Genomic DNA, 109,185 nt, shown 5'->3' on the forward strand with positions numbered 1-109,185 from the left:
CACGAAAACACATTTTTAAATGGTTGGATGACTTCTATCCAGTTCTCCTCTTTGTCGAAATGGGTCTCTAAAATTAGGGTTGCTACCTGTAGCACGAAAGTGCCATTCTAGCACTATTAAAGTCATTTTTTTCTATAACACCGAAAATTGCTGTGTAGTGCTGTAGTAAACACATTTGTGGTAATCGCAGAACTTTAACAACTGACCGCGGTGAAAACACTGTCTGCGATACGTATTTGATATGTTTGCAACTATAGAAGAAGTGAACGTAAGGGACGAAGAAAACAAAGGCCTTCCAAAGAAGAAAGAAGAAGCCTTCCAAAAATGAAAAATCAATTTAATTCCATATGGAAGGGATTCATTCAGCAAACAAGATACTTTTCAGTCAGGTAGGCTATTTTTGGTAGCACTCGAGGAGAGGGGCAGTGGTAAATATTTACCAAGTCATATTATTGAGTAACAACTAAAGTGAATATACCATTCGATGCCTTTTTTTATGCTGATTACAAATATAACAATCATTTCTATTGGAAATTAATTTTAGCCCCCCCCCCCCCCCTATATATGCCAATTCAGGGTATATATGCTATTTCTACATTAGGGGGGGGCCAATTTTATCTCTGATGTAAATGGGAGTTAATTTTAAACTTTACCCCCCCCCCCTAATGTACAAATATATACCCTGAATTGGCATATATAGGGGGGGGGGCTAAAATTCATTTCTGATAGAAATGATTAAAATATTTGTAATCAGCATTAAAATAGGCATTGAATAGTAGCCTATATTCACTTTAGTTGTTAGCCTACTCAATAATATGATTTGCTAAATATTTACCAGGGCTCTTTTAAAGGAATCATCTTAACAGATTAAAGGTAATAGCCTAGATTGCTTAGGCCTATTTTAAACTCCTCTTAACTTAATGATCTATTTATTAAACCCTTGATTGCTAATTCAACTAATATTATAGTTTATTCTGACTCTTTATCAAGCCTTGAGTTGCTGTCTTCAGCTCCTCAGTATAAGCTGGATATTGACACTTATCATCATCTTAGTATTATGGATAATCTTGCTTCAAGTGGCATAAGAACTTATCTTCAGTATATTCATAGCCACTCTGGTATAAGTGGTTATCATCAGGTTGATGAAATAGCAAAAAATGCTATAAATATTGACCAGCCAAGTGGGAGACCAATCCCCATTAGAGATATTTACCAATGGAGACTATCAAATATTATGTTTAATAAGAACAATCCTACTCTTTCCCCTTTTTCCAATAAGTATTTTTCTAAAATGTATCACAGAATTCGTTCTGGAACAAATGGACTAAACTTTCTTGCATTCTCCTATTAGTTTCCTAATTCAAGTGGCTCAGTTCCCATGTCCCCTCTTTGCAGGTATTGTATTATGAATAATGAAAGAATTGACCACTGCCTATTTGAATGTAATATGCTAACGTCTGCACAGCATACCTTGGATTTTAAACTGTTAAAGTGCTTCAAACACCACAAAATCTCATTATCAGCCAAGAGCCTAGCCAACTATTCCTGCACACAGAGCACAGAAATCAATATCTATCATCTTATATTTGAACTCCTTGAGTCGAAAGATCTACTGAAAGATATCTGAGAACATCTAATAAATAAGAGACAACCAAGCCAGTAGCTCTGTAGCCCACAGAGTGAAGCAAAAGGAAAAGGGCTAAATAGTATCAACTGAAAAGCCTGCCTGCTGTGAAATAGAAGAAGAAGAAGAAGCCTTCCAAAAATGAAAAATCAAGGCTAATTTGGGCTAAATAGTTTTACTGAAAAGCCCGCCTGCTGTTAAATAGAAGAAGAAGAAGAATCAAGGCAATCCAAATATATTTTCTTGATTATTATCGCTTCTAATCAGTAGTTGTACCAAACCTATCCTGCTCAAGTCATCCTCAGGGCTATACTGTGGTGTTTATCCTTCCCATAGTATAGTGCAGATGGTTTGATATCATCTATTTTCCCTTCTTATTTTAGTTTTATATTTGTGTTTAAAGCTTTTTCCAATAGGCAATGTTCAGAAGTCCTCCAAAAAAAATGTCCCCCCAGATCCCAAATCAAATACCCATCCTGGCTGGTCAAGCACACTATCTGAAATTTCTAATGATAGCTCTGATTCGGAGAATAGGACAATGATAACTGTAGGTCCTAATGTAACTATATATGATGATAATGGGTTTCAAGAGGTCCTCTCTAGAAGCTCTAACAAAAAGAAAAAAATCTCCCCAATTAACAGAATTTACCCTCTCCCGGCCCAAGATCCTCCCTCCAAAAACTTACGAAGTGACCTTAAAATTACTCACACGACACCCATTGAAATAAAATTGATCACTGCAATAAGAGTTGCAATTTTTAAATTGCTAAAATCAATGTTCTCCCTTAACATTAACCGTGATGGATCTCTGCTAATAGCTGTAGAAGATCAGAAATCAGCAGATACAATAATTAACCTTAAACCCCTTCTGAATATCCCAATTATTGCATCTAATTGGAACCCAAAAAAATCACCAACAAAAATTGTAGTTTATAATGTTCCCCCAGAGATATCTACTCAGGAGTTAAAACAAGGCCTCTCAGATAGGGCTGGAAACACAATCCCAGTTGAGGATGTTACCCAACTTGGAAAACCTAATTCTACTGGCCTAAAAACTAGTAGATCCTTCTTATTCACACTAAAGGATAAAATTGATATCCCAGAAAAATTATTCCTATTTGGGCAAATCAAACCACACAAGGAATACAAACCTAAGCCTATTCAGTGTCAGAAGTGTTTCAAACTGGGACACACGACAAACAAATGCAATGAAATTCTCCAAGAGTGTAGTAATTGTAAATCTTTCCATCCTAAAGAGCTGACAACTTGCAAAAACACCCAGCCTACATGCATCAATTGCAAAGGTCCACATGAATCTACAAATAAATCATTATGCCCTGCATACAAGAAAAGAGCTCTAACACTCCAAATTTCAACAGAGAAGGCCATCCCATACCCCTTTGCAGCAATGGAAGCAAATGCTGCCCAACAATACCAAATAAAGCCTGTAATGAAACCAACCAAAACCCCCAAGTCAAATGCCCCAAATGCTTCAAGCACCCCATATAAAACAACATCTTCTAAGCCCCCTAGCTCAAATCCCTATCAGAAGGAATCACCAAGCCAGCAAGCCTTGTTTTCCAGTGAGATGAGGCCAGCCTGGCCCTCCCTCCCAAGAAGAAACAAACCAGAAACACTACCAGGAATCAATCCCTTAACCAACAAACAGGATGCACTACCAAAAATGCAATCCCCAAATATATGCTTATTCAATCTAAACTGTAATGCAGTTCAGGCCATGAACATACATCAACTACAGAAAACAAAAATTATTGCAGAATTGGCAAAAATCTACATCCCAGATGATATGCTCATTCAAGCAAAAAAAGATCTTGCTTTACTTTTAACAAAGCTGAACATTGATACACAGTCATATGAAGAATAAATCAACAATACAACATTTATCAATACTCCAATGGAATGTAAGATCACTCACAGAAAATAAGCTAAATGAACTAATATCATTTATGAATAATAATTCCATTAATATTGCTTGCCTCCAGGAAACTCATTTAACCCAAAATCAACAAATTAAGTCTTTGGGATACACTATCCTGAGAAAGGATAGATCTTCAGAGAGAAAAGGAGGTGGTGTAGCTTTATTAGTTAATAATAATATAAAATTTTGTGGCATCAATTTTCCAGATTTTGAAAATGATGTTGATGTAATTGGTATAAGTGTTTGGCTGAATAATTTAAAAACCTACATAATAAGCTTTTATAACCCTAATGGCCAAACTTCAGATGCCAAGGATTTCTTTAATTATATAAATCATTCTAATATGTTAAAAAACATCATTATTTGTGGTGATTTCAATGCCCACAGCCTTTTGTGGGGGAATAAACCAGCAAATAAAGCTGGTAAATTTATTGAGCATATGACTTCAAATAATAATGAATTAGCTGTTGCTACCCCTCCAAACCTAAATACATATTTTAACCCCAAAAGTGCCAAATTCTCCACAATTGACCTACAAATTGTGTCTTTAAATTTTTTGAACAAAATTTACATAAATAAAATTGATAGTCTGTGTACAGACCACTTTGCTATAGTTTGCTCCCTAAATGAACCTGCTGAAACTTCATCTCATACCTCCAAATTTATCAACGCTAAAGCAAATTGGTCTATTTTCCAAAATAAGCTAAATGATGAAATTACAAGTTTCACCCAAAGTTCATGCATTTCTAACACAACAGTTGACACACATGCTGAAGCCTTGACATCTTTACTAATAAATACAGCTAATCATGCTATCCCCAGGACAACACCTAAGAAAACATTCCCTAAACAAATTCCTAAAGCATGGTGGACAAATGAGTGCCTAAATAAATGGAAGATAAAAAAGGCAGCTAGGACCGACTTCATAAAAAAACCAACACCTACTACATATTTAAAAAAATTACAAGCAGAATCTAATCTAAAAAGGACTATTATAGATGCTAAATATAAATACTGGAATAATTTTGCAAATAATCTCTTCAGAGAAACGCATGAGCCAATTATACATAAAGTCATAAACCACATTTGTGGGAAAAAGACTTCTCCCAACCCACTCCTGTATGAGCTTATACATAATAATACCCATTATGACAATGATATTGAAAAGGCTAACCTATTTGCAACTCTTTTTGTTAATAAGCTAACATCAAACAATCAAAGCAATCTGTCCACAATTCCTATGAACCCTAGTTACCAACCACGCCCAGGATCCGAGTACATAACTAATCCATTTTCAATCCAGGAATTGAATAATGCTATACATCATATTAGGTCCAAAACTAGCAGCAGCTATGACAATATACACCCTACATGGATAAAGAATCTCACACCTTCATATAAACAAGAACTGCTAAATTGTTATAATCACGCTTGGGCATCGTCTAGGTTCCCCAATATATGGAAATGTTCGTCCCTCCTACCAATCCTAAAAAAAAATAAACCAAAAGATAACCCTGAGTCTTATAGGCCCATAATGATTACACCTGTGATGGGGAAAATAATGGAGAAAATGATTTATCACAGACTCCTCTGGTTTGTTGAGAAAAATAACATGATCCCACACACTCAAACTGGATTCAGGAAATACCACTCCTCAACAGATGCTTTCATTTTGCTAACAAATGCAATAAATGAATCTTTCTCAAAAAATAATATCCTAGTGGCAGCTTTCCTTGATTTTGAAGGAGCATATGACAATGTGAACCACCAAATCCTTTTAAATAAACTTGCAAACCTTGGAGTACCTCCCAAGCTAGTATCCTTTATTAAATCCTTCATAGAAGTGCGAAGTTTCATTGTTTGTGTTGGTTCAGCCTCTTCACCCCAAAAGACAATATCCAAAGGCCTACTTCAGGGAGCAGTCCTCAGTTGCCTCCTATTTGCCCTATATCTCTGGGACATGAACCTACCCCACACGAATCTACAACATGCAGATGATCTGGTGCTATGGTCATCTGGCAACACCTTTCAGATAGCACAGTCAAATCTGCAAAAGTCACTTTTCCAGTTTGAAAAATTCTCTCAACATTCAGATTTACCCATTGCACCCACCAAGTCAAAAATAATCCAATTTCACAGGAAGCGAAACCATGTTAATGCAAAACTAACTCTAAATAAAACAATTATTCCAGAAGATAATAATATTAATTACCTAGGTCTCATGCTTGACCATAAACTTAATTTCAACCTCCACATTTCAAACACAATAAAAAAATGTTATATAAAAGCAAATATACTAAAAAGACTTCTTTCCACAAACTGGGGTTGTAAGGAGAAAACCTTACTCCAGTTTTATAAATAAAATATAATACACCATATTGACTATGGGCTCATTGTATATTGTGCATGTGCAAAGAGCCAGATGCAAAAAAATTGAAACAACACAAAATGATATAATACGTCTCATATTTGGTCTTAGGAAACCCACAAGCACCAAGTTTCTGCTTATGGAGAGTGGATTAACAACAATAAGGGACGGACTTAGCTTTCTCTTGATAAAACGTCTTACAAAAATTGAATCAAATAGCTCACACACATTACATAATTGGTTAAGAAATCCAGCCATGTATAGAGGTATTGCAGATGAGTATGCCAATATTCAAAAGAAGTTCCCTGTACCAGCAAAGTCTATTGCACCTACTTTCCCCCAATCCCCTCCATGGAATTGGTCATTTCCCATAATAAATACTGAATTTTCAAAATGGAATAAAGATTTAACCCCCATTGCTTTTGTTCAGAAAAAATTTGCAGAACTTAATACAATTACCTATAAAAATCACTTCCAAATGTTTGTTGATGGGTCAAAAATGAATGAGAAGGTTGCAAGTGGTGTTTTCCTTCCTCACCTGAAAATTGCAATGGGCGAGAGATTATTTAATAATTTATCTATAATGTCTGCTGAGTTAAATGCCATAATCATGGCATTAGAACACCTTAAGCAAAACCAATCTTTGATTGAAAAATTGAATAATATTATCATCTATTCCGACTCTTTATCAAGCCTTGAGTTGCTGGCCTCAGCTCCTCAATATAAGTTGGACATTGACACTTATCATTGTCTCAGTATTATTGATGATCTTGCTTCAAGTGGCATAAAGACTTACTTTCAGTAAATTCCTAGCCAGTCTGGCATAAGTGGTAATCGTCAGCTTGATGAAATAGCAAAAAATGCTATAAATATTGACCGGCCAAGTGGGAGACCAATCCCAATTAGAGATATTTACCGATGGAGGCTATCAGATATTAATTTTAATAAGACTAATCCTATCCTTTCCCAATAAGTATCTTTCTAAAATTTATCATAGAATTCGTTCTGGAACAAATGGACTAGATTTCCTTGCATTCTCATATAAGCTTTCTAATTCAAGTGGTTCAATTCCCCTGTCCCCTCTTTGCAGGCATTGTAATATGAATAATGAAACAATTGACCATTGCCTTTTTGAATGTAATATGCTGACGTCTGCACAACATACCTTGCTTTCTAAACTGTTAAAATACTTCAAACACCGCAAAATCCCACTATCAGTCAAGAGCCTAGCCAACTATACCTGCACACAGAGCATAGAAATCGACATCTATCATCTTATATTTGAACTCCTAGAGTCGAAAGATCTGCTGAAAGATATCTGAATATATCTAATAAATATGAGGCAATCAAGCCAGTAGCTCTGTAGCCCACAGAGTGAAGCAGAAGGAAAAGGGCTAAATAGTTTTACTGAAAAGCCCGCCTGCTGTTAAATAGAAGAAGAATAAGAAAATCAAAATATATTTTCTTGTGATTATTATTGCTTCTAATCAGCAGTTGTACCAAACCAATCCTGCTCAACTCATCCTCAGGGCTATACTGTGGTGTTTATCCTCCCCATAGTATAGTGCAGACGGTTTGATATCATTCTATTTTCCCTTCTTGTTTTAGTTTTATTTTTGTGTTTAAAGCTTTTTCCAATAGGCAATGATTAGAAGTCCTCCAAAAAAAAGTCCCCCCAGATCCCAAATCAAATTCCAGTGAAAGTGTCATAGTGAAAAATACCCATCCTGGCTGGTCAAGCACGCTATCTCAAAGTTCTAATGATAGCTCCAATTCGGAGAATAGGACAATGATAAGTGTAGGGGCTAATGTATATAATAAATAATGATAATGGGTTTCAAGAGATCCTCTCTAGAAGTTCTAAAAAAAGGAAAAAAATCTCCCCAATTGCCAGCATGTCCCCTCTCCCTGCCCAGGAACCCCCCTACAAACACTTAGGAATTTACCTTAAAATTAATCCCACAACCCCCTTTGACATAAAAATGATCACTGCAATAAGAGTTGCAATTTTTAAATTGCTAAAATCAATGTTCTCTCTTAACATTAACCCTGATGGATCTCTGCTAATAGCTGTGGAAGATCAGAAATCAGCAGATACAATAATTAACCTTAAATCCCTTCTGAATACCCCAATTATTGCATCTAATTGGAACCCAAAACAATCACCAACAAAAATAGTAGTTTATAATGTTCCCCCAGAAATATCTCCTCAGGAGTTAAAAGAAGGCCTCTCAGATAGGGCTGGAAACACAATCCCAGTTGAGGATGTTACCCAACTTGGAAAACCTATCTCTAATGGCCTAAAAACTAGTAGATCCTTCTTATTCACACTGAAGGATAAAATTGATATCCCAGAAAAATTATTCCTATTTGGGCAAATCAAACGACACAAGGAATACAAACCTAAGCCTATCCAGTGTCAGAAGTGTTTCAAACTGGGACACGCAACAAACAAATGCAATGAAATTCTCCAAGAGTGTAGTAATTGTAAATCTTTCCATCCTAAAGAGCTGACAACTTGCAACAACACTCAGCCTACATGCATCAATTGCAAAGGCCCACATGAATCTACAAATAAATCATTTCGCCCTGCATACAAGAAAAGAGCTCTAACACTCCAAATCTCAACAGAGAAAGCCATCCCATAACCCTTTGCAGCAATGGAAACCAATGCTACCCAACAATACTAAATGAAGCCTGTTATGAAACAAACCAAAGCCCCCCCGTCACATGCCCCCCATGCACCCAGCACCCCATATAAAACACCATCTTCTAGCTCAAATCCCTATCAGAAGGAATCACCAAGCCAACAAGCCTCCTTGTCTGGTGAGATGAGGTCAGCCTGGCCCCCCCTCCCAAGAGGAAACAAACAAGTAACACTACCAGGAATCAATCCCTTAACCAACAAACAGGATGCACAACCAAAAATACAATCCCCAAATATATGCTTATTCATTCTAAACTGTAATGCAGTTCAGGCCATGAACATACATCAAATACAGAAAACAAAAATTATTGCAGAATTGGCAAAAATCTACATCCATGATGATATGCTCATTCAAGCAAAAAAATATCTTGCTTTACTTTTAAGAAAGCTGAACATTGATACACAGTCATATGAAGAATAAATCAACAACACAACATATATCAATACTCCAATGGAATGTAAGATCACTCAAAGAAAATAAGCTAAATGAACTAATATCATTTATGAATAATAATTCCATTAATATTGCTTGCCTCCAGGAAACTCATTTAACCCAAAATCAACAAATTAAGTCTCCAGGATATACTATCCTGAGAAAGGATAGATCTTCAGAGAGAAAAGGAGGTGGGGTAGCTTTATTAGTTAATAATAATATAAAATTTTGTGGCATCAATTTTCCAGATTTTACAAATGATGTTGATGTAATTGGTATCAGTGTTTTGCTGAATAATTTAAAAACCTACATAATAAGCTTTTATAACCCTAATGGCCAAACTACAGATGTCAAGGATTTCTTTAATTATATAAATAATTCTAATATATTAAAAAATATCATTATTTGTGGTGATTTCAATGCCCACAGCCTTTTGTGGGGGAATAAACCAGCAAATAAAGCTGGTAAATTCATTGAGCATATGACTTCAAATAATAATGAATTAGTTGTTGCTACCCCTCCAAACCTGAATACCTATTTTAACCCCAAAAGTGGGAGATTCCCCACAATTGACCTACAAATTGTGTCATCAAATTTTTTGAACAAAATTTACATAAATAAAATTGATAGTCTATGGACTGACCACTTTGCTATAGTTTGCTCCCTAAATGAACCTGCTGAAACTTTATCTCATACCTCCAAATATATGAACACTAAAGCAAATTGGTCTATGTTCCAAAACAAGCTAAATGATGAAATTACAAGTTTCACCCAAAATTCATACATTTCAAACACAACAGTTGACACACATGCTGAAGCCTTGACATCTTTACTAATAAATACAGCTAATCATGCTATCCCCAAGACAACACCTAAGAAAACACTCCCTAAACAAATTCCTAAAGCATGGTGGACAAATGAGTGGCTAAATAAATGGAGGATAAAAAAGGCAGCTAAGACAGAATTCATAAAAAAACCATCAACTATTACATACTTAAAAAAATTACAACTAGAATCTAATCTAAAAAGGACTATAATAGATGCTAAATATAAATACTGGAATAATTTTGCAAATAATCTCTCCTGAGAAACTCATGAGCCAATTATACATAAAGTCATAAGCCACATCTGTGGGAAAAAGACTTCCCCCAACCCACTCCTGTATGAGCTTATACATAATAATACCCATTATGATAATGGTAAAGCTAACCTATTTGCAACTATTTTTGTTAATAAGCTAACATCAAATAATCAAAGCAAACTGTCCACAAATTCTATGAATCAAAGTTACCTAACATTCCCAGGATCCAAGTACATAACCAATCCATTTTCAATCCAGGAATTGAATAATGCAATTCATCATATTAGGACCAAATCTAGCAGCAGCTATGACAATATACACCCTACATGGATAAAGAATCTCACACCTTCATACAAACAAGAACTGCTAAATTGTTATAATCATGCTTGGGCATATTCTAGGTTCCCCAATATATGGAAATGTTCGTCCCTCATACCAATCCTAAAGAAAAATAAACCAAAAGATAACCCTGAGTCTTATAGGCCCATAATGATTACACCTGTGATGGGGAAAATAATGGAGAAAATGATACATCAAAGACTCCTCTGGTTTGTTGAAAAAAATAATACGATCCCACACACTCAAACTGGATTCAGGAAACACCACTCCTCAACAGATGCTTTCATTTTGCTAACAAATGCAATAAATGAATCTTTCTCAAAAAATAATGTCCTAGTTGCAGCTTTCCTAGATTTTGAAGGGGCATATGATAATGTGAACCACCAAATCCTTTTAAATAAACTTGCAAACCTTGGAGTACCCCCTAAGCTAGTATCCTTTATTAAATTGTTCATAGAAGTGCAAAGTTTCATCATTTGTGTTGGTTCAGCCTCTTCACTCCAAAAGACAATAACCAAAGGCCTACCTCAGGGAGCAGTCCTCAGTTGCCTCCTATTTGCCCTATATCTCTGGGACATGAACCTACCCCACACAAATCTACAATAGGCTGATGATCTGGTGCTATGGTCATCTGGCAACACCTTTCAGATAGCACAGTCAAATCTGCAAAAGTCACTTTTCCAGTTTGAAAAATTCTCTCAACATTCAGATTTACCCATTGCACCCACCAAGTCAAAAATAATCCAATTTCACCGGAAGCGAAACCATGTTAATGCAAAACTAACTCTAAATAAAACAACTATTCGAGAAGATAATCATATTAATTACCTAGGTCTCATGCTTGACCAAAAACTTAATTTCCACCTCCACATTTCAAAAACAATAAAAATATGCTATGGAACAACTAATATACCAAACAGACTTCTGTCCACACCCAGGGGTTGGAAGGAGAAACCGCTAGTCCAATTTTATAAACAACATATAAAACCCCATATTGACTATGGGCTAGTCATTTATGGTGCATTTGCACACAACCAGATGCAAAAAATTAAAACAACACAAAGTGATATAATACGTCTCATATTTGGTCTTAGGAAACCCACAAGCACCAAGTTTCTGCTTATGGAGAGTGGATTAACAACAATAAGAGAGAGACATAGCTTTCTCTTGACAAAACATCTTACAAAAATTGAATCAAATAGCTCACACACATTACATAATTGGTTAAGAAATCCAGCCATGTATAGAGGTATTGCAGATGAGTGTGCCAATATTCAAAAGAAGCTCCCTGTACCAGCAAATTCTATTGCACCTACTTTCCCCCAATCCCCTCCATGGAATTGGTCATATCCCATAATAAATACTGAATTTTCAAAATGGAATAAAGATTTAACCCCCATTGGTTTTGTCCTGAAAAAATTTGCAGAACTTAATACAATTACCTATAAAAATCATTTCCAAATATTTGTTGATGGGTCAAAAATGAATGAGAAGGTTGCAAGTGGTGTTTTCCTTCCTCACCTGAAAATTGCAATGGGTGACAGATTATTTAATAATTTATCTATAATATCTGCTGAGTTAAATGCCATAATCATGGCATTAGAACACCTTAAGCAAAACCAACCTTTGATTGCAAATTAAAATAATATTATCATCTATTCCGACTCTCTATCAAGCCTTGAGTTGCTAGCCTCAGCTCCACAATATAAGTTGGACATTGACACTTATCATTGTCTCAGTATTATTGATAATCTTGCTTCAAGTGGCATAAAAACTTATTTTCAGTATATTCCTAGCCACTCTGGCATAAGTGGTAATCATCAGGTTGATGAAATAACTAAAAATGCTATAAATATTGACCAGCCAAGTGGGGGACCAATCCCAATTAGAGATATTTTACGATGGAGGCTATCAGATATTAATTTTAATAAGATTAATCCTATCCTTTCCCCCTTTCCCAATAAGTATCTTTTTAAAATCGATCATAGAATTCGTTCTGGAACAAATGGACTAAATTTCCTTGCATTCTCATATAAGCTTTCTAATTCAAGTGGTTCAATTCCCCTGTCCCTCTTTGCAGGCATTGTAATATGAATAATGAAACAATTGACCATTGCCTATTTGAATGTAATATGCTGACGTCTGCACAACATGCCTTGCTTTGTAAACTGTTAAAATGCTTCAAACACCACAAAATCTCACTATCAGCCAAGAGCTTAGCCAACTATACCTGCAGAAAGAGCACAGAAATCGATATCTATCATCTTATATTTGAACTCATCGAGTCAAAAGATCTACTGAAAGATATCTGGAATATCTAATAAATAAGAGACAACCAAGACAGAAGCTCTGTAGCCCACAGAGTGAAGCAAAAAGAAGAGGGCTAAATAGTACCAACTGAATAGCCCGCCTGCTGTGAATTAGAAGAAGAAGATCAATTTAATTCCATATGGAGGGGATTCATTCAGCAAATAAGATACTTTTCAGTCAGGTAGGCTATTTTTGGTAGCACTGGAGGAGAGGGGCACTGGTAGATATTTACCAAATCATATTATTGAGTAATAACTAAAGTTAATATACCATTTGATGCCTTTTTTTATGCTTATTACAAATATAACAATAATTTATATCAGAAATGAATTTTAGCCCCCCCCCCTACATATGCCAATTCAGGGTATATATTTCTACATTAGCAGGGGGGTGGGGGCAAATTTTATTTCTGATGTAAATGGGAGGTAAGTTTAAACTGTACCCCCATCCCCCCTAATGTAGAAATATATACCCTGAATTGGCATATATAGGGGGGGGGGGCTAAAATTCATTTCTGATAGAAATGGCATAAAAAAAGGCATTGAATGGTATATTCACTTTAGTTGTTACTCAATAATATGATTTGGTAAATATTTACCAGGGTTCTTTTAAAGGAATCATCTTAACAGATTAAAGGTAATAGCCTAGATTGCTTAGGCCTATTTTAAACTCCTTTTAACATAATGACCTATTTATTACCATTGTAAGACACTCCAACTGTGCTGATGGTCCTATATATATCCATTATAATATGTTTCATTGAATATATACAAATTTTGGTAAATATGTAGTTTTAAACATAATTTTGGCTAGCTAGGATGAAAGTGAACACATTACTCTAGCCTACTTGATGCCTTTTTTTGCTCTTTCAAAATTCAAACCATGCTTCAAGGGGAAGTTACATTTTGAGCCCTTAGTGAGGCCCCAGAAGGTAAAACATTCCATAGTTGGCTAATCAAAAGTTTAAAAACACATTTCTAAACACTGAATTAATTTAAAAAAAATAAAGTTATTCTGAAGCAAGTAAAGAGCAAAGTTAAACCTTAAAACAGACAAAAATTATTACTTCACATCCTATTTAATATATGTTAATAAAACAACCAACTAATTATGTTTCCCTATGCTTTTAGGATTATACATAACTAGTGCTTTACTGACAACACAAAAGTCAAATATAAAAGACAGGATTATTGATTTCCTGTTTTTATGAAAAGCAAAAGTGAGTATGTAGCCTGACAACATTAAACAAATCTATAAAGCTTAGTCTTACACCACTTGTTACATTAGTAAATTTCAGTATACAATTAAAATTATCATAAAAATATAAGCCTAAAACTAAGTATTTTTTAATAACTACAAAGTAATTAAACAGCATACATAAATATTAGATGGATTTATCAAGCAGCATTTTGCTCTCACCAGCTATAATACCAATAGTGGGTAATATACAGTATTCAATTGTAAGAAATATACTTTGGTATCACTTGAAAGGAAGATCAAATAAGACAAAATATGAACTCTGGAAATCTGATTATATCTCTCTATTCAATAGTGAATTTCAAGCTATGATACAAATTCTAAAGCTAGTCTGTAGTCCTAATACTATCAAGATGGCCTTACTTCAAACTTGTGTACAAACTAATCAAGACAAGTCCTTTTAGAACCAAAACAAGAGCCAGTTATTGAACTGAGCCATTGGGCAGAAGTGATACGAAATTAAATATAAAAAAAAAGTAAATCCTAAAATAGATTGTTGCTTTATCTTAAAAGGGATTGATAATATTTTGATTATATAAAAAGTGTCCTTAATTGGTTTGCTTTTACTGTACCAAAACTCTTATATTATTTTGTGTTTTCAGTAAAGCGCTAGTTTTGTATAATTTTTTAAAAGCATAGGGAAACATAATTAGTTGGTTTATTTATACTAGTTTTATTAAGATTTATTAAATAGGCTGTGAAGTAATAATTTTTGTCAGTTTTAAGTTTCAACTTTGCTCTTTACTTCCCCTAAAAAAACTTTGTTTTTTAAATTAGTCTTTGTTTGTTTTTAATTAAAATTTAATGTAGAAACAGCACTGCCATGATCATTTTTAATGTCATGAAGTTTTAATGTCACTTCTTAGTTTTGGTTGAAAACTTATTTTTAATTTAATTTCTAATTATCACCAATCTAGGGGAGATAAGACACCTCTAGAAAATATTGCAAATGACCTTGACAGCTGAGAATAACTTTCTCTCTATAACATAAAGTTCATTATCCATGCTTCACAAAATTCATTATCCAGATTTCACAAAACAATACTTGTTGTCATGTTTTTGATGAGCAAAAACCTGTTTTTACTTGGCCAACTTTGGCTGAAAAAGCAATAATGAAGACAGGGCTTTATTAATCATCTACTGACAAGCAGAAACTAGAAGGCTACTGTCACAAAAGATAGCTCTTTAAGGGCTCATTTAAAGTTTATATTTATACTTAATCACTTTTTATAAATTTGACTTCATAGCAAATTCCCACAAAGTGTACTTTCAGTTGTTTCCCCAACTTTTTAAAATGAAACAAGTGCCTTTTCGAATGAAATGACCAAAAAAGGTGATTTCAAAACCTAGGCAAGAGCAAAAACTAAGGGGGCAAGGATGTCCCTTCCCCTCAGTTACTGCTGTTAGAACTAGCATGCAGGCTTCATCACAGAGGGAAGTTTGAAGGTTCAATACAAAACTGTTGATCAATCAAGCTTAATTTTTGGTAGATGTTTAGTTGAAAAGCTTTTAGTTTTCGTTAATTTGTTTTTGCAAATAATCTTTTACTTTTAATATGACTAGGCAATTTCTGAAACTTACTAAGAGGTCTGGAGGGGAAGTATATGTGAGGGGTTCTATAAACCTCTATCTAAGGACTTTGGACCATAATTATTGCAATGGTAATGTTTTATGCTTCCAAACTCTTCCACTTAAGAAGTGATACCAAAAATGCCATTTTTAGTGCTATATGGCACTTTTGGATGGTAAAACTGATAAAAAGCATGTAGATATGAGTAAAAGGTTTAAAATCTGCCTTCCCAGGATATGCCTTAAAAAATGATTGCATCACACTTGCAAAAATATTGGATTATCAGAAAAGTAATTGTAAGAAGGGAGAACCATGATTGAAAAAAAAAAAATCCAAGCTGGAATTGAATGCATGATAATCTAATTTGAAGTCCAGCACTGTACTGACAGAACCACCCCTCTAATAATGTAATTTAATATATTGGTGTTTGTAGGACTATAATTGTGTAGCTTATTAAGGGGGACTGGAGGAGGAAGTTGCAGGAGGTGTTCTTGCAAACCTCTAGTTAAGGGTTTTGGACCATGATTATTACAATGCTACTGTTTTATGCTTCCAAGATTTTCCACTTAAGAAGTGGCACAAAAATGTTGTTTTCAGTGCTATATCTCATTTACAAATGGTAGAATTGATAAAAAGCATGCAGATATGAGCAAAAGTTTTTTTAAAAGAGCCATTAAACATCATTCTAAAAAGTTCTAGTAGCCCACTCACCCTAGCTTTTCCACTCAAGACATGGCACCAAAAGTGCCATTTTTAGTGCTGTTTGAAACTTGCAGATGGTGGAATTTATAGGAAGAACATAAATATGAGTAATATTTTTTATATGGGCTATCAAGAATCTCTAAGATATTCTGGTAGCCTGCTAGCACCACCCCTAAAGAAACAGCATAAAAAATGCCTTTTTTCATGCCATATGGCACTTGCACATGGCAAAATTCATATAAACCACATACATATGAGAAATAGCTTTTCATTGAGCTTTTAAGCATTTCTCTATGATGTTCTAGTAAACCACTAGGCCTGGAATAGAGAAGAAAAAACAACCATTTTAACATTTTTAATGTTAACCACTATGCCACTGTGGTTTGCTCTTTACTAGGTTATAGCTAATACTTCAACCATGTCAAAGAGTTCATTGCAAATTCTCCCCAGAAACTAATTAACATTAAAATCTCTGAAACCTAATAGATGGCAGAATTTTTATAATCCTAGTAAATATAAGCAATAGCTTATAATTGAGCCATTAAACATCTATCTACAATGGTGTGGTAGTCTGCTAATGTTTCAGTTTCTTACTAATGAGCAGACAATTTATGTAACTTACTAAGGGGACTGGGTGGGGAGTGTACAGGAGGGATTTTTGTGAACCTCTAGTTAAGGGTTCTGATACATGGCTATTATGATGATACTTGTTTTGTACTTCAGAGCTTTTCCACTTAAGAAGTGGCACCATAAGTTTTGTTTTCAGTGCTATATTGCACTTACAAATGTAAAATTGATAAAAAAAAAATGTATATAAGAGCAATAGCTTTCAAATGAGTCATTAAAAATCACTTTTATAAGTTCTGCTAGCCTAATAGCCCCAGCTTTTCTACTTGAGACACTACACCAAAAGTGCCATTTTTAGTGTCATTTGGAACTTGATGATGGTGGAATTTATATGAAAGATTTAGATATGTGCAATATCTTTTATATGAGCTATAAAAGATCTATCAACAATGTTCTGGTAGCCTGCTAGTGCCACCCCTTGAAAAATAGCACAAAAAGTGCCATATAGCACTTGCAGATGGCAGAATTTATAAAAGTCACATAGATATGAGAAATAGCTTTTGAATGAGCCATTAAGCACATTTCTGTGATGTTCTGGTAGCCCGCTAGGCCTGTCAAAAAAAAATTAAAGAAAAAAAAAGGGAGACAGATCAGTGCTACCAATGCAAAAAAGTGATTTTCCTTGTTGTTCAAGGAGGGGGATTGTAATTTCTCTGTACAAGGTTTTCGACTATGCTAATTTCAATGGTACACTTTTTTTTTCAATAGGCAGCTTTTTTTCAAAGTGCTTTTTTTAAATTTTGGTTACTACAGGCTATGGTTTGCTCTTTACTAGGTTACAGCTACCACTGCAACCATGATACCTTGCCAGGACATGCTTTAAAAAATGAGCCAAGAAAATGACTGAAAAAAAGAACAACAGATACCAATACCAATATTTCCAATACAATACATGGACACCAATGCACCCAATACTGATACATGCAACACTGATATGCCCGATACCACATACAGCCCTTCCATAGGGACTATGGAGGGCCATATCATCATCAAAACAATATATATTGGAGCTTTGAACTATGTTAAACAAAATGGCTATCTCAAAATTTTTATAGGACTAGTTTGGGGCGATGGGGGGGGGGGCGCTATTTGCCCTCCAATCTTTTGGTCACTTAAAAAGAGCACTTACAAATTTAATTCCCTTTTGAATGAGCTATTACACATTTCTCTATGATGCTCTGGCCACTCCCTAGCCCTGCTAGAAAATAAGGGAGACAGATCAGTGCTACTCATGCAAAAAAGTCATTTTCCTTGGTGTCCAAGATGGGGGACTGTAATTATCCTACAAAAGGTTTTGGACCATGCTGATTCCAATGTTGCACTTTTTATTTCAATTTGATGCCATTTTAAGGGGGTTTCAGGCTCTTTTTCAAAATCACCATACATTTCTTTTCACAATAAACCTTTACTTCCCAGGAAAATTCTACTTTAGCTACTTTTGGCTATCTTGGAAAGGGGTTAGGTTAGGAAAATGAAACTTTCAGGGATGGGTCTACAGGCTAAAGTAGCCTATATCATGGGAAAGTATTTTGAAGTACCTACCTCCACTCCTCTCTCTAAAGGGTCCTGACCTTTAAAAATCTGTGTATTATAAAAGTAAAACCTTGCAAAAGAAATCTTCTGCTTAAATGAAGTACAGCAAAATTCTTTTCAGCTTCACAGCTGTGCTCAATCCCAATTTATAAGGTTTTAAAGATATGCAAATACATTTCCTAAACTTTGAAGAAAAAAATCATTAATATGGCTTAAAATTATACTCAGAAAACAGGAATTGCATTTTCAGAAACTAAAGCCAGAGAAAAAGAAACTGATATGTAAAAATTAAGGTAAAATATCTTTTTTCAAAAACAGGTTCTAGACCTGTCATGTAGGTAAATTTCAGGACCCTCTAGAGAGAGAAACATTGGAGATAGGTACTTGAAAATACCTTTCCGGGACCTGCTTTAGCTTGTACATCCATCCCCGAAAGTTTCATTTTCCAAACCTAACCCCTTTCCAAGATAGTTAAAAGTAGCTAAAATAGAATTTTGCCAAATTACCATTTATAGGCTAGCTTATTCAGGAATGGTAATTATTATTTTCATTAATCTTATTAGTAAAACGTTATTTTGAAAGCAAATTTGCAGGAATTTTAAAAAAGACCCTGAAACCCTTCAAAATGGGTAAGTTTAGAGCAGTTTAAATTACTGACATAAGAATAAGGTGAACATACCACAATGACTTTTGATGACTTTTTTAATACTCTGTTCAAATATAATAATCACTCTCCTTGGAAGTTCAATTTTAAGCCCTTTATGGGCCATTAAAGATGATACATTTTTCTCTTATTTTAGATTCATCAAAAAAACTTATTGCACAAAATAAGTTTTTCAAAAAAAAATAAAGAACTCCATTAAACCAAAAATGAACAAAAATAAAATCAAATAACCTACCAAGCATACAACTACCACAAATCAGTGTCAATAAATAAATGAAACTCAAAACAAACATAGTTTAAAATAAGTCAAACTCAAAACAAGAAGAAATTAATCTGTGTAGGGGTCTAAACCCTATGCTTTCTAAAAGCCAGAATATAATTTTTACTTTACTGAAAAAATTCAAATGAATTTACTGGAAAAAATGTGCATTGTCAGTTTAATATACATAATGCTGATATTTTTTCCTTAAAAATTTCTATTAGATGCATTTTGGGACAATATGATGTGTATGTAGGGGGGGGGATAGCTGCCCTCTGATCACTTTGACTCTTAAAAAGGGCACTAGAGCATCTGATTATCAATCCAATGAGCCCATCCAATCCAATGAAAAAAAACTATATGTCCCCAGGGCAAAACTTACAACCCTTGCCCTGAGGGCTGGGGCGATTTGTTATCCTCAAAGACATAATTTCCGGACCTTTCTGATAGGCTTAACAAAATGGCTATATTAAAATTTTGATTGAAAGTGTTTGAGGAAATGATAGGCATGGAGGGAGACATTTGCCCTCTGATCACTTTCGACTAGCCTAGTAAAAGAAGGGCACCAGTTCTCTCAATTTCCAATCAAATGAGCCCTTTTTGAAGCTTCTATGACAAAAATTTCTATAAAAATGTTAAATAACCCAAAGGCATAACTTTGACCCTTGTTCTGGCAGCTATGGCGGGGGAGGGTTGTCATCCTCAAAGGCATAGTTTATAGACCTTTCAACAGCGTTGAGCAAAATGGCCATATCAAAACGTTGATTGGAAATGTTTGGGGAAATGAAGGGCATGTGGGGATTCTCCTTCTGATTACTTTTGAGCATTAAAAAGGGCAATAGCCCTCTCAATTTCCAATCTAAAGAGCACTTTTTTAAGTTCTTAGGATAACACTTTCTATATGACATTATATACCCCCAGCGCATAACTTACAACCTTAGCCCCAAGGGCTGCGGGGGTTGTCATACTCAAAAACATAATGTGCAGACCTTTCAACTATGTTCAACAAAATTGCTATATCAAAATGTTGATCACAAGTGTTTGGGGAAATGATGGGTTGGGGGGGGGGGGTATTTGCCTTCTGATTGCTTTTGACTCTTAATAAGGGCACTAGCCCTCTCAATTCCCAATAATAAAAACCTCATATGCCCCCAAGGCATAACTTACAACCCTTACCCTGAGGGTTGTGGGGGGTGTCATCCTCAAAGATCTAATTTCTAGAACTCGAAACTATGTTAAACAAAATGGCCATCTCAAAATTTTGATTCAATGTGATTGGGGAAATGGTGGTGAGAGGGGGATTAGTTGCCCTTCAATCATTTTCGACTATTGAAATGGTACCTTCCCTTTCAATTTCCAATCGAATGAGCCCTTTTTGAAATTTCTACAACAACCCTTTCTATAAAAACCTTATATGCCCCCAGGGCATAACTTACAATCCTTACCCTGAGGGCTTTGGGGGGGGGGGGGGGGTTGTGATCTTCAAAGACCTAATTTCTAAAACTTTCAACTACATTGAAAATATTGCTATCTCAAAATTTTGATTGGATGTGTTTGGGGAAATGGTGGGCGTGAGAGGGGGCTTAGTTGTCCTCCAATCACTTTCGACTATTTAAAAGGGCACCTGCCCTTTGAGTTTCAGTCAAATGAGCCCTTTTTCAAGTTTCTATGACAAAGTTTTCAATAAAAAAAAACCTTATATACCCCCAGGGCTTACAACCTTAGCTCTGAGTGCTCTGGGGGGGGGGGGAGTGTCATCCTCAAAGACTTAATTTCCAGAACTTTCAACTATGTTGAACAAAATGGCTATCTGAAAATTTTGATGGGATGTGTTTGAGGAAATGACGAGCGTGAGAGGGGGGATAGTTACCCTCCAATCACTTTCAACTTAAAAAGGCCACTAGCCCTCTAAATTCCCAATTGAATGAGCCCCTTTTGAAGTGTCTGTAATGCTATCTATAAAAACTTTATATGCCCTCAGGGCACAACTTACAACCTTTGCCCTGGGGGCTCTTGGGGGTTTGTCATCCTCAAATACATAATTTCCAGGACATTCAACTACTTTGAGCAAAATGGCTATCTCAAACTAAATCAAACCTCAAACCTAAATCAAAACTGTCAATCAAATCAAATTCACTCCAATCAAATGAGCCCTTTTTGAAGTTTCTATGACAGAACTTTCTGCAAAAACCATATTCCCCCAGGGCATTATTTACAACCCTTGCCCTGAGGGTTGTGGGGGGGGTGGGGGTTGTCATCCTCAAAGCCTTAATTTCCAGAACTTTCAACTATGTTGAACAAAATGAATATTTTAAAATTTTGATTGGATGTGTTTGGGGAAATGGCGGTTGGGAGAGGGGGGTTAGTTGTTCTTAAATCACTTTTGACTATTAGAAAGGGTTCTAGCGCTTTCAATTTCCTATCGAATGAGCCCTTTTTGAAATTTCTATGACAACTATAAAAACATCATATGCCCCCAGGACATAACATACAACCCTTGCCCTAAGGGCTTTGGGGGGGGGGGGGGGGTCTCAACCCCAAAGACCTAATTTCAAGAACTTTCAACTATGTTGGAAAAAAATGGCTATCTCAAAATTTTGATTGTGTGTGTTTGGGGAAATGGTGGGTGTGAGAGAGGGGTTAGTTGCCCTCCAATTACTTTTGACTATTAAAAAGCCCTATTAAAAAGCCCTTACTTTTGACTATCAAATAAGCCCTTTTTGAAGTTTCTACAACAACGTTTTCTATAAAAACCCTTATATGCCCCCAGGGCATAACTTATAACCCTTGCCCTGAGGGCGTGGGAGGGGGGGTTAGTTGCCCTCCAATTACTTTCGACCATTAAAATGAGCACTAGCCCTTTGAGTTTCCAATCGAATGAGCCCTTTTTGACGTTCCTACAACAAAGCTTTCAATAAAACCTTATATGCCCCCAGGGCATAACTTATAACCCTTTCCCTGAAGACTGTGGGGGAGTTTCCTGCTCAAAGATGTAATTTCCAAAACTTTCAACTACTTTGAACAAAATGGCTATCTCAAAATTTTGATTAGATGTGTTTGGGGAAATGGTGGGTGTGGAAGAGGTGTTAGTTGCCTTCCAATCACTTTCAACTATTTAATTGGGCACTAGCCCTTTCAATTTCCAATTGATTGAGCCCATTTTGAAGTTTCTATGACAATGTTTTCTATGAAACCTTATATTCCCCCAGGGTATTGCTTATAACCCTTGTCCTGAGTGCTGTGGGGGGGGGGGGTGTCATCCTCAAAAACCTAATTTTCGGAACTTTCTACTACATTGAACAAAATGGCTATCTCAAATTTTGATTGGATGTGTTTGGGGAAAAGCTGGACATGAGAGGGGGGTTAGTTGCCCTCCAATCACTTTCGACTTTTGAAAAGGGCACAAGCCCTTTGAATTTCCAATCAAATGAGCTATTTTTGAAGTTTATGTGACAACACTTTCTGTAAGAATCTTATATGCTCCCAGGGCATAACTTAAAACCCTCGCCCTGAGGGTTGTGGAGGAGTGTCCACCTAGAAAACATTTTCTATCTGGAAATCAACTACGCTGAACAAAATGGCTATCTAAAAATTTTGATTGGATGTGTTTGGGGAAATGGTGGGCGTGGAAGGGTTGTTAGTTGCCTTCCAATCACTTTCGACTATTAAAAAGGGCACAAGCCACTCCAATTTCCAATCGAATGAGCCCTTTATATACTTCTGTTGGTATCACTCTTGTTTCAACCCGTTTACCTATAATTGAATTAACTGTGGCAAAATTGAGAACCAAAAAACACATGGGAAATATATAATTCAGGCTATATATTTGCAAATGATGGGGGCTAGGGGTCAATTATAGTGGAGCTGTTGTTGAAATGTATAAACTGCAATTATTCTGCATATAATGAAGTAAAAATTGCTGTTTCTAACCCTTTTATATAGCTAAAAATAAGAAAAACAGGTATCATGTTTGAGGGTCCATAATGGGCTTAGAATTGAATTTGCAAGAAAAGCAATTTTTATATTCAGAACAAGCATAAAAAAAGGCATTGAGTGATATATTCACCTTATTCCTAGGTCAGCAGTTTAAACTGCTCTAAATTTACCTCAAAATGATGTAGTTTTTCAGGGGTTTCTGGCTCTTTCTGAAAATTCTACAAATTTGTTCTCATAATAATATTTTACTATAAAGACGAATGAAAATAATGGTAAAGTTTTAGATTTAAGGCTATTGAGAAGGAAACATGTTAAGAAAATAATTCTTACTTTATAATATATAGAATAGGGCAGGATACCCAGTAGTTCACCAGCTAATTCAAAATCTTCTTAACAAGTTTGTCATTAGCGTGAATATTTCAACCATATACAACACTCACAATTTTGTATAATGATAGATGTATAATGAATTTTGTATAATGAATGATAGTAGCCTAATCTTTGACTCAGGATCTTAAAGTTGACACAGACAAATATCAGACACAAATCACAGATGCAGTCAACCTTGGATAGATTTAATCTAAGATAATTGTTGTGAATCAGAATAATTGTACTTAAATAGGCTAGGGTGTAGAGGTACCTTTTTTTTTTTATAAATTTAAATGTTGAAAAACCAGATGCTTTCCAAGATTGTAGTCAACCAATCCCAACTGGTCTTGTCCCAACCATCAGCCAGTCACAACTATGTAACCCTATACCCATAATGTCCAAGATTAGGAGTCTTCTATGTATCTCTTGGAAAGATACTTTTTAATTGGAGTATCTGACCAAGATTAGGCACTGGGGGGTCTTACCCTAATTGTAGCTAATACCTTTTGACTTCAGGTCCACGTTACTTTACCCCAATCCCCATAATGTGTTGTATAGCCCAAAATTATATATTCCTTATACATTCTGCAGATCTTTAGGAATGGCTGCATTGGCCCATTCACCATCAACTCCTCTCTTGAATGCATCTAGGGTTTGGGACTGGATGGCGGCCTTGGAGAGGCTGTTCCAGTGAGGGACAGCATGTACAGAGAAGAAGTGCCAGCACTCACATCAATGGCAACAGGGGACTTGCAGCTTTTTTGTGTGACCTCTTGTTGTACTTGCAAGGGATGAGGAGGAAACTTGACTTGAGAGGTCATTTTTGGGCAGTTTGCAAGTAGTGATTGCATCTCCTCTCTTCCTTTGATAGACTAGGGTGGGGAGTTTGAGGGACACAAGGCATTCCTCATATGGCTTGTCTTGCAGAGCTGGTATGAGCTTTGTTGCTTGTCTTTGGACACTCTTGAGTGCTTTAACATCTATTGTATAATGGGGAGATGCCAGGGTCATTCCAAATTCCAGGCGTGGTCATACAATAGCTTTGTACAGCTTCTTGACCACACATGGTTTCCTGGTGGTAAACGTTCATTTTATGAGCCCTAGGGCTTGGTTTGCTTTAGCAACTTGAGCTTGTGTGTGGCTGTGGAACTTGAATTTATCATTGACAATAGCCCCTATGTCCTTCCCTCACTTACAGCTTCAAATAGGTCATCTCCAACATGGTAAGGTTGTCTAGGATTGTTGTGTCCAAGATGCAGGACTTTGCATTTTGGCACATTGAACTGCAAACCCCACTCAGATGACCATCTAGATAGTTCATCTAAATCTTCTTGCATCATTGAGTGCTTGGGGTTAATTTGGGTCTATCTCAGGAGCTTGCAATCATCAGCATATAGTATCAATGGGTTTTTTAGGTGAGTTACATAGTCATTAATATACGTGTTGAACAATGTGGGGCCCCAGGATTGTGTCCTGTAGAAGTTCACTAATGACAAAAATTTCATCAGAATAAACAGTTTTACTGGTGGCATGATAAACTACTACCCTCTGAGTTCTTCCAGTAAGAAAGGCTTCAATCCAGGCATGCTTCCAGTTTCAGGAGAAGAAGTTAATGCTGTACTTTATCAATGGCTTTTGCTTGATCAAGCAATATGACATCCACTGGAAGGTCACCATCCAAGAGTCTGGTCACAAAGTCATATGATTTATGAAGCTTCTAGAAAATATAAATTTTTTTTAATATGTTTGAAAGTATGTATTGGAATGAAACAGTGAAGGGAAAAGAGCTTCTCTAAATTGATCCATATATTATCCATAATTATGTGTATTATAGCCTCAATACAATTGCTGACTGTATCACAGATTTATTGGCTTAGTTTCTAAAACAGTAACTCAAAGCAATTTTCTTTTACTATTCTCTTGCGTTTTGTATTTCAGGATGGCAGAAATTGGGAAGTTAGAACCTCCTAAAATGCAAGGAAAATATGACACTGGCCAACTGTTCCTACACAGAGTTTTTGGCTACAGAGGAGTCCTGCTTTTTCCATGGCAAGCCAGAGTCTTTGATAGAGATATTCCTAATAAAAATGATAATTTGTAAGATATATTGTGCTTATTATATTTAGCTATATTACTGTTTTTTTTGCAGTTAAATAAAATATCTTATAGTCTGCTTTGTTTAGTTTTGGTATTGCGTTTGATAATCTAGTCTAGAAGCTACTTATACATTTTGAAATTAACTTACTAAAGATCCTTATGTCTGGTTGTGCCAGACTAAAAGCCATTTTATTCAGTTTCATTGGTTATAAGTAAAAGAAGAGTTTTAGAAGGAATATGATAAACCAAGATACTATCTTTGTGACTATTACAGTCATGATCAAGTAACTAGACTAACCTAGAAAATTACCTTAAATTGCACTTGCGAGTGATCTGGACAAGCCCAATCAACATCCATTAGTGATGATGGTTGATATTAGCTGTTCTTAATATAGGCGATGTTTCACTAAATCTTCTTCTATTATTGTCATTCTAACAATGGGAAGGAAATTATTATTTCATCTAGCAATGAACCTAAATTTTTTATATTTAAGTAATTTTTGCTGATATCTCTGTAATTGTCTTCCTTGGTGTATGAACTTTTTACAGATGAGTCTAGTGATGGCTGTCTATGATCATGTGCAAAATTTGGTATGTTGTGTGCATATATAAATTTTCCTAGTTAAATTTTGGTATCATAAATTGAAATTATATTAACAGCTCTGAGTTTTAACAGCCATTTTTTGTTTTTCCCTTTACTACTGGGCCTAAGCAAAGTAGGGAGCTCTCTCTTTCCCTCTGTCTCTGTCTCTCTCACACACTCTCTTTCTTTCTCTCTCTCTCTATCCCTCTTTCTTGCTCTCTCTCCCTCCCTCTCTTTCTCTCCCTGTAAGTAAAGAATAACTCGACCAAATAGTAACCAAAACTCTAAAAAACATAATTTTAATAACAATAGATACATAAAAAATTTACTTTTTATGATGATTCAAAACATATAAAATCTATTGTGTTTAATGTTTCCATAAAAAACTACAAGGCTGAGAAAATTTGCTTATTTTCGAAAAGGAGGAAAATACTCCCTAAAAAGTCAAGTGATCCTAATGAAAATCACACCATACAGTTCTGCATATCAGAGAACCCCATTGTAGAGGTTTCAAGCTCCTACCTACAAAAATCTGGAACTTTGTATTTTTTGTCAGAAGAAAGATCACAGATCTGTGTTTATAAATTATTTTTTCCCCAGTGGTCATTGTTTTGAACCAATGGTCTTAGGAGACCGGAAGAAGGCTCATTGGAACCAAGATCAAAAGTCAATGTGCCCTTTTTAAGTGCCCAGAACAATTCAAGGGCAACTAGAAGTGCTTAATTGAAATCACCTGCAAGATTCATTTTTATTTTTGAAAAGCAGAAATCTTTAAAATTCATTTTTAAACAAATAATTTAAGAGTTTTTTTAAGTTTAAGTATGCAAGAAGCACCATTCGTTGTGTAGGGGGCCTTTTGGGTTTCCCCTCTTTCTTTTAACCCTTGGATTTTTAGGATTTTTAGATGAATTTTTTTATGTTTCCCATATAATCTGCCTATGTTTTTGGATATTTTTTTTTATATACCATGCCCCTCTTTAATGTTGTTGTTTCAGAAATAAATTTCTGTATAACTTGAGCACTGTGCTTAATATAGCCTAAGAGGCAGAAAAAACTGTGAATTTGCATGTGGTAGATTCTTTACATTGATAATATGTCAATCAAAGCTGTTCCCACGGAGTAAGGTGGGTTTTGGCTGTCAATGTAAATTCAATTCTGTCTTGGAATTGTGAATTTTCGTCTTCAAATTCGAATTTATTTTACTACAATTGAAAGCTGAGTGCCCTTAACTTCCAGATTATAAGGAACTGAAAAATCAAATTCAGTTCTTTTTTACAGTTATTATAATAACTTTTTTTAATAGACAGTATACTATCTGTGGTGTCACATCTGTGCTTGGGCAAGGAGAAAAGATTCAGCAGGTCTAATTGCTCGACTACACCAAGTTCATTTTTTTTTTATTTAGCAAAACGCAAATCTATCCAAAACAATTTCAAATGCGGGACCAAACTAAGGGCTGATCTAAGGGAGGTAAAACCTCCCTTTGATCAGTCATAGGAACAGAACTATTCATTTTTCGTAAGGATTTTAAATACAACCTTTGGTTGTTGAATATCGCCACTGGAAAATATTGATGATTAGCATATGGTTAGTGCCAATGCTATCCTCATTTTAAGCACTTTTTTCTTATAGAAAAAGCGAAGAGAATGGAAGCTTTAACCATGTTGGTAGAGAAGTAAAAGGAAGGACACACACATATTATCAAGTGCTCATAGACTCCAGAGACTGCCCTTATATTGTGAGTAATTTCTCGTTTTTTATATTTTTTCTACTTTAGGCTATTTGTTCTTTTCGTACTGTTGTACTAAACGGACTCTTTTATATAGTGCTAGTTTGGTTAATGCTAATGAAATAAAATAGGATGAATATATAATAGTTTAGAAACAAATTTGGGCTATATATTTGCACATTAGGGGGGGGGGTGGGGGCAAAGCATACCATATATTAAATACGTAACCTAACCTAGGTACCTTTCCCCCCCCCAAAAAAAAAAAAAAAACAACAACAATTAACATTTCTTGCCTTTGTGTGTATCCCAGGAGGCATTGTAAACCTGTTTTCATCACGCATCTCAGTCTATTTCGTGACTGGTAGGCTATGCATCGCCGTAGATAAAAGAGTCCGTTTAGTACAACAGTACCGTTATTTTTTTCTTTCTTAAAAAAAGCTTATTGAAAGCAAGCCAGTTTTTTTTTTTTTTTTGTTATAATTATTAGATTATTGGGAAAACACAATAAACCATTCATAATGAATTAAGTATTGTAACAGAGAGCTTAGTCCTTAAACTTGGGTATGACAAAAAAGCCCAACAAAAGAAGACCCAAGTGCCAGTCAGGTCCTTGTATCCATAAAATATCTCTTTGATTACTTGGTTGACTTAACTTGCCAGTATTGTGTAGTTATGGGTATTCTGTAAAGTCGGTCACTTTGTACATGCGAATACGCATCTTATCCAAAACCTTATTGATTATGTTATAGTAAACCGAAGACTTGCAGGATCAATACAAGATACTAGGGTATATAGGAGTGTTGTTATTGATGTTAAAAGTAAAGATCACCATCTAGTAGTGTCAAGGGTTAATTTAGAGCTGAAATATCGAAAGGGTAACTACCTCTCGGGAAGTTATGATGTTGGTAGACTCCAGGATGAGAATTTGAGAAAAACTTTCCAGGAACAGTTGAATACTAAATTTGAGAGTTTAAAATTTGATAATGTGGAAGATGGTTGGACTGATGTTAGAGAAATAATTTGTGAAGTTGCTGAATTAGGGAAGAAAGCTAGAACTGCAGCTAAGAATATTAGTGAAAAAGCTTTATGTTTAATAGAAAGGAGAAAGGACTTGTACAAGAATTATCGAAGTGATAGATCGTATGAAAACAAAAGAAATGTAAAGAAAGTGTAGAAAGCGTTAAAATATGAACTAAGGAGATGTGGAGTGGAAGCCATGGATAAAATTGCCGAGGATCTGGAAGATGCAACTAGACGGCATAATAGTAAAATATTGTACTGGCACGTTATCAAATTGAGAGGGAGTAGTCAATCCGGACTTGGCCCAGTTAAAGATAGGAATGGGGTCGCAATTAGTGATAAGGAAAAAACTAAAGAGAGATGGGCCGATAATTTTGAGAATTTGCTTAACTGAGAGAGTGTTGCAGGGAAAGATTACAGAGGAAAACGAAAAAGTTTGTGATACCTTGGAGGTGAAGGAAGATTGGTTTTGTGATGAGGAATTAGCGACAGTACTGAAAGGATTAAAAAATAATAAGGCTCCAGGTGCCGATAGGGTGGTAAATGAATTTCTTAAATATGGTGGCTCTGAGGTTAGAAATAAGTTACTGAAGATTATGAATAGGATTTTTGAAAAAGGGAAGGTACCTAAGGATTTCAGGAAAACCTTAATTCAGCCACTTCATAAGAAAATTGATAAAACTGAGTGTGGTAATTATCGTGGCATTAGTCTGGTCTCTGTAGGTAGTAAATTACTTAATAATATGATACTTTTTAGACTTAAAGATGCTGTAGATAAAGTTTTAAGAGAAGAACAGTGCGGTTTTAAAAAAGGTAGAGTATGTGTCAACCAAATTGTATAACTCATAGGTTAATAATTGAGAAGTGCCTGAGCTGTCAAACAACTTTGGTCCTCAGTTTTATAGATTATGAGCAAGCGTTCGATTCTGTTGATAGAAGAGCTTTATCAAAGGTTTTATCCTTGTATGGTATACCAGACAAATACATTAAAGTGATTAGTGCTATGTACAAGAATAATACTGCTGCGGTTAAGGTAAAAAATGAAGTTGGCAGCTGGTTTCGTATTCAATCAGGAGTTAAGCAAGGTTTTTTTCTATCCCCCTTTGTATGGATTATTTTGATGGACTTTGTTTTAAGGAGCACAGGAAAGGCAATAGAAGGCCATGGAATCAAATGGGGAGGAAAAAGTCTCCTGGACTTGGATTATGCTGATGATTTAAGCATTCTTGATGAAAGTGTGAGCAAAATAAATGAAGTTTTAGACGTTTGGCAGGTTGAGGATGCTAGAATTGGTTTGAAGATTAATGTTAGGAAGACTAAGTCACTAAGGCTAAGAACAAGTGAAGATGAAAAGGCGATGTTGGGTAATGAAAGGATTGATCAGGTGGGCAGCTTCACTTACCTTGGTAGCATTATTAGTGAAGATGGTGGGACCAGTGAAGATGTTAAAAATAGAATAGCCAAAGCTCAGGGTGTTTATTCATAGTTAAAAAAAAGTTTGAAAGAATAGCAGGATAAGTTTGAAAATTAAGATTATAATATTGGACGCTACTGCGATGACAGTGGTCAAATATGGCCCTGAAGCATGGGCCCTCCAAAACGCAGATGAATATTTACAAGATATTTTCCAGAGAAATTGCTGAAGGATTGTTCTGGGTACCCGGCTGACTGACCATATTTCAAACAATAGGCTATACGAAAAATGTGGTTCAATACCGCTCTCTAGGGCTATGATGAAAGAAAGGTTGAGGTGGCTAGGGCACGTTGTGCGGATGAAGGATGACAAATTGACGAAGATTGTTCTTTTCGGCCAACCATCTAGGGCTAAACGGAAAGCAGGTCGTCCCCGGCTGGGGTGGGAGGACGTCATAAAGAAAGATTTAAAGGAAATGGGAACTTCGTTGGCGGGTGTAAAAAGGGAGGCTTTGAATAGATTGGGGTGGAGGAGAAGCGTTTGTAGCTGTGTTGGCCTCAGGCGACTTGATGCTGCGGTGAGTTTTTAGTAGTAGTAGTAGTAGTAGTAGTTAAAAGATTGTATGTCACTTCTTTCTAGCAGCAAATTCTCTAATCTATTTTTTAAAGACTTCCATTTGCAGTTGCAGCGGTAGCAATTACTAGATTGAGGATGATCATTAAATGCCAATTAAACAGTATTTCTATCATTCAGTAAGCAAACTAATCAAATAATTGCTGAATCTACCCAAATGTTCTATCAGATTTGATATCACCATTCTGTACACTCGCAGATGTATAAGTTAAGTTTTACTTCTAAACAAGAAAATTCTCATTTTTTTATTAGCGTAACATAAAGAAAGAAAAACGAGCAAAAATGGGGCTTTTAAAGGCCAAATGAAAATACTGAAAATACACAACAAAAAGAATATTTCGAGAGGACAAACGCCTCTCTTCTTCAGCGCGAAACGAAATAATGTATCCAAGGAAAGTGCCGAAGAAAAAAAAACAACAAAAAACAAACGCGGAAAGTCAATGTGAACAAAAAACAAAGAAAAAAACAAAACTTAAAAGATGAATAAAATTCAATGAAAGCCAAAAAATTATAAGAATTAAAACCAAATACCTAACAACCATAAAAGCGAGTTATTCGCCAATATCCGCGATTTGCACAAAATCCAAAAAATTTATTAACTGCCATCGACGGATACTAGCGAACAACAAAGCGAAATATTCGCTTTGTTGTTTTTTCAGTATTTTCATTTGATCTTTAAACTTCTCATTTTTGCTCGTTTTTCTTTTTTTATGTTATGTCAGGCCAATATGGTTTAAGAAATTATCTTTATTAGCGTACCTTTATTTGATGTTGTTTTTGTTTTATTGATGGCTCTAATGTAAGATAAAGAAGTGTTTTCTAAACAACCTTAAGATTTTTTAAAAAGTAGTTGAGCTGGATGATTGAAACTTCGAGAGATTTTCAGGAATTGATAGCTGAGCTGATCCCTCAAAGTTTTATTTACTTGGTTCTATTGCTCTCTTTAAAAATAGATAATTCTTTAAAAAAAAGATCGCAAATTCCTTGCAGCAAATTACCGGATAGGACAAGAACCTCCATAAGGCCTAATTAAAATCCCAGTTGTTCATCTCTACTGGGTCTAATTAAGGTCCAAAAAACCCACTATTTTAAAAGTAAATGTGGAGTAACACATAAAAAAATTAAATACATAAAAAAACACAAAACAGACAGTAAATAAAACTAAATAAAATCTAACTACAAAATTAAATCAATTTTTGCATATATATATATATATATATATATATATATATATATATATATATATATATATATATATATATATATATATATATATATATATATATATATATATATATATATATATATATATATATATATATATATATATATATATATATATATATATATATATATATATATATATATATATATATATGTATATAACGAAATTTGCGGTTAGGAGAAAAGTGACAGGGATGATCGCATCGAATCCTTACTGAAATTTGTGGCTAGAAGAGAAGCAACAGTGAAAATCACAATGAGTCCGCGAAGAAAACAAATCCTTTAAATATATTATTCTTTGGTTCATTTGCAGGAATCAGGACTTGAATTCACACTAGAATTTTCTTAGGTTGAGCTAATAAATGATTAGAGAATCAAATATATACAAGCCTGCCGGGGCCCGGGCAAAGCCCGCGCTCCTGGCTTTGTATTTATGTATGTATATTGAATCTCTGGGTAATTTATTTCTAGTTAAAATTTGAACGTCAAACCTGGTTTAACTATATGTTTGACCCAAACAAATTTCATCTATTTGTCTAATTTGATTAAATTTATTTCATATAAAAGTTCATTTTTAAAGCTAAAGGCTCATTTTAATGTTCATGAAAAAAAAATTGTAAAAGGTGAAAAAACCTTTTTGAAAGAAAGGCAAAACTATACCATTAGTAGATCATTAAAAATTATCAAAATTTGACCAAAGTGAATTTCAAACGTTGTAAAAGAAATATATATTAACCATAATAATAATAATAATAGGTGCTGTATCCTTTTGATGGCTAGAAGAAGATAATCCCCATGGATATGGTAAAATGGGTTCTATTTGGATGAATGACTCTTTAGAAGAGGAAGAGAAGGCTGTTTAATTTATAAATAATATTAGCGAAATATAAATAATGATAAATATCGATTTTCCTACATCTTATATTTAATTTGCCTTTCTTTTTTTCTTTTTTTACGGAATTTTCCCGCGAAATTTGGGACCTGTTGGCAATCTGGCCCTTACCCAATAGTTGGATTTGGACATGGGAAGTTACAACTTCTGGGAAAGCAAAAAGAGTCTTTTTTTTAGATTGTATAAATGTAAATCTGTAAAATTTGTCATATTCCGAGGGGGGGGGGGGGGTTCAAGCACTTGGTTTCTAGAATGTGTTGTTTGAAGTACCTACTGCGATTTAAGTACACCACCAAACTCACTGACAGCAATATTATATACTCGTTGTTCTGTTATAGAGGGCTCAAACAGAAGCGGTAACCTTCCTTGGGAGTGCCGAAAATAGCAGAAGCTTGTATGCTATACCTGGATTAGACTACGTGGCTCATGAAGACATTTTGCCATTTTCAACAACAGGTTCCGAAAAACCGGCTATTCACCATGAATTGTTTGAAAGGTTCTTGAAATTCGAGCCGGATACAGGCAAGTAAATATATGAATTTGGGGAGGGGATGTCCCTTTAGATTTAGCTCTGCTTACTTGTTTAGTTTTGAACCTAGATCAGAAAAGGGAAGCATTGGATTATGTTTTGAGTAAAAATTGATAAAAATTGGCATAAAGGAAACTTTTTAGAGAACTTAACCGACTTGAATACTTTTATTTAAATTAGAAACTTAAAAACAAAATCACATAAAGACACGGCGTGACAAGAAAGTTCTTGCTTTCTAATTTAGATTATGTATTCGTAAACATGCAACACAAGCGTAAAGAAAACCATATTAGTCAAAGGGAAAGCAAATTTTTGTAGACCAAGTAAATCAGTAAAACAAAACCTAAATAGTGCTCTACCTTGGGACTGGTGCATTGCTCTGTAGACAACAATCTGACTCTTGTAGGTTGGAGGTTCAGAGGGAAATCAGAGCTCTTAACAATACAAAAGGTATCTTTTTGCCACAATTTTTTGAATTAGGGTTATTCATGTCACTGCTGGCGTGGGAACAGGACTCTTTACAAGTATTGACTGATTTAATGTCTATATGTTAGACTCAAAATTATATTGGTTTATTTTTTGCCAGGCATCTACTTTGACTCACTTTTGACTTAAAACTGTTGCTCGGCAGCGTCGCCATTTTAGAGGGAACCAGACTTCAGCGCTGTTAGTCTTCTCCAGGGTGGTCTGTTTTGGATGTGGGTTGGAGCTTCATTTGGGTCGTTGTTTCGGGAAGGGAGTCGACCATAGATAATATCCGCCCGTTTTATGCGGGGTATTCTTCTAGGGCAGTTCCAGCCACTTGCAATTGGGTCAAAACCAAAGGTCAATCGGGTGGTTTTCTGAGCTGGCAGGTGAAGTAAATATCCATATCAACGGAGTAATTGAAGCTTCTACGGCTCGGATAGGGGTTGTTAGTTTGAAGGACTAAATAATTTTCTAGCTCTGTACCCTGTCAAGTCCTCGGACGCATTCTGTTTTACTGTGGTTTTGCATCTCTACAGCATCCACCTTCATCATCTGTGACTGAGCTAGGTGGCAAGTCCCCTACGAGTATAGGGCATGATGCTTGAGACTGTTGGGATGTAGATTGTAGCTTTGGTATGGTGTAAATTTGGGGTTTTTGTTAGACGACTCTCAGGATCTGTTCGAAATCGGAGATTCACTTGACTGTCCTGGCTGAGATTTTTGCGCCAAGTGTGCCACTTGAGGACAGAATTGATCCCGAACATGTGAATTGCCTTACCAGATCGTTGGCTTGGTCATTAGTCTCAACAGATGAGGGCAAGGCCGACGCAGTCATTTCTATGACCGTGATAATCGTTTTCTTCCAGTTTATTCGCAGCCCAACTCTAGTGGCTGTGGATGAGAGCGTCTCGAATGCAGACTTAAGTGGATGGAGATTTTCGCCGGGGATTCAGAGTCCTCCCGACATAACTGATGCCGAAAGGTAATACACGGCGAGTTTTGTTAAGGATGTGGTCAATGACACAGTGAAGCAGCTCAGGGACAGCAACGTATCCCTATCGTACTTTACTGCCAAGAATCTAGAATCAGTTCATTTTTTTTTTTTTTTTTTTTTTTTTGTTATTTAGCTTGATTGTCCAGACTAAGCTCTAGCGATCCAAATTGAATAGTAGATTTTTCCAAGCATGACTTGTAGAAGAAGGCTAGGGATATGCTAAAGAGTTGTTTTAAAAATCTGGTAATAGAAAAAAGAAATTCTAAGAGAATAATATTTTGGGGAAATAAGTGAAAAATCAAATCGAACTGATTCTTCAGTATTTTGAGCATATAAAATCAAATCAAATGAGATCCGACAACTTCTAGTTGCGCCATTGCTTGGAAGAACGTGGTAAACAATCATAGAAAAAGATCGAGTTATGGAAAGTCCTATCCGTTTTACGCCCCTCGTTTTCACTTTTATTCACAGATTCTTGAGAGGAAAAAAAATATTTTAAATTTTTAGTCCATTTTGAAAAGTAAAAAAAAAAAGTTATTATTTTCGACTTTTTAGTCTTCTTTAAGACTAAAAAGTCTTCAGTCTTCTCTAAGACAAAAATTTGCCCTATCTAAGGTTCAATGTTACCACGGCCACAGGCAAGTGTTTGTACTACTGCGCTATCAAGCCTTGTATAATAGTGTTTGTTTTGCACTTTTTGCTGTGCTTAATCACCTGTTTATGTTGTTTTGTTTTAGCAAGAGGGGGAATTTTGATGTTGTATTATTACACTGTCATCGGAAGTGCATATAAAGATGGAATTCGGAAGTGGTCGAAAAATGACTCACAAATTTAACATATTCGTCTGACAAAAGTACAAATAACCTGAAAATAATACCAAGCTGGTGAGTTGAGTAAAATGATCTAATAAACGTATTAAATAGAAAAAAACAGGTTTTTTCAACTGAAAGTAAGGAGCAACATTAAAACTTACAACGAGTAGAAATTAATCCGTTACTTGACAGGGACTGCCTGCTCCTCAGTACCTTGCTCTTTACGCTGAAGTTATACTCTTTGTCACAACTCTGCTTTTTAAAATAATAAAAAAACTTTGGTGCAAAGAGCGAGGTATTCAGGAGGGGGCAGCCCCTCTCATGTAACAGAATAATTTCTGCTCTGAACGTTTTAAGTTTTAATGTTGCTCCTTGCTTCCTGTTGAATTTTTTTATTTAATTTGTTACGGTAATTTAAATAATGCCAGGAAATCCACCTCCCCTCCCCCCCCCCTCTGTTGTAAAATTTCTCTTGGAAAGCTCCAAAAACTTTTTTCTCCTTGCAAAATCTCTCCTCAAAATCGCTCAAATTTTGGTGGTTAATCGTGATTTCTTGGCATAGTAGGAAACACAGCATTGACAAAGAATTAACATAATCAGCAATAACATAGACAGGCTCTTTACGTAATCATATAGAAGGTACAAAACCATGATTAAACCAATACATCTGATACCACTCACAGCCCTTTTCCCAGGGACCGTGAAGAGTCATATCACCATCAAAAGAATTGTTATTGGACCTTTGAACTATGCTGAACAAAATAGCTATCTCAAAATTTTGATTTGAAGACTTTGTGGGGAGGGGGGGCTAGCTACCCTCCAATTTTTTTGGTCACTTAAAAAGGCACTAGAACTCTTAATTTTCGTTCGAATGGTCCCTCTTTCGATATTCTGGGACCATTAGTTCGATACGATCACCTCTTGGGAAAATATCCAAAAGAAGGGAAACATCCTAGGGAAAAAAGTTTTTTTTGGGACTGGTGGGACCGGTGCATTGCTCTGTGCACAACAATCTGGCTGTTGTAGGTTGGAGGTTCAGAGGGAAATCAGAGCTTTTAACAATACATAGAGCATCTTTTTGCCACAATTTTTTGAATTAGGGTTATTCATATCAATCTTGGTGTGGGAACAGGACTCTTTACAAGTATTGACTGATTTAATGTCCATTTGTTAGACTCAAAATTATTTTGGTTTATTTTTTGCCAGGCATCTATTTTGACTCACTTTTGACTTAAAACTGTTGCTCGGAGGCGTCGCCAGTATAGAGGGAACCAGACTTCAACGCCGTTAGTCTTCTCCAGGGTGGTCTGTTTTGGATGTGGGTTGGAGCTTTGTTTGGGTCATTGTTTTGGGAAGGGTGTCGACTATAGATAATGTCCACCCGTTTGATACGTGGTATTCCTCTAGGGTACTTCCAGCCATTTGCATTTGGGTCAAAACCAAAGATGAATCTGGTGGTTGTTTGAGCTGGCAGATGAAGTAAATGTCCATATCAACGCAGTAATTGAAACTTCTATGGCTCGGATAGGGGTTGTTAGTTTGAAGGACCAGATAATTTTCTAGCTCTGTAGTGTGTAAAACCATCGGACGCGTTCTGTTTTACTGTGGTTCTGCATCTCGACAGCATCCACCTTCATCATCTGTGACTGAGTTAGGTGCCAAGTCCCCGACAAGTATAGGGTATAATGCTTGAGACTGTGGGATGTAAATTGTAGCTTTGGTATGGTGGAAATTCGGGGTTTTTCTTAGAAGGCTCTGAGGATCTGTTCGAATGCAGAGATTGATTTGACTGTTCTGGCTGAGATTTCTGCGCCAAGTGTGCCACTTCAGGACATAATTGATCCCGAATATTTGAACTGCCTTACCATATCTATATGGTAAAACATCCAAAAGAAGGGAAACAGCCTGTGCCAAAAGAAGGTTTTTAGCCCCTTTTCGAACGCAATCTTATTTTTGAAATATTCTTGTGTTGATTGGGATCTTCTTGGCCTAAGTTCCTCCAGATTTAAGTTTCAAATAAACCTGAGAAATTTTTGCCCTTTTGTGGGCCACATTTCCCGGTAATTTTGTCCAATAATTCCAAATCTCCAATAATTTTGTAAGTTCATAGGGTCACCTTGGACAATGGATTTACTGATTTAAGATTCAAACTAATCAGAGATATAAAAAAAATTGACCCATTTTTGGATTACCAAACGTCCCTTATCTCCCAACAGGTAGTTTAGGTCCTCTACTATGAAACCTGCCTTTGAACAGTGGGAAATTTGCGTGATTTAGGACATGGGACTATGTCGTCCTTCGATCATTTTTGGTCCTTAAAAATGGCATTAGAACTTACAGTTTCCAGCCATATGAGCCGCTTTCCAACTTTCTACAGCAACCCCTTCCATATGAAGTGACTATGGAAAAACTAAAGCACGAAACACTTCTTTCTTTATAAATATTCACCGAACATAAAAACAGCCACTAGAACATATTAGGGATTTGTTTAGGGTCATTTGAAAGCTAATATTTACATTTACGCGCTTTTTAGTTTCATTTCTGGAATGTAAAGGCATGAAACCGTAATTGTGTACCACTGAAATCTCCATGATAGAAAACCCTTAAACTGGTATTTAAAATCCCCCTCTTGAATGCTCCCCTTCCCAGTCAGCTTTGAAAGTGGGAACAAAAAAAAAGAGTTTTGAAAAAACTACCAAGTGCCAAAAATTCATTCAACTACAAAGCTGATTCGTTAATGATAGATACTCTTTATTTTTATTTCAACACAGAAATTACTTACGAATGAAATTCTTAGGAATTACGAAGAAGCGTTTGATACAAGACGTGCCTTCTTTTTGTCCGGCACTAGCGGGTCACTGGAACATCTTAGGGGTGCTGAAATGGGTAACCATCCGAGTTTTTCGGAATTAGTGATTTATTTCCCTCGCCTCATAAAGTCGGATGTCACTTCCTGATGTGGAATGGCTCAAACAAAACGCTTGTACGTAGCTTAAAAACTCAAACTGAAAGAGCTTATCAAGAGTATTCACTCGCCTCTTGGGGCCCTTGCCTGAGCCCTAATTGAAAACCTCATAGTTTGCAATAACCCCCCCCCCCCCCCAAATTGGCGATTGACCCATTCCTGAAAGTTTCTTTCCGTTTCAAAAAGTTCTGGGGTTACCCAAATGGATAATATAAGTTAGAAACTGAGAACGAAGCGAGAAGCAAATTTCGAACTTTTAATCAGTGCTAGTTAAAACTTATTCTTAGGCCTTCGGTTGAGTTGAGTCAGGGATTGATTTAAATGAGGGCTGAGCTGCACAAGGGTTGAATTAAACGGAAATTGAGCTAAATAAGGGTTGAGTTAAGTGGGAGTTGATTTAAAGGGTGTTCAGTTGAGCGAAGGCTCAGTTAAATGACGTTGAGTTGCGCGGGGCTTCAGTTGAACGAGGGTTCAGTTAAATGGGGTTGAGTTGCACGGGGGTTCAGTTGAACGAGGGTTGAGTTGGATGGTGGTCCTGTTAAACGGGGTTAAGCTACACTAGGGTTCAGGTAAATGGGGTTGAGTTGCACAGTGGTCCAGTTGTACGAGGATTCAGTTTAATGGGGCGTCAGTTACACGAGGGTTCAGTTACACGCACGCCGAAAATACTGCTCTATTGTAGCATTTACAATGGAGCATTTTACAATTTAGTTCTTCTTTTTTACTAAGGAGAATGCTGTCTTGTATTTGTGGATCTGCTATTTTGATTTTATTTCGCTTTTCAGTTTATATTGTTAATGACGATCTGGTCTGCTCTTGGTTATTCCCAAGATGATAGTGTGGAATGCGCCAACAGGAACTTTTCCTGGAAGGAGGCAAGTAGGGTCAGTAGTTTTGCTTTTGCCAGGATTTAAATGGGAGTATTTGCCTTTCTCCTCTTTTGATACATATTTTTAATTTTTTTCGTGTTTCACAGGGGGCTTAACCTCGCCCTCTTATTGTCCCAACCCTTGTATATTTTGGTTGGAGAATTGGATTATCAATAAGGAAATTTTTTTATTCTAAAATGTCAAAATCTTTTTTTGATGTTCTCAATATTTTTCACGGCAATTGTCATCAATTTCTTTCTAGATGTGTTTTGAATTAGCATATGGTGAATATAAAAACTTTCTATAAAAACTGCAATCCAACTTTTGCTCTTTTCTGTTTATTAAATGTAGCATATCAAGATGTTGCCTTCCTTTTTTAGATCCACCTTTGGGTGCAACGGACACGTTAAAACACTGGCAGAATAAGAATCACCCATGGTTAGAGTTGTCTGATGTTCACAAAGAAACGACAGAAAATATTCGTGTTACTGTGATCCCCTTCTACATGGGCTGCAGAGAAATTCAAGCAGCTAATCTACAGCCAACAACGGTTCACTGGGTAAGTTGACTTCATTATTAGATATTAAAAGACAGTCTGTATTTAGTTGTATAAATTATTTTACCCCTTTTGCTGTTGTCCAAGTAATAATTCTGCTTGTGATGGGTTAAGATTTTGGAAGAAAAGATTTCAGAAATGCATTCTCTTGTAGGATTTTTGCTCAAGAAATAGAGATGTATTCTTACCCCTTATATGTAATCATGTGCCCGCACAAAAATGACTTTTGGTGGGATCATAACTGATTTTTCTAAGTGTGTGTGTGTGGGGGGGGGGGTTGATTCCTGGTTAAACTTCGTTAAAGTGAGGATGCTAAGACTGTTTTAGAAAATTGAGATTTTTAGTTTTTCTGGTGGTATTTTGCTGTAAGTTTCTTTTTTATATTCATTGATGTTTTGCTGAGGATGACCCTTGGATATAGGGTTGAAATATTCATTTAAGAAAGAGTTCTGGTTGAACTTTATTCAAGTGAGGATGCTAGGAATGTTTAAAAAATAAGTTGAAACTTTTAGTTTACTGGTTGTATTTTAATGTAAGCCTCTTTTATATGTTCATTTGTGTTTTGCTGAGCACGACCCTTGGATATAGGGATGAAATATTCATTTAAGAAAGAGCTCTGGTTGAACTTCATTGAAGTGAGGATGCTAGGACTGTTAAAAAAAATTGAAATTTTTAGTTTAATGGTTGTATTTTAATGTCTCTTGTATATATTCATTTCTGTTTTGCTGAGGACTGCCCTTGGATAAACGGTCGAAATATTCATTTAAGGTTAGAGTTCCACTGTCTAACGAAATAAATTCCCTATTATTCTTATTGTTATTTGTGCTGACAGTGAAAAATGGAAAGAACTAGTATAACAATAATAATAAAAGTCCGAATATTTCAGTTTCACATCCGGAGGCGTCTATCAACAAAAAAAAAACAGCCGAAACAAATGATAAACACGAAATGATAAACAAAAGAAAAACACAACAAACGCTAAACAAGAAAAAGAAAAACGAAGAGATTTAAACACAATCCATTATAGTAAAGAACCAAGGCACAGATAATTATGCAACAAGGCAAGATGTCTGCTGTGCTTGCATTGTTTTTTGCTCTAAACTTGATTTTTGATTTAGAAGTAGGGATGAATTTAGCTTGAACGCTCTGCGTAAGGTACTAAAATGATACACGTTATTTTATACTATTAATTAAAAAAAAACTTTCCGAAAAATATTTTTTTAAAAGAAAAGTAAAGGCCATTTTAAAATTAACATAAGGAGAAAAAAATACATTTTAATATTAAAAATAAAAACGACAAGAAATTACTATTAAAGAATAAATGAAACCAAAAACTAACAAAAATAAATTAAACAATCATAGAAAAAAGAATAACAGAAATAACATAAATGTTTAAATAGATCTCAAAGCAAGTAATGCCTAGATTGAATATGAAAATCAAGCGTAAAACGAAAAAAAATATTTTGCTATTAAACTATAAATGAAACTTGAAACTAACATAAATTAAATAAACAATCAATAGAAACGAACACTCAATAGATATTAATGTAAACGAATAAATAAATCTTAAAACGAGTGAAACTTGAATTGAATATACAAATCAAGCTTGAAAAGAACAAAAATCACCACAAACAAGAGTTTGGATATGACTTCCTTCTCTCACTGTAAAAGTCTAAAACCTACTGCGTCATTGGCGCTGAAAACTATATGCGTCTTGAACAGTCTTGGAAAGTATAAACAACATCAAATTGAATATTTGATGTATATTGATATTAACTGCTGAAAGATCCATCAGTTCAAGATTTTTTTTTCACTGTAATTTTTTTTTTTTTTTTAAATGCTGTAAGAACTAGAAAAGAATTAATTTGTAATATACGAGTAATTCGTTTTCAGTGAAGTGCCAATGACGCAGAAGACTTTAGGTTTTTACAGTTAAAGAAGGGGGCAGTATCCAAATTTTGTTTGTAGTGAAACTATATTTGTCTTGACTAATCTTGGAAAGAACTAATAAATTAAACTGAATATTTGATGTATAATGATATTAATTGCTGAAAGCTCATCAGTTCAAAATTTTACTGTAATTTTAATATTTAATATTTATTAAGTACAAAAGAAAACATTTGTAATATAATTCGTTTTCAGTAAAGCGCCAATGACGCAGTAGGTTTTAGGCTTCTGCAGTGAGGTGATACCCAAACTCTTGTTTGTAGTTATTTTTATTCGACTCAAACTTGATTTGCATGTTCAATTTAAGTTTCACTCGTTTTAAGAATTATTTATTCATTTACATTAATATATATTGTATGTTTGTTCGCATTGATTGTTTATTTAGTTTCTGTTCGTTTTAAGTTTCATTTATGCTTTAATAGCAAAATATTTTTTTTCGTCTTAAGCTTGATTTTCTTATTCAATCTAAGCATTACTCGTGATTCATTCCCCGAACGAGTAACACCTTAGGCGCTCCGTGCCTGCGGTAGTTTTGGCTGAGGAGTGAAATAGCTTGTGAGATTAATGTTTTGAATTGATGAAAGAAAATTTTTTGGTGTGTGATTATTGCTTTGAACTGAAGAATTGCATGGAGTAAAAGAGGATTGGATTTGAGTCATTATAAACAGAGCCTTTGATTACCGACGTTGGAAAAGGTGTTTGCCGTGCCAAACGGCCAAAAGCACTGCACGCTAGCAACATCGTGGATAAACAATCGTTGCCGGCTGAGGTAAGACTATTTGTCCATTTTTTTTAATTGCTGCTTATTCATGGGGCGAAATAAAAGAAACCGTAAAGAAGTCTCATTCGAAGAGGATCAAAATGATTATTCGTCATCTTCACCTAAGGAGGGAGAAACTTTGTCAATTTCGATGCTGGCTCGGAGCTTTTCTGAAATTCTAACTATAGTGAAAGACAATGGAAAAAAGCTTGACGGTATCACGGACCAGTTCAAATCTCTGGAAACCCGGGTCAAATCGCTTGAGGAAGCTCTATCTGGCCAATTGCAGCAATTTTCGACGATCCAGACCCATGTGGCGGCTACTGAGAATGAAATAATAAATGTAAAATCACAGATTAGTGTTGTTACAGCTGAGTCAGTGTTTCTCCGTGAAGAAAATAATCAGTTGAAAAATCGGTTAATGCATTGCGAGTATAGAATGAATGAGAAAAATATAGTGGTTTGGAATTTACCTTGCGATAATAAAGAGGAAGCTAAAGCGATTTTCAAAACTGTTTGTGAAGAAGGACTAGGTGTAAACGAGACCCCAGAATTTTCTGTTACAGAAGTAAAAAAAGAGCTTAGATATTTTAAAGTTACTGTTCGTTATAAATAATAAAAAATAACGATTCTGAAACAGAGTAAAAAACTTAAAGGAAAGACTGTTTGCGGTCATAAAGATATTTATCTTAGTGATGATGCTCCGACGGCAGTGAGAGATATTAGAAAACGGCTAATTGAAAAAAGATCAAAGCTTGCTGATTGTGGTATTCAAGCATGGGTAACAAAATCGGTTCCACCTCTCCTTTGTTTTGATCGGCCAAATGGCCTGCGTGTTTCTTTCTCCGTGAATGACGTGATTCCTGAATTGTCAGTGCCGATAAATCCTCGAGGTGGGCCTATGCAATGCTAGGCGGGTTGTCATATTTATATTTATATTAATTATTTTAGTTTAATATGGTTTTGAGTTATTATTTTGTTGTGCTTTTACTTCTTTGTGTTTTTTTTTTTTTATAGCATATTGGTATGAAGTAATGTTGTCTCGTGTTTTTTTATCTTCTTTTTTTTAAAAAGATGTTGTGGATGGAATAATGTAAAAAAAACAAAATGAGAAAAAGTATTAATGGTGTATAGTGTATAGCGCGGTGCGGAGCGTACCGGGTTGTGATTGGAGTTCTTATGGATTGGTCTTGGCTTTCAGTGATACTAGGCCTGGAAACTGTATTTGTGTTTTTTGGTTTTTATTAATATGATTATGTTTATAAATTAAAAGTTGCGCGTATTAGTCTTACTGAGGGAAAACGACTTGGAATGGAGATTACTTTTTTTTTGTTTTTTTTTTTTAATTTTTATTTTTTATTATGTTCTTCTGGTCTTTTAGGGCATGGTGTGGTTTCTCTTTACGGGGGGTTAATATTTGATAATGGATAGAGATAATCGTGAAATTTCATCATCAAGGTTAAAAGAATTTGAGCGGAATTCTCTTTCATTTCAGTCAATTTTTCAAACTATTGTAGCTGGTGATGATGAAGATACTTCTAGTAATTTTGATATCCCAAAAAATCAATATATATTTATGAATGAGCTGGTAAGAAAAAATGTAAATACAAGTAGGATGTCGTTTTGGAATTGCCGGGGTTGGAGGACTGCGCAGGATGTGATTGAAACTTTTTTGTCGGATTCAGATACAGATATATTAGGCCTATGTGAAACTTTTTTAGACGATTTTTCAATTGAAAATATACATGTAAAAGATTACCAATTTTTTCACATCGGTCAGAAAAGACAAAAACAAGGGGGTCTGGGTGTTTTGATTAAAAATTGCATACCAGCACGTATAAGGATTGATTTTTTGCCAATGAATATTGAAATGATTTTTGAATCTTGTGTAGTTGAATGCTCTTTTCCAAATAATCGGAAGCTTTTAATTGCAGTTATTTACCGTACTCCGTCATCCAGCCAGATAGAATTTAAAAATCATTTTGAAAGTATGTTGGATAAATTAGCTAGTCTTAATACTCCTTTTTTAGTTATGGGTGATTTTAATATTGATTTAATGAAACTCCTATCTGCAGATCAGAATAGAATAGATAGAAATATTTTGCAGTTTTTGGAGGGCCCACTATCTTATGGACTAAACCCCGTATGTTTTGTTCCCTCTAGAATAGCTGATACATCATTTTCACTTATTGATAATATTTTTTCACCTTATAGTGCTGTTAATACATTTATTATTCCTGATGATTCATCTGACCACTGTATAATTATGTCTGATTTTCTTATAAATTTTCCTCATAATAAAAAAAATCAAACCAAGCGTAGAGATTTTTCACATAAAAATGTGTTAAGGTTAAAAGAAGGGCTTGGTGATGTTGATTGGAGTCCTGTAATTGATGAGAAGGATCCGAACCAATCATTAGATAAATTTTATTATATTATGAATGAAAAGCTTGATCTTTTTTGCCCATATAAAAGCCCGAGAGGAAAGAAACTTACCCCAAAAAAACCTTGGATAAATGAATCACTTTTGAGATCTATTAATGAGAAAAATCGTTCATATAAAATTAGAATAAACTATCCCACGGAAATAAATATAACGCGTTTTAAAAATTATAAGAATATGCTGGTAAGGATCCTTAGAGTAAGTGAAAGACGTTATTATGAAAATTCTTTTCGAAATTCAGATTCCCCTAGAAAAACTTGGAGTTTGATTAAAGATAAAATTGGAAGAAATAAAAAGTTGTTACACCCTGAAGTGTTATTTGATATTAATGGTACAGAATTTAGAGGACCACAAGCTGTTGCTAAGAAGTTTAGTGAATATTTTGCTAGTATTGGATCATCTGTTGTTTCAGGAGAAGTTGACCTTTCTTCCCCAAGGTCGCATAAAAAATATCTACCGCCCACTGAAGATACGAGCATATTTATGGCCCCGGTTACTTTTGCAGAATTTCAAAAGGTCATTAAGAATTTAAAAAATGGTAATTCATTGGGATATGATGAACTTTCAACTAATTTGCTAAAAAATATTGCAGGTGAAATTTTTGAACCATTGCTTCATATTTTAAATTTATGTATTTTCTCAGGTACATTTCCTAAAAGATGGAAAATTGCACGTGTAATACCATTGCATAAAAAAGGAGATAAATCTGATACAAATAATTATCGTCCTATTGCAATTTTATCACCATTGTCTAAAGTATTGGAAAAAATTTTAAAAGGAAGGATTACTAATTATCTAGATAAAATACATTTTTTTACCAAACATCAGTTTGGATTTAGGGCAGGCCATTCGACGGAACAAGCAGTTGCAGCTCTTGTATTAGAAATAAATGACTGCTTAGATAGTAATTATCATGTATCTACTGTTTTTTATGATGTTAAAAAAGCATTTGACACTTTAAACCATGAAATTCTTTTTGATAAAATGGAAAATTCCGGTATAAGAGGGAAAGGACTAGAAATAATAAGATCATACCTTTATGGACGTAAAATCGTGGTAGATGTTGATGGACATTTGTCTAGTTTAAATGATCTTGAAGATATTGGTGTCCCACAAGGATCGGTATTAGGTCCGCTTTTATTTTTGATGTATATTAATGATCTCCCACGATGTTTGCAGGGAAATAATGGTCTTGCAATTTTATTCGCAGATGACACAGCTGTTTCTGTTAAAGCGAAGGATTCATCTACATTGATTCAAAATCTGTTTAACACTGTTAGTTCAGTTAATCGATGGTTTGTATCTAATTATTTAGTACCGAATTATAAGAAGACTGAATTTATGGTTTTTGGTCATTTAAAACGTGCTACTAAAAAAATTTCATGTCAGGAGCTTCAAGTTGGTGAGCATAAAATACGTAGAGTTCAATCGTATCGTTATTTAGGAGTTTTTATTGATCCCCTTTTGTCATTTCAAACTCATATTGATCATTTAAGGGTGAAACTTTCGCAAAATATTGGGTCTATGTATCGTTTGCAACATGTTTTTCCATTTTCAATTTTAAAAATAATTTATCATTCTTTGATTGCTCCTTATTTAAATTATTGCACAATTATTTATTTAAATACTTTTTGGACGCATATAAAACCCCTACAGATCCTTCAAAATAAAGCAGTGAGAATACTTGGAAATTTTGTACATCGTCCATCAAAACTTAGAGATGCATCGGAAACTGAAACATTATTTCTTTTCTTGAATTTATTAGATCTGAAACATATAAGAGAACTTAATATATCAATATGGCATTTTAAAATACAAGATCCTAGTAGTTATTTTTATGAAAAATCTCTGTTGATTCTGCCCCCTCCTTCGGCTTTTAGGTGTTCTGGAACATATCGAATTCCCTTTGTTAATTGTGAAAGATCTAGATTTTCAATTAGATACCAAATACCATTTATTTCAAATAAATATAGGCTGAAAGATAGAATTCAAATTGAGTCATTTCGGCAAATATCAGTTCTAAGGAAGAAAATATTAAAATTATGTATTGACCTGTGATGGTGGAATAGAAATTTTTTTATTATTATTATTGTTTTTTTTGTTTATATTTGTTACCCATGTTGGGATAGCCTTCCATGCCCCACTTGTCCAGCGTTTGTTTTCTTTATGTTTGTTATGTTTTTTGTTTTTTTCTTTAACCAGGTTTTTTTTTCTTTCTCTCTTTTGTTATGATGAGAAAATGTTTTTTTTTTTTTTTTTTTTTTTTTTTTTTTTTTTTTTTTTTTATATATTATTATTAATACCCAATTTTACGAGCTTTGCTCTCTGTTGGGGGTATATGTTTTTTTGTTATGTTGATTTATTCAAATAAAAATAAAATCTTCTAGTAAAAAAAAAAAAAAGATATATTTATTCATTTATATTATTACTTGTTGTATGTTTTTTGCTATGATTGTTTATTTAATTTCTGTTCGTTTTGGGTTTCATTTATTCTTTAATGGTAATTCTGGTCGTTTTGATCTTTAATTGTAAAATGCATTTTTATCTCCTGAGCTTAATTCAAAAATGGCCTTTACTTTTCTTTTAAAAAATTATTTTTAGGAGTTTTTTTAATTAATTTTTGTTCGTTTTTGATTGCAAAAAGTTTCAAGTTTTTATGGCATGGGGGGGGGGGTGCTTACGGTCCGAGTAGTCATGAATCTAAAAAACGGATCTAGAACTTTCAATTTAAATCGATTGAGGCTTTTTTCAAAGTCTATACGATTACCTCTTTGATACAAACCTTATATATGAACAATAGAGAGCTTGCATAACTTGTGGACAGCGATTGACAACAATGAATGGATTGAAAAAATAGCTCCAATAAGGGGGTTTAGACCATTTCACTTGCTGACACAAAAGGATCACGACTGTTTGGAATTGACCTTAATAGGATTTTGTGTGCCAAAGCAATTTTGAATCTTTCACAGAGTATGTATTTTAACCTTATAATTGAATAATTATAAGAGATTTACTATGTGTTCTTCCTATACAAAACTTTACTTTTCTAATGCCTTTGGGGTGGGGGCGGCGCACTTGAAACAAAGCAAAATAATTTTGGCATAGACATTTGGAACGGAGGAGGGTGAGGGTACAGACTCATCTAAAACGAAGCGGAACTTCACTTATCTCCTCCGTTCCCGATGTAGAGATTAGACAGACTCATTGGGCTGTAGAAAGATTGTTGGACCGTTTGAGTTGTGAAGGACGTTAAAATATTCAAAACTACTTTATATTATCAGTTATTGCAGGATTGACTTCATAGATTGTAAAATGGTGAGCCCCCTGGGCCATCATTTGGGTGAGTCTCAACTCATATATGTTATTTTGATTAATTGTTTCGTGTTATGTGCATATATTATTCTATACATGTTATTTTGAGTAATACTTTTATCGCATTGCGTTCATTTCTAAGCCTTGAGATAAAACTGAAACCTTAGTGTAGACAGTGGGGGGGGGAAGTCTCTCCCCTCATATGCATAACTGAGCAGCTACAGAGAAAGAAATATAAGTGAAAATAATCTGTCTTTTGAAAATGTCTTTTTTCAAAAGAGAGGAACATAATCGTCTAAAGGAACGTGAAGTGCTATCTCTGACATTTTCATTGATTCTTTATTCCCGTTACTTTCAGATGTAAAATTTAGAATATTATCGAATGGGTTTAGTCGTCCTCTCCCTGAATAATTCATATTTGGACAACCCACCCCTGGAAAATTCCTCCCCCCTCAAAGAACATTTTCTTTTCCTGCTGATAATTTCCCCGCGTTAAATTCCACCAGCAGAAATTTATTTATTAATTTACATTAATACCAGCACTAAATTTATTTACTAATTTATATTAATATCTATTGTATGTTTGTTTGCATTGATTTCTTATTTAATGATTGTTTGGTTGTTTATATGCCCACATGGCATAACTTACAACGCCTACTCCCGGGCCCTGGTGGGTTGTGTCGACACCGGATTTTTGTTATCAGAACTTTGAACTATTTTAAAAAAATGTCTAGTTGCCCTCCAATCTCGTTTGACTCTTAAAAAGTGAACAAGAGCTTTCAATTTCCAATCAAATGAGCCCTCTCTAAAGTTTATACGAGCATCCCTTCCATAAGAAATAATGGGAAGGATTCGGAGAATCCTTAAATTACAACCCTTGCCCTGAGGGCTGTGGGGGAGTTGTCATCCTCAAAGACCTAATGTCCAGAATTAAAACTACGTTTAATAAAATGGCTGCCTCAAAATTTTGATTGGATGTGTTTGGGGAAAAGGTGGCGTGAGAGGGGGGTTAGTTGCCCTCAAATCACTTTCGACTATTAAAAATGAGCCGTTTTTGAAGTTTCTACGACACCGCCTTCTATAAAAACCTTAAATGCCCCCAGGGTATAACTTAAAACCCTTGCCTTGAGGGTTGTGGGGGAGTGTCCTCCTCAAAAACATATTTTCTATCTGAAAATCAACTACGTTGAACAAAATGGCTATCTCAAAATTTTGATTGGATGTGTTTGGGGAAATGATGGGTGTGGGGGGGCTAGTTACCCTCCAATCATTTTTGACTATTAAAAAGGGCACCAGCCCTTTGAATTTCCAATCGAATGAGCCTTTTTTGAAATTTCTATGACAACAGCTTCTATAAAAAACCTTATATGCCCCCAGGGCATAACTTAAAATCCTTGCCCTGAGGGTTGTGGGGGATTGTCCTCCTCAAAAACATATTTTCTATCTGGAAATCAACTACGCTGAACAAAATGGCTATCTCAAAATTTTGATTGGATGTGTTTGGGGGAATTATAGGCGTGGGGAGGGGGCTGGTTGCCCTCCAATCCGGCAGTGATAATTAAAAGGGTGACATATTCCATTTGGGTCAGAAATGAGTTATGTGTGTGTCATGGGTAAACCCAGCACGAGGACTCAAATGGTGAAGTCAGAATTCTCCTATCCTCTACCGTTGCGAAGAGGAAAAAGAGACATACACCACTTTTGGACGCGGATTGCAGCTGGGCCAAAAAGGAGATACGTGCAGAGCACGTGTCTCCTTTTGACCCTGTTCTTTTGAACTTTTGACCCTGTTCCTGTTCTTCCAAATGTGAGATACTTACCAAGAGAACTCACTGTTCAGTTGATGCTTGATGATTTTCAGAAAAACTATCCAAATGAAAAATGCTCTCGTGCTTCTTATGCCGCTGTGATGCACAGCGTAAACGTATCTTTGAAAATGACAAAGAGCGATACCTGCAAAGTTTGTGATACCGTGAAAAACAAAGAGGAAAATGAACAGCTAAGTGAATCAGACAAGGATGTAATGGATAATCCTAAGCAAATGGCACAGAAAGCAAGACAGGAACTAGAAAAAGATGCACATCACCCTCATGGGGTGGAAAAAGCGGTGTACAGCATTGATATGCAGAAAGTACTTTTGCTGCCCATTACGCCAAAAATCAAGGAGTCACACTTCACTAGCCGTTTAGTAGTCTTTAATGAGACTTTTGCTCCTGTAAAGTCAGGAAGTGTGCCGGAAACCGCGTATTGCATAGTATGGCATGAAGCCATCTATGGCAGAACTGCTGATGGTGTGGTCAGCCATATACAGTCTGATTAGCGAGTTGCGAGAAGTGAAAGAATTTGTTTTGTGGTGTGACAATTCCTCGGCCAAAAACAAAATTGGATTCTCTTTAGTGCACTTGTTTACATCGTGAATCAGAGTTGGGGACCCAACGCTATCACTTTAAAGTACCTTACCAAGGGTCAAACACAAATGACGGCGGACGCTATCCATGGCTGCATCCAAAAGAAGATAAAAAATCAGGATGCTGTCGAGGATTTGAGGGATCTGGTAACTCTGATGCAAAATTGCAGGAAAAACACTCGTGTGAAGGTTCTGGACACGAAAGATTTTTTTCTTGTGGAAAATTGAGAAGGCACCTAAAAAGGGCCCAGAAAAGGATTCTATCCTGCTGAACAGAATTGTGCAGGTTACTTTTCAAAAAGGGCAGAAAGGTCTATGCTACAAGTACGATTTCGACGACAACGTTTTCGACGACAACGTACGATTTACAACGTTTTGATTTTCTTAAACAGAAATTGAAGCGCATGAAAGGTTTGCCAGATAACGTGAAAGGTCCTAGAGGGATTTCAAAAGCAAAAAATCAAGGAATTTTGAGGCTATCCACACACATTTCCGATGAGCGGAAAACGCAATTTTGGATTGACTTGCCGGTGAATGAAGAGTCGCCTGATCTAACCACGTGTTTTAAAGGATTCCAAAGTGATGATATTTAAACAACGACCTAATAAGCTACCTTGTGATTCATTTCTTCTTGTAGATTCAAGCAGAAGTAGCATAAGTTGAATTTTGCACTAATCAAAATCCATTTTTGGTTCTGGGATACTACGAACTGCAAACGTGTTTAGTCATTGTTTAAACATCATCACTTTGGTGTGTCTTGTGGAAGTAAATCTTCCAGTGTTCCAAACAGGTCGTGCCAATGATTGAGTTTTTTATATTTTACTTTGCATTATTCGAAGTTCTTTCAAGAGGTTGTGCCAATTCAGTTCCTTATTTTTACTCTTGTATTATTTGAAATAAAACAGGTATATTATTTGAAGTCCTGGAGTACAAAAGAGGAAGAAGAAGACTACGAATAGTTAGAGTCGGGCGAAGAAAAGTTTCAAAGTGCTTTGACGAAACGATGAATTAATATAAAAGGAGGGTAAGATGCGCTCGGTCTGATAATATGAACAAAATGGCCACAATCCGGGAGGCTCTTGTAAGTAATTCTGTAGTACACCAAGGGAAAGGAAGAGGAAGCTAGTGCAAAAAGTAAGATTGGATCAGAAGTCTCTAGTACTTCAACAGAATGATGGTCGCAGGTAAATTTCATATAAAAAAAAAAGCTCAGAGGCAGCCTCTGTTTGATATTGCAGACAAAATGCACAGATTCCTTCAGTATTTTTTGGAATTCGGAATGACAGAAGAGGATTTTCTTATGGAGCTATAACATGGGGACCTGGCATATGTCTCCTTTTTTTGTCAAGGAAAAAGGAGACATACGCCATAAAATGGAATAATTTCGAGCTTGCTCAGAATACTTGAATTTAATTTATACCACTGAAAAAAAAACAGAAAAAGCTGGTCTAGAATATGTTCCCTTGATCTCCATTAGCCTCGCTCTTCAGAGCGACCACAGCCATACAAACTTTTTTCCGTTTTCTGGCTCTCCTGAAAAGTAGCAAAAATGGCGTATGTCGCCCTTTTAATTATCACAGCCGAATCACTTTCGACTATTAAAAAGGGCACTATCCCTTTGAATTTCCAAACGAATGAGCCTTTTTTGAAGTTTCTACGACAACGCCTTGTATAAAAACCTTACATGTCCCCAGGGCATAACTTAAAACCCTTGCCCTGGGGGTTGTGGGGGAATGTCCTCCCCCTAAAAAACATATTTTCTACCTGGAAATCAACTACGCTGAACAAAATGGCTATCTCACAATTTTGATTTCATGTGTTTGGGGAAATGATGGGCGGGGGGGGGGGGGGCTAGTTGCCCTCCAATCACTTTCGACTATTAAAAAGGGTACTAGCCCTTTGAATTTCCAATCGAATGAGTCTGTTTTGAAGTTTCTACGACAACGCCTTCTATAAAAACCTTATATGCCCCCAGGGCATAACTTAAAACCCTTAGGGTTGTGGGGGAGTGTCCTCCTCAAAAATATACTTTCTATCTGGACATCAACTACGCTGAACAAAATGGCTATCTCAAAATTTTCATTGGATGTATTTAGGGGAAGGATAGGCGTGGGGGGGGGGGGCTAGTTGCCCGCCAATCACTTTTGACTATTAAAAAGCGCACTAGAACTCTCAATTTCCAATCGAAAGAGCCCCGTTTGAAGCTTATACGACAACCCCTTCCATGTGAATTGCCTATGGGAAAAAAAATAATAAAACATTGGAGCCGTATGGCCTTTACTATAGGCAACGCTATAGCGTTGCCTGTGATATCAAAATGTTCCTTCTGGGCTATTTCAGGACATCTTGAAGGATCGATTTTAAATTTTTGGGGGTACTAGGAGATCAAGCGGACGCAGAATTTTGACTTCGGGCGAGAGGCCGAAGTAAATCAAGAAAAACTTGTTTCGCAGTTATCAAAATGGCAGATCTGCAACATCTTGGAAACGCCTTTTGGGGATCAAGGTGAAATTTCAAAATGTTGGGGAAAGGGCAAGAGGGCTCAATATGTTGTGCTTATAGGCAGGAGATGCAAGGGCAAACAAGCATTTGTCTCCAATCTGCCTGAAAGTTTGGAGTTATTAGCATCAGCGGAACTTTGAATCTATTCGTAGTGAAGTAGTGAGGTAAACCAAAAGACAGTATGTTCATCTAGGCTATGAAAATAGCGTATCTGTAATACCTCGGGAACAACTGGGGGATTGGATAAAAACTTTGGGCAATGCTTGTGGAAGGGCAAGGAGATTTCGAATGTTATGTCGAGGGAGATTGATAAAAATGCCAAAACATTTCTAGTTCGATATTACCGATCTATCTGAAAAAGGACCAACAATTTAATTCTTACAAGCTTGAAACTTATATCTGTTATATCTGTAAGCTATTACAGATATAAGTTTATTCGCTGAACAAAAAAAAGGAAACGGAACCTAAATTTTGTCCCCTGGTCAGTTAGAAGTGGTGTTCATAAGTTTTTTGGCGAAAACAAGCAGGAAACAAAATAGAAACTTAATTTTGGGTTGGCTCTTGACGCCCAAAAAATGCTCAATTCTTCTCTTTTCTGATAGCCTTCTGCTTTACAGGGAATATAGATGTGACGTATATGTGACACCCAGACCACCAAATTTTGTTCTATCAGATTGGATTAAACTGAAAGGGCATGTAAACAGAGACAGGGGGATCCCAATAAAGACAATGAAGTCCAAAATAGGCAGAATTTTTTTTTGCCTCCCATTAGCTAATAACACACTGGACATGTATACTGATTTAAACCACCCTAAAAAGGAAAAATATTTTTTAATAATGAGTTTTATCGAGTCGAGAAACCAAAAAAAGGGTCGGGAATTTTTTTTTTTTTTCTGATCTACGCGAAACTTGACCACGGGGGCCTTAACAAAGACAAGCAATTTGGGAAGAAAAATATGGTCATGTCGATTTTTAGAGCAAAAAATTCCAATTCTTTGACGCTGATGTGCTTTAAAATTCCAGGCCATGATAACACGTCAGATAAAATCCCAAGACCTACGGAACCTCAGTTAACAAAAAAATAAATACAAAACAATGATGAAACAAATCCGGTTGTATCAATCTGTGACGTCCTTTCTCTTCTTTCTTTTAACCCAACAAAAAAACTCTGTAGTAAATGACCTGGCTACGTTAATGTTACGTTAACATTTTCAGTTAATTAAATAGTGAATAAGGATATGTTTATATTCAAGGGTATAAACAGGATGGGAGCCAGGTTGGTTATGATAGAAGATCATAACTACTTAGATTTCAGTTCATATGAACACAAATACTCCTTCCCATCCACCTGAAATTCTATAGTAAAACTATTATTGAAAATTTATTGAACATCAGTACTGCTGATCAATAATTTTGACTAAATACTCAAATTTTGCACAAGTATAAATTACACTAAATTACACTTAAATTACACTAATGTTTTAATTCTTAAGGAGAAAATTTGAGAATAAACTTTAATAACGGTCCCAAAATTAACCAATAACACAACCATGTCAGTTAACTTACATATATCTGTTAGCTTTTCAAATATTCCCAATATGAAGAAATAATAAAACTATGCCAATTAAAAACGAACAAAAATTAATTTTTAAACTTTTCAAAAAAAAGGTTTTTCAAAGAAGCCAAAGAGCTATATTAAAACCGCAGTTCATATAATTATCCAGTAAGCTTATCGCAGATCATTTCTGGTCTTCGTTCTCGGTGCGAACAAAAAGCTCCTCCCACTTCTTCGTGCAGTTATTAATAGCGGGTTTCCACTTGTTTCCGATTGTTTCGCGCAAAGTGCATTATTCGTAATAGTGGGTTTCCACTTGTTTCCGATTGTTACGCGTCTGACTTGTCTACCCGTGAAAAGATCTGACGCCGCTTATGTTTCTACGTTCTCTGGAGCACTCGCACCCCGGTCCGGGTTTTTATAATGGGTGAGATAGGGAATGATCATACTGGATAATTGTATGAACTGTGATTAAAACTTAAAGCGAGCACAGAGGAAGTCTCTAATAATTCAAACCCAAAAGGAACAGAAATTAAAATGAATAATCACATCAACTATGAAGATAGCACGTGCTGCTACACATGAATAAATAAATCCTAAAGGGTTCTTTAGATGGTTTAGAAGGTGGTAGCTCCACTCTTGTTTCAAATAATTTTTGTTGGTTTTGAATTCGACTTGCTGATTCATTGTAAATTCTTGTCCTTTTCAGATCTCATTCGCCACTTCTGTGCGTTTTAGGTTTGAGGTATTATTTGACTTTATGTCTCTTAGGCTAGTCTTAGATTTTGATATGCCTTTGGAAAAAATTTGTTTTTGGAACATGTTTCTTATGAATTTATTAAGTTTTATAAAACCACTCTTAGCTTTACCCAGTTTGATACAGTTCCGAGGATTTTTGTTGTAAATGTTTTAGCTAGATCAAATTATTAAAATAAATCACCTCTAGCCAAGGGTAGGCCTAATGCATGAATATAAAAAACTGTTAAAAGACCTAGAGTCTTTAGAAGTAAATTTGTTACTGTTTTTTTTACCAATTTTTTGGATTAATTTTAGTGGAGGTATTGTATAAGACTTGAAAATCTTGGAGAATTAACCGTCCAACTTCGTGAACGACATTGGCGTATTTTCAGTTTATCAGGAACTTTGGAAACAGTCCGAGGAAGAGGGGTTGTAGGGCAAGAGCCTATTTTATCCTCAAGCCAACCAGCCTTCCAGTATTCAAGCCATGTTAGCTTCCAAGCACCCTCTGGACATATGTGGTAAGCATGTTGTAATTTACACACTTCTTTTAGAGTTTTTAGGGGTGAGGCATTTGGTTTTTGTTTTTTCGATTTTTTTTTTAATAAGAAAAAAAATCTTTTTTTGTTTTAGAATTTGTTTCTGAATCGATTTTGTTTGTATAATTTTTTTTTTTTCAAGGAAGCTTAATAAGTATTTTGATTTTTAATGTCATAATATTAAAACTGATGAAATTTTTTTTGTTTTCATTAAACGGCAAGTTGCACTAACCTCTATGGGATCGGGGAAGGGGTGGGCAGCCCCACACTTATTTCTAATAATTTCAGTCTTTATCAGTTTGACTTAACTATAATTTCTGTTTGTTTTAGGACCGATTTTTTCGCTCAAAGTATAAAACTTTATTCTTTTTGTTCCTTTTCTTCTATCGCCAATTTAAGTTTATTGCGATAAAGTGGTAAGGGGTTTAACCTCGGTGGTTTTTAAGGAAAGCGCGGACCTCTGCAGTGGCGTTATATCACGAAAATTTAGGGAGGGGATGATATGTATTTTTCAATACCTAGGGGGGGGATTTGTTGTTTTTTCAATTTTTTTAACGCAAATGCCCCAAATAGGGTATTTTTTCAAAATCTAGAGGGAGGGGCAAAAATCTAGAGGGCCCAAACTCCCTACTTTACCCCATCCCCAATTGACGCCAACGAACCTCTGGCGGGATTGTTATAATAATAATAATATACTGCAATAAAAAGGCTTTCGCTTCCGTAAAAATTTACATTCAATAAAAAACTTGTCAATACTATTCTTGAAAGAGTCAGCAATAACCACTTCTTGGGGGAGGTTGTTCCATTCCTTGACTATTCGGTTTGGGAAGGCCCACTTCTTTCTTCCAGCTTCTTTATTGAAAGTGTTTTGTTTTAGCTTAAAGTTGTGTCCTCGCAGATGGTTTGTGTTGAAGAAGAGTGTTTCCTTGAAGAAGAAGAAGAAGAAGAGTATTTCCTTGAAGAAGTTGAAGAAGAAGATCCAATGTTATTGTAGTACTTGTGAGATAGCTTGAAAGTTTCAATAAGATTCCCTCGGAGGAGTCTATAGGAGATGGAAGGAAGTGACAGCTTTTCCAATCCTTCACAGATGGAGAGGCCTCTTAGTTTTGGCACAGATTTTGTTGCTCTTCGCTGAATTTTCTCAAGTGCATCAATGCCTTTTTGAAAGTGAGGTCTTATTGTCGTGTGACCATATTCAATGATAGGCCGAACAAGAGACTTGAATAGAGTTGAAAAAAGCTGAGGATCGCTTAGGGTGAAGTTTCTACGAAAAAGTCCAACTACTTTCGTAGCTGTGCTAACGATGGATTCGCAGTGGCTGGTGAATTTTAGCTCACTGTCGTATTATTAATCTGAGGTCCCGCTCAAAAGATGTCTTTGGTATTAGACTGGTGTTAAAGCTATAGGTTGGCTTTTCCGGTTTCCGGTTTTTCTGGAACCGGATCTACTTCCCGGTTTTTGATGAATATTAATTTGGGTGTTTCATTTTTTGTGTTTTGGATTGAGGCAGAGGAATGGTATCGCTTGTGTCTTCTAAACTTCAATAGTTCACTCATTGCTAAAGAAACTGGAGATCTCCCTTAGCTGCTCTCTTGGTAGTGATAATAGAAATTCGAAACCTTAGCAAGTAAAAGATTCAGTTTCCTATTTAATGCAGATCAGTCCTCCTTGAGGAGCAAATGAAAGTTTATTCTATCACTATTTTATTCTTTTTTTTAGAAAATCTTTTTCAGACAAACCCTCAAATCTTCAAAATTCTAAAGGATTGACATCTGGGGCATTGATTTGATGCAAGGAAAGGTTTATTTTTTTTAGGAAGAACTAGTGCTAAAAGGATTAAAAAATAATAAGGCTCCAAATGCTGATAGTGTGGTAAATGAGTTTTAAATGTATTGGTTATGAAATTAGAGATAAGTTACTGAAGATTATAAATATGATTTTTGAATATTAGCAAGTGTTTGATTCAGCTGATAGAAGAGCTTTAGCCAAGGTTCTATCCTTGTATGGTATACCAGATAATTACATTAAAGTAATTAGTGTTATGTGGGAAAATAACATTGCTGCGGTTAAGGTAGGAAATGAGGTTTGTAGCTGGTTTCGTATAAAATCAACAGTTAAACAGAGTTGGTTGTCTGTCCCCGTTTATATGGATCGTTTTAATGGGCTTCGTCCTAACGAGCTTAGCAAAGGCAAAGGGAGAACACGGAATCAATTGGGAAAGTAAAACTCTCCTAGATGTAGATTATGTTGATGATTTAAGCATCCTAGATGAAAATATAAGGAAAAGAATTCTTAGAGGTATTGCGAGTTCAGGGGGCAAGAATAGGTTTGAAAATTAATATTAGAAGACTAAGTCGCTAAGGCTAGGAATAAGAGATGAAAAGAAGGCGTTGGGTACCAAATAGATCAATCAAGTGGACAGCTTCACTTACCTAGGTAGTATTATTAAGTAAAAACGGTGAGTGCAGTGAAGATGTTAAAAGTAGAGTAGCCAAGGCTCAAGGTGTTTTTTCACAGTTGAAAAAAGTTTGGAAGAATAGGAAGATCAGGCTGCAAACCAAGATTAGAATATTGAAAGTGACAGTAATGGTAGCGGTCAAGTATGGTTCGGAAGCGTGGGTAATCTGAAAAATGGAAGAGGATTTGCTAGATGTTTTCCAGAGAAATCGCCCACGGATTGTTCTGGGTACCCGGCCGACTGACTGTATTTCAAACAGTAGGCTCTACGAAAAGTGCGGTTCAATCCCGCTTTCTATGGCTATAATGAGAGAAAGGTTGAGATGGATAGAGGACGTTCGGCAGATGCAAGATGCCAGATGTCGGTCAACCTTATAGGGCCGAACGAAAAGAGGTAGTCCCAGAATTGGGTGGGAGGATTTCGTAAGGAAAGATTTAAGGGAAATGTGAACTTCTTGGAAGGATGTAAAGAGGCTTTGAATATATTGGGAAGGAGGAGGAGCGTGCATAGCTTTGTTGGTCTCAGATGGCTCGGGGCTAGAGTGAGTTATTAGTTGTAGTATTAGAAGAAGTATTAATATTGAAGTCACGCAACACTTCCGTTGGCGAAGCTCAGTAAAGGCTGGTTTAATACATCACGTTTCCTTAGGAACATAAATTTGGCTTCTCTTTTAAAATCTTTATTCTTCATTGAAAAACTTTTCTAATGAAACTTCCATCGAAATTCATATTATTTGGTGTAACTTTCCACTCCCTCCGCCAAAAAAGAAAACGAAAGGGTCTTAGAAAACTAGTAAAGTTTAGTTTCTGTAATTTTAGGATTTAGTCAAGTTCAATAGCTGGGGTCCTAGTCACAAACTTTAGCATGGTTACAAAACTTTAAACAGATCGTCTGTGTTTGACACCAAATCCCTCAAAATTAACAAAAGCACTCCTTGCAATTACAACTTTTGAGTAGCGAAAATGTGAAGATACAACCGACATTTACCCCCCCCCCCCTGGCGATTAACCCCGCCCCCCTTTTTTAAATTTAATTTCTCATCGTTTCTAAATAATAATTCTGGGAAATCCGGCTCTTTCTCTATGAAAAATTCTGGTAATTGTGTATTATATGCCACTCACTCAAGTTTACGATGTGTGAAGCTTTAGAACAAACCGGTTACTTCGTTAGTTTCTTCGTTACTTTAGAAACAAATTTGGCCTGAATATTTGCACATTAGGGGGGGTAAAGTGAAGCGGGTGTGCATGCAAAATATGTTAGGCATAACTATTCTGCATATTATGAGGTAAGAATTGTTTCCTGACTTCAAACTGTCCAAATACTTTTACTCCCCCCCCCCCCCTATGTGCAAATATATAGCCCAAATTATATTTTCCTATCTATTCTTCCACTTGTCTTTGTCTTGTCTAGCGCTAAGCTGAAAGAAACTAACAAAGAAACCGGTTTGTTCTCAAGTTTTACACAATAGTCCGGGCGCCAGGTGTTGAAATTGTGAAACATACCAAGATGGAATGGGGCAGGTACAAGAATTAGCCTACCCCCCCCTCCCCTCAATCGACCATGCTGATTCGAAAAATACCAACGGCACTTCCTTATGAGGGGTAGAACACTCTGAAGTTTTACATTTTATTATATTTTGGTGTTTCATGCAAGACAATGTATCTTCCACAAAGTTTGAGGTGCAGTTTTCCGCTCAAATACGAGATAGAAATGCCTAGAGGCCACAGAATGTCTTCATAATAAACTAACACGATTAGTTAGAAAAAAATGGCAGCAATGACGCAGGTAAAGAAACTAAACCAAGTCAGAATTAACACTATTTAATACTAGCATTCCCAAATTCATTACGATTTTTTTTCCTAGTATCCTGCCATTTCTAGTCACGCACAATTATTCCTCGTCTGAATCAGCCTCGGCCTCGCAACATCTCCCACAGCAAGAGCACAAAATATCGCAACCTCTATCTGCACATGGACATTTTTGAACGCAATATTTACACTTGCAATATGGTGAAGTTTTCTGAATAGTGGATAGCCAAGCAGGAAGGGTTGATTTAATGGGTACTATGCATCTGTCCTCCATCTCCCATCCAAAATCAAGCGGAGAAAGGTACGAAGGGTGAGGCATAAGGGCCTGAACCATAATGGACCACTGGTAAATGCACCTTTTCACATGTAAGGCAAAGAAGTCATCGGTTGGAGACAGACTCTTCAACGTTTTCGGGCGAGGGAACAAGTGAACGTGGAGATCATTCAAGCTCAAAGTTCCTCTAATTTTCTGTATGAGGCGATCAAAATCTCACAACACAGCTTCATAATATCTTCCTCGAGCTCAACTACTAAAAAAGTTAAAAAGTTATGGGATTTACCACTAGTTCATCCATTTTCCTTTGTATTTGTTTCTCAGAAAATAAGGAAAAAAAATTGTAAGGACCGAAAATGTAAGGAAAGAAAACAACTTCGAAAGTAATGCTATGCCGTGAAGCACCAAGAATTTTCTGATTACCATTAAGGACAGTCAATTACACTATAGAATAGAATTTTCAAATCTAGGATTTCAGAGCTGTCATTTCCGTGTTTTAAGTGAATAAAAGTGAATGTCAGTATGCCACGAAGCAGCAGAATTTTTTAATTTAGCACTAGGAAGTATGTTTTTCCCTTAGAGTTTTCTGTTTCATACTTTTTTGTGATTACAAAAGCTTAAATTGATATTACAAAATGATTAGCCAGATAAACAGGTTAAATCACAACCAACTTTGATGGAACTACAAGATCTACCAGATTTGAATAATAACAGGAACCGAATCAACACGCTAAATCACCAAATTTGGAAATGGACGAAAATAAATAGCAATTTGACGAAAAAATTACTGAATGGTCAAAATTTAGGGGTAAAACACCCCCCCACCCCCGGGATGCTGCTGCTCCCATCACCACTCATTAGTTTGCAGTAGGAGTTCATTGTCCCTAAAGACTGTCTATTCAAGCTTCCCAGAGCTGTCACTGTGGGAATGGATTTTCTTAGGGTACAGGAAAGCCCTTGTAGGATTACATGTTGGATTTGTGGAATATCATCACATATGTCAATTTAGTTGGCAGATAGATATTGGCCAAGAGAATGGGAAACTAGTTAAACCTGAAAGCCAAGCTCCATGAAAAAAAAAATCAAAAAAGCTATCTAGCAAAATCTTGACTATACAATACAATCCTTTGTATAACTCTAAACAATCACTGTCTTTGCATCTATGTTTCACATAGTACATCTTAAAAGCTATCAATTATCAAAGCCTGGCTTAGAAACATTTGCAACATTAGGCACTGTCGCCAAATTACCCACAATTGTATTTGTCAATGATGTGTCTGCTCCCAATTTGGTTAATTTGGAATATAGGACCCTGATGACATAGCTAAGAAATAAACAAACAATTCAATTTAGTCTATTCTCTTGATTCGGTCTTGATACTAAAAATTTAAAAAAAAATATGTTTTTTTTAACTGAAAATAAGGAGCGGCATTAAAACTTAAAACGAACAGAAATTATTCCGTATGTGAAAGGGGCTGTCCCCTCCTCAACGCCTGGCTTTTTACGCTGAAGTTTTTTATTGTTTTAAAAAATAAAGTTGTGTGACAGAACCAAACTTTAGCGTAAAGAGCGAGACATTGAGGAGGGGACAGCCCCTTTCATATACGGAATAATTTCTGTTCATTTTAAGTTTTAATGTCGCTCCTTACTTTCAGTTAAAAAAAACTTGTTTTTTTTTTCATTTAATTTCTGAACGTTTTTGAATTAATTCAGCTTTAATTTCGGCTCACCGCGCATGAATAATTAGAATGAAATTTGCATATTAATTTTACTTATTTTGGCTAAATGGCTTTCTCGAAATTTTGTTTTGACGTAATTTACGAATTAACTTACGTAAAGAAATTCTATAGTTGTATATTTTTATTACGTATATTAGGGAGTTTATCCCTATTCAATACCTCGCTCTTTCCGCTAAAGTTCGAATTTTTTTCGATTCATAAACCCCTGAATCACAAAGGCCGGTTAATTAGGTAGATAGCTCTTTTGAAAGTACTAAAAAAAACTTTAGCGTAAAGGGCGAGGTATTGACTAGGGGGTGAACCCCCTCATATATGTAATACTTTCTGTTTGTTTCAAGTTTCAATGTTGCTCCGAACTTTCAGTTGAAAAAACTTGTTTTTTATTTAATTTCTGATCGTTTTTTAAATAATGCTGGGAAATCCGGTACCCCTTCATAGAAATGTCCCTTCCCCCAAGATAACATCGTACATTAAAATATCCTCCCTCGTAACCCCCTCCTCCGACCCCCCCCCCCCCCCCTCACCAGAAAAAATTCCTCCTGAAACGTCTGTGTATTTCCCATTAACCACTACTATGTGTAAACAATGGGCAAAGTTCATAACTTGCAGCCCTTCCCCCGGGAACTTCGGAGGATTAAGTCATCCTCAAAGACATATTTATTAGATTTTCGACTATGCTGAACAAAATGGCTATCTAAAAATTTTGATCGGGTGACTTTGGGAAAAAATGAGCGTTGGAGAGGGTCTAGTTGCCCTCCAATTTTTTCGGTCACTTAAAAAAGGCACTAGAACTTTTAGTTTCCGTTCAGATGTGCCATCTCACGATACTCTAGGACTACTGGATCGATACGATCACCTCTGGGGAAAAAAAAAATAATAAATACGCATCCGTGATCTTTCTTCTGGCAAAAAATACGGAATTCCACATTTTTGCAGATAGGGGTTTAAAAACGCTGTATTAGGACTATCTGGTTTACTAAATGTAAGAGTCCATTCTTCTTTAGATTTATACAACCGTCAGGGGGTGTTTCCCCCTTTTTCAAAAATAAGGCAAATTTTCTCAGGCGTGTAACTTTTGATGGGTAAGACTAAACTTAATGAAATGTATATATTTGAAATCAGCATAAAAATTTCATTCTATTGATGTATCTGTTGGTATCAAAATTCCGGCTTTTAGAGTTTTGGTTACTATTTAACCGGGTCGCGCCTTACTTACAGTTCGTTACCACGAACTGTTTGAAAACAACAGCAGTCAAAATAACACAAAGGATACTGGAAAATGACGTCTGAAACCGGTTTTTGCTCGTTAGATAGCACTTTTCGGGAAATCTGAAGTTCAGATCCAAATTTAATAGACTTCCCCCTTGCTTTAAAGTGCCATTTTTATTTTCGGTATCTGTGTTTTTAGGCTATCTTTTGGTATATGTTTCATAATAACCCCATTCCGTCGTACCCCCTTCTTGAAATAAGTAAGATAGCGAAGCGTGGCGCCCGGACTACAGCGTAAACTTGAGTTAGTGGCGTATAATACACAAGTACCAAAATTCCTTCCCCCTACGGAAAATAGAAAAACAAAACTCAAATAAAAATTTCAAATTTGGAAAGCCGTATTTTCCACGGGGGGGGGGGGGAAATTGCCTGGGGTAGACGCCTAGAACTGGAACGGTGATTGCTCTGTCACATAAAATAGAAGCCACATTCTCAACGAATAGTTTCAAAGGTAGATGCAGCATTTATAGTCGCTTACCCTTTCTTGTCGATTGGGGACGTCATCAAAATCGCTAGATACTAAATTTTTTTTTGTAATTATTGGAATACAAAGTTTGCAATTAATTATTTTTTATGCATCTTCGGTTCTAGGTTTACCCCCCCCCCCCCTCCCTCGGTGAAAGAATTTAGTATCTAGCGATTTTGATGACGTCACCAATCGACAGGATACGGTAAGTGACTATAAATGCTGCATTTAACTTCGAAACTATTCGTAGAGAATGTGGCTTCTATTTTATGTGACAGAGCAATCGCTGTTCAATCCCTCCCCCACACTAAAATAAAAATGCCCCTGAATTGCAAACCTCGAAGCGCTCGATATCGAACAGTGGACATCATCCTCCTTGAACGAATTCTCTATCAATTCATTGATCCTTGCAAAATGGTGTACAATCTTTCTTTTACTCTGCAGTTGTAACTTTTACTCATAACGGAATATATAATATCAATTAAAAACTGAACGGAGAATAATTTCTGTTTTTTTTTTTTTTAAATAAGCTTTTAAGGAAACTAAAGAGTCAGTGGCATCAATTCACATAAATTTATTAGGGGGCAAAATGCATTTAATAAAATTTATAGGATGGTGGGGGTGCAAATTCGTCCTTTTTTCAATTATTTCAGTGAAAATACAAAAATAGCATTTTTAGTGGAAATGCCCTGAAAAAAATATTGTGTGAAAACATCCAAAAAAAACGTATTTTCCAGAATTTGTGGACAAAAATCAGAGGATATATGCCTCCTCCTCCCCCCCCCCCCCCCTCCGAAATCGATGCTACTGTAAAGAAACATATTTAGACTTAAAATAATCAGAAATTAAATCATATAATATTTCAATGAAATGAATTTAAATGAATTAATCCTATCAAACAGAGATAACAGATTCTGCTAAATGAATTCCAAAACGAACAGAAACTACAACAAACAAGAGTAAGAGTGTGGTTTTCATTGTTGAAACATCAAAAAAAATCGCCGCAATAATTAGTACTGTTGGAAAGAGCTAATGAAAGTAGATTGACTGGTCAATATATAATTATGGGGATCCCTAGGAGCCTCTGCAATTTTTGGCTTTTAAATTTTATAGTTATAAAAAAGAAAATATTTCTGATTTTTTTTTTTTTCAGTAGAACGATTTTGTTTTACTGTGGGCAAATTCTCTCTAGATTTACAACACTGACTAATTATATTATAGGCAGTTGTGGTAGCTTTATATCGTATAAAAAGTTATGCGATTCAATTGGGCAAACCAAGGAACTACTTGAAAGAAATCAAAGGTCGAAGCAAAAACTGAAATTCTTCTCATGAACTCCAAGTAGATAAAGTTTTGATTTTGTACAAATCGGAGAGGGAAGGGTTAAGGAGGGAGGCAAGGCAAAATTTAGGAAAACGAATTTTGAAGTGTGAACAGGTTATTTTAAAGAAGGGACAGAATGGAGCATGTTTGCAATTGGAAAAATAACACGGGCCAATGATTTTGTTTTCTACTGACTTGGATTTCACTCTTAGTGCTATCTACATTCCATACTCTTTTACTGAAAACACCCATTTTTCTTCTTTTTTCTCTATGAATCCTATTTATTTATTTTTTCATTATTTTCGCAACCCCCAAATCTATCCCCTGGCTCTGCCTCTGTCTCGAATTTAATTCTGCAGTTAAAATTGACTACATGCGAATGTAAGGTTTGATTCTATCCCTTGATTTGATTTTTCTTTTACAGGGGCACATTCAGAATGGAAAGAGAAGACGGATATTTTTTTGATTGTCGGATACCACCTTTTTCGCTCGAATCTCGACAAGAAGAACCAAACAGCCCCTCAGGAATTATTTAAATTGTGATCTACTTTACATTTTTTGCGTTTTAAGTATTTGTTAATTAAACAATTGCGCGTTAACGATAATTTACTTATATTTGCAGCTTAATATTTAATTCAGTGGCTTCTGTTTGGATAGGATGGCTGTAGTTGTATTTTTATTGTCCCTGTAAAAGAGTCCAACGGGGTTGGATTGACTAATTAGTCATGTACACTTGCTATGGAGTGCTAGTTACACATACACCATTTTCAATGAAATCTATTAATGTGTACGTTACTCTGTAATGTCATACATGTGTCAGATAGCTTGCATGTTTCTTTTTTTTAATCCTGGATTCTAAACCCGAAATGGACTCCTACACATAGTGACTATTCAGTTGCGCACCGAGAAAGGGCCCCCCACAAAAAAATCAAAAAATTTCTTCAATGTCTTCTTCAAATTATCTCTCTTTTTGTTATTCCCCTACCCCCACACACGTACTAATTCCCCCCCCCCCCAAATTTTTTTTTTGATACATGCCTTTAGTTTCGCTCCTACAAATTGTATCTGACATTATCGCACATATAAAATAATTGCCAAGAACAGTTTACTAAGTTGTTTCAAAGGGAGGATCAGTTGGGTAATGCAAATTAGGAGGATCGAAGCATAATTGAGCATTGCCCTACTTACTCTCCCTATGAGTGCAGCTCAGCAAACATTTTTGGCAATTGCTTCAGTAGTAGGGTTGCCACTCCTATTGATTTATCACTATCTTTTAATTATTTTTTTTTGTTGCCTAGTAATTTTAATTTAACTAATGATTTTTTCTTTTGTTAGATTCAAGGTTCATTTATTTAAAACAGCTTTCATAGTATTGGCAAAAACCTCAAACAAATTACGCTATCTTTTACAAGACGGGAAAAAAAAACTAAGTATGATTACTAACGCATGCATAAAATGGGATAAAAAAAATTACAGAAGCGATTTGTTCTGCATCTTATTGATTCGAACTTGTTCATGTGTCGAGTATTAGCTTTGGGGGCAATAAGAGGAGGCAACAACGTACTGTGTTTTTCACTATGGAGGAGCGACTGTCCAAATTTACACATGAGATGCGATCTCCGTTCTCTCAGAATTGGTATTTTCAACGTTGCAGTTGCAGTTGCATACGTGTTATATTTGGGGCCCAGTATGATTTTCGTGGCCCGTTTTTGAACAGCCTTGATATCATCCCTTAAGTAGTCAATATTGTGCACCTGTGGCCCCCGAACAGGGCACGTGTATTCTAGCAAGGGACGTATATGGTAGATATGCGCTAGTCGTTACTTATTCACTGGGAAATATAGTCGTCGGAGTGTAGTCAGTGATTGCAAAGCATAGTTGCCCTTTTTCACAAGGGTAGAAACATGGTAGCTCAAAGAACAGTCAGTACTGAAAGTCACACCAAGAAAAATGGCAGTTGAAGTGGTAAGGAACCAGGGTTTAGAATAAGCTACGTATCTTTTAAGCGGAATAAAACGCATCACTTTTGTTTTATTGACGTTAATGTGAAGACCTTTTTTTTTTTATTGATTTATTAGGAGGGTTTTCTCCCGCACAAGCATGCTTCAGGGAATCGATGATGTGTACTTTATTTTTTTGAATAAACCCAGTGTTACATGTTTCATGGACCATTGTTCCTGCACTGATCTGTGAAACTGTCTTTCAATTCACCTTGGAACTGGGGTATTACTTGAGATTTATCCACGAGAAGCTTGAGCAAGGTGGACAGATCATCGACTTGTTTAAAAAGTTCATCAAAGTCAACGAGAACGCCGTTGATCACAACCAAGAACAATAAGGCATCCAGCTTCGTACCTTGGGGAGCACCATACGTTATTTCAGTCCATTCAGAGTTGAGATCTCCGGCAAAAAACGCATAGACACACTGGTAATGGCTTCTGATGAAATTGACTATAAACAGCAGAGTCTGTTTTCTAGCCCCAATTTGCTTCAGATTTTATACAACAATGATATGGCGGATTAAATCGAACTCTTTACGTTGGTTAGCGAGCAGAAGGTCTACAATGGTGTTTCCCGTGTCTAACCATTCAGTTATCAGGTGATAGAGACGCACAATATAATGAGTGGGGCTGCTTACTTTCAAGCAGTCATACTGGAAAGGGTCTAGGAAAGGGACGATTTGCGTCAGGAGTTCACGATATACAAAAGATTTGGTGACCTTGGCGAGATTTGGAGCTATTGAAATTAGACGGAGTTGTTCACATGATTTCGGGTCCTTCACTTTAGATATAAACCGGTCATATGCTGTCTTCCATGCTTGAGGCAAGATTTGATCTCTGAAGCACTCATTATGGACGCCACAGGATTAGCCAGGAATGGTGCATATTCAAGTAGTAGTTTGACTGGCAGTTCTCCGGGAATAAAGCACAGTTCTATTTTAACTTCTGCAGTTCCCTACAAAGTGCATTTTCAGGTACTTCAGCAACCTGGTAGTCCGAAAGGTCAGCTGTGAGACTTTCCACATCTGTTTCAGCCAGAGATGAGTAAGTGGAAATTTATTTGCAAAGAATGTGTTCACTTTGGATGACGATAGAAAAGTTCCGTCGTCTTTTTGTACCTTGAGGTCACTGCTAACACTCTTGCCATATAGCCACTTGACCTGGAAGTACCATTTTCGGGGGTCAGCCGTCCGAAATGGAGACACTTTATCGTGAACATATGGTTTCTGTGGCGCTCTGTTAACTTTCACGATGTGGTTACGGGTATTTCTTCTTAGCAATGGTTTGACCACTCGCGTGCAGCTTGCAATGGGTCATGATTAGGGTTTTAAATTCCTGCGTTATCCAAGGCTTGTCGCTGTCGCTTACCATGGGGAAATGTTCATGATATTTGGCAGGATTAGAAAAGTTAGTGACTCGACTTTGAGATTGATATCTGTTAATGAACGAATTTCGTCAAAGTTGAAGGTTCCTATCCATCTCCCGAAAGAACAGATAGAATCCTTAGTCATGGATTGAATTGTAACCTTCTTATTATTTGGTCTGGGGAAAGTAGTCTTAGCTTGCCACAGAATGATGAAGAGATCGGAGCTTTGTAGTGGACCGAGGGAACGTGGAGTGAGGTAATACTCAGAAATGCTTGTAACTATGAGATTCCGTGTACTACCACGGGTGGGGGGGGGGGGCGGGTAAGTATTTCCACGACTTGCTGCAAGTCGAGCATGCTGGACACCCATTGTTTGTGAGTTTGATTGAAATAGCCGGTAACTACGAGCGCAGAAGCAGGGTGCTGACGACGCACATTGTCAATAAACGTTTGTAGATAATCTGTCAGGTATTTTCTGTTCTTAGTAGTTTCAGAACAGTACACAACTGCGAGTATAAGACATGAAAGTCATCTCCAGAGAAAGTTTGGCTTGCATTCAGCCAATATCACTTCATGACAAGTGTTCGTAAATTGGCTTAACGGCTTGCACGGTATGTTTTGCCGAATGTACACACCTCCACCTTTGCGCTGCAAGCCTCGATCGTGCCTTGTATAAAATAAGTTCGTATAACCATTTATACGGCCAGTTTCTTCGGTAATATCCCAGCATTCAGTAACAGCTGCAATTTCGTCTGTTTGATAAGAACTTCTAGCTCATCCACCTTGTTGTTATAGACCTCACGTTACATAGCAAGATATTAGGCAATCGCGTCTTTGCTGTAAATTAATTTTTAAAAAAAAGCTTTCCGAAAAAGAAGTTTTTCAAAGAAAAGTAAAGGCAATTTTAAACTTAAGATCAGCAGATACAAATACCTGTTAAAATTCAAACTCAAAACGAACAGAAATTAAACAGACAATCATAGCAAAAAAACATACAACAAATAATGATATAAATTATTAAATATATATTAAAGCGAATAATGCTTAAATTGAATATGCAAATCAAGCTTAAAACGGAAAAAAAATATTTTGCTATTGAAGTATAAATGAAACTCAAAAGGAACAGAAGTTAAATAAACAATCATTGCGAAGAAACATACAATAGATACTAACGTAAATGACTAAATAAATGTTAAAACTAGTGAAAATTAATTTGGATATGCAAATCAAGCTTGACACAAAAAAAAAATCACTACAAACAAGAGTTTGGGTATAGCCTTCTTCTCTCACTGTAAAAGTCTAAAACCTACTGTGTCATTGGCGCTTTACTGAAAACGAATTATATTACAAATATTTTCTTTTGTACTTAATATTGAAAATAAACATTAAAATTACAGTAAAATTTTGAACTGATGAGCTTTCAGTAATTAATATCATTTTACATCAAATAGTCAGTTTAATTTATTATTTCTTTCTAAAATTGTTCAAGACGAATATAGTTTCATTACAAACAAGAGTTTGGACACTGCCCCCTTCCTTAACTGTAAAAACCTAAAGCCTACTGCGTCATTGACGCTTCACTGAAAACGAATTACCGTATATTACAAATATTTTTATTCCAGTTCTTACAGCATTGAAAATGAAAATAAAATTACAGTGAAATAAAATCTTGAACTGATGAATCTTTCAACAATTAATATAATTATATGGCAAATATTCAGTTTGATTTTGTTTATACTTTCCATGACTGTTCAAGACACATATAGTTTTCAGTAAAGAGCCAATGACGAGTAGGTTTTAGTAGGGCTAGAAATTTAATTCGCTGGAAACCCCTCAAAAAATCATGTTTGTTATAACCAATTGGTCATTTACCTTCTTTGGAGTCTTGGACCCCAATATAATTATAATGTGTCTTGGACTGTGGTTACCCCCTTCTAATTTTTGGGTACCTCACCCCATATCTTCATCACCATTCTTTAAAAACAAAAGTATGCAGACCGTTTACCGTCCCCAATAAAGATAATATATACGCATAATACCCTAACACCTTTTTTACGAGCATCCACTTCTTGTTTCTAAATACTAGACGTAAGAAATTTATCGTTATTACAAACTCAGATTGAAAAATTATCGAAAAATGTAATGAAACTTCGCATTCTGAATGATATGAAATCACAATAAGATTAGCCAAGCAGACAGGGTGAATTTTTTTCGTTTGAAAATTTCAATCATGGAGAAGGATCTTGGGCAGACATAAATCAGGAACAGGTAATTTAGCATAATTGTAATTTTAGCTTTACACATAGCCAAATATAAATGTAAAAAAAATACAAATGTTTTTACTTTTATAACTTTAATAAATCAAATAATATTTACATTTTGATTACTAAATATCAGCATATGTATATTAAATTGACAATGCAAATTCATTTGTATTTTTTTCAGTAAATTGCAAATTATGTTCTGACCTTGGGAAGACATAGGGATTTTGAGCCCAACTTATGTTAATTTCTGCTAGTTTTGAGTTTGACTCGGTTATTTATTGTAATTTCTGTTCCTTTTGGTTTTCATTTAATTATCGATGCTGATTTGTGGCAGTTTCACGCTTGGTAGATTATTTGATTTTATTTTTGCTCATTTTTTGGTTAAATTTTAAGAGCTGAAGTAGCCCCGAAAGTTTGAACATAATATCCACAGTTGTTCTTGGGATACTGCTGAGATGCCTTATTGGGAATTAGCATTTAAACAGTGCATTTTGATTTAATCTTAAGACAACATTTAGTTTCTAAACATATGGGCAAATGGGAGAGTGGGCGTGGAAGGGGAATAAGTTGCCCTCCAATCACGAAGTTATGTTGATACATAACTTAATTGTTAAAAACAAATAATAATTATGTACCCTAATAATTTATTTAATCACTGCAATATTTTTTCTTTTTACAACTTTTATATCAGTCCGTCAAGAATTTTATCTGATAAGTCTTAACTGCAATTAAAATATTAAAAAAAAAAATCAACTCCAACAAATATATTTATACATTATAACTGATGAGTATGATTAGCCTCTATATTACCACAATACTCTCCATTTAAATAAGAATTGTCCCAATTCTCAATATTTTAATTTTAAAACAACTTAATTTTGTTTACAGCTATTATGCTGCCATCTTTGGGTCATTATTTGCATTTCAAGATTTCAAGTTTTATTCAAAATATTTATAAATTATTTGAGTTTAAATTTAATTCCCATTATAATTTAATTTATCTGTGTGATGTGGTTGATATGCCGTTTATTTTTCGTTTTATAAATGCCTTGGATAAATTGCACATAAAATTTTTGGTTTTTTAATTTTCACATATTTTTCCAGACAAAGCATTTCCACATATTTCAATAATATAAAACATTTGGGCTATTTAGCACATTCTCTAGGCTTCAATTAAGTTCTGATTTTGTCTCACTTTCTGATGGACTTGTAGTAAAGTCTGTAATACTGCTATAGTTTCCAAAATATCAGTTGATCAGGTATGGTTTTGTTTCTGATGGTATGAGGTGTTAGTATCAGGATACATTTGAAGTGGCTTCAAAATTTGTTACTTTCCAAAAATGCGTAAAAAAATGATTGAAAAAAATGGATCCGAAAGGATGTTACGAAAAACTTGATTTCCAAAAAAAAGCTAAGGCTGTATCTAAAATAAATATTCACATTAGACTACTCATAAAGCATAAAGTTTTACATATATAGTAGAAAGAAACACTCAAAATTTGTATATATCACTGTATTTTTTTTTTACGAAAGTTAATTGCTTTGAATTACTTTCTCCTCTGTTTACTTTTAATATAGAATTATTCATCACTTAACAGATTGTTTCACAATAAAATATTTATACGTTGACTCGAAGTCCAACATTTATATATAGCATTAAATCACTAATTAAAAATTAAAGTAAATTAAAACATAGTATATATATATATATATACAAGCATTGTGTAATAACTTACACAAGTATTTTTTTTAATTCGCAAAACCAGATAGGATATTTAACTACTGGTTAAAACTTAAAGCATTTAGAAAAATAAAACACGGTATAGACTAGCATTGGAATTATTTCCAATTAGTGTTTTGTTAATTGCTAATAAAGGATTAATGTAGAATACTTCTTGAATGATATAAAAATATAAAACAAAATTACTCAACATATTAATTCACTATATTTACATGGATAGTTTAGGTTATATATATATTAACAGAAGTTATGTTGATACATAACTTAATTGTTAAAAACAAATAATAATTATGTACCCTAATAATTTATTTAATCACTGCAATATTTATTCCTTGTACAATTTTTAAATAAGCCCGTCAAGACTTTTATCTGATAAGTCTTAACTGCAATTTAAAATATATAAAAAAAAATCTTCCCTAACTAATAGATTTATACACTATAATTGAGAACTGTGATTAGCCTCCATATAAGGGCTTGGAAATAGTTCATATAACATGACTTTGCTATTTAAATTTCTATATTTATTTTTTTTTACGATAGAAATTTCATATTTATAAAAGTTTTCAAAATACATTCATAACGGTATATATTTTCCTAATTACATTAATACAACTATATAACTTTTCCATATACGACCATATATATTTTCTTATCTTTGTTTTACAACTTTGGTTCTATTTCGAACCCCTTGTGTTATTAACTGTCATTAGCTTACTATATGGCTGTTTGTTCATTCAAACTTTTGAGCATTTAAATTTTTTTGAATTTTCAGGTGATTGAGACAGTTAAAAAAAACATACTTGTCTATAATCTCTTTTTTTCAGCTTTAATGTCCTTTTGGGATAAGGCTTCATTTACAGCTTAGATCTGATAAGTTACAATTTTTAGCTGTTCACCTTATACCTGTTGTGCCATTATCAATTGACTCTTTCCTGTACTCTGAAGGTTTCTTACCAGGGCTGCCTTATGGTAGCTCCTTACAACGTTTCCAGGTCCTCTTGTCATGAGCTACAGCTAAAAGGACTATTATGAACCTGCACACACAATAATTAATAATTTATAGTATTGCCTCGCTTTTTTTTTATTTGTGGCCACAGTTTGCTCTTGGGCTATTCTATTATCAGAAAAGTGGCCCTTCTGCAGAAAAATACCGTGCCTTCATGGGTCACAGTAATTTATTTTTAGACACACAAGTGACAATGATTATTTTCACTTTAACTTCCCAACTTTTAGTCTCTTGTCTTAGGTTTCGACTACAACTTAGGTTCTTAAGGATATTATGTGCCTTAATTTTAATTTTTTAGGCCTTGCTAGTCATTTTTTTCGAACACAACTCCGACATAAGAGAGCAAATTTTTTTCCTGTCTACTTGGAGCATTTGTCCAATATTTCCATTAATCTCGGTCCACGTTAACGACTGTGACGGTGGCTCAGTAGTATTGTCGCTGATTATTTGTACCTATTTAGTACAATTTTCATACTAGTCTCGTTCGGTCAGTTCAATATGTGCGTATAACAGAGTTTAACTGACTCCATTCTGTTTCTTCTCCTTTAATTTTGTCTGGCTATATTTTGAACTTGAACCTTCCACTTTTTTTTATTATTAATTTCAATGAAGCCTAAGGGTTTTTTCAAGTCTTTTTCCACTTTTTCAGTAATATAGGTCTTTTTTTAAGCCTTTATTTATATGTTTAATGTTTTTTTCAATAGCCTTAACAAGTTTTTATGCTGATTGCCCTTCTATGGTCAAATTCATTATCTCCTTATTTGTAAGCGGCGGGGGGGGGGGGGGTTCTAATTTCTCATATTTTTTTGACATTATTTAAATTTCTCTGTCCAAAAGTGTTTGTGTTAGAAAAGTACTGTATTTTTTCAGCTGATTTTTAGAACATTTTTAATTAAGTTTCGTCCCGCATTTGCTAGTTCTCATAAAAATGCAATTTTTACGACATACTGGTTACAGATTTTATTTTAGTTTAAATTACGATCTTATTTTATTTGCCAAAGAGAGACAACAATTCTCTTTGCAGGGCTACATAGCTTTGAATGCGATTTCAACTATCTGTGGTTTATTTAAAAGCTTAAATCTGGGAACGTTGTATGAATGAATTTCTGTTCATTACTGAAGTTTTTTTGTTGTGTAATGTTATATTTTATTTTCAAAGAAAAAGTGGATACGTTTAGTTTTTGTTAGGGTTCAACGGCTTGGGATTTGGGTGTTTGGGTTGGCACAGGTGAAAGCCAATTGTTTAAACTAGGGATCTCCTATGCTATTTCGCTTTCTCAGATAAACTACTGTGGTTTGCTTGCTAAGATGAGATTTATTGGTTATTTTTAATGGAATTGTCATTGACTTTTACCTCCTGGTAAGTTTTTAGGTTATAATTTATTTTTATATTGCTTTTAGTTTCTTTTACCTAGCACTTTTTTTTCTTTCTAAGCTTATTCTAAGTTTCGCTTAAAACTTTATAGCGCTTAATTATTGTCTTTCAATTTCTTTCCTTTTCATCTTGTGTAACCAATAATAATTTTTTTTTATTATATCATACTATAACTAATTATGATAAGATTACAGATAGCTTGTACATGTAGTGCGCACTTAATGTAAACTCTTGCCGTCTTTCCCATTATAATTATTTTAAAATTCTTCAAAAAGATTTTTTTTCCAAATTCGACCGAAATGCCACCTCAGAGAGTCAAAGGTTAGTAGATGCTTTGCATTTACTTAACAACGAGAGACCAGCAGTGATTGAGCTCATTCCAAATTTGCTAGCTTCCAATGACCCTATTTCAGTAGACTACCCTCTTTTTTTTTAATAATCCCCAAAAATATTTTTTTTTAATATACATATCAAAAGAATTGCCTTTTAATGCTGATTCTAAATATGTATAATTCAATTAGTTTCACTACACCTATTTAAAAGTTACGTGGCCTTACTTAATTTCTTTTATGAAACGTAATTCTGTCTGACAAGTCTTTTCAGTGCACCATTCGCAAAGTTTTATTTCGTCCCGGAGACAAAATTTTTGCAGGAAGCTATGATGTCACTTTAGATCTGAGCTTATTTCTTTTCTGGGAACTTACGAGTCTTTAGGCTATTTTTTTTTAGTTTCTTTTCTACGTGACGGTAATAATTTTTACTGACGAGAATGACGAGAATTTGACGTTATTTACATACCGATTAAAGGAAGAAAAATATAGATTTTTCTTTAGAGGCACGTTACTCGTTTTATTTTTATTTATTTTTTTTCCGTTACATTATTTTATTCAAATATTAATCGGCTGGGGGCCACGCTTGTCCTCCTTTTCTCTGTCTCCTTGTCTGAATTTTTGACTCAAAATTTTTGTTTCTCTTCCTTATAATATTTGCAAGTTTTTCCGTGGTTTCTATAATGTGGTTCACAAGGTTCTGAATTCAAGCGCGGTTTTGTTGCTTCGTCAAATATGTTTAATCTTTGTTTCTCATGACGTTTGGCCTTTTTCATAAGTGATTTAGCTACTTGTGCTGCTGAAGAAGGAACTTGTGGTTGTCCTTCTGGTTTCTTAAATTTTCTCCATAATTTCTCTCTTAAGGAGGGTTTTCTTAACGATGGCCCAGGTTTAGCTATATCTGTTTCTGTAGAAGAATTATCGGTGTCAAATTCTGTTTGCTCGCGTCTGGAAGATGACGTTTGTTCCAAAAGCCATTTTTGTGTTAAGACTCTAGGTGAGTTTAATGTATGAAAATCAGATAATTCATTGGTTCTTTCCAATTTTTCTTCCTCTTTGGATTTTACCTTTGGTTTATCACGTTTTAAACCATTAGGCTGTGTTTGAGGCTCTTCATCGCTAGTATTTGAGGAGCATCGAATATTTTTCTTTTTCTCTTGTTTGTTGTGGAGAGTTTATAGCAAAGACTGGGCTAAATACTTTTTCCACTCCTTCCAACCTTTGCGGTCGTTAAAAAGGTCATAAAATTCATATGGTCTTCTGATATATACTGGTGAAATTGTTTCCTCTATTTTTTCGTCTGAAGGAATAGGCTCTGATTTCCCCAGGTTTTGAAAAAAAAATCCTTTTTTCATTCTATTATGGTGTTCTACTTCTTCTTTTTCATTATACTGATGCTTTAGAACACATGATAAGTTATTTGGTAGAATTTTCACAATCATGTAGGGCCCATCCCATTTCGTTTTTAAATTTTTTGTCCCTTCCAGGTTGGTTTTGTATACATAGACCAAGTCTCCTAAACAGTAATTTGTCTTATTTTTGCTTGTTCGGTCATATTTTATTTTTGTTCTGTTTTCGCATCTTCCAGATTGTCTTTAACTTGTTTCACAGCTTTTTTCATTCGCATCACCATTTCTTGCTTATATTGGTCTAGGTTGTAATATATTCTATCATTTTGTTTTTCATCTAAATAAATTCTGGGATCTCTTAGATGTTGTACAAAAAAAACCGTATTTACTGCAAAGACTACAAATGGTAAATGTTCATCCCGATTTTCATTTTCCTCTCTTGCATGTATCCCAAGCATGTAAGCTAATTCCCTATGTTTGCGTTCAACCTTTCCATTAGCTGCTGCCATATTAGACGATGTCAACCATCGTTTCACACCCAGATATTCCGTAATTTCGTCTAATATTTGGCTCTAAAACATGGCCCATTGTCGCTAAGTAAAACTCTAGGAAAAATTCCGTGTTCCAAAAAGAGGCGGTTGACTAAAACTTTCGCAATGTTTTTGTCTTTTCGTCTTTAATTGGAAAAGCGTATAAGTATGAGTTAAAATGGTCAACTACTGTTAGTACACACCTATTTCCTTTCCTGGAAACTGGTAAACTTCCTCCTGTTCCCAAATGTCTATTGAAATTAATTCTCCTACCCCTGAAGGGGTGGGGTAGAGACCTAATTCAGCCCTAGGGATCTTTTGTGGCGACTTTTGTTTGGCACACTCTTGGCAGCTTTGTATGAAAGCTTTTACTTTTGAGTACATTTTTGGAAAATGAAAATATCCTTTTAGCCTCCCCATAGTTTTCGCTTCTCCCATGTGACAGCCAATCGTTACTTGTGCCATCTGTAAAATTTCTCCTTCCAGCAATTTTGGAATTACTGGAAAAAATTTTTTATCGTTTTTTCTATATTCTTGCGATGGTCTGTGATATCTTACCAAAAGATTTTTACTTTCATTAAGATCGAAATTATCTAAGTCCTTCAAAAAATGTTTAAAGTGCTCTGGCTGTTCCGTTCCTTTTCATAAAAAGGATTTCATCGCTAAACAAAGATCATCTTTATCCTGATGATTCGAAATATTTTCATTAGATAGTATTTCTAATCCTCTCGGTTCGTTCTGGATGGTTGTTATCAAATTTCCTTCCGTATCATGATTTCGTGACAAATAGTCTGGTAAAATGTTTGTACGGCCCTGTATATATATTGGGGCATATGAATATACTTGCAGACGTAGTATCCACCGTGTCAGTCATGCTGAAGTATTTTGCATCGTATTTAGCCAAATTAGGGATTTTTGGTCCACGAGTAAAATGAATTTTTTTCCAAGTAAAAATTGTCGAAAATATTCTGTAAAAACGACAACTGCTAAGCATTACCTTTCAACTGTCGAATATTTTTTCTCTGCCTCCGACAGTGACCTGCTGGCGTATTGGACTATTGATTCTACTCCTTCCGAATTTATGTTTAATAATATGGCTCCAATACCATACTCTGAAGCATCTGTTTGTAAACAGAAATCTTGTGAAAAATCTAGTAGCTTAAGTATTGGCGTCTGTAGTAATTACCTTTTTATATGATCCAGCGCTTGTTTTGCATCCGCTGGACATTTGAATTTACCTGATTTTTTCAAAAGGTTTGTCAAAGGTTGTGCAATTGTTACATAATTTTTAATATATCGCCTGAAATAGCTTAACAAACCACAAACTGATCTGCAACTTTTTTGATCTTTAGGAGGCTGTAAATTTTCTATGGCTGTAAAGTTTTCTGGATTTGGTGCAATAGTACCTTGGTTTATCAGGTGTCCAAGAAAAACTAGTTTTGAAACTACTATTTTTAACTTTTCTGGTTTTAATTTTAAGCCTGCTTTTTCAAATTTGATAGTATTTTTCTAACTCCTACCAAGTGGTCTTTCAGATTTTCGTTAAACAAAATTACATCATCTGAATAAGCCAAGGTATCTTTTTTTCTTCCTAGTTCGTTATCTTTTAACACCAAATTCATAAGTCGACTAAAACAATTTAGACTAAATCATAAGCCAAAAGGCAAACGTTCAAATGTGAATGTTCTTCCATTATCTAAGATTACTGTTGCGTTATGCTTTGTTTGTTCATCTAAAGCGATTTGCTAATATCCGGCTATTAAGTAAAAACTAGTTTACTGTTTTTTACCTCCCAGCGAATCTTAAATCGTATTAATTCTTTGAAGTTTCATGACGTCTTTTACTGTGACGGCATTTAGTGCTCTAAACTCTATACGTAATCTCCAGGTGTTATCTTTTTTTTCTGACTATTACTAGTGGGAAACACCAATTGCTAACACTTTCTTTAATTATTCCCTGATCTTCCATTTCCATTATTTGGCTTTCCAGCCATGGTTTTAAATGATAAGATGTTTTATGCGGTGACTTTTTAATTGGAAGGCACTGTGTTAATATTTTGTGCGTGATTAAGTGAGTTAAACCGTAATCCACTTTGTGTCTTGCAAAAGTCCATTTAAATTCCCAAAGAATATTTTCTACCCGAGTTTTTAAGTTTTCCGGTAAATGTTTTAAATCAAATTGTTTCAAAAAATCCGTTTTGGACATTCCATACTTTTCTTCTGGTTGCGGTTTTAATGAGGATGTTTTATCGTGGCTAGAGAAATTTACGCTTAATTCTGGACTGTTTAGAGATTTTATTTCATAAATCCTTTCCACTGACCCAAGTTCTATTTGGTTCAGTTTTACTTTATTATTACATAGATTTGATAGTTTTAAGTATGTGATACCATTTTCAATTTTAATAACTTAATTTTCCACGAAAATCGTGGGATATTCTTCGAGGGTGTATCCTCCTATCATGGCGTTCATTGTTCTGACCTTTCCTTCTTTTGTATTTAATGTCGCTAGAACTTGAGCTGTTGTTCCCCCTTCTATTGTGATTTTTCCACTTATTTTCAGGTTATAATTCGAATCGTCACTCTCTTTATCTGTTGTTACGCAAATTTAGCTATTAGTTTTATTTTCCTGGTTTATGGTTATTGTATCAGATATGGGTTCCCATACGATACCATATTTCCTGATGGCATCTACTCCTATAATACAAGGGAATTGTAGCTGCTTGCATATTATCACCATTACTGTTATTTCTTTATCCCCTGTGCTAAATTTTAATGGACATTCTCCCAAAATTGTCAGCCTCTGCCCTGTCACTGATGTCAGAGTATTTTGGCATCTGCTTACGCAATTTTTTACACTAGGAGGAAACCTCTTAATAACTTCGTCTCGAATTAATGATTTAGATGCACCCGTATCTAGTAAACATCGTAAATTTTGAAAACACTCAATTTTAAAACAACGCAAAATCGATAGACTATTATTATTTGCATTTGTATCACAACATTCTAAACTATATAGCGGTCTTTGTAAGAAAACAGCTCTGTCGACCCTTACAGGCTGGTTTCCCCGTTTAAATGCCCACTGTTTGGCCAAAAGTTTCTGGATTATCCCAGTTTTCTTCAGCGTTGCTACTTTGAACCTGGGTATTGTTAACCGTTTGCCTTCTGGGCCTAAATTCAGGAATATTACTAGGTGTTTACCAAGTATTATTGGTTCCCTGCCTTCCTAAATTTCTGCCCCCCTGCGTTCTGAACTGCTGTCTTGTCTTGTACGTCTGGCCTTCTTTGCGTATTCTATGCCAGCAATCTGCTATTTAGAGGTTTGGTTTGCCACTATAATAGCAATTAAATTTTCTCTTAAATTGTTTGTTTTTTACTGGTTACTTCTAAATATTTTTGATATATCATTGTTGGTTCCCCAACTATCTGTCTTTGGTGGGGGAGGGTGCCAATATTTTCTATAGTTATTAGCTGTTAATCTCTCAAGGTCTTGGAATCTGTCAGCTATTTCTCTAAACGGCGACTCTTGGCCTCCGTCGCGCCTTTTTGGTTCACGATTTGGCTCCTCAAAGTTCACCCAGTTCTGTTCCCTTTCATATTTTATACTTTCTTGGGCTCCTGTGCTATTTATTGACATCTGATCAAACTTTTTCATAGCCTCGTCAATTTTTACCTCTGTTTTGACTAGTATTATAGCCTGCTCTAAAGTTTCAGGTTTCCGTGATAATATTAATCTGAATAGCTTTTTTGGTAACCCTTGGGTAAACGTATGTTATTGTACTTTCTGTACTGTCTCGTCATTTCCACCTTTCTCTAATTGTAAGCATACAGATCTACAAATTTTGTCGGCATATTTCCTGATACTAGTTGAGGTATTGAATGTCCCAAGGACATCTGTTCTTAGCCTCTCGGAGATGCTTGTCTCTATGAATCTTTTTTTAAATAATTCAATTAGAGTACTGATGTCCTTGGGCTGTTTTTCCTTAATTGCCTCAAAATGTTTAAGGGCGCTTCCCTTTAATCTGGCTGCAACGCATTGATCTTTGACCTTATCCTCAAACGATTCAGTTAGTTTGTCGAGAATGTTTAATTTTTCGATAAACTCATCTACATATGAAATTCCTGCGTATTCGGGTATAATTTTTGCAATTTCAAGTGCCGTAGATACGGAAGTCATTTTTTCTTCTGGTAAAGTCATTTTATTTAAATCTACTATTTTTATCTAGCCCCCTCGATCCAATTTACCCGCAATACCACCAGCTGTGGTAAGGTGTATTTATGGTATTTAAGTGGTGTAGTCGCAGATGCCTTTATTTCTCCCTTCATAGGGGAGATAAACTATGGTCCTAAGGTAATTAAACTTTGGTAGCGTGCCTTAGGCTATGGCCGGACTGATGAGGCGTACCAGCTGGTTATTTTCGAGGGGCTAAAGATAGATTGTGGAGAGGTTGGCTATAACACAATACTTTTATTCAATTAACATATAATAATATCAGGTATATATTTTCTACTGGGACTGGCTGTCCCAAGTAGACCACAAGCCTCGGAAAACTACAATAATATATAATAGGATACTTAGACACTTACAATGATCCGACAAGATTTCAAGGTATTTCTAAAACAACGGACCAGAGGTCAGTCCGTCATAAAGTTAGTATCAGTCCGCCCCTTCCCATAAAATGTATCTTTTATACATTTTTATCAACCAAATCTTCCTTGACCCAACCCACGCAATAGCTAGGAAGTGGTAATTTCTCGATTTCCCGTTAAGAAGAAACTTGGCAGGATTTTTTCCTTATCTTAATAAAAAAGTGGTATTTAAAAACTTTGTATTTGCGTCTTAATATATTTTTACTAAATTCCAAATTGACTTAATTAGAAAGGCTTTACCACACATACATTCTTAAAGCTTTTCAATTTTAGGGCACTGAAATCTATATTATAGAGGTAAGAAAGAGTATTTTCAACTAAAAAGTCGTTCAATCAAGGATTGTCACCATAAATCTTGATAAAGTCCATGTAAGAATGTCCATGACTTCGAAAAAAAAAACATAATAGGGCTTGAAAACCACAGCTTTTCTTGGTAAATCTTGTACCCGATTCCGATTTTTAATAATAGATTTTCCGCTCTGCTCAAGAAAATTGTAAATATGAGGTGTGTAGAATGTATACGGCAAGCCAAGCGGATTGAAAACTTCTATATTGCTTCTTGTTTGAAAGATGCATAACCAACGCCCCGTCTTTACATTCGATGGAGTGCTTTTAACAATGATAAGGGTATCGTCAACATGTTGAATATGCTCCAGGAAATCTGAAGATATGCAATAGGATTTATATTTGGACATGCAAGGGTCCATGTTAAATACTTCGATTATTTGTTCCGTGTTTATGGTGCCAAGTCTAATAAAGCACAGCCCTCAGGAGTAATTTCCCAATAGGTTTCAAATTGATTTAGTGAAATTAATGCAATGCTTTCCTCCAATGGTTTGGCAAAGGTACACTCTATCCGTACATTTCCGGTACGAACAATACTCATATCTTGAGTACCAGACAAATCCAATACAATGATGCCATGCGTTTTCGCAAACTTTTCTTCACTTGTACCATTTTCAAATAATTGTGAATCTCGATCTACGGATTGCATTGTCAATACCTAGAGGATCCTGTAGGATTTATCAAAGGATAAATTGTACAGTGGAATTCCATTTACTTTACATACAAAAGATGAAAGTCCAAATAATTCAAATTTGTGCGGGGAATCTGTCGATGATCCAACAGCGCTAGCGCTTTTTACAAAAGCTAATGCCAATTTTGAAGGACTTTTGCCATTGATAGATGACGAATCGGTATAGGTACGTGTACCTGTAGCAATATTACACTGATTCGTGATTGTATGAGGCATGAGCAATTTTACATTATTTCCAGAAGTTCTTAATTTGTCAATTACCAAAGCCACAGAACTCATAACTTACTGTTTTCGTACATGAAGTATTGCCGAGGGGAGAGAGACTGTTACATCGGGTACAGCGTCCAGTACTTTTCGTATAATATAATTGGCCAGTGTGAGTTGTAGTTTTATATCAATCTTTATTAGGAGGCAACCATTGAGGTATATTAAATATCTCATGATTTAGTTTCCCAACTAAATGTAAATCTTTAGTTGTCGCCTCTCTAAGAATATTGGTAGTATCAGTATTTGTTTTATATTCATATCGAATAGTCATTACCCTCAACTACTTTTAGGACATAGGTGTCATCAACATGAATTGTATATAACTTGCATAATTTGAAAGATTATTGCTCGTGCTCACCAAAGTTCATTTATGTAGACGCTTATTTGTCGAAATAAACTATGTAATGCACAATTTTCTTAGGATAACCCCTCGGTGGCACTTTGTTTTCATTGTTCAATTTTTTAACAATGACATTTAAATCTATGAATTTCGAATTCAAATTAATAAAGTAGTCTTTATTAGAATAAATTTGAAAATGGACATTTTCAGAGAGCGGTTGTTGCGTGTAAAATTGTTGATAATATCCATGTTTTACACTGATATCTACATTTTCTAAGTTGAAAAGATTTAGAGATGAGGTGGCTGAAGGTTGAAAATCTTTATGTGGTAGACATGCCATCTTAGGAAAAGAAATCCTTTTTCGATCTTTTTACTTTCTTTGATGCTTTACGCTTCCCGGCTAACTTCAGACTGATGAGTGATGAGGTCTTTTTCCTCCTTTTTAAACCTTTTTCTCGTTGTTTCAATTGCTCGCCGAGGGATTGCGCGTTCGACTTGAGATTTTGCGAAACACTTTCTTGAATATCTTTCCAGAGCCCCAATCATGCACTGTAGAGGATGCAAAGTCCGCTGCAACCGGTGCAATATATTTTCTAGCAAAGGTTAGTGCATAGCGAAAAAGCTTAGCAAACCAACTGCTGAGACCGTACCCGAACATTGACGAAAGACCCCTATAATAGTCCATTCCATGTCCCAACTGCCTTGGTCAAAGAGTAGGAATATAGCAATCAATATCAGGACATACAAACTGAGTTCTATTACCCATTTCACTGAATGGGTCGAGAATTACATATAATTAACGCCAAATCTTCTGTTATTGCTACTGGATCACCCAATTCGCTTCTTAATGTTAACTGACAGAGCTCCAAATATGAAATGTTAACTGGAATGTATTGAAGGTACTTTATATTGTAGTGATGGATATGGTCGTTAGAGGTCTTTCGTTCAAGAACACGTAGGAGAGGGACATTGGCATTACCAACTCTTGATCTTTCGGCAAAGAAGCCATAAAGAAATATACAACTGTCTGAAGAGAAGGCGGTTGGATACTCTGTGAAAATGCAACGATTCATGCCAATGGCGGTTCCTGCACTTTTACCATGATTACATTATGTTAGATTATCTTCTCTTAGATTATCATTGAGAATAACCTTTTCATTGTCAATGGGCGAACTAATCTAGATTTACCCTCTTTTTTTGAATAATTGAATTGAAAGGCACCGTTTTTACGAGTTGAATTTTTTTTATTGATAGCAAGACACAATTCATTCATAGTCCCAAACCCCTTATATGATAATGTGGCAAAGGGGTATTCAAATGAATTCGTATTTTCATCTGTTATCTGTTTTTAAGAATACAATCTACAAGAGCAACTTCATACCTTCCCTCAAATTTAATGGCCGGAGAAAATTTTGTCCAAAAATCGCTCGTTTTATTCAAATCGTCATAAAGAGGATCAGAAACATATGAATGCCAGATAAAAACCTTCAGACATTATGAACGTCTCCAGTGGTTATATACGAATCAAAATCAGAGTTGTATCCTAGCCAGCGACCAAGCAACTGTTTCTTACCCTTATGTATACGAGTCTTTAATACCTTTACAATTTGATACATTCCGCTATTTCCAACTTTTTGTAATTCATAATCATAAAAACCGTCAAGAATCACTTCATCTTTCATATCACAAAGCCGATATGATATAGCTTTAGTGTCTAGAATTTTTGAAACTTTAAAAAGTTCAGTAGACCAGAAGTGATCTCCCTTTTCAAAAATATTTCTTGTGCGATTGATTCGAACAGTATCACCAACATTAATATTGTTCAGCGAATGAGGTGATTTCACGGCTGTGTCATGCACACTATCCAATGAATATATCACCAGACGACGATTTGGCTGTTAAAAATCAAGATATTTGCTGGGTTTGGAAGAAAAAAAAGCCGCAATCATGATCATTTATACCAAGAGATTTCTTCAAGGGGAAGTAAGTTTCAGGGTTCACACACAAATTGTGCAATTTAAATGTTAAGCAACAACACTTTCTACCTGTTTACATCTACAATTCCATCTATAATTTCAAATTCATATTACCAGCGCTTGCACGATTGCATAAAAGTGAAGTCGTAGATGGCGCATAGGTAGATGGTTCTTTTTCATATAACATCATACCGAAATCATCTGAAAAGTTGTAAATGGCAAACAATTAATAATGGTAATACGTACTTGAATAAAATCTGTTTCCTTGATTCGTTTAGTTTTTCCCTAAATCTCTAAGTCAACTAATTCAAGAACAGAACAGTGATGATTTTAATAGCTTTCCCCTCCTTAAACAGCACTTTCCAGATGATGAACTGTTTGATGTATTAACATGTAAGGGCATATACCTTTATGAGTACTAAGCTCCACCTCGAAGCTAAGTGAGGAAAAATTACCGCCCATCGCCGAGTTTTATGATTTACTTCGTATTTGTCAATGCACAACTGCCGATTACAAACTTACCAAGAGGGTTTGGGCAAAGGGAGGGTTTAAAATGGGTTGGGTTATTGTAAAATGTACCTGGTAGGTGATGTATTGACGTTGTTGGATATTGTCTGTAAAAACACGGACAAAATTCATGAAGAATTTGGGTTGGATTTAGTGTATTATTTTTCAACTCCTCATCTTGTGATGGGTTTAATTCTAAAGTTTAGTTGAACAGAAATAAGTCTTATCGTCGACGTGGATCAGCACCTGTTTGTAGGAAGATCTATGATGGAAGGGTATGTTTTTCACGGGGCTCGTATCCTTGAAACTTACACGGCTGGAAAACAAACCGCTAAAGATTTGGACGCTATTTTCTTGAATGTGAATTCCTTTTGCCCATTGCCTATGGCTCACTTGTATCTGCCGTGTGAGAATTACCAATAGCTTGACAATCCTTCTGTTCCAGATTTTCCCAATACTCACACTCTTGAGGAAAAAGGACCGCAAGGATGGTTTTTCGAAATTAATGGTGGAACTCCTCTGGAACTTCTTGACTCAGTAAAAGACTTTGTTTTCCCCTGCATCAACAGACCGATACTTAGGGATTTTTGAGTTCCCACATAAAGAAAGAAAAACGACCAAAAATGAGGTTTTTATAGGCCATATGAAAATACTAAAAAAACACAACAAAGCGAATATTTCGAGAGGACAAACGTCTCTCTTCTTGTTCCTCTCGAAATATTTGCTTTGTTTTTTCAGTATTTTCTAGTATTTTCAGTATTTGTTTTTTCAGTATTCTCAGTATTTTAGTATTGTGTTTTTTCAGTATTTACATTTGGCCTATAAAAACCCCATTTTTGATTGTTTTATTTCTTTATGTGATGTCAGGCCAATGTGGTTTAAGAAATTATCTTTGAGTGTCTACATTTTATCATTAGTAGAAAATAAAGGCATGCATTTAGCACCTTCGAAACAAAAGCTTATTGCCGACCTGGAGCCGAACCAGAATATTGTTGTAAACCACGTTTTTTTGTGGTGGGTGTTTGCCAACGGTTTCAATGTCACAAAGATTCATAAAGCCCTTCAATTTGACCAAAAACCTTACATGAAGACGTTTGTTGACACTTTTGTCAACAAACGGTCTCAAGCAAAAACAAAGGACGAAAAAAAGATCTTTAAACTCATTTTAAATTCGGCCTTTGGTAAGATGTGTGAGAGTGTGCGCAACAGGAGTCGTTGTGACGTTGTGAAAGACCCAAAAGAATTTGCCCGAATCATTGCGGATCCAAACTTCACATCATTCACGATCATAGACTCCAATATGGTCATTTTACATAGGAAAAAAGAAATGTAGTTTTAAATTAAAAAATTGCCACTGGGAGTGCCATTTTAGAAGTTTCAAGGAAATTCAAGTTGGAGTTTATTACAGTGTATGTAAGCGCCAGTGGCCGATGGAGGCACAAGTTCAAGTGTATTATGGGGTATAGATTCTTTATTGTTAAAAGTTAAGACAGATTATTTATTGGAAGATTTGGAAAATGGAGAGTACATTAGCTCTCGGATAAATTACACTACCTGGGATGAGTATCTATCCGGAGCTGGTGAACGTCAGGCCCCAAATCAGTTGCTTAAATTAAAATCTTAGACAAGAAGTGACTTGGTATCGCATGATGTATTTCTAGATCCGAAGGTGTACTGCCTCGAAACGCACAATGAGACAACTAAAAAAGTCTGCAAAGGGGTGCATACTATGTAAAGGAAAATTTCAACATGAATGTTTATAGGTACCTTATAGAGCAAAATTTAGTTCCAAGAGCGAGTGTCATGGCCATTTGCCCTTTAAAATAAGAGAACTATACAGTTCGAGTCGAAAAAATAACATGTCCACCATATCGGACAAAGTTTATGTACTCGAGGGTGGTGTGAGAGTACTACCACATGGCCACTACCTGACTTCAGATCGAGTTGAATGTGTAAATTACAGGAAGCAACTCGGTTTGGAGAAAGCTCTATAGTTGTGGGAGTGGGTCAGAAGGCCGTCTGTTGGGGGAGAGGGAGGGGCCGTTTCCGTCACAAGTTCGGAACTGCCCTCTTTTTTATATATATAATTTTTTTCCTAGTCATTTTTCCCGATGTATTTATAATTTTTTCATTGCGGAAAGCGGTAATTTTCAAGTGTTTATTTTTATCTTTTATCACCTGGACCTCCCGTCCACCACGGGATGCCGGCTCGGCCGCTGTTATCGCTGGCCGCCACGAGTGTCGGCTTGGCCACTGTTCGACACGGGTGCCGGCTCAATCGCCATGTTTTTAAAATGTTTATTGTAAATGTATGTTGTATATATTTTTATATGAATTAAATAAACCATATATCCTATTTCATTTGAATATTTATTCAACAGACTGAGGTTAGGTTAGTTGCATTTTGGCATTGGAAGAGTATGTATCAATTTAAAACACCCTTCACATCGTTAATTTGTGCACCGTCCATATCTGGCAAAACGACACTTTTAACGAAAGTAATTCAAAACCGGGATAAAATGTTTTTAGTGAATCCGAAAAATATTTATTATTCCAATAGTGTATGGCATGGATTTTATGATAAAATAAAGAAGATTGTTCCAAGCATATAATTCATACAAGGACTTGACGTGTTTACTAGTATTGCGCCAAACTCGTGATTGATTATTGAGGATTTAGCTGAATCTATTGAAGAATATTCATGGGAAATATTACAATTGTTTGCTGTCTGGTCCCATCAAGAAAATATTTTTGTAAATATTGTTCTCCATAATCTTTTTCATCAGAGTAAATATATGAGAACACTTGCTTTGAGTTGTACCTGTTATATCATCTATAGACTTGTTCGCGATTCAAGTTCTCTTATAACTCTAAACAAGCAAATCTATCCCGGCGAACCAAGATTTTTACTTTCCGCATACAATCATGCAATTAATATACCTTATGGTTACATATTATTATACCTAAATCAAAACATACCCGAAGAGTTGCGTGTAGTCACTGATATTATCGATAATGAAATTATTGTATATCTACCTATGAATAGTAAAAACGTTAATTAGTTGCCAACAGGACACTAAAAAATCTACATGAACAACTGCATTTCTTTTCTGTTCTAGTCAACTCAAATCCGCAACTTAAAAAAGCAAAATTAAAGCATGATATTGATAAGGAATTGGTTAATCTCTAGTCGGAGCTTCGTTTAAATTTAACAGAAGGTAATATTTAGCTATCATATCCTTTTCAGCAACCGACAAAGCAACATCAATCACTTGTACGTGCTCTAGCTTGCAAAAAGAAAGTTAATTGTAAAAGTAAACGTCTTGTTCAAGCGGGTCATAATTTCTTTTCAGTGTTACTACCGATAATCGCCGCACTTGTAAACACTATTCTCTAGAAATGGCTAAACCTTATAAATTGACACCAGTTGAACTTGCTCTTTTACCAAAAGAGCTCTTTGAAGATAATCTTGACAAATTTCTTAACAATGAAACAATTGCCGATGATGAAAAATTAATTTTGCTTCAAAAATCCCTTCGTAGTGTCAACAAACATAAACCTTATTGTGAAAAACCACTCAAAGTCAATGTCATTGATCAACCTTCTGAAAGTTTTGAAACACCGAAAAGGGAAGATGTATTAACAAGTGTTATAGACTTGTTACCTCAATCCTATCGTGAACAAGCTAAAAGACTCTTGACGTATCTCACTGAAAATGAACACATTGATGAGAAAAAGAATGAAGTTATAATCCACGGCAAGCCTTACAGTTTAATTGACTTATTATCAGACTTGATTGCAAATCATAAAAGAGTCGAATCTTTTGATAGTTTTAAAGTCGTCAAATTTTCCTAAAAGTCTTATTGGCAATAAGCAAATTCAAAGAACATAGTCCATTAAAGATAGAGGATGATTTTAAATCTTTCATGGAAAGCACACCTAGTGGTGATTTGACAACGGTAACTAGACAAAAGCGAAGACGTATTGATTCACTCGGTAGTAAACAAAAGGGTAGCGGACGGTTATGATCAAAATGGATCATATTTTGAAAGGTACTTATGAAAATATTGGAGAACCAGGAAGTTTAAGTACTCCCACTATACTTTCTAATGTCACTGGTGTTGACACTAAAAGTGCAAAAGACTATCTACAAAAGGAATCCAGTTATACTCTACATCGAAATTATAGGACTATAGGTCGTGACTATCGAAAAATTAAAGCCTTTTACCCTCGGCATATATTACAAGCAGATCTTTTCACTTTAGACGCAATTCAAATACGTCTTAATGAAATGTAAAATATATTTCTCTTGCAACAAGTATTTTTAGTCACTATGCATATGCAATTCCATTGTAGGCAAAGAGAGGCAATGAAGTTGTTGAAGCCCTTGAATCAATCTTTGAACAAGATTCTTATAGGAAAATCAAACAGACCGTGGAAGTGAATTTGTTAATCTCCATGTAAAGATGGTTTTATTGAAATATAATACAATGCTCTATCATAGTCATGGTCCTATAAAGGTGGCATTGGCTGAACGTTTAATGCGAACTATTCAACTTTAATTTCAAGATATTGTAGATTGAAAAGTACAGCTGCATTTATTCAAGATTTGGATATAATCATGTTGATTTATAATCAACGCCCTTATCGATTCTTGTCCAATACTAGCCCTCAAGAAGTTCATCATAGTGAGAATACAAATTCCTTAAACAATATTCTAATGAAAAGATAGGAAAGAACAAATTTAATGTTGGTGATACTGTTCGAACCAATCGCACAAGAAATATTTTTGAAAAGGGAAATCACTTGTGGTCCACAGAACTTTTTAAAGTTTCAAAAATTCTAGACACTAAAGCTATATCATATCGGCTTCGTGATATGAAATATGAAGAGATTCTTGACAGTTTTAATGATTATGAATTACGAAAAGTTGGCAATACCGGAATGTATCAAATTGAAAATGTATTAAAGACTCATACACATAAGGGCAAGAAACAGTTGCTTGTTCGCTGGCTAGGATACAACTCTGATTTTGATTCGTGGATTCGTAGATTCGTGTTCATAATGTCTGAAGGTTTTTTATGTGGCATTGATATGTTTCTGATCCTCTTTATGACGATTTGAATAAAACGAGCGATTTTTGGTCAAAACTTTCCCCGTTCATTAAATTTGAGAGAAGGTATGAATTTGCTCTTGTAGATTGTATTCTTAAAAACAGAAATGATATCCTAAGAAAGAATCGTACATAAAACATAAAAATTAAACCCCGTGATTGGCCAATTGCTAGCGATCAATAAGTGATTGAAAATACGAATTCATTTGAATACCCCTTTGCCTCATTATCATATAAGGGGTTTGGGACTATGAACAAATATGAACAATTGTCGTGCTATCAATAAAAAAAATTCCACTCGTAAAAATGGTGCCTTTTAATTCAATTATTCAAAGAAAGAGGGTAAATCTACATTAGTTCACCCATTGCCAATGAAAAGGTTATTGTCAATGATAATCTAAGAGAAGTGCTTGTTTTTAAACATAATGTAATCATGGTAAAAGTGCAGGAACCTCCAGTGGCATGAATCGTTTCATTTTCACAGAGTATCCAACCGCCTTCTCTTCGGACAGTTGTATATTTCTTTATGACTCCTTTGTCGAAAGATCAAGAGTTGGTAATGCCAATGTCCCTCTCCTACGTGTTCTTGAACGAAAGACCTCTAACGACCATATCCATCACTACAATATAAAGTACCTTCAATACATTCCAGTTAACATTTCATATTTGGAGCTCTGTCAGTTAACATTAAGAAGCGAATTGGGTGATCCAGTAGCAATAACAGAAGGTTTGGCTGTACTTACAAGTCATTCTCAACCCATTCAGTGAAATGGGTAATAGTACTCAGTTTGTATGTCCTGATATTGATTGCTATGTTCCTACTCTTTTACCAGGGCAGTTGAAAAATGGAATAGACTATTATAGGGGTCTTTCGTCAATGTCCGGGTACGGTTTCGGCAGTTGGTTTGCTAAGCTTTTTCGCTCTGCACTAACCTTTGCTAGAAAATATATTGCACCGGTTGCAGCGGATTTTGCGACCTCTAAATTACATGATTGGGGCTCTAGGAAAGATATTCAAGAAAGTGTTTCGCAAAATCTCACTTCGAACGCGCAATCCCTCAACGGGCAATTGAAATAACGAGGAAAAGGTTTAAAAGGAGGAAAAAGACCTCATCACTCATCAGTCTGAAGTTAGCCGGGAAGCGTATAGCATCAAAAAAAGTAAAAAGATCAAAAAGGATTTCTTTTCCTAAGATGGCATATCTACGACATAAAGATTTTCACCCTTCGGCCACCTCATCTCTAAATCATTTCAATGCGGAAAATGTAGATATCAGTGTAAAACATGGATATTATCAACAATTTTGTACGCAACAACCGCTCTCTGAAAATGTCCATTTTCAAATTTATTCTAATAAAGACTACTTTATTGATTTGAATTCGAAATTTGTGGATTTTAATGTCATTGTTAAAAAACTGAACAATGAAAACAAAGTGCCACCGAGGGGTTATCCTACGAAAATTGTGTATTACAAAATTGATTTCGACAAATATGTGTGTACATAAATGGAACATTGGTCAGCACGAGCAATAAACTTTCAAATTATGCAAGTTATATACAATTCATGTTGATGACACCTATGTCCTAAAAGTAGTTGAGGGTAATGACTATTCGATATGAATATAAAACAAATACTGATACTACCAATATTCTTAGAGAGGCGACAACTAAAGATTTACATTTAGTTGGGAAACTAAATCATGAAATATTTAATGTACCTCAATGGTTATCAATGGCGAAAGTCCTTCAAAATTGGCATTAGCTTCTGTAAAAAGCTCTAGCGCTTTTGGATCATGGAAAGAATCCCCGCATAAATTTGAATTATTTGGACTTTCATCGCTTGTAGTAAAGTAAATGGAATCCCACTCTACAATTTATCCTTTGATAAATCCTACAGGACCCTCTATGAATTGATAATGCAATCCCTAGATCAAGATTCTCAATTATTCAAAAATGGTATAAGTGAAGAAATGTTTGCAAAAACACATGGTATTATTGTATTAGATTTGTCTGGTACTCGAGATATGAGTATTGTTCGGACCGGAAATGTACGGTTAGAGTGTACCTTTGCCAAACCATACGCCTCTCTAAGATTATTGATGGTTATGTTATGTTCATGTTGTTTCTTGGTTATGTTGTTTCATGGTTATGTTATGTTTGTTGGTTATGAGTGTTTGTTGATGTTGTTTGTTGGCTATGTTCCTTGATGTTTGTTGGTTTTGTTGTTTCTTGGTTATGTTGATGTTTGTTTGTTATGTTTGCAGGACATATTTGAAGTAAATGATGTTACTAGGCAAAATTATGTTTAGACACGTTCCTAGATGGTAAGAGTCCCCGTAATGCTTTTTCTAGACAAAAACATATCTCCCAGCTAGAAAAACTCCCCACGTTGTTTCTAAGAAAAATTCCGAGGTGGGTAAAATACCCCGCGATGCTTTTCTATTAAAAGCCATAGAGAACTTCCCCCTTCAAAGTAGGCTATATATAGGTAGGATAAAAGACAACTCCTCATCAGTCTCTTTTAAATAGTTGACAAGAAAACAACTATCTGAAATAATGGATAATTCGTAAGAGCAAGTAAGTCCCTTTATAACTCCCCCCCAAAAAAAAAATCTTTATACTTTGCCCGTTTTTAAAATACTATTTTTTCCGCTACGTAGACCCTCCTCCTCCTCCCCCCATTCATCACCATTTAATTCGATCGAAAATGAAAATTTTTACTCAAAAACGTTTCTTCCACTCTCATGTCTAGAGACGCTTGTTAAAACCTCGACATTCATCAAAAAGTTTTCGTGCACGCCTTGTGGTCTAAGCAAAACCATGTGTGAATAAGGCTGTAACCCTCTCAAAGGGTGTCTGGTTAAGAAGGAAGGGGTTAATTAAGGCTAAAGGGTTTGCATAATTCTAGGTTGTCTAAAAGAGGGTAACGAATTGTCTGCAAAATTAATGCGTAATAAAATTTTTGGCCTGGAAATTTTGCGTATAAGGAAGAGTGGCACACATAATAAAAAACATTTATTTACTCTATTAAGCTGGTTTTTGCATCTAAATGGTAAAAACAATTTGTGTCGCCCCAATTAATAGGATCACATGCATGCCTTGGCTACAGATAAATTATTCTCTAGCATTTTTTTCCCATTAGTGTTCGGTTTATTTTCCATTTTTTAAATGAAACAAACCTGTGTACATTTCCAAGCCTATTTTTATGCTTTCCAAGCCTATTTTTATGCTTTCTTGAAAAAAGGAGTGACTTATTTAAAGGTGGAAGGGGAAGGGGCAAGAACGAAGCTATGGCTTCCAATTTTTGCCGTAAATACGTTTTCTGTTCTGTCGTTGGCAAGTAAACTTCAAATATTCGATTTTCGTTGGTTTCTTCTTTTTCTTTTCTTTCCTTTTTGTTCAACACTGATGACGACTCGGCGGAGGTCCTTGTCGAAATATTTGCTTATTTCTTCTTCTTCATAGTTCGCGACTGGCTGACAAAATCCTCGTTTTTCACCTTTTTTTATTTTATTTTTCATTTTTTTATTTTCTTTCATCTCTGATTTTCTTTTGTCCAAGTTTTGCCTTCCTGGAAAGGAAAGGGAGGGGTTGGATATTTTTGAGGGTAAGATCTATGAAATTTGATAACTATTTTATTCTTTTTTTAAAGGGTTGAATTATTTAAAGATTTTACTTTTCTTTTTACGTGTTTTCTTGAAAAGGACTTATTTTAGACAATGTTTATTAATAATGTTCAACATCAACATAACATAACACTCATAACCAACAAACAACATAACCATCGGCATAATATAACCATGAAAAAACATCAACATAACATAACAATCAATAACCAACAAACAACATAACCATCAAACATAACCATCAAACAACATCAACATAACATAACCAAAAAACAACATCAACGTAACATAGCCAAAAAACAACATCAATGAAACATAACCAACAATAACCATCAAATAACATAACCATCAAGCATAACCAAGAAAAAAACATCAACATAACCAAAAATCATATGTTAATTTCCCTATGGCTGCCATGAATTCAGAGGGCATGTCATAGAAAATCAATGGGAAAAGGCGGGGTATGTCATTGAAACTGGGGAGGGCATGTCTTTGAACCTTAAATGCCCCCACTACTAAAACTTTCAAGGGCGTTTCCATACTCAAAAGGCAAATTATTGTAGGACTGAAAATCGTTCTTTGTTGATGAAATTAGGGCTGTTGAACAAAATCTATTGAGTAAAAGATGTAAAAACTATTAAATACATCTTTTCAAGGATATCAAGGCTGACCTCAGGATCGTAGTTGTAAATGTATGGGTGGTGCAATCCTCGATGACTCCACTTTCCTGAAGTCAACATAGTATTGAAAAAAACACCTATTGAGTAAAAGGTGTGAAAAATATGAAAGCCCTTCAAGAGTAATAAAGCCATTTTGGGGAAGACGCCTAAACCCTTTAGAAAACGGATATCTTGAGCATAATTGTAGAGATTACAAAATATTTAAGACCCGGATCCATTGGAAATTAACAAAAACGAAAATTAGTTAAACTCAGCTGTTTCTTATTTTTATTTAATCAGGATTTTTCAACCAACACCATTAACGCGTCAAAAATTCCAAAACTATTGATAACATCCTATCTAGATGTCTAATTTATCTCTTGAAGTCGTGGCCAGAGGGCAAAGTTTTACTGCTTGAAAACAACCTCCCCATGGTCCTCAGAGCAGAGGCTGTAAGTTAGGCAATTCGTTCATTGTTTACATATAGAATATGATATTGGGAAAGGTATGTATTTTGAACATTATCTTCTAAAACTGAGAAGGGTATTCAGGCGAGCCTTTCAGAGAATGTTGGGAAGAGTATTGAACTAAATCAAAACACGTAATGTATATACAGATTTTCGAAAGGGCGTAGCTCAGGAATGACTGAGTATGTTAATTTGGAACTTTCAGAAAATGATAAAGGAGCTAATCAAAAGACAATATTTGCGTGCTACCACTATTGCTAAAATTACCACTACTACTGCTGTCACTACTGCTACCACACTACTGCAGTTACAGTATTGAAGAGTAATTTGAACTAAATCAAAAGACGCTATGTCTTTGTACATTGTCAAACTAACAGATCTTAAGAACTGATTTCGGTGTTAAGTTGTAACTTTCAGAGAGTACCTAAAGGGGAAGATCATCTGACCAAAAGGCAATACGTGCAAGCTATTACTAATATTACTATTACTGCTACATTTGATGCTGCTACTACTACTTCTTTTCTCTCTACTACTACTACTTCTTCATGAGAGGGGTCATTCACTTGGAAACTGAAAGGACCAGTGCCCTTTTTAATAGTCGAATATGATTGGAGGGCAACTAACCCCACTCTAACACGCCCACCACTTCCTCAAACACATCCAATGAAAAAATTGAGATAGCCATTTTGTTCAACGCAGTTAAAAGTTCTAGAAATTAGGTCTTTGAGGATGACAACCCCCCTCACAGCCAACAGGGCAAGGATTGTAAGTTATACCCTGTGGTCATATAAGGTTTGTATAGAAAGCGTTTTCGTAGAAACTTCAATAACAGCTCATTCGATTGGAAATTGAAAGGACTTGTGCCCTTTTTAATAGTCGGAAATTATTGGAGGGCAACTAACCCCTCTCTCACGGCAACCATTTCGTCAAACACATCCAATCAAAATTTTGAGATAACAATTTTGTTCAACGTAGTTGAAAGTTCTGGAAATTAGGTCTTTGAGGATGACAACTCCCCCCCCTTAAGCCCTCAGGGCAAGGGTTGTAAGTTATTCCCTGGGGGCATATAAGGTTTTTTATTGAAAGCGTTGTCGTAGAAACTTCAAAAGGGCTCATTCGATTGGAAATTGAAAGGGCTACGGCCTTTTTTAATAGTTGATGATAAGATAATATAATGAGATGAGATAAGATAATATTTATTTTCCAAAGGCTATCAAAAGCTCTAACAGAGCCGAATTCGCTTCATATAGCATTTGCGAATTGGACTCTATGAACGATATTAATTTTTGATTGAATAATAGGGATGTGAATGATGCTAATTAGTGATCGGATTGTTTGAAGGTGGTAAAAAAAGGGTTAAACTAATTACCAGCTAAGGTAAGCCCGAAGGGCTTGTTAACTAAGGCAATGGTTAACGGTGATAAAATGGTCCTGTGACTTAACATAGCTTTACTTCTTCAATGTGTTCTGTATAATACACAAGTGGCGTTTGAACAGTGTTGTCAATTTCAAATGGGGCCTAACGTTATAGTATACTAAAAAGTTGATACTAATAGAGATGTAGATGTTAAGAAAATAATTTTAATAATGAAATTCAGAACAATCCATAGAAATCCGTACAAATCAAGTAGTGAGGTGTATATGAGTACGAACCGTCAAGGATCAAAAGCACCAATGACTCTAACCACCAGGGACCTCAACCCCCGAAGGTCCCCTATCCCCAAACTCCAAAGGACCCCCCTCCAAATTTTTTTGGGGGGGTCAATATTTTTTCATGAAAAACAAACTATTTTTTTTAACTAATTTTTTTTTTACTTCGAAATTATTCAACTATTTGACACTTTTGATTTAAATTTTAAAACATATTCTTTTGCATGCCCATACTCCTATTGATGAGGACTTATGGTTCTAATTCAATATTTTTTCATGAAAAAAAACTGTTTTTTAACTAATTTTTTTTTTTTGGACTTAGAAATTATTCAACTTTTTGACACTTTTGATTTAAATGTTAAAACATATTCTTGTGCATACCCATACTCCTATTGATGAGGACTGATGGTTCTCATTCAATATTTTTTCATGAAAAACAAACTTTTTTTTTAACTAAATTTTTTTTGGACTGAAATTATTCAACTTTTTTTTTTTTTTATTTGTTAAAATGGTATTTTATTCAACTTTTTTTACATCTCTAAATCATATCAGAAAAATATAATGACACTTTTGATTTAGTTCGGTTTTGATTTACTGCCATTTGATTTAGGTGAGAACTTTTGGTTCTCATTCAAAATTTTTTTCATTAAAAAAAAAAAAAAATTTTTTAACTAAATTTTTTTTTGGACTTCGAAATTATTCAAATTTTTTTATATCTCTAAATCACATCAAAAAAATAGAATGAGACATTTGAGTTAAATTTTAAAACATATTCTTGTGCATACCCATACTCCTATTGATGAGGACTGATGATTCTCATTCAATATTTTTTCATGAAAAACAAACTATTTTTTTAAATAATTTGTTTGGGACTTCGAAATTATTCAACTTTTTTTTTCTTTTTTTTATTTGTTAACATGGTATTCTTTTTCAAATTTTTTTTTACATCTCTAAATCATATCAGAAAAATAGAATGACACTTTCAATTTAAATTTTAAAACATATTCTTGTGCATACCCTTACTCCTATTGATGAGGAATGATGGTTCTCATTCAATATTTTCTTATGAAAAACAAACTTTTTTTTAACTAAATTTTTTGGACTTCGAAATTATTCAACTTTTTTTTTATTTTTTTATTTTTTAAATGTTATTTTTTCAATTTTTTTTACATCTCTAAATCATAACAGAAAAATAGAATGACGCTTTTGATTTAAATTTTTAAACAATATTCTTTTGTATACCCGTACTCCTATTGATGAGGACTGACGGTTCTCATTCAATATTTTTTCATGAAAAACAAACTATTTTTTTAACTAATTTTTTTGGACTTTGAAATTATTCAACTTTTTTTTCGTCTCTAAATCCTATCAGAAAAATAGAATGACACTTTTTGATTTAAATTTTAAAACATATTCTTGTGCATGCCCATACTCCTATTGATGAGGACTGATGGTTCTCATTCAATATTTTTTCATGAAAAACAAGCAATTTTTTTTAACAAAATTTTTTTTGGACTACGAAATTATTCAACTTTTTTTACCTGATTTAAATTTTAAAACATATTCTTGTGCATACCCATACTCCTATTGATGAGGACTAATGGTTCTCATCCAATATTTTTTCAAGAAAAACAAACTATTTTTTCGTAACTAAATGTTTTTGGACTTCGAAAATATTCAACTTTTTTTTACATCTCTTAGAAAAACATGAAGCATACTTAAAACATTAAAACTTTACATTTAATATTTTCAAAACTCAAAACGAGAATGGTATAGATATGTTAGTCAAGACCTTTACTATTAGAAAAATAATGCTTGTAGTAGCACATTTTTTATTGGACTAAATTTTTTTTAGCACTTAGAAATTATTCAACTTTTTTTTTCTTTTTTTTACGTATCTTAAAATGACCTGAAATATGCTTATAGCTCTGAAAGTTGTACTCTATGCTTGCTCAGAGACACGATGCGGCTTTCCCACTGGTACTCTATGGCCGGATATCGACACTACCTACTTTATTGCATGCATTAAGTCAGTATTTTTTACACAGTGGAACGATAAACATATAACTAATATCTCTAAAAAGTAAAGATGAAGAATTTTAAGAAAGTGTGTTCACATGACAGTGTTATTGTAGCATTAAATGCTGACAAAGAGAAGTATTTAAACTATGAAATAAGTACGAGTTGTAATACTATCGGAAACGTATGCGTGCATTGTCATGACAGTAAGGAATTAAATTTCTTTGGAGTACCAAAAAAATTCAACTCTTATGATGGTGGATATGCGAGATTGAGATCTCCGGAGAAAATTACACTCAAAGAGAATGCCAACATAAAAATAATAGTTGATGAAGAAGGGCATCTTCTTGCTAGTGCTTGTGGCAACATGTTACCCAGTGTTAAACCATATCGTCAGCTTTCGGGTATTAGCATTCAAATGAAATCAAAGACGAAAATAAAGGCCTACTCTTCTACCAATATCATAAACCATATCTTGTCTACGTGCCGGAACTGTTACCTGTATAAAAATAGTGTGATAATAGACAGTGAAATTGCCAGAAAAATAAAAAGGGCATTGGCAGAAAATATTAATAAGGAATATCAAGATGAATCGATGAAAAACAAAGTACCAGCAAACGTTACTGCCATTGATCAAAAAGTCAATGAACCAAACACTACCAAAGACGAAAAGCATACTGAGCCTGTTGATGACACACCTGTAAAAATTGTGTATAACTCAAAATGGAATAATGATTATTCTACTGATTACGGACTAAGAGAAGACAATTGCTATAGTATCAATAGAGAACATGGTGAATCATTTTATGGAACAGATTCAAAATGTCCAAAATTGTTCAGTGATATTAATAATGTATACTAATATATATTTTTTGTATTAATATTCTACATGATAATATTTCATTAAAAATATGTTATGCATTACATTGTTATGTGTTCATTATTTTTAGAGTAAGCTAGTATATCAAACGTTTAGAATGTCTATTAGAACATCGGGGATGTAAGAAAAGGAATTTACATACATCATATGTTGGATAGATAGGATAAGATAGAGAAAATCTAAGTATAAGAATGAATAAATTCTCTATCAACATCTATTGACAGATACTTGGGATAGCATTGACAAAATCTAAGTATCAGAGTGAATAAATTCTTTATCAATGTCTTTTGACAGATACGTTTGATAACACTGACATAATTTAAGTATCAAATTTAACAAATTCTTCATTAACATTCTTTATCGATATCATTTGTCGGGTACGTTGGATAACATTAACAAAATCTATCTAATAGAATGAATAAATTATTTATCATCATCCGTTGTCGGATTTGTCATTATGAAAAAATTGTAAGTAAGTAAGTAACAAACTCTTTCTTGAATTCACCTCTTGGATGCACAATACAGAAATTATAAAAAAAAATTGTAATTTCCAGAATTCATTTGCATGCAATAGATACCGAGAGTTCTATGACTCCTCCCCGCAATGAATTCTAAGGGTTTTATGACTCCTTCCCATAATGAATTCAGATGGTTTTAGGACTCATCCCCCTAGCCATAACTCCATTCAACCGTGAGCAAACGTATAAAAGTTTGATGAAGTACTTCTCTACTTAACAAATACATTAATAGCTTCCAAGAAGATAGGACTGTATGACACAGAATTTATCGGTTTGAAAAAATCATCTTGTGGTGTTATATTCGAATGTGCATTTTTATTATTGTCTATGGAACTCGAAGAAATTTATTGTTATCATTGGATAGTGAACTATAATATTTTGAGTATGATAAAATCTTGTGGAGTACTACATTACGTCGTATAAACAGACTGGGATTCTGCGATAGAGTGATTACACCACTTAATAAAAGTGGTCAGGAACTGAGAAATGTTCAGGAGAAAGTCAGTGAAATTTGCTGCTTTTTCGGGGTTGAAGCACTCTAAATAAAGGGTATTGTACTTAGAGATAAAAATTTGGTGCAAGAGTGTGACCCTAGGATCCCAATTTCCAAAATAGATGAATCCAAGTGCTCTCAATATGAAGGGGCTTCACCGTCGAAAAGACGAGGTAGGGCTCTTTGGACAGTGGATACCTAAGGACATACCTAATCACGATAAGTGCATAAGACACGGTAGAAACTGTTCTATATCATGGGATCCTTGTTTCTGGATGTTTAAGAGTGAACTTTAAGTATTATTTTTATGTAAATATGTGGTTTTTCTCAAAAAATCTATTAATATGTTTAAGCAATTAATATAATTAAGCTTAACCCGTCTTTATTCTTTAAAATAGTTCTATTCATTCCATTAAATTATGAAGAATTTGTAAGTAAGTAACAATCGCTTTTTTGAATTCACCTCTTGGATACACAATACAGACATTTCATTCAAGAAATTATGACAAAAATTCTAAGTAAGTAACAAACTCTTTATTGAATTCGCTGTTTGAATGCACAATACATATATTTAATTCGGGACATTAAAAAAATGTGAACAAACTCTTTCTTGAATTCACCTCTTGGATACACAATATGGAACTTTCACTCAATAACTTATGAAAAAAATTGGAAGTAAGTAGCAAACTGTCTCTTGAATTCTCCTCCTGGATACACAATACAGACATTTCATTCAAGAAATTATAAAAAAATGTAAATAAGTAACAAACTCTTTATTGATTTCACCTCTTGGATACACAATACAGATATTTCATTCAAGAAATTATGAAAAAATCGCAAGTAAGTAACAAACTCTTTTGTTTTCACCTCGTGGATACACACTAGGGAAATTTCATTCAAGATATTATGAGAAATTACAAGTAAGTAAGAAACTCTTTCTTGAAGTCACCTCTTGGATGGACAATGCAGAAATTTCATTAAAAAAATTATGAAAAAATTGTAAGTAAGTAAAAAATTCTTTCATGAATTTGCCTCCTGGATACAAAACACAGACATTTCATTCGAGAAATTATGAAAAAAATTCTAAGTAAGTAACAAACTCTTTCTTGCGCTTTCTTGAATTCACCTCTTGGATACACAATATGGAAATTTCATTCAAGAAACTATGAAAAAATCGCAAGTAAGTAACAAACTCTTTCTGGAATTCGCCGTTTGGATACACAATACAGAAATTTTATTCAGTTAATTAAGAAAACAAAATTGAAAACAAACTCTTTCTTGAAATCGCTTCGATCTATGTTCTAGGTTCGCTTAGAGTGGCGCGCCACTCTAAGCGAACCTAGATCAACCCAACTTTTTGGATATCTCTCTCACTATGACTGTGTGTCTGACCACTCTAAGTCAGGGCGGGTGTTTGCTAGTCCCAATGCTTGTCATTGTTGGGTTGTAGCAAACCTAGATCAACCCATTTTTTTGGTATGTATTGTGTATCCAGGAGGAGAATTCAAGAAAGAGTTTGTTACTTACTTACAATTTTTTTTCATAATTTCTTGAGTGAAATTGCTGTATTTTGCGTCCAGGAAGCGATTTCAAGACAGAATTTGTTTTCAATTTTTTTTCATAATATCCTGAATTAAATTTCTGTATTGTGTATAAAAACGGCGAATTCAAGAAAGAGTTTGTTACTTGCGATTTTTTATAATTTCTTGAATGAAATTTCCATATTGTGTACCCAACAGGTGAATTCAAGAAAGCGCAAGAAAGAGTTTGTTACTTACTTAGAATTTTCTCATAACTTCTTGAATGAAATGTCTGCATTGTGTATCCAGGAGGCGAATTCGTGAAAGAATTTGTTACTTACTTACAATTTTTTTATAATTTCTTGAATGAAATTTCTGCATTGTGTATCCAAGCTGTGACTTCGAAAAAGAGTTTGTTACTTACTTGCAATTTCTCATAATATCTGGAATGAAATTTCCCTATTGTTTATCCACGAGGTGAAAACAAAAGAGTTTGTTACTTACTTGCGATTTTTTCATAATGTCTTGAATGAAATATCTGTATTGTGTATCCAAGAGGTGAAATCAATAAAGAGTTTGTTACTTACTTACATTTTTTTTTCTTGAATTAAATACCTGTATTGTGTATCCAGGAGAAGTCTAAAAAGAGTTTATTACTTACTTCCAATTTTTTTTCATAATTTCTTGAGTGAAATTTGCATTTTGTGTATCCAAGAGGAGAATTCAAGAAAGAGTTTGTTTACAATTATTTTCATAATTTCCTGAATTAAATTTCTGTATTGTTCATTCAAACAGTGAATTCAATAAAGAGTTCGTTACTTACTTAGAATTTTGTCATAATTTCTTGAATGAAATGTCTGTATTGTGTATCCAAGAGGTGAATTCAAGAAAGCGATTGTTACTTACTTACAATTTCTTCATAATTTAATGAAATGAATAGAACTATTCTAAAGAATAAAGACGGGTTAAGCTTAAAGATATTTATTGCTCATACATATTAATAGATTTTTTGAGAAAAAACACATATTTACATAAAAATAGTACTTAAAGTACTAGATTGTACTTAAATAGTACTTAAAGTACTAGTAAATTCTTCTAGATTGAAAAGTGGAACCCTAGGGTCACACTTTTGAATTAAAACTTTATCTGTAGGTACATTACCCATTACGTAGAGTGCTTCAACCCCGTAAAAGCTGCAAATTTCACTGACTTCCTCCTAAACATTTCTCAGTTCCTGAACACTATTATTAAGTGGGGTAATCACTCTATCGTAGAATCCCAGTCTGTTTATACGACGTAATGTAGTACTCCACAAGCTTTTATCATACTAAAACATATTATAGTTCACTATCTAAAGATAACAGTCAATTTCTTCAAGTTCCATAGACAATAATAAAAATGCACATTCAAATATAACACCACAAGATGATTTTTTCAAACCGATAAATTCTTTGTCATACAGTCCTATCATCTTGGAAGCTATTAATGTAGTTTTTAAGTAGAGAAGTACTTCATCAAACTTCTACACCTTCGCTTACGGTTAAATGGAGTTATGGCTAGGGGGATGAGTCCTAAAACCATCTGAATTCATTGTGAGGAGGAGTCATAAAACCATTAGAATTCATTGCGGGGAGGAGTCATAGAACTCTCAGTATCTATTGCATGCAAATAAAGTCTGGAAATTACAATTTTTTATAATTTCTGTATTGTGTATCCAAGAGCTGAATTCAAGAAAGAGTTTGTTACTTACTTACTTACAATTTTTCCTAATGACAAATCCAACAACGGATGATGATAAATAATTTATTCATTCTAATAGATAGATTTTGTTAATGTTATTCAACGTACCCGACAAATGATATCGATATAGAATGTTAATAAATAATTTGTTCAATTTGATACTTAAATTAAGCCAGTGTTATCAAACGTATCTGTCAAAAGACATTGAAAAAGAATTTATTCACTCTGATACTTAAATTCTGTTAATACTATCCCAAGTATCTGTCAATAGATGCTGATAGATAATTTATTCATTCTTACTCATAGATTTTCTCTATGTGAACCTATCTATCCGACATATGATGTATGTAAATTCCTTGTCTTACTTCTCGAATGTTTTTATAGACATTCTAAACGATTGATATGCTAGCTTACTCTAAAAATAATGAACACATAACAATGTAATGCATAACATATTTTTAATGAAATAATGTCATGTAGAATATTAATAGAAAAAATATATATTATTATACATTATTAATATCACTGAACAACTTTGGACATTTTGAATCTGTTCCATAAAATGGTTCACCATGTTCTCTCTTGATACTATAGCTATTGTCTTCTTTTAGTCCGTAATCAGTAGAATAATCATTCTTCCATTTTGAGTCATTCACAATTTTTACAGGTGTGTCATCAACAGGCTCAATATGCTTTTTGTCTTTGGTATTATTTGGTTCATTGACTGTTTGATCAATGGCAGTAACGCTTGCTGGTACTTTGTTTTTGATCGACTCATCTTTATATTCCTTAGTGATATTTTCTGCCAATGCCCTTTTTATTTTTCTGCCAATTTCACTGTCTGTTATTACATTATTTTTACACAGGTAACATTTCCGGCACGTAGACAAGATATGGTTTATAATATTAGTAGAAGAGTAGGCCTTTCTTTTCGTCTTTGCTTTCATTTGAATGCTAATACCTAAAAGATGACGATATGGTTTAACACTGGGTAACATGTTACCACAAGCAATAGCAAGAAGATACCCCTCTTCATCAACTATTATTTTTATGTTGGCATTCTCTTTGAGTGCAATCATCTCCGGAGATCTCAATCTCGCATATCCACCATCGTAAGAGTTGAATTTTGTTGGTACTCCAAAGGAATTCAATTTCTTACTGTCATGACAATGCACGCATACGTTTCCGATAGTGCTACCAGTTGAACTTATTTCGTTTAAATAATTCTAGAAGGAATTGAGTTTTGTGGGTAGGATGAAAAATGGTACTTATTAAATATCTGGGTAAACATACGACTAGAAATGCTTCAGCATAAATATAGGCTATTGCGTCTTTCTGAACTTTCTAGGGAGGGTGTTGGAGCCAAGTATTTAGTCTAAATAATTCTAGGAGGAATTGAGTTTTTTGGGTGGGGTGAAAAATGGTACTTATTAAATATCCAGGTAAACATACGACTAGAAATGCTTCAGCATAAATATAGTATTGCGTCTTTCTGAACTTTCTAGGGAGGGTGATGGAGCCAAGTATTTAGTCTAAATATTGCTAGGAGAAAATAAGTTTTATGGGTGGGATGAAAAATGGTACTTATTAAATATCCTGGCAAACATATGACTAAAAATACTTCAGGATAAATAAGGGTATTGCATCTTTCTGAACTTACTGGGGAGGGGAATGGAGGCAAGTATTTAGTTCAAATAATTCTAGGAGGAATTGAGTTTTGTAAGTGGGATGAAAAATGGTAAATATTAAATATCCAGGTAATCATATGACTAAAAATACTTCAGCATAAATAAGGGTATTGCATAATTCTGAACTTTCTGGGGGGGGGGGGGGAATGGAGGCAAGTATTTAGTTAATAATTCTAGGAGGAATTGAGTTTTGAGGGTGGGGTGAAAAATGGTACTTATTAAATATCCTGGTAAACATACGACTAGAAATGCTTCAGTATAAATAAGGCTATTGAGTCTTTCTGAACTTTCTGGGGTGGGGGCGGGGGTAAGTATTTAGTTAAACAAACGCTAAGAGGAATTGAGTTTTGTGGGTGGGCTGGAAAAATGAACGTTTTTTTTAAATTTATAAAATAATGGTTATTTCACGTAGAAAATAAACCTTTTTTCTATAGATTAATGAAATAGCAGCGCCAACTTCATTGGGTCATGAAACATCAACATTTAGTGGACCTGAACCGATTCTAGCACCACCAATCCAGTTTAGAGATGAACCTACATTAGTTCTAGACAATATGGAATGGCATAGGGGTTTTCTAAATGATTGTTTTAGGGACATGGCCAGCCTAGATGATTTAACTTGTGACATTGACATGATGGACTACCCGGAATGGACAGATAAATTTTTACGTGAGCATGTAGGTGATGTTACTAGTGCATCTGAACCGGGTCCTCATAAAGAAATTCCGTCACAGGAAACAATAAAAAACTTTAGCGTAAAGAGCGAGGCGTTGAGGAGGGGACAGCCCCTTTCATATACGGAATATTTTCTGTTCGTTTTAAGTTTTAATGTCGCTCCTTACTTTCAGTTTAAAAAACTTGTTTTTTTACAAGGGTTTTGACCGTAAACTCTAGTATTTGTAATAAAATTATGGAAAATACAATTCTCTGGTTCAAATCTGAAACTTAATTCTATTAACCATTTCTGTAAAATCTGAGCTAATAAGGGTTTTTGGCCGTAAACTCTAGTTTTTTGTAAGAAACTTATGGAAAATACAATTCGTTGGCTCATAGGTGAAAATTAAGTCCAGTCATGGATCGAAAAATAAACTATTTCTATAAAATCTGTGCTAATAAGGGTTTTTTTGCCGTAAACTCTAGTTTTTTGCAAGAAAATTATGAAAAATACAATTGTCTGGTTCAAATCTGAAACTTTAGTCTATTTTTGGATCGAAAAATAAACTATTTCTGTAAAATCTGAGCTAATAAGGTTTTTTGGCCGTAAACTCTAGTTTTTTGTAAGAAAATTATGGAAAATACAATTTTCTGGTTCAAATCTGAAACTTTAGTCTATTTTTGGATTGAAAAATAAAACTATTTCTGTAAAATCTGAGCTAAAAAAGGGTTTTTGAGCGTAAACTCTAGTTTTTTTTGTAATAAAAGCATGAAAATACAATTCGTTGGCTCATAGGTGAAAATTAAGTCCAGTTATGGATCGAAAAATAAACTATTTCTATAAAATCTGAGCTAACAAGGGTTTTTGCCCGTAAACTCTAGTTTTTGGTGAGCAAATTATGGAAAATACAATTCTCTGGTTCAAATCTGAAACTTAATTATATTTTTGGATCGAAAAATAAACTATTTCTGTAAAATCTGAGCTAATAAGGGTTTTTAGCCGTAAACTCTAGTTTTTTGTAAGAAAATTATGGAAAAGACAATTTTCTGGTTCAAATCTGAAACTTTAGTCTATTTTTGGATCGAAAAATAAAACTATTTTTATAAAATCTGAGCTAAAATAGGGTTTTTGAGCGTAAACTCAAATACAATTCGTTGGCTCATAGGTGAAAATTAAGTCCCGTTATGGATCGAAAAATAAACTATTTCTATAGAATCTGAGCTAATAAGGGTTTTTACCCGTAAACTCTAGTTTTTGTGAGAAAAATATGGAAAATACAATTCTCTGGTTCAAATCTGAAACTTAATTCTATTTTTGGATCGAAAAATAAACCATTTCTTCAAAATCTGAGCTAATAAGGGTTTTTGGCCGTAAACTCTAG

At 34.8% G+C, this 109,185-nt stretch overlaps 1 protein-coding gene across 1 annotated transcript; it reads left to right on the plus strand.

Moving 5' to 3' along the window:
• Nucleotides 1–265: 265 nt before the first annotated feature.
• POLDIP2 (DNA polymerase delta interacting protein 2) lies at nucleotides 266–66,642 on the plus strand. The gene is made up of 7 exons (XM_089103710.1): nucleotides 266–389; nucleotides 25,657–25,815; nucleotides 28,031–28,136; nucleotides 33,649–33,832; nucleotides 40,328–40,506; nucleotides 56,483–56,688; nucleotides 66,468–66,642. The coding sequence occupies exons 1-7, from the start codon at nucleotides 325–327 to the stop codon at nucleotides 66,577–66,579; spliced, it is 1,011 nt and encodes a 336-aa protein (XP_088959836.1). The 5' UTR covers nucleotides 266–324; the 3' UTR covers nucleotides 66,580–66,642.
• The last annotated feature ends 42,543 nt before the right edge of the window (nucleotides 66,643–109,185 follow it).

This window comes from Artemia sp. Qi Xiang Cuo, chromosome 17 (genome assembly GCF_049724085.1).
Source record: "Artemia sp. Qi Xiang Cuo chromosome 17, ASM4972408v1, whole genome shotgun sequence".
In the NCBI taxonomy this organism is placed as follows: Eukaryota; Metazoa; Arthropoda; class Branchiopoda; order Anostraca; family Artemiidae; genus Artemia; species Artemia sp. Qi Xiang Cuo.

What these genes read in the sequence shown, in the direction of transcription:
- POLDIP2 (XM_089103710.1), top strand. Translation starts at nt 325, where the DNA reads ATGAAAAATCAATTTAATTCCATATGGAAGGGATTCATTCAGCAAACA. An exon ending in CCTAATAAAAATGATAATTT is followed by an intron (nt 25,816 to 28,030) that starts GTAAGATATATT and finishes TTTTTCTTATAG; the next exon opens with AAAAAGCGAAGAGAATGGAA. An exon ending in GCACCCTCTGGACATATGTG is followed by an intron (nt 56,689 to 66,467) that starts GTAAGCATGTTG and finishes TTTCTTTTACAG; the next exon opens with GGGCACATTCAGAATGGAAA.